This window comes from Natrix helvetica (assembly GCF_964273705.1).
Source record: "Natrix helvetica genome assembly, chromosome: 5".
Classification (NCBI taxonomy): domain Eukaryota; kingdom Metazoa; phylum Chordata; class Lepidosauria; order Squamata; family Natricidae; genus Natrix; species Natrix helvetica.
The window spans coordinates 5,029,361-5,172,046 of NC_138551.1; the positions used below are offsets into that span (position 1 = coordinate 5,029,361).

At 47.3% G+C, this 142,686-nt stretch overlaps 3 protein-coding genes across 9 annotated transcripts in view; 2 read left to right on the top strand and 1 right to left on the bottom strand.

Moving 5' to 3' along the window:
- Positions 1-2,543: 2,543 nt before the first annotated feature.
- CHRND (cholinergic receptor nicotinic delta subunit) lies at positions 2,544-28,149 on the top strand. Its single transcript, XM_081956083.1, has 12 exons — positions 2,544-2,622; positions 6,003-6,148; positions 7,294-7,338; positions 7,476-7,585; positions 9,092-9,247; positions 15,529-15,644; positions 17,661-17,861; positions 18,330-18,441; positions 19,417-19,531; positions 21,403-21,613; positions 22,916-23,034; positions 26,467-28,149. The coding sequence occupies exons 1-12, from the start codon at positions 2,571-2,573 to the stop codon at positions 26,647-26,649; spliced, it is 1,566 nt and encodes a 521-aa protein (XP_081812209.1). The 5' UTR covers positions 2,544-2,570; the 3' UTR covers positions 26,650-28,149.
- A 15,887-nt stretch (positions 28,150-44,036) lies between these two features.
- On the top strand, positions 44,037-95,347 carry CHRNG (cholinergic receptor nicotinic gamma subunit). Of its 2 annotated transcripts, XM_081956084.1 has the most exons (12): positions 44,037-44,129; positions 60,136-60,275; positions 63,001-63,045; positions 64,413-64,522; positions 67,722-67,877; positions 69,233-69,324; positions 84,030-84,233; positions 84,716-84,830; positions 86,004-86,118; positions 88,032-88,239; positions 89,641-89,774; positions 95,117-95,347. In XM_081956084.1, the coding sequence occupies exons 1-12, from the start codon at positions 44,081-44,083 to the stop codon at positions 95,282-95,284; spliced, it is 1,536 nt and encodes a 511-aa protein (XP_081812210.1). In that variant the 5' UTR covers positions 44,037-44,080; the 3' UTR covers positions 95,285-95,347. The 2 variants fall into 2 exon arrangements, with proteins under 2 accessions (XP_081812210.1, XP_081812211.1); XM_081956085.1 differs by lacking the exon at positions 84,030-84,233.
- Positions 95,348-113,218: 17,871 nt separating this feature from the next.
- The window catches only part of EIF4E2 (eukaryotic translation initiation factor 4E family member 2), a 57,024-nt gene continuing 27,556 nt past the window's right edge, over positions 113,219-142,686 (bottom strand). For 4 of the 6 annotated variants that reach the window (XM_081956138.1, XM_081956136.1, XM_081956137.1 and 1 more), the window contains 3 exons: positions 142,024-142,160; positions 125,669-125,748; positions 113,219-113,643 (listed from right to left, as the gene is read on the bottom strand). In XM_081956138.1, coding sequence (XP_081812264.1) covers positions 125,703-125,748; positions 142,024-142,160 — 183 coding nt within the window. In that variant the 3' untranslated portion in view covers positions 113,219-113,643; positions 125,669-125,702. The remainder of the gene's footprint in view (positions 113,644-125,668; positions 125,749-142,023; positions 142,161-142,686) is intronic. The other 2 variants (XM_081956139.1, XM_081956135.1) reach the window with 1 other exon arrangement.

A 142,686-nucleotide genomic window follows, 5' to 3' on the forward strand; every position in this document is an offset into this window, starting at 1 on the left:
TGTGCCATGGAGCGCACCCGAAAAGCCACAGGTAGCCAGTGCAGCTCGCGCAGGAGAGGTGTTATATGGGAGTACCTGGTACTACCCATGATTGCCCGCGCGGCCGCATTCTGGACCAGCTGCAGCCTTCGGGTGCATCTCAAGGGGAGCCCCATGTAGAGAGAGGTTCTCCAAACTACTCAAAATTTCCACTACCGGTTGACGAGAACCAGTCAGAACCCTCTGAATACCACCTCTGGTGTGGAGAAATGGAGAATCTGGGAACTGCGGAAAGGACTGTGCTGTAGACTGGAGATAGAGGATATCGTATCCCCCCCCCAGCCCCCGTCTGTTGAGAGAGGGCTGTTCAGTTTTGACATATAATTGGCCTCTTTGACCAGCTGTCTGCAAGGAGTATAAATCATGTCACTTTTTTTCAATGCAACTGTTACTTCGAACAAATGGATGTAAATCAAGGACTACTGTAAACCATTTTCTGGGTTTGCAGGATACGTTGCCCCCTAACCTGATCGAAACAGGCTGAAGTCCCACAGCGTGGCACAGAGACAGGTGTACATGCCAAAAATCAAGATGGGGGTGTCAGGGTTCCAAATAGCATCCAAAAGTAAATTAGAGTCCGAGGCAAAGTATTGCTCAAAGTTCCAGTTTATGAAGAGAGCCATGTTGGCAAATCTGGGAAAACCTGAATCTGAAAGCTTCCAAGTTTCCCCCACCTAGTTGAAAGTTCAAGATCTTGCCCCCACACCCACAATCCCATCCCATGGTCCAATCTCCCACTGCCATGCTGGCAGCTTCCACCCATCCAGTTCCGGTCAGGTGCAGAGGTGCAGAGACAAAGGATGACCTTGGCTTTCCAGAAAGAATGTTGTTATGGCTACATGGCATCTAACTCCATACAATCCGCCCTCCCATTTTCCCACCGTAGAAAATGCATAGTAGAATAATAGAAAGTGTGGCAGGCCAAAGATCCAAAAGAAAAGATGGCTGCAGGCCTGACGGGGCTTCAAGGGTGCCATCACAGACCGCCATCTTGAATTGTTTGAGGCTCAGTGGACCTTAAGTAAGCTCAGTATGTTGGATGGATGGAGTCACCTAGGTTTTCTTTGACCCAATAAGACTCGTGTGAACGCTGTTACCTAACCATAAGCAAAGTCATGTGGCTAGTCAGCCGCATTTTAATACTGACGTGGGCTATCCCTAGGAAGGCGTCAGCTTTGACAAAAATAATGGAATAGCATACAGGTAGTCCTCAACTTACAACCACATTTGAGCCCCAAATTTCTGTTGCTAAATGGGACATTTGCTAAGTGAGCTTTGTCCCGTTTTACGACAGACTATTATGAATAGACGAGAAGGTGGAACATCAGGCCACCAAATCTGGAGCCACGCAGGACCATAAAGGATACTCAAGAACTTCTTGTCAGGGTACCAAGTAATACACTTACAGCAAACAAAACTCTTGAGGCAGGTAGATTCCTCAAATAATAGTTTTATTGGATATATCATATTGGCACAGTTCTGGTGAAAACCGAGACTGAATATTCCCGCAGTATTCACCTAACTAAAAGATTTTTCTCCTTTTCCCCAACAGTCACATGGTCCAATAAATGTGCCACTTGGTTGCCTGGTAACTTCTCTCTATGACTACCTATGGGAATGTCCTTGGTTCCCAAGAGAAAGTATTTTGTTTTGGCTACAAAACCCCAGCTATCTCTATTCCCCCCGCCCAATCCTTCTTCTTTGATACTTCCAGTGTTGGAGCATTCACAACTTTTGGAGGCAAGTTGTTCCACTGATTAATTGTTCTCCACTGTCAGGAAATTTCTCCTTATTTCTAGGTTGCTTCTCTCCTTGGTTAGTTTCCATCCATTCCTTCTCGTCCTGCCTTCTGGTGCTTTGGAGAATAGGTCTACTCAAGCTGAGTGTCAGGCTTCCAAATAGCATCCAAAAGTAAATCAGAGTCCAGGGCAAAGTATTGCTCAAAGTTCCAATTTATTAAGAGAGCCATGTTGGCACATCTGGGGGAACCAATCTCCCACTGCCATACTGGCAGTTCCACCCATCCAGTTCCGGTCAGGTGCAGAGGTACAGAGACAAAGGATGACCTTGGTTTTCTAGAAGGAATTTTGTTATGACTACATATCATCTAACACCGTACAATCCCCCCTCCCATTTTCCCACCATAGAAATAGCAGAATAGAATAATAGAAAGTGTGGCAGACAAGATCCAAAAGAAAGATGGCTGCAGGCCTGACACTGAGGCTACGGAGTGAGAGCATCTGCTAAGATTTGACCCAACCTAGTTCAGCATGTTGTGTGAACGCACCCAACGTGGAGCAGGCAGGCCAGCTCTGCCAGTTGCCAAAAACCAAAATTCCTTCTTGATTTCAGAGAGGAAGTTAGGACCGGGATGCCAGGCTCTTGTTTCCTAAGCTGGCTCGTAATTCTCCCTTCCCCCAAGCTGCCAGCTGCTCTTGTCCATCTGCATTCCCAAATTAAGCTTGCTTCTAGCCCAGTCAGACACGCACAGAGGCAGCGGAGGGACGGGGAGCAGTCCGTCCGAAGCCAAGATGGTCAATCGGACACTTCAACTCGTTCTGTTTTGCGCGCTGGCCTTGCCAGGTAAGATGCCCTCCAAACCCACCTGAAGCCTAGGATGAGGGCACCGATACAGCCCTAATGAAAAACTGTGCAACGTTTTGCAAAAGAAGAAAGACAAAGCTTTAGTTTTGTTTAGTCTGCGTTTGGCACTTCTGAATTGCAGAAACAGCCTATTTAGGAAGCCACAATTCTGAAAGTTGGGAATTTTATTATCAGGGAGCGACATCAGCAAAAAGTCTTCCTTGTCTAAGATTTTTGACTTTGTGGGGTGCAATTTGGGATTTGAGATTCAGGAAGGGCTTTGCGTGGAGTTTTCTGTAGTTTTTCTTGACTGATTTGTGTGCAAAAATGTAGGGTAGGGTCCCCCCCCCAATTCTTGGTGTTTCCTTTTAGAAAAAACAGTCGCACTGCAGTAGATCGTGGTGGGTGGGCTCCATTTTTACATGTTGGACCTTCCCATCTTCTTCCATAATTTCTCCTCTGCTTGCGGTCCTCCAAGCACGACAACTGTTTTGTGCGCTTGTGTGTCTGTATGTCTGTGTGTCAGCTTGCCCTCAGAAGTTGTGGGGGCTGCGTCACTGGAAGTTTTCAAAAAGAGACTGGCCAGACATTTGTCTGAAAGGATACGCGGTCTCCTTCTTGAGCAGGAGGTTGGACTAGAAGACCTCCAAGGTCCCTCAGGAGTAAGGATGACATGACAGCAATCTTCCAATGTTTGAGGGGTTGCCACAAAGGAGAGGGAATCAACCTATTCCCTAAAACTCCCAAAGGCAGGACAAGAAACAACGGATGGAAACTAATCAAGGAGAGAAGCAACCTAGAAGTGAGGAGAAATTTCCTGACAGTGAGAACAATTAATCAGTGGAGCAGAAATTGCCTCCAGAAGTTGTGAATGCCCCAACACTGGAAGTCTTTAAGAAGATGTTAGATAGCCATTTGTCTGAAATGGTATAGAGTTTCCTGCCTAGGCAGGGGGTTGGACTAGAAGACCTCCAAGGTCCCTTCCAACTCTGCTATGGTATTGTATTGTATTGTATAAGGAGCAATGGGTGGAAACTAATCAAGGAGAGAAGCAACTTAGAACTGAGGAGAAATTTCCTGACAGAACAATTAATCAGTGGAACAAAAATTGCCTCCAGAAGTTGTGAATTCCCCAACACTGGAAGTCTTTAAGAAGATGTTGGATAGCCATTTGTCTGAAACGGTATATAACAGTGATGGCTAACCTTTTTGCCATCGCGTGCTAATAGCAAGTAGGAGCACAGGGAGGTCGTGCACGGGGCATGCTTACACCCACAATTCTATACAAATGACCCCCCCCTGCATACATGCGCACGCAAACCCTGCCCTCCCCCTGCTTTTTGAGCATAATGGAGCCATTTTTTTGCCCTCCCCAGGCTCCAGAGGCTTTTTAGGAGCCTGGAAGGGTGAAAATGGCCACTTTTGGCCTCCCCGGAGGGAGAAAAACAGCCCAGTGCACAAACTGGAAGTCCGTTCCCGAACTTCCGGTTTGCGCGTTGGGTTGTTTTTTTAAGGGAAGCCTCCTGAGGGCGAAAAACAGCCGAAAATGAGGGCTGAAGTCAGCTGGCCAGCGCGTGCATGCACGCTGGAGTCGATAGGGCAACGCTTTGTGTGCCCTAGCAAATGACTCCGGGTACCACAGGTGGCACGCGTGCCATAGGTTCTCCATCACGGGTATATAGGGTCTCCTGCTTGAGCAGGGGGTTGGACTAGAAGACCTCCAAGGTCCCTTGTGGTTTAGGTCAGGGGTCTCCAATCTTGGCAATTTTAAGCCTGGTGGAGTTCAACTCCCAGAATTCCCCGGCCAGCTTTGCCCGACTCCGAATAGGCCAGGGCCTGGTAGTGGGTCACGGCCCAGAGGTTGGTGACCCCTCCTTTAGACACAAGCAAAAGACAAGAAGACCTAGGAAGCGGTTTCTTTGCAAGCAAACCAGAGCTCATTTCCTGAAACCAGGAATGGCCGTGGAGGCATGGCAGGGCACATTGTTGGCAATCGGGAAGCGTCCGGTTGAAACGGATCAAGTGACAAGCAAGTGAGGAGGGAAGCTCAGCACTGAGATCCATCCGGGAAGAACGTCCCTTCAGATCTTACTGGAAAAAAAAAAGAATAGCAGAGTTGAAAGGGACCTTGGAGGTCATCCAGTCCAACCCCCTCCTCAAACAGGAAAACCTATATGCCATCTCTAACAAATGACCGTTCCGTCTCTTCTTTAAAGCTTCCAGTGATGGAGCATTCACAATTTCTGAAGGCAAATTGTTCCACTGGATGTTTGTCAGGAAGTTTCTCCTCAGTTCTAAGTTGCTTCTCTCCTTGGTTAGTTTCCACCCATTGCTTCTTCTCCTGCCCTTTTCATTAGACATACCCAATTCCTGCAACCGTTCTTCAAATAATTGTTTATAATTTTATAATTGATTATGCTGTTTATAGTTAATTAATTGGGATGCATGGCAACTGATTCATATATATGTAGAATAGAATAGCATAGAGTAGAATAGCATAGCATAGCATAGCATAGCATAGAACCGAAGCTGGAAGGGACCTTGGTAGTCTAATAGTCCAACCTCCTGCTATAACATTTCAGACAAATGGCTATCCAACATCTTCCTAAAGACTTCCAGTGTTGGGGCATTCACAACTTCTGGAGGCAACTTCTGTTCCACTGATTCATTGTTCTAAGTGTTAAGAAATTTCTCCTTAATTCCAGGTTGCTTCTCTCCTCGATTAGTTTCCATCTGTTGCTTCTTGTCCTGACTTCTCTGAGGAGGTGTAAAATATTAGTGTCAGAGTAAACATATAACACAGTGGCTAAAAACTGAGCTACTGACCAGAAATCCTGATTTTCATTTAAACCCAAACGGAATTTTTGGAGATGTCTAGATTATTTTCATGGCGACAGAATGGAAATGATTCGTTATTTCTTCTTGGTTCCCCCCCCCCAGTTTTAATGCCCACCTTACAGTCATACATAAATTACATATCTTAACCCAGCCTAGCCCCTCTCTCCTTTATAAAATTAGGCCAAGTTCACAGGGCTTTGAGATCAACTACAAATCCATCGGGCTTCTCAGCCATTGGGCAAATGCACCATTTCTCAACCTTGGCAAGTTTAAGATGCCTGGACTCCAACTCCCAGAATTCCTCAGCCAGCATGCCTGGACTCCAACTCCCAGAATTCCTCAGCCGGCATGCCTGGACTCCAACTCCCAGAATTCCTCAGCCAGGATAATTCTGGGAATTGAAATCCGCCTAGCGTAAAGTTGCCAAGGCAGAGAAACAATTGTTTTGTCATTTTGCGAAGGCCTGGCTAAGGTGTTTGGGTGGCATCTCTTCAACGCACCCGCCCAGCCCCTTCCACCGTCTTCTCTCCACATCCTTGCAGGTGCCCTGGGTGTAAACATGGAGGAGCAGCTGATCAAGGTTCTTTTCGACGACAGAAAGTACGACAGTTCACTGCGCCCGGTAAAGTCCAAGAATGACACCGTGGTCATCTACCTGGCCCTGACGCTTTCCAACCTGTTATCCCTGGTAAGGTTCTCCTCGGGCCTCCTGTTCTGACCCCCAAAAGCCCGAGGCAGAGCCCTGGTCCCGACAAAACCCCTTTCATTAAACGTATGTGAAGTCCCCTCCTTCACCTTCAGCAAAGACCTGGCAAACAGTCTTTCAAAGGCGTATTGATGACCACAGACCTTATCTATCTTGGAAAGCAGCCACGTAAATGTTTCCCAAATGAGGTGCTGTGCAAGGAAAGGCTGGGCACAGAGTCTCTGGGATTCACGGACAGATCTTCACACTCCCGAAACGAACGAGCTAATTAACGAATTGTTTCCTGCAAAAGCCCCCTCCTCTTTTATTTCCTCTGGGAGGGGCCATTCATCCTCCACCTGTGGCTTCCCTCCCAAGTCAACCCTGATTTCTGAGCTGTTCTTTTCTTCTGGCAACTCTGTGCATGCGCACACTGGGAACAGGCTCCAGCTGTTCCTCTGCCTCACTGCTGTCTAGCTCCGAAGGCAGCTGAGAACTGCCAGACGGCCTCGGCCCCGTCTCTGCCTCCGACGCAGAGCCCTCGTAAGAGCCTTCCCCAGACTCCAGAACTGGCCCGTCTTCCTCCCCAACCTCCTCACTGTCCGAATCTGCCACTAGCGGGCCACAACAGGCAGGCCAGGGAATTACAGTTAGTCCTCGGCTTACGACCACAATTGAGCCCCAAATTTCTGTTGCTAAGCAAGACGGTGGTGAAGTGAGTTTGTCAGTTATCAACCAGGGCTGTCTGTCAAAAGAGGGGTCAAAAAGATGAAACATATCCTTATGTTGGATATGTGTCACATCATGTATCACATCTCTCTCATACACACAAACACAAAACACACGGTCTGCCACATCCCTAGATTGCTTGGGGGCCCTTTATCATTTCAGGTTTCTGCCAGTCGATTCGAAATGAAGGTTTTCTTTCTGACACCATCATCTTCTTTTCATTTCCGATGCTAAACGAGGCGGTTGTTAAGTGATCCCAGATCAATTCACTTAACAACCGTGTTGTTACTCAATGAACCGTTGCAGGGATCCACTTAACAACCGGGGCAGTAAAAGGTCATAAAATGGGAGAAGCCTCCAGAGGCTTCTCTTCTCATCGGAGGCTGGGTCTAACCATCTTTCCTGGCTTGTTGTTACAGAAAGAAGCCGATGAAACTCTCACAACCAACGTCTGGCTTGAGCAAGTGAGTGGCCCCGCTTCTCCTGGATGACTTAAGGCAGCCAAGCCAGCCCTTTGGATGGCTGAGGGACCTGGCTGAATTGGTGAACCCTAACCCTTAACCCTGACCCCTAACCCTAACCCTAGCAGTTTGGTTAGCAGACCTGGAACGATCATCGGCTGCAATGGGACCCGGAGGAGTATGGAGGGATCAAAGTGCTTCGTCTCCGGCCGGAGAAGTTGTGGTTGCCGGACATTGTTCTGGAGAACAAGTGAGCATCTTGTTAGCATCTAGAATTGATAACTTCCAATGAGTTTTGCATTCAACAGCTCTCTCTCTCTCTCTCTTTCTCTCTCTTTCCCTTTCTTTCTCTTTCTCTCATCTATGATTTATCTATCTTCTGTCTCTCTTTCTAATATCATCTATCATCTTTTTATATCTATCTATCTATCTATCTATCTATCTATCTATCTATCATCTATCTATCTATCTATCTATCATCTATCTACAGTATCTATCTATCTATCTATCTATCTATCTATCTATCTATCTATCTATCATCTATCTATCATCTATCTATCATCTATCTATCTATCTATCTATCTATCTATCTATCTATCTATCTATCTATCTATCTATCCATCTATCTATCACCAATCTATTTATATCCATCTCTCTCTCTCTATCATCATCTATCATCTATTTATATCCAACTATTTATATCTGTCTGTCTATCCATCCATCTCTATCTCCCTCTATCCACCTCTCATCTCTCTTTCTTTCTCTCTCATCTATGATTTATCTCTCTCTCTCTTTCTAATATCATCTATCATCTATTTATATCTATCTATCATCTATCTATCTATCTATCTATCTATCTATCTATCTATCTATCTATCTATCTATCCATCTATCTATCACCAATCTATTTATATCCATCTATCTCTCTCTATCATCATCTATCATCTATTTATATCCAACTTTTTATATCTGTCTGTCTATCCATCCATCTCTATCTCCCTCTATCCACCTCTCATCTCTCTTTCTTTCTCTCTCATCTATGATTTATCTCTCTCTCTCTCTCTCTCTTTCTAATATCATCTATCATCTATTTATATCTATCTATCATCTATCTATCTATCTATCTATCTATCTATCTATCTATCTATCTATCTATCTATCTATCTATCCATCTATCTATCACCAATCTATTTATATCCATATCTCTCTCACACACATCATCTATCATTTATTTATATCCAACTATTTATATCTGTCTGTCTGTCTGTCTATCTATCCATCCATCCATCCATCCATCCATCCATCCATCCATCCATCCATCTCTCTCTCTATCCATCTCTCATCTCTCTTCCCATCTCTCTCATCTATTATTTATCTCTCTCTCTATTTCTAATATCATCTATCATCATCTCTTTATATCTATCTATCATCTATCTACCTATCATCTATCTATCTATCTATCTATCTATCTATCTATCTATCTATCTATCTATCTATCTATCTATCTGTCTGTCTATCATCTGTCATCTATCTATCTCTATTCCTAGCTATCTCTCAAACTCTATTTTCTGTAAACTTTATCTGGGCCAAATGGTATTAGGGGTCCAGAAAATGGGATTGGGATTATGGGACTCGATTCCCAAGATGTCACAAAGGACTGGTTTGAAAAAGCTGCATGAATTGGAATCGGGGAAGCCAAGATTTGGCTGGGAAAACCCATCACTCACACTGGCGTGTCTTTCTTTCTTTTTCTTAGCAACGATGGAAACTTTCAGATCACGTACAGTGCCAATATACTGTTGTATTATGGAGGAGACATCCTCTGGCTGCCTCCTTCCATCTTCCGCACTGCCTGCCCTATCAACGTCAATTACTTCCCCTTTGACTGGCAGAATTGTACCCTGAAGTTCTGGTAAGCTGGCTGGGGAATTCTGGGAGAATTCAAGTTGCCAAGGTTGAAAAACATGTAGAAAAAAAGTAGGAAATTGACCACCGAACAAGATCCAGGGGCCCATTGAGTCTGGCCTTTGTTTTCTTTGCATGTTGGTATACATTATTTTCTTCCTTCCTTCCTTCCTTCCTTCCTTCCTTCCTTCCTTCCTTCCTTCCTTCCTTCCTTCCTTCCTTCCTTCCTTCCTTCCTTCCTTCCTTCTCTTATTTGTTTGTCGCAGTCACCGAAATAATATTTAGATTAGAATTGGCATCTTGGGTTGCCTATTGCAGGGGTGTCCAAACTTTGGAACTTTAAGACTTGTGGACTTCAACTCCCAGAATTCCCCAGCCAGCGCTGGCTGGGGAATTCTGGGAGTTGAAGTCCACAAGTCTTAAAGTTCCAAAGTTTGGACACCCCTGGCCTATTGTAACTATTATTATTTCATTTAATTATTTTTTGTTTATTTATTTTAAAAATTTCTGTCAGATTATAGATATATGTATCTATTAAGATGTTTAAACAAACTGTCAGTGTTCTAGAAGGAATTAATTAAATCAGAGTCCAAGGCAAAGTATTGCTCAAAGTTCCAATTTATTGAGAGCCACGTTGGCACATCTGTGAAAACCCGAATCTGAAAGCTTCCCGGGTTTTCCCACCCAGTTGAAAGTTCACGATCTTGCCCCCACACCCACAAGTCCATCCCATGGTCCAATCTTCCACTGTTATGCTGGCAGTTCCACCCATCCAGTTCTGGTCAGGTGCAGAAGTGCAAAGACAAAGGATGACCTTGGCTTTCTAGAAAGAATTTTGTTATGGCTACATCGCATCTAACTCCGTACAATCCCTGCTCCCAATTCCCCACTAATGAAACAGCATAGTAAAATAATAGAGAATCTGGCAAGCCAAAGATCCAGAAAGGAATGCGACTGACACAAACATGTTTAAATCAGATCCAGAAAGCATACACAGATAACTGATTCAGCAGGATTCATTCACTTCTTTATATACATAATAAGACTGAATAAATGTATAATACCAATAGCAGATTCTTCCGACGTGGTAAAGATTGTAAGCAGGTTCAAACAAAGGCAGGCTATACAGAGAATGAGTATCTTTTAGTTTCAGTTCAGAACTAAGCCACACCCAGACTCCAAACTGTTTCAGCTCACGTTAGCTGACCATGTTACTAAGCTGTATTCATTGGCTGACCTTGTTACTAAGCTGTATTCATTGGCTGACCTTGTTACTAAGCTGTATTCATTGGCTGACCTTGTTACCATGTCTCTGCCGGTTCATGAATATTCTGACAGGATGTTGGTTCCAAGCTTCCCTTCCTCTTTCTGTGAAGCAGTGGTGGGTTCCAGATTCCGTTCCAACCGGTATGATTGGAACGGCCCTGGAGTTACTCACATGCACGTGTGCAGCGCGCATCAAATTACACTCCCGCAAGCCTCCGTGATGCTCCAGCTGCTCCGCAGAGCATTGCACAGGTGCCGTACGCACCATGTCCATGCGCGGAACCGGCAACAGCATAAAACACCGGTAAGTAATGCGGGCGGGCAGGTGGGCCCTCTGGAGCACCATACTGGAATGGTATCCAGTGCTCCGGGCAGGATCCGGTATGCTCGTATCGGGGTGTACCACCTGCAACCGACCACTGCTTTGAGGTCACCCTTTTTCAAATGACTTTTGAACGTCCATCCTATTAATTTGAGGTGATGCCCCCTGTGCTTGATTTTTGCCTAATATTGAAAATACACAGTCCTCGACTTAGAAAAATCAATTTAGTGACTATTCAAAGTTACAACAGAGCTGAAAAAAGTAACTTATGACCCTTTTTCACACATCCACCCATTGCAGTATCTCCGTGCTCACGGGATCAAAATCCAGATGCTGGGCAACTGATTGATATTTATGACGTTCGCAGCGTCCCCAGGCCATGTGATCCCCTTTTACGACCTTTTGACAAAGTCAATGGGGAAGCCAGATTCACTTAGAGACCGTGTTACTCACTTAACATCTGCAGCAATTCACTGAACAACTGTGGCAAGAAAAGTCATAAAATGAGGCAAAACTGGCTTGATGACTACCTCCCTGAACAGCAGAATTGTGTGGCTCAAATCTGGTCGTAAGTCAAGGACTACCTGTGGCACCCCCAGTGAAGGGCGGACTATTGATGACCACTAGATGGCAGCCAAGGCAATTATTACATGCCTCTTTGGTGCCACCTTGTGGTCATTTGAACCTTGCATTCCACTTCTAGTCGTTTCCTCTACATTAGCGAGGCGGGTGCAAAGTGCTATGTAGCCAGTTTGGGGCTCAATTGTGGTCATAAGTAGAGGACTACCTGTGCTGTCTTCTAAAACCTTAACACTGCTAAAACACACCTGTTCCTTACACCTTCCGCAGGTGTTAAAAGATTTTTAGGGTTTTCACATTTTCAGGCCTTCAGCCATATTTTCCTGTGGATCTCAGGCCTGCCACACTTTCTATTATTCTACTGTGCATTTTCTATGGTGGGAAAATGGGAGGGGGGGATTGTACGGAGTTAGATGATATGTAGCCATAACAAAATTCCTTCTAGAAAGCCAAGGTCATCCTTTATCTCTGTACCTCTGCACCGGTGGTGGGTTCCTACCGGTTTGCACTGGTACGCCCTTCCAGTAGCGGAAATAGGGGATCTGTTTCCGTACCGTTGGAGCCAGAGGCCACATACCAGTACAGTCCCTCACCTGGCCTGCTCCTGCTCGCTCCCCTCACCCACCTGGTCACCGCTCATTCACTCTCTTGCCCTGCCCGTCTGGTCGCCGCTCGTTCACTCGCCCATCTGCACCATGCTTGCCCCACCTGCCTACCCACTCACTGACTCGCTGGCTCACCGATCGCCCTGCCTCTGAGAGCGCTATATATACCACGGACGGCCCACTTACTGCTTTTCTTGGTTTGGCTCTTGCATCATCGCTCACTGACCTGATCCTCGCTGACTTGATCCTCGCTGACTTCTGGCTTGCCTGCCCTGCTGTGTTACTGCTGCCTCCTCAGGTAAGTAAGCCTATGGCTGCGACTTCACAGGGCGCGCAGGAGGGGAAGCTACCGAGAGTGCCATCTGGCTTTTCAGTCTACGGAAGGCCAGGGAGTCACTAAGGCCTTTCTTGCAGCCACTCCCCGGCCTCGCATAGACCGCAGAACTGGCTGGTGCTTGGTGGGCGACTTCACGGGGCGTGTGGAGAGGGGCGGGAAGCTACTGGGAGCGCCGTCCGGCTTCCCAGTCTACGCAAGGCTGGGGTGTGGCTGAGGCTTTCCTTGCAGCTACTCCCTGGCCTTGCGTAGATGGGGAAGCTGGAGGGCGCTCCTGGTAGCTGCCCCCTACATCCCGCCCGCCCCCGCTGCACGCCTCACAAAGTAGCCTGCCGAGAGCCAGCTGGCTCCGTGGTTCTACGTGAGGCCGGGGAGTGGCTGCAAGGAAGGCTTCAGTGACTCCTTGGCCTTGTGTAAACTGGAAAGCCAGAAGGTGTTGGTATTGCGATCAATTAAAGCATTTGAAATGCTTAGACGGGGAAAAGGCCCATATGAAAAAAAAGGTTGACGGAATGATAGCTTCAGAAGCCTTCAGAAACATAAAATTAGTTCAAAATCAACGGTTTGCTGCCCTTCCTCGTGAAAAACTTTTGGAAAGCATCCTCACCAATTTGAAGAAAAGGATGATGGATTGCGAACATCTAAAAACAGGTAGTCAATCGCCAGACGCAAACAAATTACAATTTCTCACATATTTGGAGCTGGATTGCTGGAACACTGAAGATGTAGTCGTTCCATGGGCAATGTTTAATTATGAAATTGATTTGAGCGACTACGGAGGATTGTTGGAAAATGTACTCAAAGATCCTAAGAACTACAGAATTCCTGACAGTATCAGAAAAAGCTAGAGATATTGTCAGGACAATTGCTGTTAGTTCAGCAGAGGCGGAAAGGGGGTTCTCAAAAATGAACCTCATATGTTCAGAACAAAGAACCGTTGTTCCAAAAGTAAGTAATCTGATGACAATAAGCAACTGGGACCCAATTCCTACAGTCAAAAAGTGGCTCAGAGCACACCATCACACGCCTGATGATCCATGAGTGAAAAGCAAGGAAAGTGCAACTGAGGAGTCCGGAAGCCTAAGAACAATCTGGAAACATTTTCAACCCCAAAACCAATAACACAAGTAAGTACTTGAATGTATCTCTTTATTGTGTTATTCTTATGTAAGATGTAAGTGCATGCAATTAAAGTCCTCCTTTCTGTGTCTCTTCTTGTGCAGGTCATTGGAGCAAGGTGGTGAGGTGGTGGTGTTAAAGACCAGCAGGACAATCATATTTCCTCTGTAAGTAGCTATTTTATTGTTTGGTGTGATTGTTTCATCCTAATGCAGTGCATGCAATTGAAGAGTTCCTTTCTGTGTCTCTTCTTTGTGCAGGCCATTCATTGGAACAAGGTGGTCAGTGATGTTGAAGACAGGCAAGGACAGTCACCTTCCTTCTGTAAGTAGCTGTTTTGTGTACCTTATTTAAGTAGTAAGTTCACAAAATAATAAATTTACTTTTTTCTATCTTCTTTTTGTAGGTGGGGCAAAAAATTCAGTGACATTGACTTGGCCACTCCCACCCGGTCACATGATCGCCAAGCCACTCCCACCCGGTCACATAACTGCCAAGCCACACCCACAAAATAGGCCACACCCACAGAATAGGTAGTACAAAATTTTGAAATCCACCACTGCTCTGCACCTGACCGGAACTGGATGTGTGAAACTGCCAGCGTGGCAGTGGGAGATTGGACCATGGGATGGATTGTGAGTGTGGGGCAAGATCTTGAACTTTCAACTAGGTGGGAAAAACCTGGAAGCTTTCAGATTCGGGTTTTCCCAGATGTGCCAACATGGCTCTCTTCATAAATTGGAACTTTGAGGAAACTTTTGCCTCGGACTCTGATTTAATTTTGGATGCTATTTGGGACCCTGACACACATCTCAGCAGGACACACTTTACATATATGAGGTTGTCCTTTTTCTATGAACCACAAAGAGGGTTGAGAAAATATCTACAGACCCCTCTCATCCTGGAGATAAATGGTTTCAACCTCTCCCCTCTGGACGCCGCTATGCAGGCCAAAACAACCAGACACAGGGCCAGTTTTTCCCCTCCTGCCGTCACACTGCTGGACACCTACTTCTCACAGCCCTGTCCTAGGAGTAAAGATGTTTACCCATGTTGTAGGGCTGTATTGATATTATCCTTCTCGTCTTTCTCTTAATCTTTCTCATCTACTCATGCTTTCTACTACCTTCTCTTATTTGTATGTTTATGATTGGTTGTAACTATGATCTATTCTATTCTGTTCTGCTCCACTCCATTCCGTTCTAATTTCTATTCTATTCTATTCTATTCTGATCTGTTCTGTTCTATTCTTATTCCTATTTCTGATTCTAATTCTCTTCTATTTCTATTTTTTCCTATTTCTATTCTGTTCTGTTCTTTTCTTTTCTATTCTTCCTCTATTCTATTCTATTTCTATTCTAATTTCTATATTCTATTCTATTCTGTGCTATGCTATGCTATGCTATTCTTATTCCCATTTCTAATTCTAATTCTCTTCTATTTCTATTTTTTTCTGTTTCTATTCTATTCTATTCTTTCTCTATTCTATTTCTGTTCTAATTTCTATATTCTATTCTATTCTTATTCCTATTTCTGATTCTAATTCTAATCTATTCTATTTCTATTTTTTCTATTTCTAGTTTATTCTTTCTCTATTCTATTTCTATTCTAAGTTCTATATTCTATACTATTCTATTCCTATTCCTATTTCTGATGCTAATTCTATTCTATACTATTTCTAATTTCTATGTTCTATTCTATCCTATCCTATTCTATTCTATGCTATGCTATTTTGAGCTATCCTATACTATGCTATGCTATGCAATTCTATTCTATTCTTATTCCTATTTTTGATTCTAATTCTATGCTATGCTATCCTATACTATGCTATGCTGTTCTATTCTTATTTCTATTGCTATTTCTGATTCTAATTCTATTCTATTTCTATTCTTTTCTATTTCTATTCTAATTTCTATATTCTTTTCTATTCCTATTCCTATTCCATTCCATCCCATTCTGCTTCTTAACAACCCATGGGGGTTTGGGGCATTTTCAGAAAGTGCTCTTAGCCATCTTACTTTGGCAGCCCAGGTGTTGCAAGTACTTCTGTCTGTCTTCACCAGCTCCCTGAAGTACAACGCCAATGAGATCGACCTGCAGCTCAGGAAAGATCTAGACGACAGCACCAAGCTAAGTTATCGGGTGGAATGGATCATCATCGAAACGGAAAGCTTCACAAGTAACGAATGTCGTTGCGGGCTGCTGTGGCTTTCCCAATCACACAAGCCACGGTCGGCTTAGGCATGGTTTGCAAGTGTAGCTGCGGTAGGCTGGATGGTACAAAGCTGTAATCCGAGGTTTTCAAGTCCCAGGAATAGGGTAGAAGAAGAAACGTCGTTCTGGGTTCAGTTCCAAGGGGGGGAAAAGACCCTGGAAACACGGAGGCTGCTTGGAAAGACGGTTTAATGGTGGACAGGATCCCATGGCTTGAGCTCCTGAACAGAAAAGGGGGATCCCAGGCTTCCAGATGTTGGGTGAAGAAGGAAAGAGACCGAGATGCTGAAAGATCCTGGTTTTATACCCTCTCTGGGCTTTGATCTTGAGCTTGCATTCTGATTGGTTGTCAGACGCGCATGGGGCTATGCAGGGGCAACTCTCTAGGCTAGGGGTGTCCAAACTTGGCAACTTTAAGACTTTGGACTTCAACTCCCAGAATTCCCCAGCCAGCTGCTGGCTGGGGAATTCTGGGAGTTGAAGTCCACAAGTCTTAAAGTTGCCAAGTTTGGACACCCCTGCTCTAGGCTGTGCTTTGAGTCCAAATTTAGCTGAGGATTGCTTCTTCCCAGGTGCCCTGTGGTGAGACAGGTAAAGGGCTAAGACTATCGTGCCTTAATTCCATCACCCTGGAGAGGAAGGGGGAGATCTTTGTTATGTAGAATAGACTGCCCCTGGCCTTTTAATGGCCCATCGACAAAGGTGGTGGTGGGGCTATTAAGAGTGCATCTGCTTCCTGCCTAAAAACACGTTTCTTCATTTCTGATCCAGGGAAAATATAATATTCTGCCTTTTTCAATATTTCCCAGGATATTTCATTTTTCTTGGAGAGGGGTTGGGTTTCAACTTCCTACAAGGGTTCCAGAGGTGGTATTCAGCCAGTTCTGATCGGTTCAGGCCGAACTGGTAGCAGGAATTTTGAGTAGTTCGGAGAACCGGCAGATACCACTGTCTAACTGTCCCTGCCCCCATCTATTCTCTGCCTCCCGAGTCTTCTTCTGTTGCCCTGCACAGGGGAACAGAGCTGGAAAGCAGGTTAGGGGGGTGGGGAGGGGATGGAGATTTTGCACTATCCTTCCCGCCCACCAGCCCCGCCCACCATGCCATGCCCACAGAACCAGTATATATAATTTTGAAAGTAAGGAAAAATAATGTGAAAAAAGCAAAGAAAAGAAGAATAGAGAAATAGAAGGGTGGACTAGAAGACCTCAAATGTCCCCGTCCCCCCAGATCTATTCTGAATTGGCAACTTCATTGGACTTCAATTTTGCCTGGGGATTATGGGAGTGGTTGGGTAAGGGCAGTGGGATAGTCTCTTTAAGATGCTTCATGGCTCACACTGTTTCTCCCCTCTTCCCTCTTCCTTCTCTCTCTCTCTCTCTTTTCTTTCTCTCCTCTCTATCTTTTCTCTCTTTCTCTCTCATCTTTCTCTTCTCTACCTCTTCCCTCTCTCCCCATTTCTCTCTCTTCTCTATTTCTCTCTCCTCTCTTCCCTCTCTCCTCTCTCTCTTTTCTCTGTCTCTTCTCTGTCTCTCCTCTTTTCTCTCTCTTCTCTCTCATTTTTCTCTCTCTCTCTCTTCTCTGTCTCTCCTATCTCTCTTGTCTCTCCTCTCTTTTTCTCTCATCTTTCTCTTTTCTATCTTCCCTCTCTCCCCCTTTCTCTCTCTTCTCTGTCTCTTCTCTTTTTCTCTCTTCTCTCTCCTCTCTTTCTTCTCTCTCTTCTCTCTCTCTCCTCTCTTCCCTCTCTCCCCCTTTTTCTCTCTTCTGTGTCTCCCCTCTCTTTTTCTCTCTTCTCTTTCTCTTTTCTCTCCTATATCTCTCTCATTTTTTCTGTTCTCCCTCTCACTTTTCTTTCTCTCTCTTCTCGCCCCTCTTTCTTTTACTTGTTTCATCTTTCTCTTCCCTCTCTCTCCCCTTTCTCTCTCTCTTCTCTCTCCCTACCTCTCTCTCCCCCCTCCTTCCCTTCTCTCTCCCCAATCAGACAACGGCGAATGGGACATTATTTACCGCCCGGCTCGCAAAAACATCAATTGGCTTGTCCCTCGAGACAGCAACAAACATCAGGACATCACCTTCTACCTCATCATTAAGCGCAAACCTCTCTTTTATATCATCAATATAGTCATTCCCTGCATCCTTATCGCCTTCATGATCATCCTCGTCTTCTACTTGCCGGCTGACAGTAAGCAGATCTTTTCAGCATCTTAGACTTCCTGCTGAGGTCCAGTTAGGCCGACCTATCTACAGGGAGTCCTCATTTAGTGGCCGTTCAAGGTTATAACGGCACTGAAAAAAGTGACTGTGTATGACCTTTTTTCGCCCTTTGGACCGTTGCACCCTGGTGAGGCGATGAAAATTTGGATGCTTGGCCACTGATTCACATTTATGGCAGCAATTGATTCGCATTTATGACATGTGAGCCCCTTTTGCTATCTTCTGACGAGCAAAGTCAGTGGGACAGCCAGCTTCGCTTAAAAACAGCGTTATTAACGGAATAACGGCGGTGCTTCACTTAACAGCAGCAATGGGGGTTGCAACCAAAGGAGAATGGGTGTGGATGGATTCCCCAAAGGCAATAAATCTAGGAAGCGAAGAGGTGTCAAAAATGGGTGTGGATGTTCTGAGGTTAAATTCTCACCTTGCTTTCCAGGTGGGGAGAAGATGACTTTGGCTATCTCCATTCTCTTGGCTCAGTCTGTATTTCTGCTGCTGATTTCTCAGCGCCTCCCGGCCACCTCCTTTGCCATACCCCTCATTGGCAAGTAAGTCTCCCCTATATATATACATACAGTGTGTGTACGTGTGTGTGTGTGTGTGTGTGTGTGTGTATGTATGTGTATATATATGTATGTATGTGTGTATATGTGTGTGTGTGTGTGTGTGCATGTGTGTTGTAGTTGTGCTGATAAATAAATAAAGGGAGACTAGTATAGATCTATTTCAAGCTATTTAGCTCTCATCTGCTAGCCATGCCCTTACTGGGATTTGAACCTGGGCTGTGTTACATATTAGGCAGATTTGTTAGCCACTAAGCCACAGGCTCTCCTCCTTATCAGCTGATATATATATTTATGTTACAACCCCTGGTATGCCCAAATATCTGATAAGCTGATAAGGAAGAGAGCCTGTGGCTTAGTGGCAATTACATTGGCCTAATATGCAATACAGCCCTGGTTCAATTCCCAGTAAGGGTATGGCTAGCTGATGAGACCTAAATAGGTTGAAATAGATCTATACTAGTCTCCCTTTATTTATTTATCAGCAGAAATACAACACAAATATATATATTTTTAAAAGGCAACATTAAAAATAAAAATATGGTTTTCTGCCTGGATCTATCTATCTATCTATCATCTATCTCTCTATCTATCTGCTGGTCTTATTGTATTCGGGTCTTTTCCCATGTAAGATTGAGATTGCCTTGACAATGTTTCAGCGAGGTCTCACTCGCCATCTTCAGGCTGGGTAGCTGACTCTGTAAACTGCTCAGAGAAGGCTGGATTCCTTCCTTCCTCCCTTCCTTCCTCCCTCCCTTCCTAGCAAACTCTGCCCACAGTCTGGCAGGCTCAAAGTTGACTCACCCTTCCGTCCTTCCGAAGTGGGTAAAATGAGGACCCAGATTGTTGGGGGCAAATATGCTGACTCTGTAAACCGCTTAGAGAGGGCTGTAAAAGCACTGTAAAGCGGTATATAAGTGCTATTGCTATTTTATAAATGGTTATGTATGACGCTGATAGGTACCTGCTCTTCGTCATGCTTCTGGTGACTGCAGTCATAGTGGTGTGCACCGTGGAGCTGAACATTCATTTTCGGAGCCCAAGTACTCACATCTTGTCTGAATGGACGAAAGAGGTAAGCCGGAAGGAACGATCCGAAATATGGGCAATCCACTGCTTGCAACAGTGCCTTGAGTCGCCATTTTGCGTCTCGGTGGCCATGTCATTTTTCTAAATAAAATAACAAATAAATCAATGGAATGGCCTTTCAAAGTTCTAACGGCACTGGGGGGGGGCATTCTTGATGGATTTTTCACACTTACAACCAGCAATTTGCTTAATGACTATGGCAAGGAAGGTTGTAAAGTGGGGCAATACTCACTTAACAACCGTCCTGTTTAGAAACAGAAATGTTGGAGATGATTGGGGTTGTTAATCAAGGACTAATTCCCCCAAGTCAATATTTTTATGCCTGGAAAATAAAAAGAGGCAAAACTGCTTTGTCTCCAGTAAATTCAGAAACTCTGTTCAGTTCATCCTGTTTGTAGCAGGATCTGAATTAACCCGATTTCTAGGTTCCCCCTAATTTTAGAAAACCCGGTTTATCAGCGTAGGCTCAGACAGGAAATAACAACCGGATGAACTAATCCTACTTGACTGGGAAGCTACATTAACAGAATTTTGCAAATCAAGGTTTTTCTCCTGTCTCCTTGACATCCCAAGAAACTATGGAGCAGTGGTGGGTTTCAAAAATTTTTTGGAACCTACTCTGTGGGTGTGGTCTCCTTTGTGGGAGTGGCTTGCCGGCCATGTGACCGGGTGGGAGTGGCCAAGACAATGTCACTGAAGCAGTAACTGCTGCAAAACGTGCCCAAACCAAGTACTGAGTACATATGCATGCTTATACTTTTCAGAGGTCCGATATTGTTCTATGTACAATCCTTGTTTTATGGATTGCATGTAATATTCTAATTTTCTGAGATGGTGGATTTGGGGTTTTCATGAGCTGTAAGCCAAAATCATCACAATTACGACAAATCACAGCTTGAACTATCTTGCTTTGCATGTAATGAGTCTTATCTCATATATTCGTTTCACCTTTTAAGTTGCATTACTGAAGTAAATGAACTTTTGCACGATATTCTAATTTTTCAAGTTTCACCTGTATGCTATGTTATTGTACTCTACTCTATTAAATTCCTTCTGTTCTGTGTGTTCTGTTTCATTCTGTTATTCTATTCTATTCTATTCTATTCTATTCTATTCTATTCTATTCTATTCTATTCTATTCTATTCTATCCTATTCTATTCCGGACTTTCTGGTTTTTCTTTAAAGATGTTTTGCTTCTCATCCAAGAAGCTTCTTCAGTTCTGACCGGATGGTGGGAAATGGATTGATGGGTGGGAAGGACTGATACTCCTTGCAGACAGCTGGTCATTTGCATCCTTTTAGAGAGTTGTTGAGGCTACTTGGAGGTTTGTCTGTGTCCTCAGGGTGACCTGAGTGGTGCAAATGGGTGGGGGGTCTTCTTGGAACGGCTGAAAGGACCGTGTTGTAGACATGATGTTGCCTCCTTCCCCCTGTGTTGAGAGAGGGGTGTTCAAGTTGGACATAGATGGCCTTTTAAACCCCTCTTTCAAATCTCCAAGTGGCCTCAACGACCCTCTGAAAGAATGCAAATGACAAGTGGTCTGCAAGGGGTTTAAATCCTTCTACACCCCCCCCCCCAAATCCAGAAGCTTCTTGGATGAGAAGTGAAACATCTTCAAAAGAATAGCAAGGAGGTCCAGTTGCCTCTTGAAAAATTTGGGACAAACACTTCCATTGTTTCTGTGTTGTGTAGTTCTAAAAGGGCTCATTCTGGCCTACGCAAATAGGTGGCTGCATCTCATCCAGTTAGGTTTATTTTGGACCTCGGATGGGACACCATCAGGAGACTTTCAAGCTGCTGCCCAGGCTGTTGAAGGTTGAAAATCCCTTTTCCCTTTCCCTCCTTCGATCCACAGTTCTTCCTTGACACCCTTCCTCGCCTCCTCCACATGTCCAAGCCAGCGGAGAGCGACCCTGGGCCACAGGACGGCTTCCTGATCCGGCGTTCCAGCTCGGTCGGTTACATCGCCAAAGCAGAGGAATATTTCACCATTAAATCCCGCAGCGAGCTCATGTTTGAGAAGCAGTCGGAGAGGCACGGCTTAACTAGACGGATTACCCCTGCACGTAAGCCCCAAAATTGCAGCAATGGGTTTGCTGCCCTGTTGCTGGGTGGGCGTGGCCAAGGTGGGCATGGCCTAGTCACCCTCCTGCACCACGGTGGAGGGGGAGTTTTTTTTACCCTCCCCAGGCTCTGGAGACCTTCCTTGGGCCTCTTGGAGGGCAAAAACTGACTTCCCTGGGCTCCGGAAGCCCTCTGGAGGTGGGAAACAGGCCCATTTCCGGACTTCCGGTAGGCCCGTTTCCTCTCCCCACTCCCTGAGCCTCCACTTACCTGGCATGATGAATGGGCCGCGTTCCTGGGAGGGTTGGGGTGGGAGGAATGGGGCAGAATGGGCAGGGCCAGTCAGGAGTGGGGTTTGGGAGTTCACCAAGCCGCGCAGAATCTTCGCTAGAGGATCGCCTGAACCCACGCGAAACCCCAGCAGCCTACCCCTGGTAATAGTTAAGCCATCGTGTCTCATGGCAGCATCGACACCACCTAAAAGTTCTCTGATGCAGTCTCATTAAATGCCGCTGGCTCATGACGGGTAGGAAGCCCACCCACCTGCCCGAGCGCCTTACCTGTCCTTTAATGCCTTCTGCGCTTCTGCGCACACGCATGGCACATACAGCGCCTGCGTGACGCTCCGCCGAGCAGCTAGAGCGTCGCGGAGACTTGCAGAAGCATCGCTGGCAGCTACGGTGCATGCGTGTGTCAAGCACATGTGTGAGCGCATTGTGCACATCCATATGGGCGACGCCGAGCCCGTTCCAACCATACTGGTTGGAACGGGATCCAGAACTCACCGCTGTTAGGCGGAGTGTCAATTCGCAAAGCATCCTTGGCCTGCTCTTGAGTTGCCATAGGCAAGGGGGAAGGGAAACCGACAGAGCAGCATGGCAGCCAAAAACAGAAGTACACCCCAGACTTATCTTTCTCAAGGCCATCTCCCAGGGTTATCCACAGTGGCCGGAGGGGAGTGATTGCTACAACCTGCGAAACTGCTCCGTTGGAAAATGTGATTGATGATGCACCCTAGGAGGAGGGGGGAAACAGGGTCATGATTGGGCCATAAATTACGTGGGGTCAGAGTGGGCTTCATTTGGGAACGTGCCGACATGGAGCTCCCAATAAATAACTGGATTTCTTTTGAAGCTTGGCTGGAGGCTCATGATTTAATTAGGGCATCAGTTGCAACCCTGACACAGGTTAGCCTGCAGTACCGCATTCTGGCCACTGCGCTACCCCCTGGCTCTCGTATTGCAGCTCTCTAGATCTCTTCGGTCCCTGGCTCAGAGCTTCCTTCTTTTCTCTTCGCCACCCAGGACCAAGCCCCCACGGGGCAGGCTATTTGCAGGACCAGCTGTACAATGAGATCAAGCCAGCCATTGCTGGAGCCAACTTCATCGTGAAGCACATGGAGGAGAAGAACAACTATAATGAGGTAAGAGTGAAAAAAACCCCACCTTATCAGGTCACCAACTTAATTTTACTTCTTCAGACTATCCTTCTGAATAGAATAGAATAGTAGAGTTGGAAGGGACTTTGGAGGTCTTCTAGTCCAACCTTCTGCTTAGGCAGGAAACCCTACACCACTTCAGACAAATGGATATCCCAGTGGTGAAGTCTACATATTTTTGGGGGGCCACTGGTTCTGTGGGCGTGGCTTGGCGGTAATCATGTGACTGGGTTGGCATAGCCAACTTTTAAAAACTTTTTAAAGCATTTTTTTCCTGCTGGTTTGGGCGAATAGGCAGGAAACAAATGCTTTAAAAAGTGGGGGGGGGGAGGTTCTGATGATCGAGTGGCTCATGGAAGCTTTTTTTTTTTTTACTACCGGTTCATAGAACCAACAACAATTGTCCCTACTGGTTCGGCCAAACCGGGCCAAACCAGGAGGATTTCACCCCTGGGTCATCCAACATCTTCTTAAAAACTTCCAGTGTTGGAGCATTCACAAGCCTTTCAACTGATTCATTGTTCTCACTTCCTTATTTCCAGGTTGAATCTCTCCTGGATCAGTTTCCATCCATTATTCTTTGTTTGGCTTTCGGGTGCCTTGAAGAATAGCTTGACCCCCCCCCCTCTCTGTGGCAGCCCCTCAAATATTGGAAGATGCTCTCCTGTTTCCCCTGGTCCTTCTCTTCCCTAGACCAGCCATGCCTCTCTCTTTTTAATTATTTTTCCTTCCTCCCGCCCTCCCTCTTTCTCTCCCCCACCTCTCTTTTTCTTTCTCTTTCTTGTGCTTTGTAAAATACCATGACCCCCTCCTCTCTGGGGCAGCCTCTCAAATATTGGAAGATGCTCTGCTATCTCCCCTGGTCCTTCTCTTCACTAGACCAGCCATGTCTCTCTCGTTTTAATTATTTTTCCTCCCTCCTCTTTCTTTCTTTCTTTCTTTCTTTCTTTCTTTCTTTCTTTCTTTCTTTCTTTCTTTTCTTTCTTTTCTTCCTTGTGTTTTGTAAAATAGCATGACCCCCTCCTCTCTGGGGCAGCCCCTCAAATATTGGAAGACTGCTCTCCTGTCTCCCTTAGTCCTTCTCTTCACTAGACCAACCATGTTTCTCTCTTTTTAATTATTTTTCCTTCCCTCTTTCTTTCTTTCTTTCTTTCCTTCCTTCCTTCCTTCCTTCCTTCCTTCCTTCCTTCCTTCCTTCCTTCCTTCCTTCCTTCCTTCCTTCCTTCCTTCCTTCCTTCTTTCTCTTTCTTGTGTTTTGTAAAATAGCTTTTCCTCCTCCTCTCTAGTGCAGCCCGTCAAATATTGGAAGACTGCTATCCTGTCTCCCCTGGTCCTTCTCTTCACTAGACTAGCCATGTCTCTCTCTTTTAATTATTTTTCCTTCCTTCCTTCCTTCCTTCCTCCCTCCCTCCCTCCCTCCCTCCCTCCCTCCTTTCCTTTCTTTTTCTTTCCTGTGCTTTATAAAATAGCATGACCCCCTCCTCTCTGGGCCAGCCCACCAAATATTGGAAGGCTGCTATCCTGTCTCCCCTAGTCCTTCTCTTCACTAGATTAGCCATCTATTTCCATTTTCTGCAGCAGAATGTGGTCAGCAGGTGGCCAGAAATGGGGAAAACCACAGAGAGGCATGTTGTGCTGTCGCAACTTACCTAACCTGGTTGCTGAATTAAGCCAGGTTCAAGCTTCGTCTGCTATCCAAATGCCAGAAGGCCAATGGTCTCCAAATTTGGCAACATTAAGACCTATGGCCTTCAACTCCCAGAATTCCTCAGTCAGCATGGCTGACTGGGGAATTCTGGGAGTTGGAGGCCACAAGTCTTAAAGGCTGACTGGGGAATTCTGGGAGTTGAAGGCCCCAAGTCTTAAAGGCTAATGGGGGAATTCTGGGAGTTGGAGGCCACAAGTCTTAAAGGCTGACTGGGGAATTCTGGGAGTTGAAGGCCACAAGTCTTAAAGGCTGACTGGGGAATTCTGGGAATTGAAGGCCACAAGTCTTAAAGGCTGATTGGGGAATTCTGGGAGTTGAAGGCCACAAGTCTTAAAAGCTAGTTGGGGAATTCTGGGAGTTGAAGGCCACAAGTCTTAAAGGCTGACTGGGGGATTCTAGGAGTTGAAGGCCACAAGTCTTAAAGGCTGACAGGGGAATTCTGGGAGTTGAAGGCCCCAAGTCTTAAAGGCTGACAGGGGAATTCTGGGAGTTGAAGGCCCCAAGTCTTAAAGGCTGACAGGGGAATTCTGGGAGTTGGAGGCCACAAGTCTTAAAGGCTGACTGGTGAATTCTGGGAGTTGAAGGCCCCAAGTCTTAAAGGCTAATGGGGGAATTCTGGGAGTTGGAGGCCACAAGTCTTAAAGGCTGACTGGGGAATTCTGGGAGTTGAAGGCCACAAGTCTTAAAGGCTGACTGGGGAATTCTGGGAATTGAAGGCCACAAGTCTTAAAGGCTGATTGGGGAATTCTGGGAGTTGAAGGCCACAAGTCTTAAAAGCTAGTTGGGGAATTCTGGGAGTTGAAGGCCACAAGTCTTAAAGGCTGACTGGGGGATTCTAGGAGTTGAAGGCCACAAGTCTTAAAGGCTGACAGGGGAATTCTGGGAGTTGAAGGCCCCAAGTCTTAAAGGCTGACAGGGGAATTCTGGGAGTTGAAGGCCCCAAGTCTTAAAGCCTGACAGGGGAATTCTGGGAGTTGAAGGCCCCAAGTTTTAAAGGCTGACAGGGGAATTCTGGGAGTTGAAGTCCACAGGTCTTAAAAGCTAATTGGGGAATTCTGGGAGTTGAAGGCCACAAGTCTTAAAGACTGACTGGGGAATTCTGGGAGTTGAAGGCCCCAAGTTTTAAAGGCTGACAGGGGAATTCTGGGAGTTGAAGTCCACAGGTCTTAAAAGCTAATTGGGGAATTCTGGGAGTTGAAGGCCACAAGTCTTAAAGGCTGACAGGGGAATTCTGGGAGTTGAAGGCCCCAAGTTTTAAAGGCTAACTGGGGAATTCTGGGAGTTGAAGTCCACAAGTCTTAAAAGCTAATTGGGGAATTCTGGGAGTTGAAGGCCACAAGTCTTAAAGGCTGACAGGGGAATTCTGGGAGTTGAAGGCCCCAAGTTTTAAAGGCTGACAGGGGAATTCTGGGAGTTGAAGGCCCCAAGTTTTAAAGGCTGACAGGGGAATTCTGGGAGTTGAAGGCCCCAAGTTTTAAAGGCTGACAGGGGAATTCTGGGAGTTGAAGGCCCCAAGTTTTAAAGGCTGACGGGAATTCTGGGAGTTGAAGGCCACAAGTTTTAAAGGCTGACAGGGGAATTCTGGGAGTTGAAGGCCACAAGTCTTATTAGACTTTTCCTACTGTGAACATACTATGGCTTTTGGAGGGGCTTGCAGGGTGTATGAAAGTCTTCGGCCCTTTTCCAATCCTGTTATTGTACCCTTGCAGGAAAAGGACAACTGGAATCGCGTGGCTCGGACTGTGGACCGCCTCTGCCTCTTCTTGGTGACCCCCATCCTGAGCCTTGGGACCTTATGGATCTTCTTGGTGGGAATCTTCAATCACCCTCCCGCCGTGCCCTTTGAGGGTGACCCTTATAACTACAACGAAACTAACCCACGATTTATGTAAAGCCGAGGTCTGCCCTGCACTAGCACTTCTGATCAGAACATCTGTCACAGCTGCCAGAGTCAGTGGATCGCGACGGGAGATCGTACTGGCCCTTGCTGTGGCTCCCCCACCCCAAATATCCGCTGGGTTGGGCTCCCTTAAGTTATTTTTGATTTTTGTTGTAATTTTATTCCTTAGATTTCCCAGCCTTAATAGGTTCTCACCTAGGCTTCCCCAGCAGCATAAAGCCGAGTCCTCGTCCCCCAAAAAACCCTTTTATTTAATTTACAGTGGATTCCTCCCCAGCAAAGTCTTTCCTCTCCCTCAGTCTTTCAAGATAGTTCACAATTACCGACCTTTATCAGGCTTGGAGAGCGGCCAGGCCCATATCTTTCAGAGGCTGCAATACTTGGCAAGGATGCAGGAATGGACTCATGGCCTCCTGCAAACTCCACTCCCCTGTCGCTCCTCTTTTATTCCCTCTGGGAGGGGCCATTCACCGTCCACCTCTGACTTTATTCCAAAATCGACCCTTGTTTCTTAGTTTTTCCCTTCGTCTGGCCTCTCTGCACATGCGCACCCTGGGAAGAGGCTCCAGCTGTTCTTCTGCCTCACTGATGTCCGACTCCGAAGGCAGCTGAGAACTGTCAGACGGCCCTGACCTCTTCTCTGTTTTCAATGCAGAGCCCTCATCTGAGCCTTCCCCAGACTCCAGGATTGGCCCATGTTCCTCCCCAACCTCCTCACTGTCCGAATCTGCTGCCGGCTCCCCTGGCTGCCTGCGGGCCACACCAAGATACTTTGAGATGTTTGGACTTCAACTCCCAGAATTCTCTGCCGCCTGGGGAATGCTGGGAGTTGAAGTCCAGACATTGTACAGTTGCCAAGAATGAGAAATAGAGTTTAACAAAGATTTTTTTTCCCAAGGGAGTTTGGGAATATCTGAGACGGCAAAGGGCTTTGTTTTGGTGGTTGTTTTTGAAGATTTTAAAAAGTTAGTTTATTCATCTTAGCAGGTTCTGTCAATTTAACCATCCATTCCTGCATAGGGCTAGGGCAGAATCTTTCCATCTTTGTGCATAAATCTTGTTGCAGTAATCATATATACCGAAATAAATTTCCATGATTTTTTTTTCTAACTCTGCACCCATCAGTCCTAAAAGGAAAAGTTTCAGTTGAATGCCATTAATTCTTCTCTTACGACAACAATTGTGCCCTAAATTTCTGTGGCTAAGCGAGACAGTTGTTAAGCGAGTCTTGCCCCATTTCATGAACTTTCTTTACCTCCATTGTTAAACGAATCACTGCATTTGTTTCTAAACTGGTTGTTAAATGGCTTCCCCCTTGACTTTGCTTGTCAGAAGGTCGCAAAAGGGGACCACCTGACCCTGGGACACTGCGACCGTCATAAATATGAGTCAATTGCCCAGCCTCTGAATTTTGTTCACGTGGCTATGGGGATGCTGCAAAGGTCATAAGTGTGAGGAATGGTCATGTCGCTTTTTTTTCAGTAATGTTGTAACTTCAAATGGTCAATAAATGATCTGTTGTAAGATGAGGACTACCTGTGTTATCTTCTGGGTCTTTGAATCATTTTTTTAGGTTTTTTACGTGTCCATTAAGCATGTCTCTCTGTGTTGTTCATATTCCCAACGAATATTTGAAGTGCCTTTATCCATTCAAGATCAGGGGTGTCAAACTTGATTTCATTGATGGACGTATCAGGCTTGTGACCTTGGGGGCCCCGGGGGGACATGGCCAGCTCAACGTCACTTGTGTCGGGGGCCCCTGTGGTGGCCAAGTGTTAAGGCTGGACTTCCCTCAGACCCTCCCTCACTTTCATAATCTCCCTCCTTCCCTTCCTTTCTTTCTCCTTCCTTCCTTCTTTCTTTCCTTCCTTCCTTTCTTTTCTTCTTTTTCCTACCTTCTTCATTCTCCTTTCTCCTTCCTTCCTTCCTTTTCTTCTTTATCCTTCCCTCTTCTCCTTTCTCCTCCCTTTCTTCCTCTTCTTTTTCCTTTCCTCTTCATTCTCCTTTCTCCTTCCTTCCCCTCTTTTCTCCTTCCTCCTTCCTTGCTCTCTTCCCTACTTTCCTTCTTTTTCTTTGCCTTTTCTTCTTTCCCTTCCTCCTTTCCTGTCCCTTCTTGCATGCTCAAATGCAAAAGGGGGGAAACAGTTCTCCTTTTGGTTTGTTTTCAGTTTGTTGTACTAGCCCTCGGCCAGCGAAAACGAGGGACGTGGTGATTCAGTGGGGAAGACGCTGAGCTGGTCGATCAGCAAGGTCAGCAGCTCGGCAGTTCAAATCCCGAACGCCGCGTAATGGACTGAGCTCCCCTTACTTGTCCCAGCTTCTGCCAACCTAGCAGTTCGAAAGCACGTAAAAAATGCAAGTAGAAAAATAGGAACCACCTTTGGTGGGAAGGGAACAGCGTTCCGTGCGCCTTCAGCGTTGAGTCATGCTGGCCACCATGAAAGAAGACCATGAAAAACTAATAACAAAACATGTCGGCAATGGCAGTGGAGACTGGGGAACCGGTTCAAGGGCATGGCCAGCCTGGGTCAGTGCTGGTTCTGCGACCCAGGCCAAATTACCACTACCGGTTCGCCCGAACCGGTGCAAACTGGTAGAAACCCACCTCTTCCTGAGTGGGACCTGGATGGGAAGAAAAGGTTGATTTTTTACGGCATGCTTCATTTAATCCTGGTCCAGACAGAAGAACTTCTTCATGGCTTCCAAATCTAAGAAACCAGTTTGACGGATATGGCACGATAATAATAATAAGACAAACCAGGGGTCTCCAAGCTTGGGAACTTTAAGATGATTGGGGATTGGTAGATAAAACATAGAAAGAACAGTTGCAGGAACTGGGGATGTCTAGTTGAATGAAAAGAAGGACTAGGGGAGGCATGATAGCAGTCTTCCAATATCTCAGGGGTTGCTACAAAGAAGAGGGAGTCAAGCTATTCTCCAAGGCACCTGAGGGCAGAACAAGAAGCAATGGGTGGAAACTAATCAAGGAGAGAAGCAACCTGGATTTCAGGATAAACTTCCTAACAATGAGGACAATTAACCAGTGGAATGGAAGTTGCCACCAGAAGTTGGGGCTGCACCATCACTGCAGGTTTTCAGGCCCAATCTCGGGCCTGCTGCTGAGAGCAAGGGGTTTGGAATAGAAGACCTCCAAGGTCCCTTCTAACTTTATTATTCTGTTAAAACTCCCAGCATTCCTCAGCCAGCAGGAATTCTTGGAATTGAAGTCTACAAGTCTTATATTTGCCGGGTCTGGAGACCCTAGTTATAAACTATTGGGAGCCCTGGGTTTATTTTTATTTTTTAAAAAACAAAGTTTTATTGGTTTTTAAAGAAATAAAAAGGAAAGGGGTAATGGAAAGGGTTACAAATTTTGGCAGTTACAATATGTGGAAGGTGTCCCCTCCCCCCGTACTCATGGTATTCATTTAAACAAAATTCAATACCCCATAGAGGCTCCTGCCGAAGGGGCGGCACCGCGGGGGATCCCCTGAGTCAGCGGCGGCCGGGGGGGGCCCCGGCATCGCCCTAGGCACCAGGAAGCATGATGGGGAGGCACTCCGGCGTCTTCGTGAGGAGGCAGCTGGAAGAACGAGCTATCTGAAGGACGTGGTTGCTGTGTGGTGAGGTGGAAACTTCCCCCCGTTCCCTTTGCTTGCCTATAAAGAAATTGCCAGCTGTTTTCAACGCGGTTTGGAGAAGCGTGGCTGGAGGGAGGGGGATTTCCCCCCCCCTCGGACAGGCGGCTATAAACTGTTTTGCTCTCAGCCCTAGAGGAGGAGGAAGGGAGAGAGCCATCTAATGATTCCACGCTCATAACGAAGGCGGATTCTGGACTGTAACTTTACAAAGGAGATGGTGATCTGAAAATTTTGGAAACTTTAAAAACTTTCTGTTATGTCTCTTAACTCCGAAGCTGGCAGGGCAAGATGGCACACTTCTGCTGTCTCTATAAACATTGAAAACTGACTCCACCTATAGAACTTCAGGCTTCCTGTCTTTGTCTCCGTGACACTCAGACAAATCTCTTGTAGAATTGGATTCCCTGGAACAAAGGATTTTACTACTCTATTGCCAGAAATTTTAATCAGAAAAATGCCCTTCTGCCTGGACCCTTAGTCTCATGAACTCTCTTGGCGGTTTTTCCTCTTTGATTGATCCTTCTCTGTATTGACTTTGAACTCCTTACTGCTCAACATAATGCCACCTAAAAGACCACCCCCGGGGAAGCCGGGCTTTGCTGTCTCCGCCCCGACATCTACAGTATCCAGTCCCAGTGGACAACAGACTTTAACCTCTTTGATGCAGCCCAAACCTACTGAGACAGACTTTCAACAGATGTTCCAACAAATTTTAAAGGGACAGGAGGACATAAAAAGTCAACTAAAGGAGATGAAAGAAGAGCTTAAAGAGAACCAAGTCCAGACGAGTAAAAACTCACAGAGACTGGATCTTTTGGAGGGGAGGACGGCTGAGATGAGGGGGGAGATGGAAGGGGTGCAGAAGGGGAACAAAGAACTTGAGATCCACCAGATGAAAACAGAATTTGAAAGAATGTCCTTTTTTCTTAGATTTCAACATGTGGTCGAGGCAGATGATGAAGGTCTAAGGGACATCATGGCAAACATTTTGGCTGAATACATTCAGAAAGAAAAGCAACAGATGGGGTGGGAACTGGACCTGGTTTATAGAGTAAACTCAGCATATGCTAGAACACACAATGTACCCAGGGAGGTACACATTAAATTTCTTAGAAAGACCACAAGAGATGAGATTCTGAGTGCACAAAGGGGGCAAGTTTTGAAATACCAAGATAGAGAAATAACCATTCTGAAACAGATCCCCAAGAAAGTGAGAGAGAAAAGAAAAAACTATTCGCAATTAGCGAAGAAACTTTACCAGAAGGGGGTGTGGTTTAGATGGTTGATGCCTGAAGGTATGTTAATATTCTGGGAGGACACAAGAGTTAGAATCAACACAACCATAGAGGCTCAGGCCTTTATGGAAAAAAACAAAGCACTCCTAGATAAACCTGATGATTCTACAACAGATTTACATGACACGGGAGGGGCCGGAGCTCTGCTGGCGGGGGGAGAAGGGGCAATACCAAGAAAACTTAGATCACAAAAATGAGTAAGAAAATCTGCTTGATATAAACTGTTTGAAATTATTATTTGAACTTATATGCTGACCAAATATCCCTGGGTTTATTTTTAATGCTAGGGACTGGGCATACCTCCTACCAGCTGTTGTGCTATCTGTTGTGTGGAAATAAGGCCAGGAGGTCAGGTGTCGAGGCAGAAGCACTCAAGGCCATCGGGAAGCAGCTCTCTCAGGACAGGTCCCATTACATAGAAAGCAGCTGAAGCTCCCTGGCTGAGAATGCAAAGCCTTAGGGTGAAGTTATGGGCGAGACAGCTGCTGCCAGAGAGTTTCCGGGAGTGGAGAAATGATGAAAATGCCACATTGACTGTTATTGTGAGTTTCCTAAATACACACCCACAGATAAGTCACAGAACATTTAATCAGCGGAATGAATAGCCCCCAGAGGTTGTGGGTGCTCGAACACTGGATGTTTTAAAGAAGAGATTGGACTGTATATTGGTGTAGGGTTTCATGTCTGAGCAGGGGGTTGGACTACAGGATCTCCAAGCTCCCTTCCAACTCTGTTATTATTCTGTCTTTGTTGTGAGTGGGTGGATGGGGAATAAGACTGAAAGAAACTCTCTAACAAAACAAACCCCGATGGTGAGAAAAGAAATAGAAATTCTGTTTTATATAAAGCACCACTGAAAGCAAATAAAAAATACAGTCACCATGTGCTTTACTGCTCAACTATTTATCTGAAACAGGAAACTCTACTTAGAACAAAAAAGCATAAGAGTATAGAGATCCAAACTTGAAAACACTGCCATCTATTGGTTAAATATTACGGTAGCTGTTGCATAAAAATACATTCCGACAATGAATTCCAACTAAGTAAGGTTTTACACTTAGGCAAAAAAACCAAAAACCAAAAACACTAGGTGGAATCTAGCACAATGTGTAATGCGAGGGAGAGCCCTAGTGGACAATCACTTAAATATGAGTGAGCCGTGGGCTGCAGTAGTCCCCAAAAATGCCAACAGAGTCCTAGGCTGCATTAATGGAGAAATAGAATCAAAATCACGTGGAGTATTAATACTACTTTATAAAGCCCAAAACATTCGAAATATTGCATCCAATTTTGGTCACCACGATGTAGAAAAGATGTGTAGATTGTAGAAAGAGTGTAGAGAAGAGCAACAAAGATAATTAGGGGACTGGAGGATAAAAGATGTGAAGAACGGTTGCAAGAACTGGGTATGTCTAGCTTAATGAAAAGAAGGACGAGGGGTGACATGACAATAGAATCCCAATATTTGAGGGGTTGCTACAAAGAAGGGGGGGGTTCAACCAATTCTCCGAATATACAAATTCTCGATTACAGCTCATCTGCCTGGAATCCACACTGTATTTCGGACACGAATACAATCGAGTGAGTCCAGAGGTATTTCACGAGAAGAGTCCTCCACTCCTCTGCTCACAACAGAATCCCTTATGCCACCAGGCTCGAAATTTTGGCTTGGACAACCTAGTACTGTGCCGATTAAGGTCTGACCTAAGCATAGTACACAAAATTGTCTGCTACAACGTCCTACCTGTCAACGACTACTTCAGCTTCAACCACAATGATACACGGGCAAACAATAGATGCAAACTCAAGGTAAACTGCTCCAAACTCGATTGCAGAAAATGCGACTTCAGCCACAGAGTGGTCAATGCCTGGAATGCTCTACCTGACTCCGTTGTTACATCCTCAAACCTCCACAGCTCCAACCTTAAACTGTTTACTGTGGACCTCACCCCATTTCTTAAGAGATCCGTAAAGGAGGCGTGCATAAACGGACCAGCGTGCCTACCGTCCCTGTCCTATTGCCCCCAATTTTTCGTACCCATGTCCTGTGTTCATGTCCATGTTTATACTTATACCTGCTATCTTGTACATGTTTGAGAAAACTAAGTAAATAAATAAACTTCTTTTCCAAAGCACCAGGAGGCAGGATAAGAAACAATGGATGGAAATTAATCACGGAGAGAAACAACCTGGAATTAAGGAGAAACTTACTGACAGTGAGAACAATTAATCAGTGGAACGGCTCGCCTTCAGAAGTTGTGGCTGCTTCATCACTGGAGATTTTTAGAAAGAAATTGGACAACTATTTATCTGAATTTGTATAACAGGAGGGAGCTGGATGAGAAGCCCTCCAAGGTCCCTTCCAACTCCGTTATTCTGTTAAATTATATAGAAGAGTAATTTTTAATCCCAGTGAAATTAATTCAGTTTAATGAGTGACATTGCTGTATTCCTTTCTTTTGGGTGTGTGTGTGTTATGGCCTTTAATTCTTTGCTTTATTGCTTTATAGTGTGTTGCAGCAAAATATTTACTGGATTCACTTTAGATGCTTAAACATGTCATCTAAATTTTCTAAAACCAAATAAGAATAAAAAAAGGCGAATCCAGCTGAATAAACCGTGTGAACGCAACACCGAGACCCAGCCAGGGTCTGGAGTTTGGGAACCAAAATCAAACCGAAATGGAGATTGCAAGATGTTTCGGGGAGCCGGCTGATGTAGCTTCAGCAAAATCCCAGCGTCCAGACAATGACTGAGCGGTGCCAAGTAATCCGAAACTAAAAATGCATTGCCAAATAATAGCGCTGAAAATATGCAGGGCTAATATTCCATCTCGGAGGTTGCAAGCTTGAGAAATAGGATTCTCATTCAACAGAGATATGTTGGAAGCAGGTGTTGGGTTTTATTTTTATTTTTTTGCAGAAATGAAATGTTAGAGAAGATGGTTTATATGAGGTACTCCTCAACATTCCTTTCCCCCCCAAAAAGTTTCTTATTTTTTTCATTTTCATAACATATAATCACATTTAGGCTATTACATAGCCAACATCATATTGTATTATTAAATGTTTACATCAATTCACCTTACCATCAACTCCCAAAAACAATTATTGGCTCTTCTGCTCTCCATACACCATATTTGTACCTTATCCATCACTTTCTTCTCCCTCTCTCCTCCCTCTCCCTCCCTCCTTTCTTCCCTCTGTCATCCTTCCCTTCTATACTTCCCCTTCCTCTCTCCTTCTCCTCTCTCCCCTTTCCACTCCTCATTTCTCTCCTCCTCGTCCCCCTCCCCTTGCCCTCTCTCCTATCCCTCTCTCCTATCCCTCTCTTCTTCCCTTACCTCTCTCCTCTACTTCCCACTCTTCATTTCCTTTACTTGGTGTATTTCAGCTTCTGAGCAAGCCCCATTTTATGTTGATGGTATTTATAATTCCTTTTCAATATACACATTTAATTTTAACATGAATTCTCCTCCTTTTAAAAAAACCAGAACAAAAAAGTATACATATATAGTCATTGTGCTTTTAATTCCCCTCCTCTACATTCTTTGAAGCTGTTTGCATCACTCAGAATAATAGAAGGGACCTTGGAGGTCATCTAGTCCAAACCCCCTGGTTGAGCAGGAAACCCTATACCTTTCAGACAAATGGGGCCCAATCTCTTCTTAAAAACTTCCAGTGTTGGGGCATTCACAATTTCTGGAGGCAATTTCTGTTCCACTGATTAATTGTTCTAACTGTCAGGAAATTTATCCTCAGTTCTAAGTTGCTTCTCTCCTTGATTAGTTTCCACCCATTGCTTCTTGTTCTGCCCTCAGGTGCCTTGGAGAATAGATTGAATCCCTATTAACTGTGGCCGCCCATTAGATATTGGAACAGATTTAACATATTATGAGGCATATCTCATCATTGGTGGTAGAACTCAATTCAGCTAGAAAACTTGGTTGCTAGTAAGTCGCCCTTAGTTCTTCTTTTCATTAGACTAGCCACTAGACATACCCAACTTCTGCAACCTTTCTTCATGTATTTTAGCCTCTAGTCCAGGGGTGAAATCCAGCAGGTTCTGACAGGTTCTGGAGAACTGGTAGTGGAAATTTTGAATAGTTCGGAGAACCAGTAGCAGAAATTTTGAGTAGTTTGTAGAACCAGCAAATGCCACCTCTGGCTGCCCCCAGAGCGGGGTGGGAATGGAGATTTTGCAGTATCCTTCCTCTGCCACACCCAGCAAGCCACGCCCACCAAGCCACATCACACCCACCAAGCCACGCCCACAGAACCGGTATTAAAACCATTTGAATTTCACTACTGCTCCAGTGCCCTATGTCAACTCTCCGTGTTGACATTCCACGCATGCTCTTGGCACAGTAGCTGGTTCGAGACGGGTGTATCTATTGGGTATTTATGACACAGACTGAGGGGAGGAAAGAAACGGGGCAAACTTCAGAAGCAGATAAAGAGAGCAAAGGAATGGCTGCGAGTAAATTTTGCCTAATGAATAATGCCTAATGAAGCTGTTAATAAATCACCGTTGCTTTTTTTAAAAAAAATTATTGGTTTTTAAACATTTATGGGAAAAGGTAAGGGGATACATAGAAAATTTTGGCAGCTCCCACACTAGTGATAGAAATCCATCCAAATCTCAGAGTTTTTAAAATCTTAAAAACAAAATATAAAAGATAAGCAGAAAACAGAGTATTACTCTATATTGTCAACCATGTGTTCGATCATTTTTCTTTTGTCACTTTCTAGAATATCAACAATTACTATTATTTCAAATACTTTTATTTTTGTGACCTGAGCCTTTTCGATATTGCTCCTTCCTCCCTGTCCCCCGAGGGAGCTACAGCCCCCCCCTTCCTTCTTGTCTTGTACCTTGCTATCCTTTTCACTACCTTCGCTGTGTTCGTCCTCTAGGAGGGGGAAATGCTTTTTAATGAAGGCTTCAGCCTCCTGCATTGTATTAATTCTAACCCTATTTCCCTTTTTGTATTATATTTGTATTATATTATATTGTATTGCATTATTGCCAGAGGGATCAACATTCTGGCAATAACCATCTAAACCAAATTCCTTTATTGTATAATTTCTTTGATAAGGAGGAATACTTCCTTCTTTCTCTATCTTATCTTTTTCGGAATCTGCTTAAGAATGGTAATTTCTTCATCTTTATATTTCAGTGGTCTCTCCCTTTGGGCCCCAAGCACCTCATCCCTTGTGGTCCTCCTGAAGAATAAATCACCGGTTTTTGTATTAAAACATTGGCTCGATCATTATGAATTATTGTTAGGAAACTTTACACCCTAATCATATTTGTTGCTCTTCTCTCCGCTCTTTCTAGAGTCTCAGCCAGGGTGGAATTTCAAATCTTTTCCTACCAGTTGTATGAGAAAGCATGTTGCGCAAAGACCGCCCTCGGTGTCAATGCTGGTGAGCTGAGCTGTGTTTTAGCTCAGCGGAGGTGCAGCAGGAGGAGGAGGAGCTTCCGGTGATGGCAGTCGCCTCCTGAAGCTCCAGAATACCACGGAGCTCAGCGATGGGCGAAAAGGTTATTTCCGACCCTCATTTCCATCTGAGGGTCGGAAGTCAGTTAGCATGACCACCCTGGCCCATTTTCGACCCATTTGGGTCCGCTAGGGTGAATCAGAAGACCGGAGGGAAGGATAAAGAGTGAACGATCTGTGGAATGGGGGAGAGAGACCGGCATCGGAAATGGCGGCGTGTGAGGAAATGGCAACGTTCGGAGCGTTTTGGAGCGTGTGGAGCGTTGTGGAGCGTTTTTGAGAGAATGCTTAGAAAGAGGAATTGCGAGGAGAGGCTGGAAGGAAAGAGGCTGAAGCTGGAAAGAGGCTGGTGAGCTGGACGTTTGTGACTGTGTTTTGGAGTGTTTTGGGACGTGAGGCTCGAAGGGAAGAGGCTGAACGTGAGGCTGGAGGCTGGAGCGTTTTGGAACGTGAGGCTGGAGGCTGGAGCATTTTGGAACGTGAGGCTGGAAGGGAAGAGGCTGTCCCGCTGGTGAGGAAAGAGGTTGTGAGCTGGAAATGGTGATGTTTGTGACAGCCTTTTGGAGCATTTTGGAACATTTTGCAGAGAGCGACAGGAAGGAAGAAGGTGAGAACGGCTGAAAGGAGGAATGTGAGGTTGGAAGGAAAGAGACTGGTGAATGGGTGAACTGAGAGGATTGGAAGGAGCGAGCTGGTGAGCTAAGAGGTTGGAAGGGAGAAGGAGAGACTGGAAGGAAAGCGAGGAAAATGGAGAGAGAGGAAAGAAGGAGTTGGAAGGACACTGGAAGGTGAGAGGCTGGTTTCAACAGCAGCCGCTGAAAGAGCTGTCATGGATGCCAGTAACATCACTAGGACATTGGGACTATTTGGATTATACCCTAGACCATCTCTCCTCCACCCAGATCACCATTTGGTCATCTAAGAACTCTTCCCCCCCCTTTCTTTTTTCTATGACTGACCATTTACCATCTATAACATTTTGACCCCATCGTGTTTTTTAAGATTCTAAGATTAAGATTATTTATTCGAGGTTTGACATGCTCCGCCTGCGGGAGACCCCCCTCTCGCAGGCATGGCCCTTGACGCTTACAAGGGCCCGCCTTGATGACGGGTTTATAGACCCCGAGAGGTGGAAGAAACGGAGGCTCAGGGGTTTTTTAGTTAAATGTTTTTTAAAATCTTTTAGGGGTTTAGGGGCTGGGGGGTGGGTGGGTCAGATCAGGAGCGATGACAGAGCCAGGTCACCAGGTGGGGTCACGAGCAGAAGGAGCGGAGAGGAGGAGGGGGGAGAGGATACCATTCCTATACAGGGCTCTTTGATTCCAACAGTCGTATGGAGGGGCAGATACGAGGACAGATTAACAACTCGCAGTCGGTTGGGAGACCGTGGGTGCTGGTCACACCCGGTCGCTTGTACCAACCCCCGCGTTCTAGGTGGTCAGGATCTGCAGGCCCAGGGCCTGAGGCTGTTGTTATGCAATGCGAGGTCCGTTGTCAATAAGGCCCCCCTCATTCATGATCTAATTTTGGAGGGGGAGCCGGACCTCGCGGGAATAACGGAAACCTGGTTGGGCCACGAGGGAGGTTTACCCCTCGTGGAAATGTGCCCACCAGGTTACCAAGCATTTCACCAGCCCCGGGCCCGGGGAAGGGGCAGTGGGGTAGCAGTGATTATCCGGGAGGACTTAGAGCCGAGGGAGTCCACTGTGCCACAGACGTCCGGATGTGAATCCCTTGTTGTGAAATGGGGCCCTGGGAGGCAGTTGGGCCTGCTGATAGTATACCTGGCTCTCCGCCATACATCAGCGACCCTGCCTGAGCTCCTCGAGCTGATCGCATCGGTGGCGGTTGAGACCCCCAAACTTCTAGTGATGGGGGATTTTAACCTGCCATCGGTGGGAGAAGCATCAGAGGGGGTTCGGGAGTTCATGGCTTCCATGATAGCCATGGACCTGACTCAAATGATTCAGGGCCCGACACATGAGGGAGGTCACACCTTGGACCTTGTTTTTGTCTCTGGCCAGTGGTTGAGTGATCTGGGAGGAGTGAATTTAACCATCACTCCTCTGTCATGGTCAGATCACTCACTCCTCCGACTTGACTTCCCTGGTGCTACCCCTCGCTGCGGGGAGGCGGAACCGGAAAACACTAGATGGTTCCGCCCCAGGCGCCTGATGGAACCAGATAGGTTCCAGACGGAGCTTGGGCCACCTCCTGCAGCCCTGACCCGCCCTCGGGTAGAGGACCTGGTGGCCGCGTGGAATAATGCGACTACCGGGGCCTTGAACCGGGTGGCGCCTTTGTGGCCTCTCCGGCGGCAACGATCCACCCTGGCTCCTTGGTTTACCGAAGAGCTAAGGGTGATGAAGCGCCGCAAGAGATTCCTAGAGAGTCGTTGGAGATCCTCCCGATCCGAATTTGACCAAGCACAGGTACGAGCCCATCTGAGGACATACCTAGTGGCATTGAGAACGGCCAAACGTCAATATTGTGCCGCTCTCATTGCATCCGCAGAGAACCGCCCTGCCGCCCTGTTTTGGGTGTCCCGCTCCCTTCTGTTTCAGAGGCCGCGGGAGGCCCCTTTACAGGGTAGGGCAGAGGAATTTGGGAAATATCTGCTGGATAAAGTCGCTCAAATCCGGAAGGATTGAGTCCCCTTCAGTGGCCCAGTCGAGACGCCAGTGGCGAGTCTTGAGAAACCTTTTTGGGAGGAGTTTGACTTGGTTGTCATCGAGGATTTGGACAGATTGCGTGGACGACTGCGACCTACCACATGTTTATTGGACCCGTGTCCCTCCTGGCTTGTACTGGCATCCTGGGAGGTTACACGCGACTGGCTCCTGGGCCTAGTGAATGCTTCGTTGGGTGAGGGGTCTCTTCCGGCCGCCTTGAAAGAGGCGGTGGTGAGACCCTTACTCAAGAAGCCTTCCCTGGACCCTACGGAGCTGGCCAATTATCGTCCTGTCTCCAACCTTCCCTTTTTGGCGAAGGTTGTAGAGAGTGTGGTGGCTTCTCAGTTCCTGCGACATCTGGAGGAGAATGATTATCTAGACCCGCGCCAGTCCGGCTTTCGCCCCGGGCACAGCACAGAGACGGCCTTGGTCGCGTTGGTGGATGATCTCTGGAGGGCCAGAGATAGGGGTTGTTCCTCTATCCTGGTCCTATTAGACCTCTTGGCGGCTTTTGATACCATCGACCATGGTATCCTGTTGCACCGACTGGAGGGGTTGGGGGTCCGGGGCACCGTTTTGCGGTGGTTCGGCTCCTACCTCTCTGGCCGGACGCAACGTGTGTTGGCAGGGGAGCAGAGGTCGACCCTAAGCCCCCTTACCTGTGGGGTGCCACAGGGGTCGGTCCTCTCGCCACTCCTGTTCAACACATACATGAAGCCGCTGGGTGAGATCATCCGTGGTTTCGGGGTGGGATATCATCTGTACGCTGACGATACTCAGCTGTACATTTCCACCCCGAACCACCCCAACGAGGCCGTCGAAGTGATGTCCCGGTGTGTGGAAGCCGTACGGGTCTGGATGGATGACAACCGACTCAGGCTCAACTCTTCCAAGACGGAGTGGCTGTGGGTTCCGGCCCCCCAGTTCAACCAGTTAATCCCATCTCTGGCCATTGGGGGCATTCAACTCGCCCCCGTGGAGCGGGCGCACAATTTGGGCGTCCTCCTGGATGCCAGGCTGTCCATGGATGACCATGTGACAGCCGTGGCCAGGGGGCGTTCCACCAGGTTCGCCTGGTGCGCCAATTGCGCCCCCTATTGGACCGGGACGCCCTACGCACAGTCACCCACGCGCTGGTGACGTCTCGCCTGGACTACTGTAATGCTCTCTACATGGGGCTTCCCTTGAAATGCACTCGGAGACTGCAGTTGGTCCAGAATGCGGCCGCGCGGGTGATTATGGGGAGTACGAAGTACTCCCATGTGACACCTCTCCTGCGCGAGCTGCACTGGCTTCCTGTGGTCTATCGGGTGCGTTTCAAGGTCTTGATTACGATCTTTAAAGCGGTCCATGGCTCAGGACCTAGTTACTTGCGGGATCGTATTCTGCCCCATACATCCCTGCGACCAATTCGCTCGCACAGAGAGGGACTCCTCCAGGTGCCGTCCACCAGACAGTGTCAAGGGGCGGCGCCTAGGAGTAGAGCCTTCTCTGTGGCGGGCCCAGCCCTGTGGAATGACCTCCCTCCGGATATTAGGACGACGTCCGACTTCCGTTCCTTCAGAGTTAAGCTCAAGACCCACCTATTCCAAGTAGCTGGCCTGGCTCAACCATGATCCAACTATATCGCTCCTAACGGGTTTTTTATTAATGTAATTCAATAGAATTTATTTATCGGGGTTTTTAAATATTGTGACTTTTTAATTGTTTTAATTGTTAATTGTTTAATTGTTTTTTAGCTATTAGCCTACCTCCTCCTTGTATACGTTTTATATACGTTCTTTTTATATGTATGTCTTGTTCAGATTTGTATTGTATTGTATTGTACTTTGTATTTTATTTGTTTTATTGTACGCTGCCCCGAGTCCTTCGGGAGAGGGTGCGGCTTAGAAATAAATTATTATTATTATTATTATTATTATTATTATTATTATTATTATTATTATTATTATTATTATTATTATTATTATTATTATTATTATTATTATTATTATTATTATTAGCAATCCGTTCAGCCAGGTGAATCAACTGAGCTTAAAAACAAAGGCATATAGGATAGGGAACGACATGGGTGGGAGGGCGGGGCCAACCAGAGGTGGTATTTGCCGGCTCTGCAAACTACTTAAAATTTCCGCTACCGGTTCGCCTGAAGCGGTTTGAACTGTCTGAATACCATCTCTGGTCTCCACATCTTTTTGATATCGTGGTGACCAAAACTGGATGCTGTATTCTAAGTGTGGCCTTACCACCTGTGGGAGTTAGACATGCTACTCCAGAGGCTAATGCTCTGAAGGGTACGCGACACGAAAGATGGTTTCAACTTAGCCGAGAAATTGGCGGATAAACCAGCTTTTTTTTCCTCTGCCCATTGTAAGGAAACCAATTCCTTGTTCCCATTTTACAGATTGGTACACTGAATAGAAGCGGTGATCACACCAACCAAGTCTTTCTCCTTTTGCAACCGCTAAAAATTGGGCAGATTGTTTCTCTCAAGAAGTGAAAAACTGGGATTTCTTTTTTTCATCTTGAACTATGACAGTCTTGGCATCTTGGCAAAGAGTCAGTTAGTCCTCGACGTACGACCACAATTGAGCCCCAAATTTCCATGGCTAAGCAAGAACAGTTGTTAAGTGAGTTTTGCCCCAATTTATCAGCTTTCTTGCCACAGCAGTTAGATCAGGGGTGTCCAAACTTGGAAACTTTAAGACTTGTGGACTTCAACTCCCAGAATTCCCCAGGGTGAGTTGAAGTCCACAAGTCTTAAAGTTCCCAAATTTGGACACCCCTGTGTTAGCTGAATGGGCAGTTGTTAAATTGGTCATACGGTTGTTAATTGAACCTGGCTTCCCCACTGACTGCGCTTGTCATAAGATCTCGGGTCAGGATTCCCTGACCTGCAACCGTCATATATACGAATCAGTTGCCACGTGTTCGAATTTTGATCATGTGACCATGGAGAGGCTACAATGCTTATAAGTGTGAAAAATGATCCTAAGTTACTTTTTTTCCAATGTTGTCGTAACTTCAAACTAAATGAATTTTGGTAAGTGGAGGACTGTGTATAAAACTGGTTGTGTCTTTTCCAGCAGATGAATTATAATCCGAAATTATGAAAGTTTGAGCTTGGTTTAAAATCCGTCCGTTGGAGAAGGTGCTATAGGAATTCTGATCTTTTTTGCCCCACTGGAGACTAACACAGCACCTTTTAACATTGCTAACTTGGTTCATTCATGGCTTAACTGTTGTGGCCCTCCAGGGGACAGTGGAGCTGATGACAGACTCAGACAGTGAGGAGGTTGGGGAGGAACCTGGGCCAGTCCTGGAGTCTGGGGAAGGCTCTGATGAGGGCTCTGCGTCGGAGGCAGAGAGGGGGCCAGAGCCGTATGCCAGTTATCAGCTGCCTTCAGAGTCAGACATCAGTGAGGCAGAAGAACAGCTGGAGCCTGTTCCCAGTGTGCACATGCGCAGGGAGTTGCCAGACGAAGGGAAGAGCTAAAGAACAGGGGTTGACTTGGGAGTAAAGGCACAGGTGGATGTTGGATGGCCCCTCCCATAGGGAATAAAAGAGGAGCGAAAGGGGAGTGGAGTTTGCAGGAGGCCATGAGTTCATTCAATACAATAATACAATACAACAACAGAGTTGGAAGGGACCTAGCTGGTCTTCTAGTCCAACCCCCTGCCTAGTCAGGAAACCTTATACCGTTTCAGACAAATGGATATCCAACATCATTCCTGCATTCTTGCCAAATATTTCAGCATCTGAAAAATATCGCCCTGGCCGCTCTCCAAGCCTGATAAAGGTCGGGAATTGGGAACTACCTTGAAAGACTGTGGGAGAGGAAAGACTTTGCTGGAGAGGAATTCACTGTCAATTCAATAAAAGGAGCTTATCTTGACGAGAACTCGGCTTCGTGCTGCTGGGGAAGCCGAGATCATAGCATTAACGAAGTTAGCCCTGGCATTCTCTCCACCTTTCCCTCTCCAGGGCAGACTCTCCCCACCCCAAATATCAAAGCAAGGGCTTAACTTTTTTGGGTATCCCGGAAGGTGATGAGAACAGGCAGTACTTAAAAAATGAACCCTTCCTCTTCAGCCTTGCATTGTTCCCAGCGTTGAGCTGTCAAAACAGCTGACAATGCCCAGCATAACAGCTGAGCCATAACTATCTTGGAAAGGGGGGGGGTGCCATGCGGGTGGGGGGGAGGGAGGGGCTGGGCTGTGGCTCAAAATAACATCCCAGATCTTCCAGCTTACATCAGTAGCCCCATTGCTGCCGAGGAACAAAGAACGAACAGTGCGCAGGCATATAACAATGAGGATCAGATGCTCAAGTTTAGCACTTCTATTCAGCTTCTTTGCCGGTAAGTTAGGATCCCTGCAGATAATTAGCGGCCGGTGGGGAGGTGAGGTGGGATCAGGGGTGAAATCTACTTACCTTCGCTACCGGTTCGCAAATGTGAGCGCAGGAAATTCTGCTTTCTAGCTAATATAAATTGTGTGTCACAGCTGATCGCCGGAAATACTGCTTCGCCCCAAACTGGTAGCATTTCACCTCTGAGTGGGACGGGAGCAGGGGTGGGTTCCTGCCACTTCTAACCTCTTCTATAGAAGAGGTTCCACAAATCTACAGTGCCATTTAGAACCAGTTCCAGCTCCCTCCCCCTGCCCGTCCGCACATCATCAAGATGAAGAGCGCGAGGAGGAATTCTGGGAGTTGAAGTCCACAAGTCTTAAAGCTGTCAGGTTTGAACACTCCTGGGTTTTTTTTCTAAAGGGTTAGGGGTGCAAGGGTCTTGTAACTTGACAGCTTTAAGACTTGCACACTTCAATGCCAGAGTTCCTGAGCCAACATGACTGGAGGAGGAATTCTGGGAGTTGAAGTCCACAAGTCTTAAAGCTGTCAAGTTTGAACACCCCTGGGGGCTTTTTTCTAAAGGGTTAGGGGTGCAAGGGTCTTGTAACTTGACAACTTTAAGACTTGTGTGCTTCAATGCCAGTTTCCGAGCCAACATGACTGGAGGGGGAATTCTGGGAGTTGAAGTCCACAAGTCTTAAAGCTGTCAAGTTTGAACACCCCTGGGGGCTTTTTTTCTAAAGGGTTAGGGGTGCAAGGATCTTGTAACTTGACAGCTTTAAGACTTGTACACTTCAATGCCAGAGTTCTGGAGCCAAAATTTTGGTTGCTAAGTAAGAGCGTTGTTAAGTGAGTTTTACCACATTTTACAAGTTGGCCACGCCAACCCAGTCACATGGCTGCCAAGCCACTCCCACCCAGTCACATGGCCAGCAAGCCACTGCCACAAAGCAGGCCACAAAGCAGGCCACACCTACAGAAGAGGTTCTAAACAATTTTGAAACCCACCACTGGATGGGAGATGTAAATTAACTTAACTTAACTAACAACTCAATTTAACCTAACCTAATCTAACTTAATCTAACAACTTAATTTAATTAGTTTAGTTTAGTTTCGATTCGATTAGATTCAATTTAACTCAATTCAATTTAATTTACTTATTGTAGAAGTTCGTTCTTGGCCCAGCCAGTGAAGGTGCCTTTGGAACAGGCAGCAAAATGAAAGTGTGCAAGATTTAGTACAGGTAGTCCTCAATTTACAACAGGTCATTTAGTGACCAGTGTTACACAGCCCAGACAAAATGGACTTAGGACCTTCGCAGCATCCCCGTGGTCATGGGTTCAAACTTCAGATGCTTGGCAACTGACTCATATTGATGTTGGTTGCATGTCCCGTAATCCCTTTCTGACAAGCAAAGTCAATGGGGAAGCCAGATTCACTTAACAACGGTGTTATAAACTTGACAAGTGCAGTGATGCGTAGTGTGGCAGGAGATGTTGCAAAATGGGGCAAAAGCTTTTTAACAAACGTGCAGCTAAGGGAGGACGTAAAGTGAGACTTGGAGGTAAGGTGAGATGGTTCGGGGTCAGACTAGATGACCTTTGGTCATTTTTATCTTTGCGCTTTGGAAGGTACAAAAAAACATCTTTGAGACAGAAACTTAAATGTCAAGCCGCAAAAATAGCACCTGCTGTTAAGTAGTTCAGTCAACCACAAGTCCTCTGCCAGAAACTTAGAATAGCTTCTTTGCAAGTCAATTGTGATACAGAGGGAAAAAAAGATGTTATCTGCTTTTCTAGCATAATAATAATAATAATAATAAGCAGCCTAAAATATGTGACCAATTAGTATATCTCTGTGTTTTCCTGTTTTTGAAGAAGTTATAAGAACACGCTTCTCCCTAAGAACCTCGCTCAGACGTCAAATGTGAGTTTACACCGTCTGAGCCATTTGGCCAAATAAAGCTTTTCTTGATCTCGCTGTCCGAGTCTCCTGATTTTCTGCAACACAGCAGCTGCCAAAAAAGCCAACACAGTTCTAGGCTGCATCAACAGAGGGATAGAATCAAGATCACGTGAAGGGTTAATACCACTTTATAAGGCCTTGGTAAGGCCACACTTGGAATACTGCATCCAGTTTTGGTCGCCATGATGTAGAAAAGATGTGGAGACTCTAGAAAGAGTGCAGAGAAGAGCAAGAAAGAGGATTAGGGGACTGGAGACTAAAACATAGGAAGAACGGTTGCAGGAACTGGGTATGTCTAGCTTAAGAGAAAGAAGGACTAGGGGAGACATGATAGCAGTGTTCCAATATCTCAGGGGTTGCCACAAAGAAGAGGGAGTCAAACTATTCTCCAAGGCACCCGAGGGCAGGACAAGAAGCAATGGATGGAAACTAATCAAGGAGAGGAGCAACTTAGAACTGAGGAGAAACTTCCTGACAGTTTGAACAATTAATCAGTGGAACAGAAGTTGCCTCCAGAAGTTGTGAATGCCCCAACACTGGAAGTCTTTAAGAAGATGTTGGATAGCCATTTGTCTGAAACGGTAAACGGTTTCCTGCCTAGGCAGGGGGTTGGACTAGAAGACCTCCAAGGTCCCTTCCAACTCCGCTATTGTATTGTATTGTAAATGTCTCGCTTTGCGAGAGAAATTGAAGGCTCGATTGTGGTCCTAACTTGGGGGGAGATGGGGTGTTATGGGTGTGTTTGTATTGTATTGTTCACACCATACCACTTGTATGGCAATTCAAACGTTTTTTTCTAGAGTTACAGAATGCACTAAACTTTGGCAGCTTGAATATGGGTGGACTTCAATTCCCAGAATTCCCAGCTTTGCTGGCTGGGGAATTCTGGGAATTGAAGTCCACATGTCTCCCAGCTGCCCAGGTTGAGAAAGACTAAACCAGGGGTGTCCGAACTTGGGAACTTTAAGACTTGTGGACTTCAACTCCCAGAATTCCCCAGCCAGCATGGCTGGCTGGGGAATTCTGGGAGTTGAAGTCCACAAGTCTTAAAGTTCCCAAGTTCGGACACCCCTGGACTAAACACTAAACTCTATCGAATTGCTTTCAAATTGCTGTGTTCATCCACCTCTCTGCCCAATGAATCCAATTTAAGGATCAACTTCAATGATTTCGGCAATGGCACAAGTGTGTGAAAAGGGTTGAGCTAACGCAACAGGGTGGGATGAAATACTGGCAGTTCTCAAGTTACGACCGGTTGCTTAGGGGCCACTCGGAATTTCAAGGGATTTATCTGGAGGGGTTCTTGTAAGCTAGATTTGAAGTTCTGACGGCGGTCGCTTCTTGGTGGATATGCGACCAAACTTCAAGCACTGGACAAAGGAGCTGTATTTACAGGAAGTCCTTGAGATATGACCACGATTGAGCTCAACATTTCTGTCCCTATGTGAGGTGTTTTTAAAGTGAGCTTTGTTCCCTTTTTACAACTTCTCTTGGCCCAGTTGTTAAGTGAATCAGTGCAGCGGTTAAGTCAGTCACACGGGTGTCAAGTGAATCTGGCTTCCCCATTGATTTTGCGTGTCAGAAGGTCGCAAAAGGGGATCACGCGACTCCAGGACACTGCGACCGTCGTAAGTACGAGTCAGCTGTCAAGCGTCCGAATTTGGATAATGGGACCATGGAGATGCCGCAACTGTCGTAAGTGTGAAAATAGGCCCTAAGGCACTTTTTTCAGGGCCATCGGATCGTTGAATGGTCACTAAACAAGTGGTTGTAAGTCGAGCACTATCTGTGCTTGCTGCTGTTTGCAGTGCCTCCTGGTCGTGTGACTGAATTTTATGATGGTTTTGCAGAAAACCCCAATTTTCTTCCAGTTTTCAGCAAAACTTTGCCCATAGAGCAGCGGTCACCAACTGGTGGTCCATGGACCACTGATGGCCCACGAGAAAATGTTGGCGGTCCGGAGAAAAATGATTTGCATTTTTTATATTGCACTAAATCAGGGGTCCTCAAACTACGGCCCCTGGGAGGGATACGTGCAATGAACGCTTGTGCTGCTGCAGAGAGTCTCCCCCTTGCTTGGGGGTCTTTTTGTGGGGGTCGGAGGGCGGCAGAAATTCTGACTTAGGGTCTGCTTCAGCCTCCTGGGGCTTTGAGCGAAAGCTGGAAGGAAGAGCCGCTGGTGACAAAGAGCCGGAGGGCCTTGTTCCAATGGGACTGCATCATGGCCTGGAACTGGCTGACCATCTCAGCCCAGTGAGCCTTCAGGCGCCAGTACCTGGCCTTGCACTCCCGCAGGTCTTCCCTCTGCTTGGAAAGCCTATGCTCCTAGTCCTCAGTTAGGTGCTTCCACTGAGCCTCCTTCTCGGTCAGATCCAATTTGAAGTGAGCTGCTTTGCCAACTCTTTCTCATGGTGGCTGCTCAGCTCCAGCAACTGCTTCCTGTTGGGAAGCCCGGATGGGCAGGCAGGGAGGGGCTGGGAGGGAGGGAGGAATAGAGGGTGGCGAGGCTCCCTTTGAGTGGCATTGAGTTGGCCATGCCCACCCAGTCACATGACCACCTAGACACATCCACTCAGCCGGTCATTAGGCAGATCATATTAGTGGTCGGCAGGATGTAAAATGATGAATTTAATGGTCCCTAAGGTCCGAAAGGTTGGGGACTCCTATTTTAGAGCAGTGTTTCTTCACCTGGGCCATTTTAAGAGGTGTGGATTTCAACTCCCAGAATTTCCTGTGTGATTTCTGGGAGTTGAAGTCCACACCTCTTAAAGTCAGCCCAGGTTAAGAAACACTGTTTTTACAGTATTAGCTGTCCCTTTCAGTAGTGTGCCACCTACCAATACAAACACGTTTCCTCTACCTTTTAATTATTAAACACTAATAAACACTTCCAGGAGTATTCAGGACTGAACTGTGTGCCAACTTCCTTCACGCCTTTGAGGAAGAACCACCAACAAGCACTCCAAAATGAAATCAATTAATTATCGTGTCATCTAGATTGCTCAGAATCATATCCCATGGTACTCTATCAAATGCTTTCCTGTAATGAAGATATAGTACGCCTACTGCATTCCCACATTCTTTTAAGTAATTTATAATTGATATTTAAAATTATGAATTTAGTGGTCCCTGAGGTCCGAAAGATTGGGGACCCCTGCCATAGACAGCCATTGGTCGGTTTAATGCCCATGACATTCGTCAACCACAAAAGAGATCTTAAAGTTCGGTGGATCATGTCACCCATCCACTGTACAATACAATAGCAGAGTTGGAAGGGACCTTGGAGGTCTTCTAGTCCAACCCCCTGCCTAGGCAGGAAACCCTACACCACTTCAGACAAATGGTTATCCAACCTCTTCTTAAAGACTTCCAGTGTTGGGGCATTCACAACTTCTGGAGGCAATTTCTGTTCCACTGATTAATTGTTCTAACTGTCAGGAAATTTCTCCTCAGTTCTAAGTTGCTTCTCTCCTTGATTAGTTTCCACCCATTGCTTCTTGTTCTACCCTCAGGTGCTTTGGAGAATAGTTTGACTCCCTCTTCTTTGGGGCAACCTCTGAGATATTGGAACAATGCTATCATGTCTCCCCTAGTCCTTCTTTCTCTTAAGATAAACATACCCAGTTCCTGCAACCGTTCTTCATATGTACACAAATCATAAGTTGCAATCATGATGAGCAGGCTCCATTACAGTTGTTAAGTCAAGGACAATATTGGCTTGGCTACCGAAGGAATTTATTTTCTTGTTTTGCGAAAGAGGCGAAAGATACTAAAGCTCAATCAATGAATCGGATTCACAGCAAAGCCACCAAGAATCTAAGTTTAAAGCTAACCAGTCTGTGCAAGTCCCAAAGGTTCTTTTTTTCCACAGGCAATTGGACTTTATTGTTTATTTTTTCTTGAAGACGTTTTGCTTCTCATCCAAGAAGCTTCTTCCGCTCTGACTGGATGGTGGGGAATGGAAGGATTTATACTCCTTGCAGACAGCTGGTTATTTGCATCCTTTTAAAGAGTTGCTGAGGCCACTGGAGGTTTATTTGTATCCTCAGGGTCACCTGAGTAGTTTTAATAGTTCCCGTAGTCTGCAATTTTTATTCAGGAAGCAACTGGACTTTCTTATTTTCTTCTTTGAAGATGTTTCGCTTCTCATTCACGAAGTTTATCAATCCTTCCATTCCCCACTATCTTGTCAGAGCTAAAGAGCTTTATGCTCAGGAAGCTGTCAATACCTCTGACCTCTGAACACAGCCATATTTGGCAAAAAATTAGATTTGAGTTCTCGGCACCTTGCAGATGTAATCTGAGAACCAAAGGTCGCTTTGGTTTAGCTCCCTGAAAACTGTACAAGAAAATTGAAAGACGTCACAGAGACTGTCAAATGAAGCATCCTTCTTTCTAAAGCATCTCGGTATCTTCTTTGTATCATGGCAACCAAAACTGGATGCAACTTCCCAAGCGTGGCCTTATCAAGGCCTTATAAAGTGGTATTAACACTTCACGTGATCTTGAATCTATCCCTCTGTTAATGCAGCCTAGAACTGAGTTGGCTTTTTTGGTGGCTGCTGCACATGGCCGACTCCTATTTAAATAGTTGTCCACTAGGACTCCAAGATCCAATACTGTACATTTTGGTGCACTGACACTGGAGGTTTTGGTGCTCCAAAACAGCATTTTTGATGCTCCGATTCTGGAGATTTTGATGCGCCCCCTGGAGGTTTTGGTGCTCCAAAACTGGAGGCTTTAAAGAAGAGATTGGAGAGCCATTTGTCTGAAATGGTTTAGGGTTTCCTGCCTGAGCAGGGGGTTGGACTAGAAGATCTCCAGGGTCCCTTTCAACTCTGTTATTCTGTTATTTTGTTAAGATTTCCCACTCCCAGCTACTACTATTGAGCCAGGCACCACCTGTGCATTTGCTTTTTCATCTGATATTTTAACCAAGATTTAACATTTCATTAGCAATTTATCGTCTTTGGATGCAATTCCTCCAGCTCTGGAGTTTCAAAATCATTCTTTAAAAAGTTTTTTTTTTAAAAAATATCTTATATATAATATATTAGCCTATTTTTGTAAGCCTGGCATTTCAATCACATCTCTTTATTTCGTTTCTCCTCATCTCCCTACGGAATTCATGCACGTCCCTGTCAGAGAGAACGAACCAACAGCTCTGCGGTTGTTGTTTTTAACTTTTGTCACCTGTTGGCATCCCATCAGCATCTTTGCTGAACAGATGGGATTCCTTTCTCTATTCTGAACATATCTAAAGAGCGAAAGAATACAAGAAAGCCTTGTCTTTTCCCTGGCAATATTGTTGGCTTGTTTTGAAGCCTTTTTGACGCCGTCTCTATCACAGCGTTGTCATTTCTTGTCCTTAGGAAGCTGTTTTACTACCAGTTCAGGGACTGTTGTGGCCTGCCAGCTGTCAGACTCAGATGATGATGAGGTTGAGGGAAAACTTGGGCCAGTCCTGGAGTTTGGGGAAGGCTCTGATGGATGCTCTGCGTCGGAAGCAGAGAGAGAGAGACAGGGACGTCCGGCATTTCCCAGCTGCCTTCGGAGTTGGAGATAAGTGGGAAGGAAGAACAGCTGGGGCCTATTCCAGATGTGTGTGTGGGCAGAGCTGTTAGGAGAGGAGAACAACTGAGGACAAGGAGCCGACTCGGGAAGAAAGGCACACGCGGATGCTGAATGGCCCCTCCCTGGCTGGGGAATAAATAGAAGGAAAGGGGAGTGGTGGTCGTAGGAGACAACAGTTTGTATTTCTGAAGATTTTGCTCATTGTGTTTCGTGCCACAAAGACTGCTTGCCAGAACTTAATTTGCAGCCTTTCGCAATTATCACAAGGAACTGATAAGATCTGTTACTGCAGTTAACCCTTTGAAGGACTCTTGCCTGGACTTTTTGGTGTGAGAATGCCATTAATTCACAGTAGCTAAATAAAGAGGTGTTTTTCAGGACAAGGAGTCTGTTTATTGGTTTTGCTAAGGCTGGGTCAGAACAGAGGCATCTAGAGAGAGGGAAGAAGTTGTGGGAAGAAATATCTATCTGGTTCCATTCCAAGCCGGGAGAAAGGCACTGGAGATAAAATGGAGGCTGGAAGCTGATTCGAAAGAGGGTTCATTTATTGATGAAGCAGAACCAATAGGCTCTGGGCAGCTGACTACAAGGAGTTGAGAGTGAAGGTTTTTTTTTACCTTCTCTTGGGCTTTGCACTTGAGCTTCCTGTTCCTGTACGAGAACATGTACTCTATTGGCTGTTGTAGGGGTTATGTAGAGGTCATTGCTGGCTCTGCAGGTTGTCTGAGCTAAGTTTGGTTGAAGTTTGAACTGCTGGGGGTGGGGCAATGAGATGACGCAATGAAGGAGCGTTGGGTAATTCCTATTGTGGCTGAGGGCTAATGCTAGCTTTGTTGGATCTTGGATCCAACGTATTTGCTTATGAATAGAGCTAGCTATCTTTTTACCTCTTAAGTGCTGACATCTGCTGAGGGCTATTTAGAAAAATGGGAGCATGTTTCTCCATTTATCATCCAGGGAAGTATAATATCCTGCCTTTTTAATTGTTGTTGCTGTTGTTAGCTGCCAAGTCATGTCCGAGCCATCACGACCCCATGGACAATGTTCCTCCAGGCCTTCCTGTCCTCTACCATCCTTTGGAGTCCATTCAAGCTCATGCCGACTGCTTTGGTGACTCCATTCAGCCACCTCATTCTCTGTCGTCACCTTCTTCTTTTGCCTTTCATCGTTCCCGGCTCTTCTCCAGGGAGTCCTTCCTTCTCCTGAGGTGGCCAAAGGACTTGAGTTTCCTCTTCAGGATCTGGCCTTCTAAAGAGCAGCCAGGGTGGATCTCCTCTAGGACTGACCGGTTGGATGGCCTTGCAGTCCAAGGGACTCAATGCAGAAGTCTTCTCCAGCACCAGAGTTCAAAGGCCTCCATTCTTTGGCGCTCAGCCTTCCTTATGGTCCAACCTTCACAGCCATCCATTGCAACTGGGAAAACCGTAGCCTTGGCTATGCACCCTTTCGTTGGCAGGGTGATGTCTCTGCTTTTTAGTCGGCTGCCTAGATTTACCATTGCTTTCCTCCCTAGGAGCAAGTGTCTCTTAATTTCTTGGCTGCAGTCCCCATCTGCGGTGTTCTTGGAACTCTTTTTAATATTTCTCAAAATATTTCCTTCTTCTAAGAGAGAGGTGGGTGTTCATATTCTCCAAGGTCAAAAAAAAGTTAAGATGGCAGTTACAGCAACACAATTAAAGCCTCCCCCCCCCTCCGTCTTTTAAAATATGTTGATTTTTTTAACCCTCCCCCTGTGTGCATCTCTGCATCTCTTCTGTGCATCGTTTCACATTCTCTATTGATGTTTTTGAGGTTTCTTGATAAATATCTCCCAGGATTTGTTTTCTTTTTTTTAATAACCTCTGGCAGCATTCACACAGCATATTTAATCTGATTATTGATCAACTCAGGTTTGAATACACTCTCTCAATTCCCCTGCGACGCTTAAACCCAGAGAAGCAAAAAAAAAAAAAAAAAAAACAACCACAAAAACAAAAACAAAAAAACCAAAGTTAAAACTAACCAAGTTTAACCTCTTTGGGGATGCAGTCGGTACAATTCGGTAGGGGTTAAACGATGCTGTGTGAACCAGCCAGCCTTTCAGGAGCAATTCTTGGATTTTGCAAGATTTATTGGATCTGCAATTTTTAATCTCGGCTTCGCCCCTCATTTCTCGTACGATTTTAACTCTTTGGGGAAGTTGGACAAAAGCGAAAGGAAGGGGATTCTTGTCGACCATTTTGGGTGATTCCTAAAGATACCCTTAAAGAGGAGCTAAAGACGAAGGTTTTCTAAGTAATTCTCGATTTACGACCACAACCGAGCCCAATATTTTTGTTACTAAGTGAGACACGTGTTAGGTGTGTTTTGACTCATTTTATAACCTTTCTTGCTACAGTTTCTGTAAACCACTCAGAGAGGGTTGTAAAGCACAGTGAAGCAGTATGTAAGTACTATTGCCCTTCCTTCCTTCTTTCTTTCTTTCTTTCTTTCCTTCCTTCCTTCCTTCCTTCCTTCCTTCCTTCCTTCCTTCCTTCCTCCCTCACTCCCTCCCTTCCTTCCTCCCTTCCATGGTGCACAGTGGTTAGAATGCAGTGTTGTCTGCTAACTCTGCCGACTGCCAGCAGTTCGATCCTGACCAGCTCAAGGTTGACTCAGCCTTCCCCCCTTCACAAGTTGGTAAAATGAGGACCCTGATTGTCGGGGGCAAAAGGCTGACTCTGTAAACCGCTTAGAGAGGGCTGAAAAGCCCAGTGAAGTGGGATATAAGTCTAAGTGCTATTGCTAATATCATGCACCTCCCTCCTATCTTAACACTTGGTCAGGCTAACTTGATTGTTCATTGTTTGAGGATAGGACTTCTTTCCGATGGTTTCCAGCTGAACTTTGAATCCTGACTGACATGAGCCAATGAACCGCTTGGAATCCAAAACGTGATCAGCCTAAATTTACACCCGATTTCCTTTTAGAGGCCGAAATCTGCAGATAGTCCTTGATTTACGACAACATTTGAACCCAAAATTTATGGGGCTAAATGAGACATTTGTTAAGTGAGCTTGGCCCCACTTTTCTTGCATGTCTGGTAAGTGTCAGGGGTCCAAATAGCATCCAAAAGTAAATCAGAGTCCGAGGCAAAGGATTGCTCAAAGTTCCAATTTATGAAGAGAGCCATGTTGGCACATCTGGGAAAACCCGAATCTGAAAGCTTCCTGGTTTTCCCCACCCAGTTGAAAGTTCAAGATCTTGCCCCTCCCCACACCCACAATCCCATCCCATGGTCCAATCTCCAATTGCCATGCTGGCAGCTTCCACCCATCCAATTCCGGTCAGGTGCAGAGGTGCAAAGACCAAGAATGACCTTAGCTTTATAGAAAGAATGTTGTTATGGCTACGTATCATCTAACTCCGTACAATCCCCTCTCCCATTTTCCCACCATAGAAAATGTATAGCAGAATATTAGAAAGTGTGGCAGGCCAACGATCCAAAAGAAAAGATGGCTGCAGGCCTGACACTAAGTGAATCATTGCAGTGATTAAGTTAGTCACCAAGCATCTGAATTTTGATCAGGTGAACACAGAGAATGCTGCAATGGTCATCAATTCGAAACACGGTACTAAGTCACATTTTTTTTCAGCACCATTGTAACTTTAAACGGGTCATTAAACGAGCGGTTGTAAGCCAAGGACCATCTGTAGAATTCTTTATTCCTTATAAATTTTTTAATAGAATTCTTTATTGGCCAAGTGTGGTCAGACACACAAAGAATTTGTCTGGTGCATAAGCTCTCAGTGTACATAAAGAAAAATAAAATACATTCATCAAGAATCAAAAGATACAACGCTTACTGATAGTCATAGGTTACTAATAAGCTATCAAATCATACTAGAAAACAAATAAAAGCAATATAAATTGTAAAGATACAAGCAACATGGTCATTGTCATAAGTGGAGAGAGAGAGATACTAGGAAGGAAGGGAAGAATAATAGTAATACAGTCTTAGTAAATTATTTGACAGTGTTGTGGGAATTAGTTGTTTAGCAGAGTGAGGCATGGGGGAAAACTGTTTCTAATAGAATATAATTCTTTATTGGCCAAGTGTGATTGGACACACAAGGAATTTGTCTTTGGTGCCCGTGCTCTCCGTGTACATAAGGAGAATAAAAATACATTAATCAAGAATCAAAAGATACAACGCTTACTGATAGTCATAGGTTACTAATAAGCTATCAAATCATACTAGAAAACAAATAAAAGCAATATAAATTGAAAGATACAAGCAACATGGTTATTGTCATAAGTGGAGAGAGAGAGATACTAGGAAGGAAGGGAAGAATAATAGTAATACAGTCTTAGTAAATTATTTGACAGTGTTGTGGGAATTAGTTGTTTAGCAGAGTGATGGCATGGGGGGAAAATTGTCCTTGTGTCTAGTTGTTCTGGTGTGCAGCGCCCTATAGCAATGGGGGGCATTCAACTTGCCCCCGTGGAGCGGGTGCGCAATTTGGGCATCCTCCTGGATGCCCGGCTGTCCATGGATGACCATGTGACAGCCGTGGCAAGGGGGGCGTTCCACCAGGTTCGCCTGGTGTGCCAATTGCGCCCCCTACTGGACCGGGACGCCTTACGCACAGTCACTCATGCGCTGGTGACGTCTCGCTTGGACTACTGTAACGCTCTCTACATGGGGCTTCCCTTGAAATGCACCCGGAGGCTACAGTTGGTCCAGAACGCAGCCGCGCGGGTAATTATGGGGAGTACTAGGTACTCCCATGTGACACCGTTCCTGCACGAGCTGCACTGGCTTCCTGTGGTCTATCGGGTGCGTTTCAAGGTTTTGATAACAATCTTTAAAGCGCTCCATGGCTCAGGACCTAGTTACTTGCGGGATCGTATTCTGCCCCATACATCCCTGCGACCAATCCGCTCGCACAGAGAGGGCCTCCTCCAGGTGCCGTCCACCAGACAGTGTCGAGGGGCGGCGCCTAGGAGTAGAGCCTTCTCTGTGGCGGGCCCAGCCCTGCGGAATGACCTCCCTCCGGATATTAGGAATACCTCTGACCTCCGCTCCTTTCGTGTAAAGCTCAAGACCCACCTTTTTCAAGTTGCCGGCCTGGCTCAACTTTGATCCAACTATATCGCTCCTGACGGGTTTTTTATTTGGGGTATTTTAATTGCATTCAATTTATTTAGGGGTTTTAAACATTGTGTTTTTACTTGTTTTTATCTATCAGTTCACCTCCTCCTTGTATATGTCGTGTATATGTCTTGGTATATGTTTTGTTATATGTATGTCGATATATTTATTTCCTATGTTTTTTGTATGCCGCCCCGAGTCCTTCGGGAGAGGGTGCGGCTAAGAAATAAATATTTATTATTATTATTATTATTATTATTATTATTATTATTATTATTATTATTATTATTATTATTATTATTATTATTATTATTATTATTATTATTAATGTTTTAAGGGTAGACGTTGAAACAATTTATGTCCAGGATGTGAGGGGTCTGTAGATATTTTCACAGCTTTTTCACTATATTGTGCTGGCTGGGGAATTCTGGGAGTTGAAGTCCACCATCATCTTAGAAGGTGCCAAAATTGAGAAACGCTGCCTTAACACGACCCCAGTCAGAGAGAGAGAATGCCAAAGCGTGGGTGATAAAACCCAGGATGGCATTCGCCCACATCAAAATTCGGACTCCCACGCACCCAGGTCAAGCAGTGGCAATTATCCTAATGCAGGTTAATCTGTCAAAGTTTCTCCCCAGGCTGAGCCCTTAGCATCTATTGGGTGGTTTGCTGTTCTCTAATAATTTGATAATGGAAAGGATTTTTTTTTGAAAAAAGTCATTAGCCAGGCAACGAACTGTGCACCAGATAAGGAGGGATTCCAGCCACTAACTGGAGCACTGTTTATTATTAATCAATTTGGACCGAAAACAAAACGGCCGCTTCCCTAATTAAATGCTCATTTTAGACCTGAAATGGCCCAGAAGTTAATCTGTTGTTGCGTTTATATTTTAATGCAGACCAAACACGATCAAACAAAATGCGACAGAGAGATAGCGGGTGATGCAGAGGAGGGTTTTTTTTTCCATTAAAAAAAACACACACCTTTTCGCATATTTAAGATAGCGTATGTGATAGGATGAGGGATACGGTGGCTAGGATGCTGAGCTTTTCGATCAGAAAAGTCAGCAGTTCGGCAGTTCGAATCCCTAGCGCCATGTAATGGAGTGAGCTCCTGTGACTTGTCCCAGCTTCTGCCAACCTAGCAGTTCGAAAGCACGTAAAAATGCAAGTAGAAAAATAGGAACCACTTTTGGTGGGAAGGGAACAGCGTTCCGTGCGCCTTCGGCATTGAGTCATGCCAGCCACATGACCACAGAGACGTCTTCGGACAGCGCTGGCTCTTTAGCTTTGAAATGGAGATGAGCATTGCCCCTGTCAGCCTCTGCTTTGCTGCTTGCTTCGGCTGCCATTGAAACAGGGAGGGGGGTGATATGGTATTTGGGAGGGGAAGTTCTCAGTGCAGGAGTGAATGAAGAAGGGAGTGTTTTTCTCACCATCCACTGCGCATGTGGCAGATAGTGGATTTGCCGCCAAGGCCAACTGTCCGGCATACCAACCTGATGATGGGTTTTGAAGCTGCAGCTCACATGACACCTGTGGAGTGTGCGGATTGGACTGGGGGATGGGGTTACTAGGGGGAGGGAGCTGAGTCACATATTGATATCTATGATTACGCGCGCTTTTGCCTCAGATCTTGCTTTGCCTAGCTGCTATCTACTCATAACCAGTAAAAGTACTCTTAATTCTGAAAAATGGAGTTGAGTGGTTTCTTTCTTGGTTACTGATGGAGGCTGCCCTGACATTAAGCAAGATCTCAGTTTCGCATTCAACCCGGAGTTAACACCTAGAGTTAGGAACAACTAGCACAAATGTGCGAGGGGAACCGTTACCTTTACCTATGTGATAGACAGATCTGGTAAAGACCTTGCAAAAATGCATTCACGTCAGATTACACAAAATTGGGAAGGGGCAGCAGATGTTGGCAGATGGCTTTTCTGAGAGGTTCAGAAGACCATTTTCCTAAAATGCATCAGGAGTAGTTTAATTGTGGGCTGTGTTCAGACATTATCTTAAACCCAGATTAGTCAAAGACCTGACTGGGACATTTGTTCAACTTGCTAAGCTTGGTTAACTAGCCTTATTATTAAGGTTGGTTTTTTTGGGGGGGGGAGGGGCTTCATATGTTCTGCCAACTTAGATTGGTTGGTTGGTTGGTTGATGGTCTGGTGAATTAGGGGTTAATCTAGTAACCAAGTTAAGTGTTGTTAGAAGAAATGTCCTTCTGGGTTCGGCTCCAAGTGGGGGAAAAGACACTGGAGACATGAAGGCTGCTTGGAAAGACGGTTTTAATGGTGGACAGGACCACATGGCTTGAGTCCTGAACAGAAAAGGTGATCACATGCTTCAATGTTGGTGGAGAAGAAGAGAAGGGAAGAGAAAAGAGTGAAGAGGGCTTGCAGGGCTTTTTATAATCTGTTCGGCCCCACCTATCTGTTTCCTGTTCCTGTGTAAGAAATGTATTCTGATTGGCTGTCAGACTCCCATGGTCCCATGCAAGGGCAACCCTCTAGGCTGAGTTTTGAATCCAGGTTTGGTTGAGTTCTCAGATGCCATGTGGTCAGTTGAGTAAAAGGCAATATTATCCTGCCTTAATCCCATCACTCTGGAGCTGAAGAGGAGAACTCTTTATTATGTAAAGTGGACTAGCTTGGCCTTCTTAATGGCCCATTGACAAAGTGGGGATGGGCCGGAAGCTGCAGGAATTTACTTTGTGTTTAAAATGTGTTTCTCCCTTTTTTCACATCCAGGGAAATATTCTGTCTTTTCAATATTTCCTAGGATATTTCATTTTTCTGGGAGAGGACTGGGTGATAACTTCCAACAGTGTCTATGAAGATTCTCAGTCATCCAGGTCACGGTTGTCCCAAAGGTGCTTTTTTTTTTCAGGAAGCAACTGGACTTTCTGTTTTTTGTTTGAAGACGTTTCGCTTCTCCTCCAAGAAGCTTCTTCAGCTCTGACTGGATGGTGGGGAATGGAAGGATTGACACTCCTTTGCAGACAGCTGGTCATTTGCGTCCTTTTAGAGAGTCGTTGAGGCCACTTGGAGGTTGATCTGTGTCCTCAGGGTCACCTGAGTGGTGCAAATGGGTGTAGAGCCTTCTTGGAACTGCTGAAAGGACCGTGTTGTAAATTGGAGATAGAGGATGTCAAACCAGCGGTCTTCTTTGTCCGAAATGTAGACTTTGCTGTCTTCAAAAGAGCAGACTTCGCCTTTTAAATGCAGCTGGACTGTTGACTCTGGTCCTGATGGGTTCTCCTATGTTGTGCCATGCATCTGTCAAGTGGTTGTTTTGTTTCCCCAATGTACAGATCTGCACATGTCTCACTGCATTGCATTGCACTTTCTTCCTTTCCAGTCGTCCTGAGCCGGAATCAGGAGGAACAGCTTTTCAACGATCTGATGGTCGATTATAACCGGAATTTTCGCCCCGCTTTAGACAAGGAGGACATTGTAGATGTTTCTCTCAAGATGACCCTCACCAACTTAATCTCTCTGGTAAGGAACGGGGTTGTCATTCTTGGGGAACTTTCAGGATGTGTTATGCTCCCGTCGGAGTCTGAATCCGAGGGAGGAAGTCCGTTGGCTGTGGAGGAAACTGGGGAAGGGCAAGGTCAGGCTGGGCAGAGCAGGGGAGAGGTAGAACAAGGGAGAGGGGGTTCAGATGAAGACCAAGGCCCACCCCCCTCTTCATCCCAGGGAGCGCAGGGAAGAAGGGAGAACAGAACAATGTGGGTTGTGTGGCTTAAGAGGGAGGAAAGGGCCCCAATTCCGTTCACAAGGCACACCTGGGGATGGAGTTTAAAGGAGAGGCAAGTGGGAGGGACGGTTGTCTGGAACAAACCCTTGAGTTTAACTGCTTATCTGAGTCCCTGGTATTCTCCTAACTGGTTTGATTTACTGCTGTGCTACTTCACTTCTGGAACTCCTTATCTTGCTTGCCCTGCCGGATTAATTACCTTATCTTGCCTTGTTGGATTTATAGTTGGAAGTTTTCTTCTTACGACGTTTGAACTGGAGCATTTTCAGCCACAGGCTGTTACAGGTTTGTGGAAGAGTTGAAAGGGATGTTGGGAGCACCGTTGGTGTTAATAAAGGGACTCATACCGGTGCTCTGGCTGTGTTGCCTTTGTTTGCATGCCCCGGGTCATCGCAGGATGGACCAAGAATTTTCCATTCTTTTCCTTCTCAAAGTCTCCAGAAAGAGCCACTTGATGACCTTTGGACTTCAACTTGAGCCATGCTGGCTCAGGAATTCTGGGAGGTGAAGTCCACAGGCCATAAAAGGATCATCGTTCCCACCCACCCACTGGTCTAAGAGCTGGAAAACAAAGACACAGGATGTTTTATGTGGCTGGAGAATTTATACCTCCTGCACATCATTTGGAGGTCTTCTTCATCATGTCTTTCCTTGACGTTCTACACACTAATTGTTTTATTCATTGATGTCCCATCTTTATTATTTTTATAAATAACTAGCCGATAACCCGGTATTGCCCGGGTATTTATTTATAGGGGGGAAATGTCTGGACTGAATGTCATTTCTCATGTTGTATTTTCCCCCTTACCAGCGAGAGCCCCCTTGTGGAGTACTGTGAAGTAATTTACCATGGCAACTCCACTGCGCTGTACAGTAGAAGTCATTTTATGGCAGTACAGTAGAAGCCATTTGAAGGCACAACAGGCTGTATCTTAACAGAACACACACATCAAGGGTTTTAGGGGTGTCTTACCCCCAAAAGATGGCAAACTTATCCAACAATATTTCTACTGCTACTTTCCCCACAACAACAATCCTGTGAGGTGGATTGGGTTGCAAGAGCGAGAGCGGCCGATCCAAGGTCACCCAGCTGACTTTCATGCCAAAGCAGGGACTAGAACTCACAGTCTTCTGGTGATTGGCCCAAAGTCACCCAGCCGCCATGCTGGCTGGGGAATTCTGGGAATTGAAGTCCACAAGTCTTAAAGTTCTCAAGTTTGGACACCCCTGCTCTAGTGTTTTGTAAAATTCCATTGGTAAACCATCCGGTCCCGGGGCCTTCCCATTATTTTGTCTTTTAAGAGTTTCAGTTAGCTCCATCATTGTTATTTTATCTTCTAGTATAGTTCTAATATCGTTTGGTATCTGGGGGAGATTGGCATCCTGTAAGTATTGCTTGACTCCTCCCTCTTCTATATTCTCTTGTTCATACAACTTGGCATAATAGTCTTGTATGATTTTCTTCTTTTCAGCATTTCCATAGTGCATTTGTCCTTGTTCATCTTTTAGTTGTTGTATTTTCTTTACCTCTCTCTCTCTCCTTTCTCAGTTTATATGCCAACCACCTGCCTGGCTTATTTGCATTTTCAAAGTAATTCTGTTTAGCGCTTCTAATTTTTTGTGCCAATTCCTCCTTTCCCAGTAAATCCATTTTGTGTTTAATTATATCCATTTTTATTTTAATATTTCTTTTGTGGAGATTTCTGTAGCTCTTTTTCCAGTGTCATATAGTCTTTTTCTAAATCTTTACATGTTTCTCTTTTCTTTAAGTTTCTCATTCTTGTATAGTCTATTATCAGACCTCTAGAAAAGGCCTTCATTGTGTCCCAAAGATTCTGCAGGGATGTACATTCTTTTTTATTTTCTTTAAAGAAGAACGCCAAGTCTTTTTTTCCATTTTCTGTACAAAATCTTTCTCTTTCAATATCGTATTGTTTAATGTCCATCTAGATCTTGTTCTTTGACCTCTCCATTTAATTATAATTGGGTTATGGTTCGCCCAAGTACTTATTTCAATTTCCACTTCTTGTACATTACCAAATAAATCCATCGAGGCCCAAATCATATCGATTCTAGAGAGTGATAAGTGTCTGTTTGAATAGAAAGTATATTGCTTTTTTTGTAGGATTTCTTTCTCTCCAGACATCTTTTAAGTTTATTTCATCCATCATCCTGAAGAAAGACTTTGGGAGTGTTTTTCTATTTGGTTTTATTGTTTTATGTCTTTTATAATCCATGTTCTGATTTGTAATGCCATTAAAATCTCCCATCATACAAATGTCAACATAATCTAAATCACAGATTTTCTTGTGGAGTTTTTTTTAAATAAAATTCATCTTGTTTTTCATTAGGTGCGTAACTAATGAGTCACTTTTTCTGAGAGCATCGTAACTTTGAGCCATCATTAAGCAAACGGTCATAAGTCAAGGATTACCTTTAATCCCATTTTTTGTGCTTTTCCAGAACGAGATTGATGAGGCTCTCACAACGAATGTGTGGGTAGAGATGGTAAGTAAAGACCCAGGACCATTATGTGTTTTTGTGGGAATATCTGTGACTCCTGTTAAACAGGCAGTTTAACTCAGTTGCTGTTGTGGCCCGGAGCTGGTGACAGACTTGGACAGTGAGGGGGCTGGGGAGGAAGATGGGCCAGTCCTGGAGTCTGGGGAAGGCTCGGACGAGGGCTCTGTGTCAGAGGCAGAGAGGGGGCCAGGGCCGTCTGACAGTTATCAGCTGCCTTCAGAGTCAGACATCAGTGAGGCAGAAGAACAGCTGGAGCCTGTTCCCAGTGTGCGCATGCGCAGAGTGGCCAGACGAAGGGAACAGCTAAAGAACAGGGGTCAACTTGAGAGTAAGGCCACAGGTGGACGATGAATGGCCCCTCCCAGAGGGAATAAAAGAGGAGCGAAAGGGGAGTGGAGTTTGCAGGAGACAATTAGTTCGCTTAATTGGTTTGTGAACAGCTTTTTCAGCTCTGATTGGATGGTGGGGAATGGAAGGATTGACACTCCTTGCAGACAGCTGGTCATTTGCATTATTTTAGAGAGTCGTTGAGGCCACTTGCAAGTTGACCTGTGTCCTTGGGGTCACCTGAGTGGTGCAAATGGGCGTGGAGCCTTCTTGGAACTGCTGAAAGGACTGTGTTGTAGACTGGAGATAGAGGATGTCATATCCCTCCTCTTCTGTTGAGAGAAGGCTGTTCAATTTCCATTCCCCACCATCCTATCAGAGCTGAAGAAGCTTCTTGCATGAGAAGCGAAATGTCTTCAAAGAAAGTCCAGTTGCCTCTTGAAAAAAGCATCTTTGGGACAATCATAATCTGGATGAGTGAGGATCTCCATAGACATCCCAGGATAATGTTGTAGGATCCAGGTGGAATCGGATACTGGGACCAAAGATTTATTCTTCCAAGCTTTTGGGTTCATGCTAGAACCCATCATCGGAGAACTTCTCTCTCTCCAGAATAGGGTTTCCTGCCTAAGCAGTGGGTTGGACTAGAAGACCTCCAAGGTCCCTTCCAACTGTTATTCTATTCTATTCCAATAGGTGCACTGGGCTTGTTCTACGCTTTGTATTTATGTTTCCTGGTTGTGTATAGCATTTAGTTGTTAATTAGGGCCTGTTGTTTAGTTGTTAATTTAGTTGTTAATTGTAGTTTCCTTATACCCCTGTGATCTCAACGCCTAAGGACCTGATAGACTGGTGGTAAATCAACACTCCTATTTGACTGACAAGGGGCCCGTTTCCCAGACTTCAATCATTTCTCTGGCTGTTTTGTCCCTGCTCAACCAACAATCATAATAGCTGTAGTAATAGTTCCTTTTCTTGTTGATATTTGCCAAGCCAAGATGAGTAATCAAGTTTGTTGTTGCCAGAAATGGACAGATCACCGTCTGCAGTGGGACCCAGAAGAGTATGGCAACATCAACTGTTTACGGATCCCTTCGAAGTTGATCTGGCTGCCAGATATAGTCCTGGAGAACAAGTCAGTAGTTTGCAAAAGTTGATTCTGCTTTCCATGTCCCTCGGATGGCAACCCTTTGTGTAATATATATCCTAATCTAGTTGGACCCTTCCATGGATCCATAGGGGATCAATCCCCCACTGGGTGAGTCATTCTGGGCATCCCGAGGGCATTTTTTTTAAAAAAGGGACCAAATCAGTGGTGGGATTCAAACCTTTTTACTACCAGTTCTGCAGGTGTGGCTTGGTGGGCGTGGCTTGGTGGGTGTGGCTTGGTGGGAGTGGCAGGGGAAGGATACTGCAAAATCCCCATTCCCTCCCGATCAGCTGGGAGTTGGGAGGCAGAGAATAGATGGGGGCGGAGCCAGTCAGTGGTGGTATTTATCGGTTCTCCGAACTACTCAAAATTTCTGCTACCGGTTCTCCAGAACTGCTCAGAACCTGTTGAATGCCCCCTCTGGACCAAGCAGTTTGAGGGACAGAGAGATGAAATAAGTCAGCAACAAGGATGATTAGGGGACTGGAGGCCAAAACATATGAAGAACGGTTGTAGGAACTGGGGATGTCTAGTTTAATAGAAAGAAGGACTAGGGGAGACATGATAGCAGTCTTCCAATATCTCAGGGGCTGCCACAAAGAAGAGGGAGTCAAACTATTCTCCAAGGCACCTGAGGGTAGAACAAGAAGCAATGGGTGGAAACTAATCAAGGAGAGAAGCAACCTAGAACTGAGGAGAAATTTCCTGACAGTTAGAACAATTAATCTGTGGAACAGAAATTGCCTCCAGGAGTTGTGAATGCCCCAACACTGGAAGTCTTTAAGAAGATGTTGGATAGCCATTTGTCTGGAACGGTATAGGGTTTCCTGCCTAGGCAGGGGGTTGGACTAGAAGACCTCCAAGGTCCCTTTCAACTTTTTTTTCTGTTGTTATTGTTTTTCCTGTTTTCTGTTCTGGTGCGATGGCCTAGAGGTGGAGCTCAATCTTAGACAGATATTTCTCTCTTTGAGCACAATGAGAACATATCTCCTGAACAAAGCTCTGCATTGGCAACAGGAAAGGCATCTGGCCAGTAAATACTCTGCTAGCTCCATTAAGTTGTTCGCTCCACCCCACTCCCAAGGGATTACAGGGTCCTTAAAAGAAGGTGACAGAGAGATGAAATGGAGAAACCTGGGTGTCCCTTCGGTGAGGCCAGCCGGACAGAAAATGGAAGCCCCCAAACCTTTCTGATCTCTAAAGGAGAAAAGAAAAGAGTCATCTGCAACACACACAATGAAAGGATTGCAACAATCGCGATGTAGGACAAACAGGCAGAAGACTTGCAGAAGGCATTCATGAACACCAACTAGCAGTCAGAAGGCATGGCAAACATCCTTTAATTTCACAACCCCGGACCAGGCCAAGTCCAAAAATGCCAGGGAATTTCTAGATGTCTGGCATTCTGACAGATCGGCCATCAACAGACACATAGACATTAACAACATCTACAGAAGAGGCAATCAACCAGCCCAAAAGAGAAAAAAGACTCCAGCATAGGGGTATCGAACTAGATTTCATTGAAAGCCGCATCAGGGTTGTGTTTGATCTCTCTTGTGGCCAGCTCGACATCATTCATGTTGGGGGGCACCTCTGGTGGCCAAGTGCTAAGTCACCCCCTCACTCTCATTATAATCTCCTTCCTTCCTTCCTTTTCTTCTTTTTCCTTCCCTCTTCTTTCTCCTTCCTTCCTTTTCTTCTTTTTCCTTCCCTCTTCATTCTCCTTTCTTCTTCCTTCCTTCCTTTTTCCTCCCCTCTTCTTTCTCCTTCCTTCCTTCTCTTCTTTTTCCTTCCCTCTTCATTCTCCTTTCTTCTTCCTTCCTTCCTTTTTCCTCCCCTCTTCTTTCTCCTTCCTTCCTTCTCTTCTTTTTCCTTCCCTCTTCATTCTCCTTTCTTCTTCCTTCCTTCCTTTTTCCTCCCCTCTTCTTTCTCCTTCCTTCCTTCTCTTCTTTTTCCTTCCCTCTTCCCTCTTCATTCTCCTTTCTTCTTCCTTCCTTCCTTTTTCCTCCCCTCTTCTTTCTCCTTCCTTCCTTCTCTTCTTTTTCCTTCCCTCTTCATTCTCCTTTCTTCTTCCTTCCTTTTTCCTCCCTTCTTCTTTCTCCTTCCTTCCTTCTTTTCTTTTTCCTTCCCTCTTCATTCTCCTTTCTTCTTCCTTCCCCTCTTTCCTGCTTCTTCCTTCCTTGCTCTCTTCCCATTTCCCCATCTTTTTCTTTGTCTTTCCTCTTTCCCTTTCTCCTTCCCTATCCTTTCTTGCATGCTCAAATGCAATTTTTAGTTTGTTTTGCTAGCCTTCTTCCAGAAAAAAAATGGCGCCTGGGAGGGCCATGAGCTCTGTTTTAGCTGGCAAACGCACCACAAGCTGGTCCTTTGCTATTTCTTGGGTGGCCCTACTAAGCACCCAATGGGCTACAACCTTGAGTTTGAGTTTCTCCACAGTAATCAGCATCCAGATCAGCATAGATTAACTCCAAGCTCAACTTCAGACCAACAATCAAGTAAAAGATACCCCAATTAAGAAGCTGCCCAAGAGCCATCAGCAAATAGCACTCCTTACTATCGGTAACACTGATGATGTTACCTAATTCGGTCACGAAACGTCTCCCAGAAAACAAGAAAAGCTCAGAGAGCACACCCCCCCCCCATTCAGGGGTGAAATAATACCAGTTCACCTGAACCAGTAGTAAAAATTGCTTTTAAAAAGTTTTTTAAAAAGTTCAGACGATCATGGGACACAGCTGATTGTCGGAATCTTTTAAAAAACTTTTTAAAAAGTATTTTTTTTTTACTACTGGTTCGGGGGAATAGGTAGTAAAAAAGATTTTAAAAGTAAAAAAAAAGGTTCTGATGGCACCTGTAAAGCGTGGCACAGCTTTACAACCTGTAAACTGATTGTCACAGCTGATTGGGTGCGAGATTGTGTGTGAGTCAGTTGTGTAGCTTTTGTGTTATTTTTGTGGGACTGTTTTTGAGCTCTCAGTGACTGTGAGGTTCCTGCTTGTTGCACCAAGATACTCCCACCCGGTCACATGACCACCAAGCCACGCCCACCCGGTCACATGACCACCAAGCCACGCCCACCCAGTCACATGACCACCAAGCCACACCCACCAAACCGGTAAGGAACATTTTTCGAATTTCACCACTGCTCTCATGTCTGATCTCTCTCCACCCTTCTTTCTTGCAGCATCGATGGGGTCTTTGATGTTGCCTTGTACGCCAACGCTTTGCTATCACCTAATGGGAGCATCACCTGGTTGCCCCCAGCTATTTATCGGAGCGTCTGCTCCATTTTCGTCACCTACTTCCCCTTCGATTGGCAAAATTGCTCCATGGTGTTCCAGTGAGTACTCCCTTTTGTGGTAGGGGGATAGGATGGGGAGGGAGGAAGGAGTAGGATGGGGAAGGGAAGACTCATCTGAGTTGCCTTCAAGGTCTTCTTGGTGGTGGCCTTGGGAGAAGGTCTACAGATTAAATAAAGCAGGGCCATTTGGTAGGACTTTCAAATCTGGTGTGACTTTCAGATCGTCCTTTTCAATCCGGCCATTGGCTGAGTGGGCCAGATCATAGAGAGGCGAGGAGGAGGAAGGGCTGGGGTAGGTGATGATGGGGTGGTGGAGAAGGAGGAGTTGGAGTTGGAGGAGGAGCTGGAGGATTTCGAAGAAGAGGAGGAGAGTTGGAGGAAGAGGAGGAGGAGTTGGGGGAAGAGTTGGAGGAGCTAGAGGAGAAGGAGCTGGAGGGGTTAGAGGAGGAGGAACTGGAGGAGTTAGAGGAGGAGTTGGAGGAAGAGAAGTTGGAGGAGTTAGAAGAGCTGGAGGAGGAGGAGTTGGATGAGAGGAGGAGAAGCTGGAGGAGGAGGAGAAGTTGAGGGAAGAGGGGAGGAGTTGGAGGCGGAGGAGCTGGAGGAGTTACAGGAGGAGTTAGAGGAGGAAGAGCTGGAGGGTTGGAGGAGTTAGAGGAGCTGGAGAAAGACTTGGAGGAAGAGGAAGAGGAGTTGGATGAGAGAGGAGGAGGAGCTGGAGGAGGAGGAGGAGTTGAGAGAAGAGGGGAGGAGTTGGAGGCGGAGGAGCTGGAGGAGTTACAAGAGGAGGAGTTAGAGGAGGAAGAGCTGGAGGGTTGGAGGAGTTAGAGGAGCTGGAGGAGGAGGAGGACTTGGAGGAAGAGGAGGAGGACTTGTATGAGTTAGAGGAGGAGGAGTTGGAGGAAGAGGGGAAGAGTTGGAGAAGGAGGAGCTGGAGGAGTTAGAGGAGGAGGAGCTGGAGAAGGAGGAGTTTGAGGAAGGGGTGGAGGAATTGGAGGAAGAGGAGGAGGAGTTAGAGGAGAAGGAACTGGAGGAAGAGGAGGAGTTTGAGGAGAAGGAGCTGGAGGAGTTAGAGGAGGAGGAGTTAGAGGAGGAGGAGCTGGAGAAGGAGGAGTTTGAGGAAGGGGTGGAGGAATTAGAAGGAGGAGGAGTTGATAGAGTTAGAGGAGGAGGAGCTGGCGGAGTTAGAGGAAGAGGAGTTGGAAGAAGAGGAGGAGTTGGAGCATGGGGGTGGAGTTGGAGGAGGTGGAGCTGGAGGAGGAGGAGCTGGAGGAAGAGAAGGAGGAGTTGGAGGAGTTAGAAGAGGAGGAGCTAGAGGAGGAGGAGGCGATTCCAACCTTCCTCCAGCATCACCAATGCCATGAATTGATCCTACTTGTGTGTCTTCTCCTTGCAAGATCTCAGACCTACAATGCCCTTGAAATCAACCTCCTGTTGACTGTCGAAGAGGGGAGAACAATTGAATGGGTCGTTACCGAAGATTTCACAGGTAAGCAGGTGGGAGGAAGGATTTCGCGATGCGACTCGGGTCTCGCTACATCTGGAATGTCATCCTAGCATTGGTACCATTGGGAAACCACCTGATGCCGCTTGTTGAAAGTCACTTTCCTCCTTGTTCCCTGCCTGCCTCGTGGTGTCATTCCAGGTTAGACTGCCCCTGAATATGGAGGTTCCAATAAGCTCTCACTGTTAGCCATTGATAAAACTGAGCTTAGTTCTTTTTAAGTGATGCTAAAGCAATTTTCCAGACGAAAGCTTCCAGAATGAGCATCAAATTCAAAGAGAGCTTGAATCTCTCTTTGGTCAGTTTCCATCTATTATTCCTTGTCTGGCCTTCAGGTGCCTTAGAAAATAGCCTGACCCCCTCCTCTCTGGGGCAGCCATAGGCTGACTTTGTAAACCACTTAGAGAGGGCTGTAAAGCACTGTGAAGCGGTATATAAGTCTAAGTGCTATTGCTATCAATATTGGAAGACTGCTCTCATGGCTCCCTTGGTCCTTCTCTTCACTAGACCAGCCATGTCTCTCTCTCTCTTTTTAATTATTTTTCCTTCCTCCCTCCCTCTCTCTCTCTCTCTCTCTCTCTCTCTCTCTGTCTCTTTCTTTCTTTATCTTTCTTGTGCTTTGTAAAATAGCTTGACTCCCTCCTCTCTGGGGCAGCCCCTCAAATATTGGAAGACTGCTCTCATGTCTCCCTTGGTCCTTCTCTTCACTAGACCAGCCATGCCCAGTTCCTGCAACCAGTTCTTCATATGTTTTAGAAAAGAAGGACTAGGGGAGACATGATCAGAGGTGAGATTCAGCAGGTTCTGACCAGTTCTGGAGAACCAATAGCGGAATTATTTTTAAAACATTTTTTTTATTTTTAAACAAACAAGTACAGACGAACATAAAACAAAACCGTCTTCCCGTTTCGTACAGTGTGTCGATTGGTTCCAAAACTTTTTTGCACATTCTCACCATAGTCTTCATTTACACTTTATATAGAATCTCGTATTATCAATCTGGTATATATGTATACAATTATTATCATTATTATACATTTATTTGACTACAATTATCATTACTTCATTTTATGTGAGATATTCTACATTTTAGGTAAATTTACAGTATATTATGACATTTCATTACATCATGCTAAATCCATCCAGTAATAATACAATCTTTATAAAATTCTTTGTCTAACCATTAATAAGATAAGTCCCATGTTTTATAAAATTATTTATCTTTGGTTACTAAACTTTTATGCATCTTCTCCATAGTCCTCACTTACAAATTATATAAAATCTCATATTATCAATTTAATATATATGTATACAGTATTATCATTATTAATCATTTATTTGACTATAACTATTATTACTTCATTTTATACAAAATATTCTAACTTTAAATAAATTCAAATTAATTTTTATTATAACACTTCATTACATCATCCTGTATCCATCCAATAGTAGTGCAATCTTTTATTTCTTGCCATTTGTGGTATTCGTATTCTGATTGCTTTTTTACTAAATCTTGTATGGATAGCGGAATTTTTGAGTAGTTTGGAGAACCGGTAAATACCACCTGTGGCTGGCCCCGCCCCCATCTATTCTTTGCCTCCCGGGTCCCAGCTGATCAGGAGGTGCTAAGTCCTCGACTTACGTCCTAGCAGCCGGCAACAGCCAAGCTGCGCCTGATTGGCTAAGACGCGGCTTGGCTAATCGCAGGCTGCCAGGGACACTCAAGATGGCGTCACTGGGAGCTCCACTCCCTTCAGGGAGGAGCTTCCACGGGCACCTCTTATTCTGCCTATGACTCCTCAGCAACTGAGGTGTTCTGGGCGGGTCCGGCACCAACCCGCCTACTTGAGCGACTACGCATGTGCAACCTATGCGCATACGTCCTCGCTAGGGGGGAAGGAGTGCTAAGTCCTCGACTTACGTTCTGGCAGCCGGCAACAGCCAAGCCACGCCTGATTGGCTAAGACGCGGCTTGGCTAATCGCGGGCTGCCAGGAACACTCCTATTGGCCGCCCTGCTTGACAGCTCCGTATAAATAGCTGTCAAGCAGAGAAGGTGCTGAATCTCACTCTTTAAATATTCTGCTGTCGCGGTTTGCAATAAACGCTGTTCAATTTACCTCAGCTGCCTCTCGCCTCATCCGTTCGTCGAGAATACTAAACTAGTGACAAAGGTGGGATTCTGACGGTCCACGCTGAACAGCCACCTAAGGACAAGGATCGAGAGATTCCTCCTTAGCCTGAAGAGAATGATTTTTTCCCCTCTCTCTTCTCTTCACCTCACGAACCGCACCATGTCTTCGATGCCTCCCTTTGCTCCGTTCGGAACTGCCAGCGAATCGTGGGCCAGGTTCCTGGAGCGGTTGGAATGTTTTTTGATTGCCAACAACAATCATAACTTGCTGTCCGACCTCAAGTGCAGCTTCTTTTTAAGCTGCTATGGGCCTGAGATGTTCAACTCAGCCAGGGCTCTTGCTGCACCCCTGCCTGTATATGAGCTGAACTGCGACACTTCGATCACAAAACTCAGGAACCACTATGCTCCTACACCATCACGGATCACCCGCCATTACACATTCTGGCAATGCGCTCAGAAGGAATCCGAGACTGTGAGCCAATTTCTTCAGTCTCTCCGGACGGCGGCAATCCAATGTGAATTCGTCGACCTCGACGACTCACTCATAGAAAAATTTGTCTGCGACGTTAAAGACCTCCGCCTGGCACTAGCAGAGATCACCTTGCAGCAGGTGGTGGAGGAGGCCAGAGCCGCGGAGCTGTCCAAGCAGTCCATGGCTGAAATGCACTGGAACCAGCGGCCTTCTCCAACCAACTTTGCCTGCCTCATAGACAAGTTCGTCCCCCTCGCCGAGCTGGAAGAAGACCAGGTGGACCAGTTGAGGGCACTACCCAGGCATCTGCCGCCTCAGCCGACCGGCCGTTCTGCCACCTCAGCCTGCCTGGGTTGCGGAGGCAACCATGCCTGCTCAGCGGTGGTTGATGAGGCCGCGGCGGCTCAGACCATCGTCACCCACCGTGGGGCTTTTCGTTGTCACCGCCTCCAATTCGGCGTTTCTGTTGCCCTGGGGATCTTCCAGAGCCTCATGGAGCAATTGCTCCATGGGCTCCCTGGCGTGGTTCCCTACTTCGATGATGTCCTGATCGCTGCAAACAGCCGCTCAGGTCTCATCGAAGTATTAAGGAAGGTCCTCGGGCGTTTCAGGGGCGCGGGATTAAAATTAAAGTGCAACAAATGCTCTTTTGCTGTGCCAAGGGTGGAGTTCCTGGGTTTCTTGATTGATGCCCAGGGCATCCACCCTACCCCCTCAAAAGTAGCTGCCATCAGGGATGCCCCTATGCCCGCCTCTAAGGCAGAGCTACAGGTGTTCATGGGCCTTTTAAACCTTTACGCGCCATTTCTGTCGCACAAGGCCTCATTTATCGAGCCGCTGCATCGGTTGCTCAACTGATCCGCAGCCTGGCGCTGGGGCAGCCGTGAAGCGCATGCGTTCGTGGCTGTCAAAGCCATGCTTACGTCATGGCTAGTTATCACTCCCCTGTCATGGTCAGATCACTCATCTCTCCGGCTGGACTTCCCTGGCGCTACCCCCCACCACGAGGAGGCGGAGCCAGACTGTCCAAGTTGGTACCGCCCCAAGAGCCTGATGGAACCGGATAGGTTCCAGACGGAGCTTGGGCCATTCCCTGTAGCCCTGACCCGCTCTCGGTCGGAGGACCTAGTGGCCGCCTGGAATAGGGCGGCCGCTGGGGCCTTGGACCGGGTTGCGCCTTTGCGGCCTCTCCTGCGGCGACGACCCACCCGGGCTCCTTGCTTTACCGAGGACCTGAGGGTGATGAAGCGCCAGAGGAGACGCCTAGAGAGCAGGTGGAGGTCCTCACGCTCCGAATCTGATCGAACACAGGTAAGAGCCTATTCTAGGACCTACCTTGTGGCATTAAGAGCGGCCAAATGTAGACATTGTGCCGCTCTTATTGCGTCCGCCGATAACCGCCCTGCCGCCCTGTTTCGGGTAACCCGCTCCCTCTTGTCACAGAGGACGCGGGAAGCCCCCTTGCAGGGCAGAGCAGAGGAGTTTGGGGAATATCTGCAGGACAAAGTCGCTCAGATCCGGAGCGGATGGGCCCCCCTCAGTGGTCCAGGAGAGCCATCAACAGTGAATCTTGTGAGACCATTCTGGGAGGAGTTTGATTCTGTTGCCCCCGAGGATTTGGACAGGTTGCGTGGACGTCTGCGACCCACCACATGTTTAATGGACCCGTGTCCTTCCTGGCTGGTACTGGCATCCTGGGAAGTGACACGAGGCTGGCTCCTGGGCCTGGTGAACGCCTCGTTGGGTGAGGGGTCCTTACCTGCCGACTTGAAAGAGGCGGTGGTGAGGCCCTTACTCAAGAGGCCTTCCCTCGACCCGTTGGAGCTAGCTAATTATCGTCCAGTCTCCAACCTTCCCTTTTTAGCGAAGGTTGTAGAGAATGTGGTGGCACAGCAGTTTCCGCGACACCTTGAGGAATCCGAATATCTAGACCCACGCCAGTCCGGTTTCCGACCCGGGCACAGCACGGAGACGGCCTTGGTCGCCTTGGTGGATGATCTCTGGAGGGCCAGAGATAGGGGCTGTTCCTCTATCCTGGTCCTATTAGATCTGTCAGCGGCTTTTGATACCATCGACCATGGTATCCTATTGCTCCGGCTGGAGGGGATGGGAGTTGGAGGCACTGTTTTGCGGTGGTTCGGCTCCTACCTCTCCGACCGGACGCAATGTGTGTTGGCAGGGGGGCAGAGGTCGACCCTGAGGCCACTCACTTGTGGGGTGCCACAGGGGTCAGTCCTCTCGCCCCTTCTGTTCAACGCATATGTGAAGCCCCTGGGGGAGATCATCCGCGGTTTTGGGGTTGAGTATCATCTGTACGCTGATGATACTCAGCTGTACATTTCCACCCCAAACCACCCCAACGAGGCTGTCGAAATGATGTCCCAGTGTTTGGAAGCCGTCGGGGTCTGGATGGGGGACAACAGACTCAAGCTCAACCCCTCCAAGACTGAGTGGCTGTGGCTACCGGCACCTCGGTTCAGCCAGTTGACACCATCACTGGCCATAGGGGGCAAGCAATTGCCCCCTGTGGAACGGGCGTGCAATTTGGGCGTCCTCCTAGATGCCCGGCTGTCGATGGATGACCATGTGGCAGCCGTGGCAAGGGGGGCGTTCCACCAGGTCCGCCTGGTGCACCAATTGTGCCCCTTACTGGACCGGGATGCCCTACGCACGGTCACTCATGCGCTGGTGACGTCTCGTCTGGACTACTGCAATGCCCTCTACATGGGGCTCCCCTTGGGACGCGCCCGAAGACTACAGCTAGTCCAGAATGCGGCCGCGCGGGCCATCATGGGGAGTACTAGGTACTCCCACATAACACCTCTCCTGCGCGAGCTGCATTGGCTGCCTGTGGTTTTTCGGGTGCGTTTCAAGGTGTTGATTACCATCTTTAAAGTGCTCCATGGCACAGGACCTAGCTACCTGCGGGATCGCATCCTACCGCACACATCCCTGCGACCAATTCGCTCTCACAGGGAGGGACTCCTCCTGGTGCCGTCCACCAAGCAATGCCAACGGGCGGCGCCTAGGAGTAGAGCCTTCTCTGTGATGGGCCTAACCCTCTGGAATGACCTCCCTCCCGACATTAGAACCACTACCGACCTCCGCTCCTTCCGTCAAAAACTAAAGACTCACCTGTTTCGACTAGCCGGCTTGGCCCATCCATAGTTTTATCTCACCTCCTGCCAGATATTTTAGTTGGGTTAGTTTTAACTTTCTAGGGTATTTTTAGGGGTTATTTTTAATATGGTTTTAATAGCTTTACTTTAAGATACAGTCTTTTAACCTCCTCATCTAATTTAAGGATTTGTGTATCTATATTTATTCCTATGTATTTGTGTTTTGATTTGACTGTACACCGCCCCGAGTCCCTTTTGGGAGAGGGGGCGGTCTAGAAATCTAAATAAAAGTAAAGTAAAGTAAAGTCAGCGGCTGTCCTTGTCCAATATAGTGACAGGCTGCCGCTGATGCTAGCATGTGACGCCTCCCCTGTTGGTCTGGGGGCAGTTCTGAGCCATGTCCTCCCAAATGGCTCAGAAGCCCCCATGGCTTTTTATTCCTGGACACTCTCCCCAGCTGAGAGGAACTACAGCCAGATCGACAAGGAGGCTCTGGCTGCTGTGTCCGGGATTAAAAAATTCCATGACTACCTCTACGGTCAGCATTTCACACTTTACACTGACCACAAGCCTCTCCTTGGACTTCTGAGAGGTGACCGACCGACCCCTCCCATCCTTTCTCCTAGGATGACCCGCTGGAAGGAGTTCCTGGCAGCGTATTCATATACGCTGCTGTACCATCCTGGCAAGCAGCTGGGGCATGCTGATGCCCTCAGCCACTGCCCTCTTCCTGCCGCTCACCCATCTCCGGTGCCATCCCTGTCCATTCTGTCCATCGCCTCCCTAGACCTTCCACTAACGGCCTCGGACGTGGCGGCCCACACCAAGGCCGACCCAGTCCTCTCCCAGGTCTTTTCGTCGGTCCTGAGGGGCTGGCCATTGGCCAAAGTCCCCAGGAGTTCCGACCATATAGAACCCGCCAGCTGGAACTGTCCATTCATGGCGGTTGTTTGCTCTGGGGAAATAGAGTCATCATCCCCCCCTCCGCTGCCAGGTGCTTGACCGTCTCCATGGGAACCACCTGGGCATAGGACGCATGAAGGCTTTGGCCCACAGCTATGTCTGGTGGCCCCACATGGATGATGAAATAGCAGCCTGGGTGGCAAGCTACCCCCCGTACCAATTGTCCCGCCCCGCCCTGCTGGTGGTGCCTTCCAGGGAGTGGGAGGTTCCTAGGGGGCCATGGTCAAGGATCCACGTGGACTATGCGGGTCCCTTTCATGGCCTTTCATGGTAGTGGATGCTTACTCTCGCTGGGTGGAACTCATTCTCATGTCTTCCACCAGAGCAGAGAGCACCATTCGGGCCTTACGCCGTCTTTTTGCAACGCACTGGTTGCAGGACATTGTCGTGTCCGACAACGGACCACAGTTCTCGTCCACTGCCTTCCAGGAGTTCCTGGCCATGCAGGGCATCCATCATGAGCTTACCGCCCCCTACCATCCTGCCTGCAATGTCCAGGCAGAACAAGCCATCCGCTTGGCCAAAGAGGCACTAGGCAGGATGGAGCGTGGCGACTGGCCGGCAAGGGTGGCCACTAACCTTCTAGGTCAGCACTCCACCCCTTGCCCTATCAACAACAAAAGCCCCGCTGAGCTGCTGATGGGCCGGTGCCTGCGAACCTCCCTGGATAGAACGCACCCGCTCTATTCAGGGGAACAGCCATGCAACCTGGGGGCCCCTCCTCGCAATTTCGGGGTGGGGGACTTGGTCTGGGCTAGGAGCTTCACAGGGGATCCGAAGTGGGTGCCTGCCACCATCACCTCAGTAACCGGTCCCTGCTCTTACAGGGTCACCCTCTCAGATGGCACCGAGTGGAGGTGCCATGTGGATCAGTTAAGGTGTCAACTTCCACCTGAGACCTGCACCCCAACCGGTCCACCGAGCCAGGCCGCCGTCACCCAGCTGCCGGCCACTGATCCACCAAGTCCTGTTTGCCCGACAACAAATATATTTCCATTTGAGGCCTTCATGCAACCAGGGCTCTCCTACCCTGCTGCCACCTTCCGGCAACCGTTCTAAGTTACTCCTCAATCCGTGGTCGCTCCCCCTGGGTTTCACCACCTTGTTAACTTAGGCCAATCAGGCCTCACTGGCCCTGCTGCCGCCTGCCGGCAGCCAGACTCTGTTCTATCTTCACTGGATGCGTCCCCTTGCCCTGGCCTACCTGGTTCGTTGGGCCCGCCTTCGGGGATAGGCCAAGATGGCGTCACCCGGAGCTCCACTCCCTCAGGGAGTAGCTTCCACGGGCACCTCTTACTCCGCCGCCGACTCCTCAGCAACTGAGGTGTTCTGGGCAGGTCCGGCACCAACCCGCCTACTTGACTGAGTACACATGTGCAACCTACATGCATGCGTCCTCGCTAGGGGGAAAGGAGTGCTAAGTCCTCGACTTACGTCCTGGCAGCCAGCAACAGCTAAGACACGCCTGATTGGCTAAGACACGGCATGGCTAAGCGTGGGCTGCCAGGGACACTCCGATTGGCCGTCCTGCTTGACAGCTCCGTATAAATAGCTGTCAAGCAGGGAAGGTGCTGAATCTCACTCCGTAAATAGTTCTGCTGTCGCGGTTCGCAATAAACGCTGTTCAATTTACCTCAGCTGCCTCTCGCCTCATCCGTTCTTCGAGAATACTAAAGGAGGGAATGGGGATTTTGCAGTATCCTTCTCCTGCCACACCCACCAAGCCACGCCCACAGAGCCGGTAAAATTTTTGAATCCCACCACTGGAGACGATAGCAGTCTCCCAATATCTCAGGGGTTGCCACAAAGAAGAGGGAGTCCAACTATTCTCCAAGGCACCTGAGGGCAGAACAAGAAGCAATGGGTGGAAACTAATCAAGGAGAGAAGCAACTTAGAACTGAGGAGAAATTTCCTGACAGTGAGAACAATTAATCAGTGGAATGACTTGCTTCCAGAAATTATAACTGCTCCAACACTGGTGGGTGGGCTCCATTTTTATATGTTTGATCTTCCTATCTTCTTCCATAATTTCTCCTCTGCTTGCGGTCTCCCAAGCACAACTGTTTTGTGTGCTTGTGTGTCTGTATGTCTGTGTGTCAGCTTGCCCTCAGAACTTGTGGGGGCTGCGTCACTGGAAGTTTTCAAGAAGAGAATGGCCAGACATTTGTCTGAAAGGATACACGGTCTCCTGCTTGAGCAGGAGGTTGGACTAGAAGACCTCCAAGGTCCCTCAGGAGTAAGCATGACATGACAGCAGTCTTCCAATATTTGAAGGGCTGCCACAAAGAAGAGGGGATCAACCTAGTCCCTAAAACTCCCAAAGGCAGGACAAGAAACAATGGATGGACACTAATCAAAGAGAGAAGCAACCTAGAACTGAGGAGAAATTTCCTGACAGTTAGAACAATTGGACAGTGGAACAATTTACCTCCAGAAGTTGTAGGTGCCCCCTCACTGGAGTTTTTTAAAGAAATTGGACAGCCATTAGTCTGGAATGGCAAAGGGCTGTAATGACGAAACTAGGCCATTTGTCGGGGCACGCGAGGCGTTGCCCTGTCAGCGCTGGCCAGCTTACTTCAGCCTCCTTTTGAGGCCATTTTTTGCCCTCCGGAGGCTTCAGGAGTTTCCCTGAAGCCTCCGGAGCACGAAAAACCAGCCCTCTGGGCAAACCGGAAGTTTAGGAACGTACTTCTGGTTTGCTCATAGGGCCTGTTTTAGCCCTCCTTCCGGGCTCCACGTAGAGTCGTTTTTTGCCCTCCAGAGCCTTCTGAGAAGCCTCCAGAAGGCCCCAGAAGGCTCCGGAAGGCTAAAACTGGCCCTACGAGCAAATCGGGAGAATGTTCCTGAACATCCGGTTTGCCCATAGGGCCGGTTTTCCGTGCTCCTGAGGCTTCAGAGAAGTTCCTGAAGCTTCTGGAGGGCCTCTGGAGGTGGGGGTGAGACTGTTTTCACCCTCCCCAGGCTCCTATAAAGCCTCTGAAGCTGGGGAGGGCGAAAAAAGCACACCAAAAATGGGGGTGGGGAGCACCGGTCGTGCGCATAGCATTGTGGGTGTGGCACGCCCACGTACGACCCCTCTGCACTTCCCCCACTTTTGGCACGCGAGCCACAAAAGGTTCACTGGTTTAGGGTCTCCTGCTTGAGCATGGGGGTGGACTAGAATACCTCCAAGGTCCTCTCCAACTCTGTTCTTCTCCACCAAACTGGCCTCTAGTTTTTCGCAGAGGATCCACAACGTCGAAGCGTTCTTCGTATTTCCATTAGCATCTCCTTATCTACTGTAGTCCTAAAATTAGTTGATCTTCTGGAGGTCGAGAGATTTGGAGCAATGCTCCTCATCACATCTCTCCTTTACTCAGCTTTTCTGATTGGTTGGTTTTCTTAGCCAGACGTTCCAGCTGGAAGAACCAGACTCTTAACAATTTGCATACCTCCGTCGGGGATGTCATATCTCTGCATTTTAATCGTTCGATGAGATTTTCTTTCAAAAGTCTTTCTCCTAACTAGTGGGCCCCTTTTTTTTTGTTTTGTTTCTTTTAGCACCGCTGGCCCAGTCTCTCTGGATTTTTGAGGCTAGGAAGATAAAACCTACTATCCCTGCGCCTGCTTTTTCTCTGCCTCTTTGCGCTTTGCGTTTCTTTATCTGCGGCATAATTGTAATTTTTTTTTCAATACGGAGGAGCAGATGGGCTATTGTATTGTCTCTCTTTTTCTTTGGTTGAAGTCATCCTCTCTTCCTTGTTATCCACAGTGTGTTTGAGGGGGCGGCTCTTTCAATTCCGTTTTTCTCCCAGCCTGGCGTGCGTCTCTCCTCTCTCTGAGAAATCAATACATTAAATAGCATTTCGATTTCATTATATAGAAATTAAATAAATCAAGTGACGGAGATAGCCCTTAACACGGTCTTTCCCCAATGTTGGACCATTTATTCTCTTCTAACTACTGTTTCCTGCCCTCTTAACAAATCCTTCTGCAAGTAAATGAAATAAGTCAATAAATGTTATCCACCATTGGCTGAGATTTACAGAGCCAAAAATGTCTATATCCGTCATGGCGAACCTAGGGCACAGGTGCCACTTGCCCTCTCTGCGGGCACCCAGCCGTCACCCCAGCCCAGCTCCATCGTGCATGCGCGGGCTCCAGAGGTGGGTTCCTGCCAGTTCTAACCTCTTCTATAGAAGAAGTTCCACAAATCTACAGTGCCGTTCAGAACCGGTTTCAGCTCCCTCCCCCCCACCCGTCCGCACCACGCTTGCCCAGCACGCCGCTCACTCATTGGCTGGCTCACCAATCGCCCCACCTGCCTCTAAGAGTCCTATCTAAACCTTAAACTCTTAAAGCTGTCAGGTTTGAACATCCCTGAGGGTTTTTTTCTAAAGGGTTAGGGGTGCAAGGGTCTTGTAATTTGACAGCTTTAAGACTTGCACACTTCAAATGCCAGAGTTCCTGAGCCAAAATGACTGGAGGAGGAATTCTGAGAGTTGAAGTCCACAAGTCTTAAAGCTGTCAACTTTGAACACCCCTGGGTTTGTTTTTTTCTAAAGGGCTAGGGGCGCAAGGGTCTTGTAACTTGACAGCTTTAAGACTTGCGTGCTTCAAATGGCAGAGTTTCTGAGCCAACATTTTGGTTGCTAAGCAAGAGCGTTGTTAAGTGAGTTTCACCACATTTTACAAGTTGGCCACGCCCACCCGGTCACATGGCCAGCAAGCCACTCCCACAAAGCAGGCCACACCTACAGAAGAGGTTCTAAATTTTTTTGAAACCCACCACTGGCGTGCGCCTCCCACCAGCCATCTGGTCTTTGGGTCTCTGCCGCGCATGCGTGGGGGGCGCTTGCATTGCACTTTGGGGCCTTGTACAGCATTCCCGTGCCCCATTTTGGCTTCCAGGTTGGAGCAGGAGGCTTTCCAAGCCCAAAATGGGGCATGGGTGTGTGTGTGTCACGCATACATTTATGGGGGAGGGGCAGATTTGGGGAGTGTCCCGTATGCATGCACGAGAGTTGGGGTGCATGGGGGGGGCGTACTATGGATGTGGGCACATGCCCCCCTATGCGCCTCACCCCAGTGCATGCATACGGGACACTCCCCACATGTGCCCCACCCCCGTACATGCCCATGCACCCCATTTTGGGCCTGGAAAGCCTCCTGCATCTACCTGGAAGGCAAAACAGGGCACAGGGCATGAGAGGGTACTAATATCATTCCATAAAGCCTTTGTAAGGCCAGACTTAGGATATTGCATCCAGTTTTGATCACCACACTATAAAAAAATATGTTGAGACTCTAGAAAAAGTGCAGATGAGCAACCAGGAGGATTTAGGGGACTCGAGGTTAAAACCTACGATGAACGGTTGCAGGAACTGGGCCTGGCTAGTCTAGTGAAGAGAAGGACCAGGGGAGACAGGAGAGCATCTTCCAATATGTGAGGGGCTGCCCCAGAGAGGAGGGGGTCATGCTATTTTACAAAGCACAAGAAAGAGAAAGAGAGAGAGGGAGGGAGGGAGGGAGGGAGGGAGGAAGGAAGGAAGGAAAAAATAATTAGAAAAGAGAGAGACATGGCTAGTCTTTGGAAGAGAAGGACCAGGGGAGACAGGAGAGCATCTTCCAATATTTGAGGGGCTGCCATAGAGAGGAAGGGGTCAAGCTATTTTCCTAAGCACCCGAAGGCCAGACAAGGAACAATGGATGGAAACTGATCAAGGAGAGATTCAACCTGGAAATAAGGAGGAATTCTCTGACAGGGAGAACAATCAACCTATGGAACAGAAGTTGCCTTTAGAAGTTGTGAGAGTTTCATCACTGGAGGCTTTCAAGAAGAGAGTGGACTGCCATCTGTCAGAAATGGTGTAGGGTCTCTTGATTGGGCAGAGGGTTGGACTAGATGACCTACAAGGTCCCTTCCAGCTCCGTGATTCTGTTCTTCCATTATCTAGCCCATGGGTCAGCAACCTTAAACACACAAAGAGCCACAAAGGTCCTAACCGGAAGCCCTCCCTCCCCCGTTAAATTCTGGAGCCAACCGGAAGTCCGCTTCCCCCACCATAGAGTCTCCTCCTAGCGCAGCATCCTTTTTCCTCTACCTGTCCTAACCAAAAACCCTATCAATTGTGGAGTTGACCAGCAACAGGGAGCCGCAGCAGAAGGATGAAAGAGCCACATGCGGCTCCAGAGCCATGGGTTGCTGCCCCCTGATCTAGCCCAAGCTCTGCCGAGTGCAAAAATCCTGCCCTGTTGGATTGGTGCAGGATCTTCAACCACACATCATACAACACATTTCTGCAGCCAGATTACAGCTGAGCAGGCTTTGGATGTCATGTGACTACAGCTGGCAGATGTTTACTTTCCCCCAGCTGGTTAAAGGGATTGACAAAATATCCTGTGCGTGTGTGAATTGGCTGCATCTTAATCAGTCTGCAGCCAGGGACTTGTCTTCCCTTGTCTTCTCCTACAGCTGACGGAGACGTTAATATGCTGCTTTCTTGGGGACCTCCCTCCCACCCCACCCACCCCAAATTCTGAACCCCTGCAGAGGCTGACAGGTCTCCAGCATGTTTTAATAGCAGATGGAAAATGTTAGATACTGGTATCTACTACAGGGGTTTCCACCAAGGTCCTCTTCCGGCGGGAACAGAGGTTTAATCCTATTGGTCGAAGGGTCTGACAGCTCCCTATAAAAGGGCTGCTGTCAGACTCAACCTTCGCTGGATTGTTCTCACTTGTTGTACTTTAATAAAGAGCTGTTGTTGCCTTTAGGCTTGTGTGTGCCTATCCATTCCCCGATCTAACAGAAAACACAAGCTGCGTCTTCTGGTTTTCATTCATTTTTATTCCAAGCCAGTCGTTGCGCCCCTGTTCAAAAGCTGTCACTCCGGCAGATGATTTGGGTTGGGAGACAATGCAGGAAAACCATCAGCAGCTTAATGATACGTTACGCCTGGCTGGGCATAACAGCCGAGCGAAGGAAAGAAAAGAGACGGGTTTGGGGTGTTTTTTTTGTCTAAGGGACACCCGGAGACCTCGTGGGACAATGAAGCAGAATATTGGTAGCTGAGGGTTGACACGAGGGGTTTGAGCTTGGTAGTTTTCTTGTCAAGGTTTCGTTACCCCAAACTAGGTAACATCATCAGTGATGCAAGGGAGTGGGGTTTGCAGAAAGGAGGAGGAGGAGGAGGAGCAGGAGGAGGAGAACTGTGGGGTCCTTGGTACTCTCTGAGCGAATAGATAGTGAGGATTGTTTTGGCCAGGAGACCTTCTTCCCCATGGGAACAGAGGCTGCTTCTGGTGAAAATGGAAAGTGGAGTTTGAAGACATCTGGAAATGTGGCTTGAGTGTGCATTGGAGAATGTGACTTTGGAGGGATGTTTCTAACTTACAATATTATGTGGTGCAATTCCGGTTTGTGCCAGATCTGGAACTACAACAGACTTTGCCAATTTGATGTCTACCTAAAAAAAAAGAAATTTGATGGACTTTGCACATTTCTTTTTTGAATGGGTTTCATCATTTGGAAACCTGACAGTTGGCTGCAGTGAGTTGGCCAAGGTGAGTTGACCATGGCAAGTTGGCTGCAGTGAGGTGGCCAAGGTGAGTTTGCCATGAGTTGGCTATGATGAGTTGGCCATGGTGAGCTGAACACAGTGAGTTGGACACAGTGAGTTGGACCCAGTGAGTTGGCCATGGTGAGTTGGCTGCAGTGAGTTGGACGCAGTGAGTTGGACGCAATGAGTTGGACGCAGTGAGTTGGATGCAGTGAGTTGGACGCAGTGAGTTGGACGCAGTGAGTTGGACGCAGTGAGTTGGACGCAGTGAGTTGGACGCAGTGAGTTGGACACAGTGAGTTGGCTGTGGTGAGTTAGACGTGGTGAATTGGCCGCAGTGAGTTGGCTGCGATGAGTTGGATGCAGTGAGTTGGATGCAGTGAGCTGGTCACGGAGAGTTGTCCTAGACCCTTGAGGAGTGAGCTGTGCTATGGCTGATCCGATTATCCTTCCGACAGAGAATGGAGAGTGGGCCATCAAACACCGGCCGGCCAAGAAAGTTGTGAATGCTGAACGCTCTACCCCGAGCGACGTCGGGTACCAGCAAATTGTCTTCTTCTTGATCATCCAGAGGAAGCCTCTGTTCTACGTGGTCAACATCATCATCCCCTGCGTTCTCATCTCCTTCGTAGCCCTGCTGGTCTACTTCCTGCCTGCCAAAGGTCAGCGTCCTGGGGGCCTCGTGGCCATAGTTCTTGGACTCATCCAACGGAAGGGATCTGGGAGAGCCTCCAGTCCAGCCCCAGGAATCCTAGTGCAGCCCGGGAGGAAAAGTTAAAAAATAGTATTGGGACAGAGGCAGAGATTCAGAGCATGAATCCGGTTCCATGGGGCCCTCTTCTAAAATTGCCGGGGTTCAGTTGCAGAGTGGGGTCAGGGAGCCAGAATATTATGAGAGTATCATCCTTCCCGTTCCCTTCCCTTCTTTTTTTCCTTTTATCTTTTTCCCTTTTTCCTTTCCTTTTCCCCTTTTCTTTTTCCTTTTCCCTTTTTCCCTTTCCTTTCTCCCTTCCCCCTTTCCTCTTCCACTTTCCCCCTTCCCCCTTCTGCCTTCCCCCTTCCCCCTTCCTTTCCCTTCTCTCTTTCCTCTTTCCCACTTTCCTTCCCTGCTACAAGAAGAACAAACGGTCTCTTCTTTCTGCAGCTGGTGGGCAGAAGTGCACGGTCTCCATCAACGTCCTCTTGGCCCAGATCGTCTTCCTTTTCCTGGTTGCAAAAAAGGTGCCCGAAACGTCTCAGGCGGTGCCTCTCATTGGAAAGTGAGTTTTTCCCAAAATTGACAAAATTTGGATACTGGAGAAGGCATGAATGAGAAAGAGAGAGAGAAAGAGAGGAAGGGAGGGAGGAATAGATAGAGATAGCGATGGAGACAGAGATGGATGGATGGATAGATAGATAGATAGATAGATAGATAGATAGATAGATAGATAGATAGATAGATGGATGGATGGTGGATGGATAGGTAGAGATATAGAGATGGATGGACGGATAGATATATAGATAAATATAGAGATGGATGGATGGATGGATGGATGGATAGATAGATAGATAGATAGATAGATAGATAGATAGATAGATATGGAGAGAGAGAAATACGGAGAGTGATGGAGAGACAGAAATGGAGAGAGAGATGCAGAGAGGGATGGATGGATAGATAGATAGATAGATAGATAGATAGATAGATAGATAGAGACAGAGACAGAGATAGATGGAAAGAGAGGGGGAGAGAAAGAGATGGATAGGTAGGTAGGTAGGTAGGTAGGTAGGTAGGTAGATAGATAGATAGATAGATAGATAGATAGATAGATAGATAGATAGATAGATAGATATAGAGATGGATGGATGGATGGATAGATAGAGATGGAGAGAGAGAAATATGGAGAGCGATGGAAAGAGAGAGATGGATAGATAGACAGAGAGAGAGAGAGAGATGGAGAGGGGGAGAGAAAGAGATAGATAGATAGATAGATAGATAGATAGATAGATAGATAGATAGATAGATAGATAGATATAGAGATGGATGGATGGATGGATGGATGGATGGATGGATGGATGGATAGATAGAGATGGAGAGAGAGAAATACTGAGAGCGATGGAAAGAGAGAGATGGAGAGAGAGGTGCAGAGAGATGGATAGACAGACAGACAGATAGATAATATAGTTGGAGAGACAGAGATGGAGAGAGAGATGCAGAGAGAGATGGATAGATAGACAGAGAGAGAGAGACAGAGACAGAGATAGATGGAGAGAGGGGGGGAGAGAAAGAGATGCATAGATAGATAGATAGATAGATAGATAGATAGATAGATAGATAGATAGGTAGGTAGGTAGGTAGGTAGGTAGGTAGGTAGGTAGGTAGATAGATATGGACGGACGGACAGACAGACAGACAATCAATGAGAGAAACAGCAGCATCCTATTTCCATTGAAAGGTACTTAACCTTCCTTCTGGTGGTGACCATTGCAATCGTGGTGAATGCTGTGATTGTCCTCAACGTTTCTCTGCGCACGCCCAATACCCATGTGATGTCCGAGCGAATCCGACAGGTGAGTCCAAAGGAGGCTTCTGCTTCCCACCTGCAAGGGAGGAGCGCTGGGCCTTCTCCAGGTTCCCGGGCTTTTGTTTTATTTTTCGGTTCCTTTGAGTCAAGATTAGCTGCAGGTGATCGTCATTTATGACTTTCTCAGCTGGTTTTGACCAGCAAATCAGCAGGATATAAACCCAGATTTGCTTAATGGCCACATGCGATTCACTTAACAACTGCAGTAGCTTGCTTAACAACCGTGGCAAAAAAAATATATGGGTGTGACTCACTAAATAAACGACCTTACTTAGCAATGGGAGCTCTGGCTCCAGTTGTGGTGCAACTAACTGAGTAAACTTGCTTGCTTAGCAGCAGAAAGTCCTATTTCAACTACGGTGGTAAGTCAAGGATTAGCAGTAATGGGAAAGGGATATCAGTACAGGTAGTCCTCAACTTACGACCACCCTTGAGCCCCAGGTCTCTGTTGCTAAGTGAGTCATTTGTTAAGTGAATTTTGACTCATTTTACGACCTCTCTTGCCACAGTAAAGGGAATCACTGCGGCTGATAAGTTAGTCAGCAGGTCGTTAAGGGAATCCTGCTTCCACGGTGCTTGTCAGAAGGTTGCAAAAAAGGATCGCGTGACCCTGGGTCCTGGTAACCGTCACACATATGAGTCGGTTGCCAAGCGTCTGAATTTTGATCACGTGGCCACGGGAAGGGGGGGGGCTTCAAAAATTTTAGCAACGGGTTCTCTACCTGGTTGCGGGTGGGCGTGGCCATGGTGGGGGTGGCCTAGTTGGCCTCCTGCACCACAGTACAGGGGACATTTTTGCCCTCCTTGGGCTCTGGAAGGTTTCCTCGAGCCTCCGGGAGGGCAAAAACGGCCATCCTCCGGGCTCTGGGAACTCCCTGGAAGCCTGAAAGGGCCCATTCCCGGGTTCCAGGAGGCCCATTTTTTTCCCTTACCCGAGCCTCCGTGCTGGCCCTGCACTTACGCAGCATCCAAAACCGGCTGTGTGGAGACTCCTGGGAGAGGGGAGGGGTGGGCGTGGACAGCCAGGAGTGTATTATTAGTATTTAGTATTTATTAGACTTGTTAGCCGTTCCCTCTCCACAAAGGGACCCGGGGCGGCGTACAACAATAAATCACATGTTACACGATAAGACATTACATTACACGGAGGAGGTATAAAGTCACAACAATTGTTACAATACAAAAACAACAATAATAATAAGGTTAAAAATTAAAATACCCCAAGTTAAAAATTTTAAAGTGTAGAAAGTTTAAAATTGCCAGGAGGATTGGAGATAAAACTATAGTTGAGCCAGGCCAGCTAGTTGGAAAAGGTGGGTCTTGAGTTTTGAACGGAAGGAGCAGAGGTCGGTGGTAATCCTAATATCCGGGGGGAGGTCATTCCAGAGGGCTGGGCCCATCACAGAGAAGGCCCTGCTCCTGGGCGCCGCCCTCTGGCACTGCTTAGTGGACGGCACCCGGAGGAGTCCCTCCTCGTGAGAGCGAATTGGTCGTAGGGATGTATGGGGCAGGATGCGATCCCGCAAGTAACTAGGTCAGAGTGGGATTTGGTGGTTTGCTGAACTGTGCAGAAACTTTGCTAGAGGATTGCCCAAACCCAGGCAAACCTGGAGCAGCCCACTCCTGGCTACGGAAAGGCTGAAACGGTTGGGTGAAAAACCAATGTCATTGTATTTAAGTACAATGACGATAAAGATTATGCTTATAAAAAACGATCCTCTGTCACTTTTTTCAGGGCCGTTGTAACTTTAAATGGCCACTAAACGAACTGTTGTAAGCGGAGGACTACCCGCGTTTGGTCTCTTCCCTGCCCCCCCCTCCCCCCGAATCAATGGAAAGTTTTCCTGCCGTTCGTTTCCGCTCCCGCTTCCCAAAGTGTTTCAGCGCCTGGCTCTGTAGGTCTTCCTGCACCTGGTGCCCCATTACCTGGGCATGCACATGAGACGCATCTCCCTCCCCGATGAGAATCGGCTCGCGCGGCGACGGAGCTCCCTGAATCTGATGGCCAAAGCCGAGGAATACATGCTGTGGAAAGCCCGCAGCGAACTCCTGTTTCAGAGGCAGAAGGAACGAGACGGGTTGATGAAGAGCCTCCTGGCCAAGATCGGTGAGCTTCTGGCAGGCCGGAGGGAAGCCTGGCTGGGTTAACAGGCAATGGTTTGGGAAGATCAGAATAGATCAGAATAGAGGTCTTCTAGTCCAACCCCCTACCTAGGCAGGAAACCCTATCCCATTTCAGACAAATGGTTGTCCAATCTCATCTTTAAAACTTCCAGTGTTGGACCCCCCACAACTTCTGGAGACAAGCTGGTCCATCCATCCATCCATCCATCCATCCATCCATCCATCCATCCATCCATCCATCCAACAATCCAGCCAGCCAGCCAACCAGCCAGCCATCTATCCATCCATCCAACCATCCATCCATCCATCCATCCATCCATCCATCCATCCATCCATCCATCCATCCAACAATCCAGCCAGCCAGCCAACCAGCCAGCCATCTATCCATCCATCCAACCAACCATCCATCCATCCATCCATCCATCCATCCATCCATCCATCCATCCAACCATCCATCCATCCAACCATCCATCCAACCATCCATCCATCCATCCATCCATCCAACCATCCAACCATCCAACCATCCATCCATTCATCCAATCATCCATCTATCCATCTATCTATCTATCCATCCATCCATCCAACCATCCATCCATCCATCTATCCATGCATCCAACCCTCCAACCATCCATCCATCCAACCATCCAACCCTCCAACCAACCATCCATCCAACCATCCAACCCTCCAACCCTCCAACCATCCAACCAACCAACCAACCAACCAACCATCCATCCAACCATCCATCCATCCATCCATCCATCCATCCATCCAACCATCCATCCATTCATTCAACCATCCATCTATCCATCTAACCATCCAACCATCCAACCATCCATCCAACCATCCAACCATCCATCCAACCATCCATCCAACCATCCAACCATCCATCCATCCAGCCAGCCAGCCATCTACCAATCTCCACCCACCCATCCTTCTGTCTGTCATGTGTCTTATTTATCTATCCAAGACTCATAGAATAACAGAGTTGGAAGGAACCTGTGAGGTCTTATAGTCCAACCCCCTGCTCAAGCAGGAAACCTTATCCCATTTCAGACAAATGGTTGTCCTATCTTTTCTTAAAAACTTCCAGGGTTGGAGCCTCTGCAACCTCTGGAGACAAGTAGTTTCACTGGTTAATTGTCCTCACTGTCAGGAAATTCCTTCTTAGTTCTAGGTTGCTTCTCTCCTTGGTTAGTTTCCATCCATTGCCTCCATTAGCGATGGAGATTCCAGCCGCCATTGTGGTCGTAAGTCGAACATTGTGTCAACGTAAGTACTGCACTGACGGAAGAGCATTAGACATTCAGGCAGAAATTGCCGATTCTTCGGAGCGACTTCTTGTTCTTGTTCTTTGATGTTTCTCTACTTTGATTTCCATTTCAAGGAGAAGGCTTGGAGAACGGAGGACCCCAGGAATTCTGCAGAAGCCTACGCCATGCCGCTCCAGAAATCCAGTCCTGTGTGAATGCCTGCAACCACATCACCAAGACTTTGCGAGAGAAGAACAATTTTGATAGCGTAAGTGCCACGTTCTACTTCCTAAGTTGCATTAACAGAGCAACTGGGATATTGAAGGGACTGGAGGCTAAAACATATGATGAACAGTTGCAGGAACTGGGCATGGCTAGTCTAGTTTGAGTTTGAGTTTTATTAAATTTATATACCGCCCCCCTCTCCCCGCAGGGACTCGGGGCAGTGTACAGACAGTACATATAAAACAACAAAGCAGGAACAACAAAACATTAGACAACCAACATAAACATACGGTCTGTATAATGCCCGAACTCATTTCTAGTTAAAAACAGTCTAAAACCAAATTAAAACCCCAAAATTTACAATATTAAAAAGCCATCCAGGAAGGTCAGTAATAGATTGTACTTATGATTACGATTAGGCTAGGCCGGCTAGCCGGAACAGGTGGGTCTTGAGTTTCTTACGGAAGGAGCGGAGATCAACAGTAGTTCTAATATCAGGGGGGAGTTCGTTCCAGAGGGTTGGGCCCATCACAGAGAAGGCCCTACTCCTGGGCACCGCCCGCCCGCATTGTCTAGCGGAGGGTACCCGGAGGAGACCCTCCCTGTGTGAGCGGATTGGTCGTAGGGATGTATGGGGTAGAATGCGATCTCGCAAATAACTAGGTCCCGAGCCATGAAGCGCTTTGAAGATGACAATCAACACCTTGAAACGCACTCGAAAAGCCACAGGCAGCCAGTGCAGCTCGCGCAGAAGTGGTGTTACATGGGAGTACCTGGTACTCCCCATAATTGTCCGCGTCTAGTGAAGAGAAGGAGCAGGGGAGACAGGATAGCAGTCTTCCAGTATTTGAGGTGCTGCCATAGAGGGGGGGTGGGGGTGTCAAGCTATTTCAAAGCACCCGAAGGCCAGACAAGGAATCATGGATGGAAACTGACCAAGGAGAGATTCAAGCTGGAAATAAGGAGGAATTTCCTGACAGTGAGAACCATCAACCCATGGAAGAGAAGTTGCCTTCGGAAGTTGTGGGAGCTTCATCACTTGAGACTTTCAAGAAGAGACTGGACAGGCATTTCTCAGAAATGGCGTAGGGCAGGGGTGAAATCTTTCCAGTTCGGCCGAACTGGTAGGGACGATTGTCCTTGGTTCTGTGAACCGGTAGTTCTGTGAAGCTTTTTTTTTAATATAAAAGATTTTTTTTAATTTTCAAAAGAAACACAACACATCCTTCTTTACATACTGTAGAAAGTGTATCAGTTGGTTACAAAAAGGCTTCCGTGCATCTCTTCCACAGTCAACAAACATAATTCATATTAACTCAAGTATTTTAACTCAGATATTTATACATGTTACCATCATCATACCTCCATTTTCATTTGACTATAATTGTTTAAACATCCTTCATCATAAAATATACCAAGATTTAATACATAACCACATACTGGCATTTCATTTACTATTTCTAAAATCCTCCAATAATACTGAATCCTTATGTCCTATTCTAGCTAAACATCCATAATATTTAATAACAAAGTTTTCTAATCCTTCTTTCCAAATCACTGTTTACAATTTACATCCAATTTCCTTATGTTGCTCTCTTTTTTCACTTTTTAAAGCATTTTTTTTCCTGCCAGTTTGGGCAAATAGACAGGGGGAAAAAGCTTTAAAAAGTGAAAAAAAGTTGGTCACACTCACCCAGTTACATGACCCCCCACCACCAAGCCACGTCCATAAAACCGGTGGGGGGGAATTAGATTTCACCAGTGGTGTAGGGTCTACACCAGGCAGGAGGGTTGAACTAGGACCTACAAGATCCCTTCCAACTCTGTTAATCTGTTAAATGGTTGTGGATTCATTTCCAGGATCCTCCAAATTTAGAAGTTTTGTGCATTTTTATGTTTATGGAGATTAATTCTCACATCTGGAGCTTCGCTACCTGCTCTTCTATGTTTTGTTGAGAGGCAGGTTTAAAAAGTCTTTGGGGGAAAAAAAGAAATCTCGCCATTCGGCTACATTCCTTTGGAAAGGAAACAGACATTTATCAGCATTTCTCTTTAGACCCAAATCGGAGAAAACAATCAGACCCACATTCATCTATTCTCTCTGGCAAGCCGAAATTGATTATCAGACTTCAGCTCGGTGTATTTTCAACCTCTCTCTCTGTTTCCCTCAGCAGTTTTTTTCGCCCCCATTTGGACTTCATAAATAAGTTAGATTTAAAGTGCTGGAAAACAAATTGTTCAGCCGGGGAAACTTATTTTGTTTTTTGTGTTTTTTGCATGAAAGGTGTCCAAATTGCCGGCCGTTTCACCTCCTCTGAAATTTTTTTTTTTTTTTTTCCTGTTAAAAGAAAGGTGTCCCCCTCGCCCTCTCTTTCTTCCTTACAAAGGTTTCCAGATGAGTGGAAACTTTGGTTAGCTGCCTCCTTCTCCAGCAATGATATGGCGGAGGGCGTGTGCACGTGTCAAAATCGACAAGATGAGGAGGGGTGCGTTGTCCTGCTCAAAGCCCCACCTCTCTTGCACACGTGAGTGTACAAAAGCTTGTCTTCTTTGCAGCGGAGTCAAAGCGATGAGAGTTTTGCACTTGGGTCTGTCCTATCCCAGGAGGCAGCTAACCAAAGTTAGGCTCTTAGCGAGCTTTGCATTCAATGAGTGAATGCGTGGGCTGAAGGCGGAAGTGATCCTCTTCAAGGTACAAGATTCACTCCCATGAATCCTCGGTTTATGAACGGAATGGACAGACTCCATTCCGTTCATAACTCCAGGACTACTTGTATTCTGTTCTGTTCTGTCCATTTTCTCTACTCTACTCTGCTCTACTCTTAATATACAACCAACCATAAAGAACCACCTTAGCACCTCAGAACCTCCCCAGTTGACCAGTAGGAGAGCTAAGAACCACAATGTCCTGCCTCCTGAGGTAGGACAGGGTGAGTTGCTCCCAGTTGGACTTGGATGGGGTGAACCAGTAGTAGTGGCAGCAGGAGGCTAAGGCTCTTAGCTCTCCTACTGGTCAACTGGGGAGGTTCTGAGGGGCTAAGGTGGTTCTTTACGATTGGTTGTATATTAAGAGTAGAGCAGAGTAGAGTAGAGAAAATGGACAGAACAGAACAGAATACCAAGTAGTTAAAATGTTCAATTTTTTTTTAAACATAAAAGACAACATAAGAAATTCTCATCCATTACATACAGCATGTCGTTTGGTTACAAGCGTTTGTGCATCCATATTTTCAATTACGTATACAGTCACACATTTTCCATCTAATATGACCAGGTATCTCACTTTCATTGTACATCATATATTCAATTACGGTTAATATTTCTTTCCTTTCAGGAAACCTAATTCCTTTGCATCCTTGGTTGTCTATTTAATAACAATATATACCTTTATGAAATCACTTATCAGATATTCTGACGGTCCCTGAAGCCTTCGGAGCGCTCAAAACGACCCTCCGAGCAAACCGGAAGTGACTTCTGGTTTTCTCGGAGGGTCGTTTTGAGCGCTCCAAAGGCGTCAGGGAAGCCTCCTGACGGTCCCTGAAGCCTCCAGAGGGCGTCTGGGGGGGGCTGTTTTCGCCCTCCCGGGGCTCCTGCAAAGCCTCTGGAGCCTGGGGAGGGCGAAAAAAGCATGTAAAAATGGGGGGGGGGGAGTGCGTGTACTGCGCGCATGCACACTGGAGGGTCGCGAATTGTATTATGGGTGCGGCACGCCCACACACGACCCCCCTGCGCTCCCCCCACTTATGGCACGCGAGCCAAGAAAGGTTCACCATCGCTGACTTATCTCATTCTGATTATTTTTACGGTGTAAAAGAATCTTCCAACTGCTTATGTTTATACATCACTACTTTCAATTATGCATAATCCCGCCAATCATCCATCAAGTATGCTTAAGTTCATTGTTGTCCTTGTACATCATACATTCAAGCAAAAATGTGATTCCTTCATTTTTAAACAGAGTATTCTAAAGACTCACTTCATACATACACCAATCTTTCATGGCTTCCTTATTATTATTCTTTCTATTTTTTTTTACTACCGGCGATGCTTCTGCATATGCACTGAAGCATCCGGGTGGGTGGGCGGAGCCTCCTACTGCCACTACTACTAGTTTACTACTAGTTCTGGTGGGGAAGGCTATGGGACGGGGGGTTAGTGATGGAACAGGCCACCTGCCTAAGACCACCCGAGGCCTCCCCAACCCACTGAAATCCTCATGCTCCCTGCAATTGCTTCCCCCGTCCAACCTGTCGCGCTGGGTCACTCACTGTGTGAAGATTTAGCAAGCAGTCTCCTCTCCAGCCTCTCAGCTGTGTCCGCCCCTGCGCAGCTCCGTTCGGGACTCCGCAGGCCTCACTCAGCACCTTGCAGGCCAAAATGAAGGTTCTTGGGGGGGGAGTCTCAGGGAGGGTCTCCCAGATGCCCTCGGACCACTCTTTTAAGAATCGCAAAATGTTGTGAGTTTTAAGAAACGAGTAGATTAAAAAGGCCAGGTTTAAAAATCCTACACCTTAGGAGAAAATGTGAGTAAAAAATATAGGAAGTGTATGTATCCATCTTGGGGTGTTTTCGGAAAGGATGCCCAGAATGCGGCAAAGGAGGGCAGGATGAGGGTGAGCTGGAAGGAAAGAATTAACAGAAATCCATCTGAATTTAAGACGGAGACAGTTGAGATATTAATGCGGCTTCCTCCCTCCCATGCAAAGCCACCTAGAGTCATTTTGAAATGAGATGGAGGGCAGATAAATTTAATAAATTAATAGATTCTCCTGCTTGAGCAAGGAGCTGGACTAGGAAATGGGAAGCGCCATGGGAGCTTCAACCATGATGGAAATCCTACTCTAGGTTTTACTTCTGTCATACGTACATGGCTTCCATCTTGACTTTTTTTGACTCTTCTGCAGGGAGGCAGAATTTAAGTTGAATCTACTTCCTGGGAAAGCTTTTTTAAAAAATGAATGGCATACAACTATGTTTTTACATCAGGGGTGGTATTTACTTATTTGCCCTACTGGTTCACAAACGTGAGTGCCCCCCCCTCTCTCTCTGCTCACATGGGCCACCTCCGCGCATGCGCTAAGCCTTCTGTGCATGCGCTTTTCGCTAAAAAAGGCCCTGAATGGGAGGCTATAGAGCCAAGGCAGGTGGGCATGGCCAGCCACGATTTCTGCAACCAGTTCGGGCATACCGGTCCGAATCGGTAGAATACCACCTCAGCTCTACATTATACACTCATGGTAATAAGGATATCTCCAGGGCCCTCCATTCTTCTCCACCCCAACATTTGGAGAGCTTCCGCCTTGTGGTTCCCCTGACTTTTCCTTCCTTCCAGGAAAATTAACTTTCGAGTTCCCTTGACTTCTTTCTTTCCTTCTTCTTTTCCAGGAAAACGAAGAATGGATCCTGGTGGGGAGAGTCATTGACCGCGTCTGCTTCCTCATCATGGCCTCCATTTTTATCTTCGGCACCGTTGGCGTCTTCCTGATAGCTCACTTCAACCAAGCTCCAGCCAAACCTTTTGAGGGAGATCCGAGGACATTCCTGCCCGAGTAATGGGCCAGGAACTGGACCCGCAGATCTCAGCTGGGTCCTCTCCTTGGAGGAATTTCATACAGAGAACAACTTAACTTTATTCCATTTCTAGACCGCCCCCCTCTCAAAAGAGACTCGGGGCGGTGTACAGTCATAACAAGGCCGCAGTGCAAGGCCTTTGGGGGTCTAACCTAGGAACTCTGGACTTACCCCATCTTGCAGAAATCCTCGACTTACAACCATTCATTTAGTGACTGTTTGAAGTTACGACGGCACTGAAAAAAGTGACTTATGACCATTTTTCACACTTACAACCCTTGCAGCATCCCTGGGGTCACATGATCAACATTGAGCCACGGTGGCGCAGTGGTTAGAGTGCAGTACTGCAGGCTACTTCTGTTGCCTGCCAGCTGCCTGCAGTTTGGCAGTTCGAATCCCACCAGGCTCAAGGTTGACTCAGCCTTCCGTCCTTCCAAGGTGGGTCAAATGGGGACCCAGATTGTTGAGGGCAAGAGGCTGACCCTGTAAACCACTTAGAGAGGGATGTAAAGCATTGTAAAGCGGTGTATAAGTCTAAGTGCTATTGCTATTCAGATGCTTGGCCACTGACTCATATTTATGACAGTTGGGGAGAATCATGTGATCAGCTTCTGCAACCTTCTGGCCAGCAAAGTCGACGGGGAAGCCAGAATTCACTTAACAACCATGTTGCTAACTTAACAAGTGCAGTGAATTCATTTAACCACACCGGCAAGAAAAGTCATAATAGGGGCCCAAATTCACACAAACGCTTTGTCCCATTTATTTATTTTTGGACCTTTCTTGCCACAGTTGTTAAGAATGGTTCACATCCGCAAAATAACAACGCTATTAGTTTAGTTTACTTTATTGTCCTTGCACCTGGTACAATGAAATTAAATGCCATCTTCAGTGCACGTTACAATTATAAAAATAAAAACGCAAACGTGCATCCTTTACATTCTATATCGTGGAAATTAAAAACCCGATATTGCACTATAGCGTAGAATCGGTGGGTCCTGGATCACCGTTGCAACCAGTACGGTGCAACGGGGCCAGGCGTCCAGCACATGCGCGCATGTGTACTTACTGCCAGCAATGCTCCACAACGCCTCTGCGATGCTCCAGCTGCTCGGCGGAGCGTCTCGCAGGCCCCCCTATGCTCTGTGTGCGTGCACAGAAGCTCCGAACATCTGAAATACAGGTAAGGAGGATGGGCAGGCAGGAGGGCCCTCTGGAGCACTGTACCGGAACAGTATCTAATGCTCCCAGCAGGCACCGGTACACCCGTACCAGGATGTACCGGTCGTAACCCACCACTGCGTAGAATTCAATATAGTTGCTGCCCTGGGATAGAAGCTGTTTTTCAGTCTGTTTCTCCTTGTTTTTATTGTCCTGTACTGTCTGCCAGATGGTAATAGTTCAAAAAAACCCCAAAAGGATGCCCAGGATGAGATGGATCTTTAAGGATGTTTTGAACTTCCTTAAGGCAGCTCTTCCAAAGAGGGGAGAGGGCAACCCGTGACCCTCTGGGCAATGACGTTGACCCTCTGGAGCGCTCTTCTATCTGCCGGGAAATCACGGGACTGCAGGACACTGCAACCGTCATAAATATGAGGCACTTGCTAAGCGTCTGAATTTTGAGCAGGTGACCGTGATCCGGGTGATGCGACAGTCATAAGTGTGAAAAAAATGGTCTTACGTCCCTCTTTTCGGTGTCGTTGTAAGTTCGAATGGTCACAAAACGAACCGTTGTAAGTTGAGGACTGCCTGTGTCGGTACTTGGAAGGCAGCCGCAGCAGTCCGGAAAGAAAAGGGGTGGGTCCCCTTCGTTGAATCCTGCTACAGGTAGTCCTCGACTTATGTCCGTCATAAACGTGAGTCAGTTGCCAAGCGTCCAAATTTTGATCAGGTGACCTTGGGGATGCTGTGAGGATCATCGGTGCGAAAAAATGGTCATAAGTCACTTTTTCAGGGCCGCCATAACTTCAAGCGGTCACTAAATGAATTGTTGTAAAGCGAGGACTACTTGTATTATGGAACAGCTGATATCCGGCAAGGGATCCTTTTCCTATCATCACATAACATCTGCCTGTCCCTTAGGAAAGACTCCATAGGTGGATAAAAAGGCCAAATCCAACATCTGGGTGACGGTGTGACCTATCGCAATAAAAATTTTTACAAATGTTTTGAAAAGAGGGTTTTCGTTAAAATGCATGTCAGGTGATTTATTGCAGTACGATAGTAGAGTTGGAAGGGACCTTGGAGGTCTTCTAGTCCAACCCCCTGCCTAGGCAGGAAACCCTATACTGTTTCAGACAAATGGCTATCCAACATCTTCTTAAAGACTTCCAGTGTTGGGGCATTCACAACTTCTGGAGGCAATTTCTGTTCCACTGATTAATTGTTCTCACTGTCAGGAAATTTCTCCTCAGTTCTAAGTTGCTTCTCTCCTTGATTAGTTTCCACCCATTACTTCTTGTTCTACCCTCAGGTGCCTTGGAGAATAGTTTGACTCCCTCTTCTTTGTGGCAGCCCCTGAGATATTGGAACACTGCTATCATGTCTCCCCTGGTCCTTCTTTTCATTTAACTAGACCTACTCAATTCCTGCAACCGTTCTTCATATGTTTTAGTCTCCAGTCCCCTAATCCTCTTTCTTGCTCTTCTCTGCCCTCTTTCTAGAGTCTCCACATCTTTTCTACATCGTGGTGACCAAAACTAGATGCCGTATTCCAAGTGTGGCCTTACCAAGGCCTTATAAAGTGGTATTAACCCTTCACGTCATCTTGATTCTCTCCCTCTGTTGATGCAGTCTAGAACTGTGTTGGCTTTTTTTTTGGCAATGTAAGGTGATTTATTGCAAGTGTCTTTTATCCCAAAAGGAGGCGTGATTGAATTCCTTCCGATGAGATACTACAAATTATATTATTTCAAAAAGGGGGAAATCAAATGAGGAGCTAAGAAAAAGGAGTGTTGAGGGAGTGAAAGAATTTGAAGGAGAGAGCTTTTTAGTGTGGGATATCTCTCCCCTCAGGTCCATGTTAACCCTTCTGGGGTGCTACTTTGCTTGGAGGGGGGGGGGTGCAATTAAATTTCCCAAGGGGCTACATGAGAAACCCAAAATGTTGTGGAGGGCTGAACTAACCAAAGCTGTGAAGGTGTGTAGGCACACACACACACACACACACGTAAATTGGGGGGGGGGAGGAGCAGTTGTCTTCAAAATAAAAGCAATGCAGATGTATTTCATGGACGGCGCAGACTTATTTACATTTAATTTCAATCAGAACAGAGTTGGAAAGGGACCTTGGAGGTCTTCTAGTCCAGCCCCCTGCTCAAGCAGGAGACCCTATACCCGCGATGGCGAACACTTCTGTCCTCCCGTGCCAAAAAAGCCTCCGGAGGTTTTCCTTGAGCCTGGGGTGGGTGAAAACGGGCTCCCCCGGCCCTCCGAAGAGGCTGAAAATCAGTGGGCTGGTGCGCGCATGCCCGCTGGAGCTGACATAGGGCAATGACTCACGTGCCCGCAGAGATGGCTCCGTGTGCCACCTGTGGCACATGTGCCATGGGTTGCCATCATGGCCCTACATGATTTCAGCCAAGTGACTGCCCAGTCTCTTCTTAAAACCTCCGCTGTTGGAGCACCCAGAACTTCTGGAGGCCAGTTGTTCCACTGATTGGAATAGAATGAATGAGCTGGAAGGGAGCTTGGAGGTCTTCTAGTCCAGCCCCCTGGTCAAGCAGGAGAACCTATACTATTTCAGACAAGTGGCTGTCCAGTCTCTTCTTAAAAAGGAAGGAAAGAAGGGAGGAAGGAAGGAAAGGAGGGAGCGAGATTGGGAAAGGAAGGAAGGAGTTATGAAGGAAGGGAGGGAGATAGAAGAGTGGGAGGGAGGGGAGGGAAGAAGGTAGGAAGGGAGGGAGGAACAGAGAAGGAAGGGAAGGAGGGAGATGGGGAAGGAAGGAAGAAGGAAGGAAAGAAGGGAGGGATGGAGATGGGGGAAGAAAGGAGTTAGGAAGGAAGGGAGGGAGGAAGGGAGGAAGGGAGGGAGGAAGATGGGGGAACGAAGGAGTTAGGAAGGAAGGGAGGGAGGAAGGAAGGAAGGAAGGAGGAAGGAAGGAAGGAAGGAAGGAAGGGAAGGAGATGGGGGAACGAAGGAGTAGGAAGGAAGGAAGGAAGGGAGGGAGGAAGATGGGGGAACGAAGGAGTTAGGAAGGAAGGGAGGGAGGAAGGGAGGAAGGAAGGAGGAAGGAAGGAAGGAAGGAAGGAAGGAAGGGAAGGAGATGGGGGAAAGAAGGAAGGAAGGAAAGAAGGGAGGGATGGAGATGGGGGAAGGAAGGAGTTAGGAAGGGAGGGACGGAGGGAGGAAAGAAGGGAGGAAGGGAGGGAGGGAGATGGGGGAAGGAAGGAAGGAGTTAGGAAGGAAGGAAGGCCTTCCAGAATTCCTCTCCCTGGAGTTTGGGGCTTCAGCTTTGCTGGCTGGGGAATTCTGGGAGTTGAAGTCCGCCAGGCTTAAAGTTGCCAAGCTTGGAGACCCCCTACCTTAGTACATTTCCCATTCACCTCCTAGGGGCCACATAGGGACAGCCAAAGGGCCTGATGTGGGGACTCTGTGTGTGTGTGTGTGTGTGTGTCAAATGCCCAGGTGTGATGTAGCGGGTGCAAAACCTCACATTAGGAACGGTTCATGTGTTCTAGGCTGGGGTTTTGGAAAAACAGAGCTGAGACCTTCTCAAATATGTTAGTGATTCTGCTTCGAAGGATGACATTCTGAGAAATCCCCAGGGCAGAAACCGAATGTCGTGAATCCTCCGGAATATTTTTTTTTAACCCCAACTTGAATTTATTTATTTATTTGCACATCTTCACTGCGACGCAGTAACATTCCGTTCCTTGCCGATATTTCTATAATTTCCGACTCGATTCCATTTTAATAGTTTGCTCTACGCTGGAATAATAGCTTTTAAAGCTTTGCTATTCATTAGCAGCCTGTTATTGTTTGCCTGGCTTGATTTCTTTTTTTCCCCTTCCCCACCTCCCTTTTAATTGTTTACTTCTCAGAAACTTTCCATGTTAGAAAGTAACTTTCCAATCTGCAGAAACTTAATTTGATTATTGGCTGCGTGAGGAAATTTAAAAGTCAATAAAGAATAAAGATTGGTACAGGCGAAAACTCCTGAAGTGTTTCGAAACGCAAGATGGATAAAATCATGGCTGCGTTCTTATGAACCCTTCTAACATGGATACACCGGATTGGGCCCTAAAGTAATTAGATACGACTTGCAAATCATCGCGCGCTGATTCGATTTTATGACCTGTTTTTGCAGCAGTCATTAAGCAAATGCGGTCGTCAAAAGCAAACACCAAGGTCATTAAACAAAGCCATTGTTCTCTACAGTCTGTTTTTTAACATTTTTGCTGGGAAACGGAATGAAACCGAATTCCAGGCTTCTGTAGAGATTACAGATTACGGTAGATTATGGGAAAGATTTAGGTAGCTACCCAGTCCTGTATGGGTAGTCCTCGATTTACGACCACAATTGCGCCCCAAAGTTATGTCGCTCAATGGATTGATTTTTTTCCTTGCCGCATTTAAGTGAATCACTGCAGTTGTTAAATGAGTAACGCCGTCGGTAAGTGAATCTCGCATACCCCATTGACTTTGCTTGGCAGAAGTTCTCAAAAGGGGATCGCTTGACCTCGGGACGCTGCAACCGTAATAAATATGAGGCACTTGCTAAGCGTCTGAATTTTGAGCAGGTGACCATGATCAGGAGGATGTGACGGTCATAAGTGTGAAAAAAAATGTTCGTAAGTCCCTTTTTCCGGTGCCGTTGTAAGTTCGAATGGTCACAAAGCAAACCGTTGTAAGTTGAGGACTACCTGTGTCAGTACTCAGAAGGCAACCAAGAAAGAAAAGGGCTGGGTTTGCTTTCCCTTCGTTAAATCCTGCTACACGTAGTCCTCGATTTACGACCGCAATTGAGAAGTAATTTCTATTGCTAAGCAAGGCGTTTTTGTTTTTTGTTTTGAATCGCAGCTGATTTGATAACATTTTTGCCGCGGTGGTTAAGCAAAATCACTGCAGTTACTCAATGAATCATGCAGCCGTTAAACAAATCCAGTTTCCCCCATTGATTTGGGTGGTAAACACCTTGCTCAAAATGTGACCGCGTGACCGTTGGGATGCTGCAAGGGTTGTAAGCATGAGGACCAGTTGTAAGTCACTTTCGTGAGGACCGCTGCAACTTCAATAAGCGGTCACTAAATGAAACGGTTGTAAACCAAGGACTGCCAGCAATGGCCTTGTTTTCAACCGTTTAAAAGCCTCCGATGATTTAAGCGGACTTTCCCAAACTTAATTCTCTTCCCCCTCCCCTTTCGAGCTGCTTCCCAAACAGGAAGGATGTGCGTTTTGAAGGGAGAAAGAGAAAGAAAGATATTCCCAAAAGAATTGGTGATACTTGGCAACAGTCCGTTTAACAGGTCTGCTGCAAAAGCTCCCTCTGCTGGCTGCTTTGGGAATCTTGCTAAGGCTCAAGTACAATAATACAATAATACAATACAATAGCAGAGTTGGAAGGGACCTTGGAGGTCTTCTAGTCCAACCCCCTGCCTAGGCAGGAAACCCTATACCGTTCCAGACAAATGGCTATCCAACATCTTCTTAAAGACTTCCAGTGTTGGGGCATTCACAACTTCTGGAAGCAATTTCTGTTCCACTGGTTTATTGTTCTTGCTATCAGACAATTTCTCCTCCGTTCTAAGTTGCTTCTCTCCTTGATTAGTTTCCACCCATTGCTTCTTGTTCTACCCTCAGGTGCCTTGGAGAATAGTTTGACTCCCTCTTCTTTGTGGCAACCCCTGAGATATTGGATCCCTGCTATCCTATCACCCCTAGTCCTTCTTTTCATTCAACTAGACATCCCCAATTCCTGCAACCGTTCTTCATATGTTTTAGTCTCCAGTCCCCTAATCCTCTTTGTTGCTCTTCTCTGCACTCTTTCTAGAGTCTCCACATCTTTTCTACATCGTGGCGGCCAAAACTGGATGCCGTATTCCAAGGGTGGCCTTCCCAAGGCCTTATAAAGTGGTATTAACACTTCACATGATCTTGATTCCATCCCTCTGTTTGTGCAGCCTAGAACTGTGTTGGCTTTTTTGGCAGCTGCTGCACACGGCTGGCTCATATTTAAATGGTTGTCCACTAGGACTCCAAGATCCCTTTCACAGTTACTACTGTTGAGCAAGGTACCACCTATACTGTACCTGTGCATTCCGTTTTTCTTGCCTTAAGTCAAAAAGCATGTAACATTTATCACCCCGAGTTTTGGAGTGAAGTCAATCTTGCCAACTCTTGGCAACAAAAGACTCTGCAGTTTCCTTGGCAAGGGGTTCAGAAGGAGCTTGCCATTGCCATCTTCCCCGGGGCTTCGAGAGAGAGGCTGGCCCAAAGTCACCGGGATGATTGGTAGCTGACTGCCTCCTGGTTTCTAGCCTGATGCTTTAAACCACTACCCCAGCGTTTCCCAACCGTGGGAATTTTAAGATGCGTGGACTTCAACTCCCACGTATTAGTCTAAAGTCCGGTCAAGCCCAGATTGGCCCCTGCACCTTCAGCTAGGCCTAACCCTTGGCCATGCAAAGGATTACCTGCAAAGCTTCTCGCTGAACCATCAGAATTTGAGGAAAGGAGGACAGACGTATGTACTAGACTGCCCCTCCTCCTTCTAGGACTGATGGTGTTATCTAGTTGGGTCATGAAATATCTGCAGGAAAACAACCAAACTCAGAGAGCTCCAAGGACCCCAGTGTTTGTCCTTTCCTTCCTCTTCCTCCCCCCCCCCCCCGCTGTGGCCCGCCAGCGGAGTTGGCAGCAGATTCGGACAGTGAGGAGGTTGGGGAGGAACATGGGCCAGTCCTGGAGTCTGGGGAAGGCTCTGATGAGGGCTCTGTGTCCGAGGCAGAGAGGAGACCAGGGCCGTATGCCAGTTATCAGCTGCCTTCGGAGTCAGAGATCAGTGGGGCAGACGAACAGCTGGAGCCTGTTCCCAGTGTGCGCATGCACAGAGTTGCCAGACAAAGGGAACAGCTAAGGAACAAGAGTCTACTTGGGAGTAAGACCACAGTGGACGATGAATGGCCCCTCCCAGAGGAAACAAAAGAGGAGCGACAGGGGAGTTTGCAGGAGAGACAATTAGTTTGCTTCATTGTTTCATGACTCTCTGAGACTCCTGGTGAAGTTTTGCAGAGATCGGCCTGGCCGCTCTCCAAGCCAGAGAAGGTCTGTGACCTTAAATCCTCCCTCGAAAGACTTTGCTAGATGTGAATGAGCAGAATTCACAGTCAATGAATAAAAGGTGTTTTTGTCAGGGCAAGGAATTTGCTTCATGCTCTGGGGAAGCCTCGGTCAGAACACAGACCCCTCTCCCCCCTTCTCATTCCTCCTCCTCCCTTTTAGCCCTGATGAGGTTACCTAGTTGGGTCATGAAACGTCAGCAAAAAAACAACCCAGCTCAGACAGCACCAAGGAGTCCAGCCTCCTTCAATGCCAGATTTGATGTTAGAAACAAAATCATTTTCTCTCTTTCTTTCTTTCTTTTTCTTTTTTTAAAAAAAGGGGAAATTAAAATGCAGTAGACCTAAAGCCTACAAGGGGCTCAGACAAGCGGCGGAGAGCAAGGAGCGAATGGAGACAAGCCCTCCTCTTTCTTACCAAGCTCAGCAGGGGGGGGGGTGTTTCTCGTGTTGAGCATGGGATGAGCTGGTACGCCGAGTTGGCGCGAGGGAGCAAATGAAGCAGCAGCAAACTTGTTCTGCGCACAGCTGGGCTCGGGAGCGAGACTAAAGCCTTAAGTGCCATCATTTGCAAAACAATTAATGCAACAGTGGCGGATAGGAGAGCACAGCTGGCAGCATCAGGCCGCTTTTACATGGGCATTTTGTCGGCTTACAGCACCGGAGCGTTATTATAAGCAGAACGCAAATCTCACCATAACCGATATTGGAGACAGCAGGGGTCGTGTGTTTAGCTGAATAATAAATGTCGAAATGCTGCAGTGGCACAGAGCATGGGGGGAGGGGGGGGGGAACCAGCACCACCACCGACTGCAGCGGGATGGGGCAAGGGGTGCCGTTAAGGGTGCAGGAGGAATACGGAATAGCAGACTTGGAAGGGGCCATGGAGGTCTTCTAGTCCAACCCCCTGCACAAGCAGGAGATTCTATACCTGCGATGGGGAAGCTACGGCACGCGTGCCAGAGGTGGCATGCCCTCTCTGTGGGCACACGAGCCGTCGCCCCAGTTCAGTTGTGCCACGCATGCGTGTACAAAAGCTGGTCTCTGCGCCTGAATGGGGGGCGGGGCATGTGCAGGAATGCACACCCATGCGCAGGGAGCGGGGCATACATGGGGATGCATGTGCATGCATGGGGGTGCGCGTGCATGCATGGGGAGCAGGGGGCATGCACAGGGGGTACGCACGCATTGCATTTTGGGAGTTTGGGACCACACACATACATGCTTTGGGCTCTCGGTCCAGAAAAGGTTAGCTATCACTGTCCAATGGCTGTCCAATTTCTTCTTAAAAGTGATAGAGGAATATCTACAACCTCTGGAGCCACTGGTTAGATGTCCCCACTGTCAGGAAATTCCTCCTTAGTTCTAGGTTGCTTCTCTCCTTGAATAGTTTCCACCCATTGCTTCTTGTTCTACCCTCGGGTGCCTTGGAGAATAGCTTGACTCCCTCTTCTTTGTGGCAACCCCTGAGATATTGGAAGACTGCTATCATGTCTCCCCTAGTCCTTCTTTTCATTAAACAATCTTTCTTTTCAGTAAGAACATAGGTTTACTTTACTGTCATAAGTTGAGCCCCTCATCTTTGTAGAAGCCCCTCAGGTATGGGGGGGGACTGCTATCATGTGCCCCCCCCAGTCCTTCTTCTCATTAAACTACACATACGCAGTTCCTGCAACTCTTCTTCGTATCCCAAAAGTTCTTTTTTTCCCCAAGAGGCAACGGAACGTTCTGGTTTTTTGAAGTCGTTTCGCTTCTCATCCAAGGAACTTCTTCAGTTCTGACTGGAATGTAGGGGAATCTTTTTTGTACGTTTCATCCTCCAGCCCCGAATGCTTTGCTGCTCTTCTCTGCACTCTTTCTAGAGGCTCGACATTAACTTGATATTTTATTATATTGTAATAACCAAAAACTTACTCAGGTACTCTAAAGTGATTATTAACCCTTAGCGGGATCATCTTCACAGAAGTGGTTGTTTTCAATTTATTTTACTACCGGTTTGCTCGTGTGCTTGTGATGCTTCTGTGCATCCGGCCAGTTGGGTGGAGCCTCCAGCCAGGTGGGTGGAGCCTCCAGCCAGCTGGGCGGAGCCTCCAGCCAGGTGGGCGGAGCCTCCAGCCAGGTGGGCGGAGTCTCCAGCCAGGTGGGCAGAGCCTCCAGCCAGGTGGGCGGAGCCTCCTGTCACTGCCACTACCAGTTCACCCGATCTGGGCTGAACTGGCAGAAACCCATGTCTGCTTCACGGGATCTATTCCTCTGTTGATAAACCCCCTAGGCCTGCACTGCCTTTTTGGGTGGTTGAGGTGCCAGGGGGTGTGTGTGTCCTCCATTCTCTCTCCCAGACAGTGGTGGGTTTCAATTTTTTTTAGCACCTCTTCTGTGGGTGTGGCCTGCTTTGTGCAAGTGGCTTGCTGGCCTTGTGATTGGGTGGGAGTGGTATGGCAGTCATGTGACTGGGTGGGCATGGCCAACTTGTAAAATGTGATGATGCTCACTTAACAACGCTCTTGCTTAGCAACCAAAATGTTGGCTCAGGAACTCTGGCATTGAAGCATGCAAGTCTTAAAGCTGCGAGGTTACAAGACCCTCGCACCCCTAACCCTTTAGAACAAAAACCCCAGGGGTGTTCAAACTTGACAGCTTTAAGACTTGTGGACTTCAACTCCCAGAATTCCTCCTCCAGTCATGTTGACTCAGGAACTCTGGCATTGATGTGTGCAAGTCTTAAAGCTGCCAAGTTACAAGACCCTTGCACCCCTAACCCTTTAGGGGAAAAAAAACCCCAGGGGTGTTCAAAGTTGACAGCTTTAAGACTTGTGGACTTCAACTCCCAGAATTCCTCCTCCAGTCATGTTGACTCAGGAACTCTGGCATTGATGTGTGCAAGTCTTAAAGCTGTCAAGTTACAAGACCCTTGCACCCCTAACCCTTTAGGGGAAAAAAAACCCCAGGGGTGTTCAAAGTTGACAGCTTTAAGACTTGTGGACTTCAACTCCCAGAATTCCTCCTCCAGTCATGTTGGCTCAGGAACTCTGGCATTGAAGAGTGCAAGTCATAAAGCTGTCAAGTTATAAGACCCTTGCACCCTTAACCCTTTAGGAAAAAAAAACCCCAGGGGTGTTCAAACTTGACAGCTTTAAGACTTGTGGACTTCAACTCCCAGAATTCCTCCTCCAGTCATGTTGGCTCAGGAACTCTGGCATTGGAGTGTGCAAGTCTTAAGGCTGTCAAGTTACAAGACCCTTGCACCCCTAACCCTTTAAGGGAAAAAAACCCCAGGGGTGTTCAAACTTGACAGCTTTAAGATTTGTGGACTTCGACTCCCAGAATTCCTCCTCTCGCTCTTCATCTTGATGATGTGCGGACGGGCGGGGGAGGGAGCTGGAACCGGTTCTAAACGGCACGGTAGATTTGTGGAACCTCTTCTATAGAAGAGGTTAGAACTGGCAGGAACCCACCTTTGCTCCCAGATCTAGTTTAGGCTTAACAGGGGCTCACAAGGGATCCTGGCACATACGGCTCACCTTACAAAACAAGTTTCCTCATACCATACCCTCCGGGTGCATCCAATGACAGGCAGTCCCGGGAGTCATGTAATCAGAGGTGGCATTCAGCCGGATCGGCAAACCAGTTCAGGCAAACCGGTAGTGGTGACCTGCGGGTGGGCCTGCCCACCTGCCCTGGCTCTATGCTCTCCTATTTAGCCACGTTTTCGAAGCCGTGTGCATGCACGCAAATTGCACATGCAAGGAAAGCGCATGTGCAGAAGACATGTGCAGAAGGCGTGCACACTCATAAAGTGAGCGTGCTGCAAACCTTTGGGGGAATTATTCAAAACCCACCATTGTACTCGGTCCCCTTTTTGGGATCTTCTGACAAGCCAAGTCAATGGAGGGGGGGGGGAGTCAGATTCCCTTAACAACTGTGTTGCCAACTTAACAACTGCGGCAAGGAAGTTTGCAAAATGGAGCAAGACTCACTTAACCACTGAGAGGCTTTTCAATGGAGGTTTGGGGCTCAGTTGTGGTCATAAGTCAGGACTGCTTGTATACCCAAACGATGCTTGCTTAGTGTTGGCCTCGTATGGGTTCAGTGGCCTGATGCGGATTATATCCGGTTGTGTAGCGTCCCAATCGACGGATGCTAAAGCAATCCAGGGTGTCCTGACCGAGCCTAGGCAGAACCAAGAAACAGAACCCCTTGTCCTGAAAAAAACAACCCCTCTTTATTTAACTATTGTGAATTCATGGCATTCAAACACAGAAAAGTCCCGGCAACAATCCTTCCAAGGGTTCATTGCAATAACAGACCTTATCAGTCCTTGGATAATTGGCTTCCAGCCACAAAGCTGTAAATTAAATTCTGCCAAGCTGTCTCTCAAACCACCATGAGCAAATCTTTGGACAGAAATCCAAATGGTTACTTCTTACAACCACCACTCTCCTTTCCTTTGATTTATTATCAAATCTATGACGAATGGTTACAGGAACTGGGTAGGCCTAATTTAATGAAAAGAAGGACCAGGGGAGACATGATAGCATTGTTCCAGTATCTCACAGGTTGCCACAAAGAAGAGGGAGTCAAACTATTCTCCAAGGCACCTGAGGGCAGAACAAGAAGCAATGGGTGGAAACTAATCAAGGAGAGAAGCAACTTAGAACTGAGGAGAAATTTCCTGGCAGTTAGAACAATTAATCAGTGGAACAGAAATTGCCTCCAGAAGTTGTGAATGCCCCAACACTGGAAGTCTTTAAGAAGATGTTGGATAACCATTTGTCTGAAATGGTATAGGGTTTCCTGCCTAGGCAGGGGGTTGGACTAGAAGACCTCCAAGGTCCCTTCCAACTCTGCTATTGTATTGTATTGTATTCCCCAGCGAGGAAAGGGCATTCAGCATCCACATGTGCCTTTCTTCCCAAGTTGACTCCTTAGCCTCAATTGTTCTCCTCTCCTGACAGCTCTGCGCACGTGCACATCTGGAACAGGCTCTAGCTGTTCTTCCTCCCCACTTATCTCCGACTCCGAAGGCAGCTGGGAAATGTCAGATGGCTCTGGCTCTCTCTCTGCTTCTGATGCAGAGCTCTCCCCAGACTCCAGGGCTGGCCCATGTTCCCCCCCAACCTCCTCATCGTCAAAGTCTGCTGCCACAAGACACGGGGCTGATCCAGGGGAGATACTTTACTCCAAAACTGACTGATGTTTGCACATCGCAAGGAACGAACTCAGGAAGCCGTATCAAAGTGGCCAGGATACAAAAATGATGAAAAACCCTCCGTTTTCATCTCCCTCATTACTTTATTCAGCTACTCCTGGTTCGTGATAAGATTTCACCACAAAGAGGAGAACCACCATTGAAGCAGAGATAAAAGTCTCGGGGTGGGTAAGACGACGGTCCTTTGATCCCAAGAGCAGGAGGGCTGAAGAGCTCTGCGTCTCCCTTAATGAAAGCCGTTTCTGAGATTTTCCTGCAACTTTTATTTCAGAGATGGGAGCGTGACTCAAGTTTGCTTTTAATTTGATTGCTTGTGTTGGAGAGAGCAGGATGGAGGGAGAGAGATTCAGTGGGGGGCATTTTTCTTTTTTCTTTCACTAACTTCCTCTTTCCTTCTCTCTCTCTCTCATTCTTTCTCTCTTATCCAGTAATCATATAATCTTAAATACCATTCCTCCATCTTCTAAATAGGCCTTCCTTTCCTTTTTTCTTTTCTTTCTTTCCTTCTCTTTCTTTCTCTCTTACCCGGTAATCATACAACCTTACAGTACCATTCCTGCATCTTCTAAATGGGCTTTTCTTCCTTCCTTCCTTCCTTTTTCCTTTCCTTTCTTTTACTCTCTCTCTTCCTTCCTTTCCTTCTCTTTGTCTCTCTTACCCAGCAATCATATAACCTTACAATACTTTCCCTACGTCTTCTTAAATTGGTCTTCCTTACTTTTTTCTGTTTCCTTCCTCCCCTTTCCCTTTCCTTCCTTCTCCTCTCTTGGGGCTTACATTGGCACCTCCCCCCCCCAGGTCTCTTGCAACCCCCTTCTTTCCCACTCTTTCCCAGCTCCTTGTCTGCCCCTTCCATCCTTGTCATGGTTAACAAACCATCAAGCTTCACTCTCCTTCCTTCCCTCAGTCACTGAGTGAGCCTGAGTCACAGAAAAAGGCACCGGAGATGCGCCAGGCGTTTCTTAGGGAGCAGGGGAATAACGGCAAAGACATCACACACACACACACACACACACACAATTACGTAATGATCCTGCGATTCTGCGGGCAGACACATCCCACCAAATAGATAAGCAATAAAAAAAGAGGAAAGGAAAATCAATGGCGTTTTGCTTTGCTCTTGAGTGCCTTTAGGACGCTTATCCCATTTAAATTACAAGAAGGAAATTTGGTCAAGACTTGCTGGCTTGAGCTCAGCCTACAGGCAGGGAGTTCTTCCTGCTCTGAGAATGGATCCTCTTAGTAAGGGACCCCAGAGCCCCGTTTCTCAACTTTGGCAACTAAGATGATCAAAGGCCTGAAGACTAAAACATAGGAAGAACGACTGCAGGTTTTGGATCTGGCTAGTCTAAAGAAGAGAAGAACTAGGGGTGACATGATAGCAGTATCCCAGTATCTGAGGGGCTGCCCCAAAGAAGAGGGGGTCAAATAGTTGTCCAAGACCAGAAACAAGGGATGGAAACTAATCAGAGAGAGAGAAGCAACCTGGAACTGAGGAGGAACTTCCTAAAAGCGAGAACAATTAATCAGTGGAAGAGCTTAGCTCCAGAAGTCCTGGGTGTTTCATCAGTGAAGGCTTTTTAAGAAGAGACTGGGCAGCCACTTGTCTGAAATGGTAGAGGGTCTCCTGCTTGAGCAGGGGGCTGGACTAGAAGACCTCCAAGGTCCCTTCCAGCTCATTCATTCATACTAAAATATATGGACTTCAACTGCCAGGATTCCCCAGCCTCTGGACTTGGGCCTGTTGGCATCAGCAAGCTACTATGTACTTAGTTGTTTCCATCAGATGTTGTGGAGTCATTGCACATCATCATTTGGGTAGAGGCCATTTGAGGCCCATGGAGTCATGAGGATGTCCTGATCATGGACTCTTGCCAACAAGAAGGCTTTTGAAATGCACTGGCCTCCCTCGTTCTTCTTCTCCTTCTGTTCTTCTTTTCTCGCCTGGACTACTGCAATGCTCTCTACATGGGGCTGCCCTTGAAGAGCACCCGGAGGCTTCAGCTGGTCCAGAATGTGGCCGCACGGGTTGTCATGGGGGTACCTAGGTGCTCCCATGTTACACCCCTTTTAGGCGGCCTGCACTGGTTGCCGGTTGTTTTCCGGGTGCGATTCAAGGTATTAATGATGACCTTTAAAGCGCTCCATGGCTTAGGCCCAGGGTACCTGCGAGACCACCTACTGCCACCAGTAGCCTCCCACCGTCCAGTACGATCCCACGGGGTTGGCCTCTTCAGGGTGCCGTCGGCCAGACAGTGTCGGCTGGTGACCCCCAGGGGGAGAGCCTTCTCTGTGGGAGCGCCTTCCCTCTGGAATGAGCTGCCCCCGGAGCTTCGCATAATCCCCGACCTCCGGTCCTTCTGACGCGCCCTAAAAAGTTGGCTTTTCCAGCAAGCCGGCCTGGCCTGTTAATTTTAACTCATTTTTAAAATGTTATTGTTATATTAATTGGGTTTGTTTTTTGGATACTTATCTAATTTCCTTTTAACTTTTGTGATATGTATTTTTTAAATGTTGTACGCCACCCTGAGTCCTTTGGGAGAAGGGCGGCATATAAATCCAATCCAATCCAATCTTTTCTATTCTTTTCCTTTTCTTCTTCTTCTTCTCTTTTCTTCTCTTCTTCTCCCCCTCCTCCTTTCCTCTTCTTCCTCTATTCTCTTCTTCTTCTCTTCTTCTTCTTCTCTTCCTCCTCTTCTTTTTCATGGCTCTTGACAGGGGACAGGATGTAGCCCAAGCTGAGTGAAAGCAGATTAAGGCGGTATTTGATTTCCAACTCTTATCTCTGGTCTGCAGGAAGTGCTTCCCCAAAGAGGAATTTAAAGCTTGGAACCGACTTATCTCCCAGCCAGTCAGCTGATAGGGAATTATGGGCCTTGTGGTCCAACACACCTGTTGGTTGTACTTTAAATTTGGGCAATGTTGCTGTCAAATCCCCTTTGTTGGTCAATGGATTGGAGGAACATCTGGATTCTTACTGTTAGAAGTCGTCCTCGATTTATGACTGAAAACGAGCCTGCAATTACAGTTTAAGTCACGCCAGTCATTAAGTGGGGGACCATGCCACTGTGCCTGATTTTCCTGACTGTTGTTGCACGGCCATTAAGCGAACACCATGGTTGCTAACTGAATTCCGCAGTCATCAAGCGAACATGGCAATCGTTAAACGAACCCACTTCAGCCAACGGGTGTTTGTTGCTGGAAAGTGGAAGCAAATGTTGGGTTCCCCACCCCCCCAAAAAAAAATGTCATAAATTGGGGCCGTGGGACTCAGCATGCTGGAAATGATTGAAAATGAGGACAGGTTGTCCAGCTCCCAAAATACGATTATGTGATTGCAAGGGAAGCCATTGGAAGTTCAAAACTGGGATATAAGTCTCTTTCAGAGGGGTCCATTGGAGCATCGAACTGAGACCAATTAACCCTGGCCCTTAGACTTATAGACCGCTTCACAGCCTTCCCTAAGCGGTTTACAGAGCCAGCCTCTTGCCCCCAACAATCTGGGTCCTCGTTTTACCCACCTCGGAAGGACGGAAGGCTGAGTCGACCTTAAACTGGATTGAACTCTTGGCAGTGGGCAGAGTTTGCTTGCAATAGTGCATTCTAACTACTGCACGAGGAAGAAGGGAAGGAGGCAGAAAGGAAGGAGTGAGTGAGGAAGGAGGGTAGGAGGAAGGAAGGATGTAAAGAAGAAGGGAGGCAGGCAGAAAGAGCACTAGCCCTTAGATTTATATACTGCTTCACAGCCCTTCTCTAAGCGGTTTAAAGCATCAGCCTCTTGCCCCCCCAAAATCTGGGTCCATCAGAAGGATGGAAGGCTGAGTCAACCTTGAGCTGATCAGGCTTGAACTCCAGACTGCAGGCAGAGTTTGCTTGCAATAGTGCCTTCTAACCCCTGCGCAAGGAAGGATGGAAGGAAGGAAGAGAAGGAGAGAAGGGAGGGAGGGAAGGAGGCAGAAGGGAAGGAGGGAGGGAGGAAGGGAGGAAGGAGGGGAGGAGGAAGGAAGGATGTAAACAAGAAGGGAGACAGGCAGGCAGGCAGAGCAATAGCACTTCAAATTATATCCCTCTTCACAGAGCTTTTACAGCCCTCTCTAAGCGGTTTACTGAGTTAGCATAATTGCCCCCAACAATCTGGCTCCTCATTTTACCCACCTCGGAAGGACGGAAGGCTGAGTCGACCTTGAGCTGCTCAAGATCAAACTCCTGGCTGTGGACAGAATTTGCCTGAAATGCTGCCCTCTAACCACTGAGCCACCAGGGCCCTGGACAATTAATTCCAAAGTAATGCCACCTGGCCCCTCGCTTGCATTCACCCGTTTGATCTGCTGCAAATCCAAGAAGGGACTTACCACGCGGGCTCGGCCGGCTTTCTAAACCAGATCCCCACATCCCCCATTTCACAAACGAGACGCAAGGAGGAGGAGGAGGATCAACTAGGAGCCGAATGGTTTATTGGCAGAGGAAGGGGTGCCAATTCTCCGACGGCCTCTGCCGCAGCCGAGACCCTCATAATACTGGAAACCCTCCAGGCAGACGTGGGCCCTGAACAAGAGGAGCTACCCGGAGGGAAGCCGGGTGGGGAAGGGTCCCCGAGGAACTGCCGAGGACAGTTTTCCCTGCTCGGCACTGGCAGGTCCCTGGTCTTCCGGAAGGTCAGTCTTTGACGTGGGTGAAAAAGCCGTCTTGAAGGGTCAAAGGTCCAGGCCGTCCCGCAAACTTTAACTGCAGGGCGTCGAGGGAGGCGCTTTCCCCCACGTCTCCAGGCCGCACCGAGGAAGAGCCGGTTGGGGTCACGTCCTCACTTCCTTGTCACAATGTGATCTTGGTGTTTCGGAAGCTGGAGTTATCCCTGCAAAACAAAGGAGTAAAACAGACCGTGAGGCTTCCCGCCAAGATGTAATAACCGCACCGAGTTTGTGAGCGACAGGAAACTCCCACGTTTCCCCTGGAAATGAGACCTCCCCGGCAATGGTGAAATCTCAAATTTTTTTTGCCATTGGTTCTGTGGGCGTGGCTTGGTGGTGGGAGGGTCATGGGACTGGGTGGGCGTGGCCAAGTGTTTTTCACTTTTCAAGGTATTTTTTTCCTGCCGGTTCGGGCGAATAGGCAGGTAAAAAGAAAAGCCCAATTGGGCTTTTGAGCGCAGGTGCTAAAATAAGCCCTCCCTGAAAATATTGCCACACAGCAGCAGCTATGAGGTGACCACGCTTGCCGCCTCCTGCACCTCAAAAAGAATAAGACCTCCCCGAAAATAAGGCCAAGCGCTTATTTCAGGGGTCAAAAGAAAATAAGCCCCTGTCTTATTCTCGGGGAAAACACGGTCATGAGCTAAGCTTGGGAGTGGGGCGATTCTCTCCCTTGCAGAAGCAGCAAAATAATTCTTGGAACCCATTAGGCCTCTCCGGTGGCTGCCTGTCGAGGGTGCGCTACAGACTGCCAAGCAACTCTCTTTCTGCTCAGACCCTGAGGGCGCATGAATGCAGCTAACAGCCCATTAAGGGCAGGAAAAGCGCCCGGCCAGCCGGCTTGTTAAGATTTGATGGCCTTTTGCATCATAAAGAAGGTCCCGGCGCAAATGAGATGATGGCGTGTCGAAAGGGCTTCTGGTTAACCCTCGCCATGGGAGGCGGGAAGGAGGGGGCCAAACGTTCCCCCATTTTGGATGCCCTCCAAACCTCACAGAGCACCTTTCTTGTGGCTCTGCGGGCTGGAGGAATGGGGGGGGGAGGGGGAGGGGAGCAGATGGTGGTCTTAAAGACAGGGGTCCCCAATCTGTGGGCCGTGGCCCCACTCGTAGGCCGTTGAGGGGTTTGCAACAGGGCCACAGAAACGGCTGGCAAGACCGTGCAACCGCAGGCACCCCCCGTCCTCATCTGTGTGAGAAGCGGGCGAGCGCCTGCGCTCCATTCGAGAGAGCAGGGTGCGCAAGGTTTGAGTAAATGGAGCTGCTCCTGAGAGTAGCTCACACGGAACCATCCCCTCCCCACACTTTCCCCCTGGTCCACAAACTCAGAACTGTGGGGGAACTCCGGGGTAAGATATCTGGGAAGCATCTACCACGTCAAAACGGTCAGCCTGCAAACTCTCCTTTCACGGGACTGAATTACTCTCCCCTTCCCCCCATGAAGCAGACCACTCTGGTTTCATCCTTCTCCCTTTCATGCACGTCCACCGTGGCCCATTCCTACTTTGTGACTTCTATCTAGAGCCGTGATGGCAAACCTGTGGCACACGGAGCCATTTGTCAAGGCACGTGTCTTCGGCCTCCTTTTGAGACCATTTTTCACCCTCCGGAGGCTTCCTCCGGAGTGTGAAAAACCAGCCCTACAGTTTGGGAATGGACTTCGTTTGCTTGTAGGGCCGTTTTTTTGCGCTCTGGAGGCTTCAAGGAAGCTCCAGAAGCCTCTGGAAGGCCTCCGTTGGGGCGGGGGAGGCTCTTTTCGCCCTCCCCAGGCTCCTATAAAGCCTCACGAGGACGAAAAAAGCACGCCAAAAATGGGGGGGGGGAGCGCTGGTCATGCACGCTGGGGTCGTGCGCATAGCATTATGGGTGTGGCACGCCTGGGTACGACCCCCCTGCGCACCTCCTGCTTTTGGCACGCGAGCCATGAAAGGTTCGCCATCTAGAGCATCTCTCTTTGAAAAGAGCAGAGCAGACTTAACTCATGGCTCCCTACGGGAGGAAGGGGCAATGCGTGTAATAGGCCAAGTCGTCAGATGGACACGGAGCCCTTTGCCAGGCAGGCTCAGCAGCCCGCAGGGAGCCGAAACGATGCCAATCGTTTCCCCCACACCCAGAGAGCACCCCCAAAGGATCCATTTTCGTTGGCCTGGCTGCAGGTTGGCACAGTGCTCAGCCTGGGTGAAACTACAAGCTGCTTTCAGGGTCTAGGACAGGGATATCAAACTCGACTTCACTGAGGGCCACATCAGGGTTGGGTTTGACCTCAGGGGGGATGGGTAGGGGCATGGCCAGCTTGACGTCAGTCATCAAGGCTCCTTATTTAGCCTCTTGCAGCTCTCTGCTAGTGAAAACGGAGCTCTGGGGCGCTGTGCACAGCCCCCCCCCGAACTCTGTTTTCCCTGGTAAGAATCACCGCAGGCCAGTCTTTCACTGTTTTCAGGGAGGACACGTGGGCCAGATCTAAGCACCCCGCACCCGGATCCGGCCCCCGGGGCGACTGCAGCTGCAGCGACGCTGGAAGGATGCTGGAAGGAGAGAGGCTGGCACCAACAGCAGCAGCCGCTGAAAGAGCTGACATGGATGCCAGGAACATCATTAGGACATTGGGTGAGACCCACCAACATCTGGATTTTGGGTGGGGGTCATGAGAGAGCAGGATTGGAATGGAGGTTGGGGGCGGCTGGGGGCGGCCTGGAACACCGGGGGCCACCCGAAGCCCTATATCAGGGCCATGGGTAGGCCACAGGGATGTCTAGGCCAAGACCATCTGCCCCCAAGAACATCGTCCCCCTCCCAATTGGGAACCCCATTCCTTAAGAACTCTAGATTACTTTCTACAAACTCTCTCTATGAACTCCCACCCATCTAGGATCATCTAGGCTGCTACCACCCTTTGGACCATCTCTCTACCACCCAGACCACCACTTGGACGTTCGATTACTCTTCTCTTTTTTTGACTGACCACTCACCATCCACAGCACCTTGACCCCATCGTGTTTTTAAGATCTTTTAAGATTATTTATTCGAGGCTAGATTTGCTCCGCCTGCAGGAGTCCCCCCTCTCGCAGGCATGGCCCTTGTCGCTTGTAAGGGCCCGCCTTGATGACGGGTTTATAGACCCCGAGAGGTGGAAGAAACGGAAGCTTAGGGGGTTTTTAAATAAATGTTTTTTATCCTTTTTAGGGGGTTCCAGGGAGGGTTTTAGGGTGGGGGGGAAATCTGGCCAGGAGGGGGGCCAGTGCCAGGCAAACAGGTGAGTCTAGGAGGGAAGTGAGTGTGGTGGAGGGGGGGAGGGGAAAGAACATTCCAATAGAGGGTTGTCTTATTACATCGGTCGCGGGGAGGAGGGGATGCGAGGACAGGAGAAGACCACAACGTCGGTTGGGAGACCGTGGTTGTTGGTTACACCCGGTCGTTTGTACCAACCCCCGCAATCTAGGTGGTCAGGAACTACAGAGCCAGGGCCTGCGGCTGATGCTCTGCAATGCAAGGTCCGTGACCAACAAGGCCCCCCTCATTAATGAGCTGATCTCAGAGGGGGAGCTGGACCTTGCAGGGATAACGGAGACCTGGTTGGGCCACGAGGGTGGTTTACCCCTCGTGGAAATGTGCCCACCGGGTTTCCGTGCATTCCATCAGCCTCGGGCCCTGGGTAAGGGTGGTGGGGTGGCGGTAGTTATACGGGAATGTCTAGAGCCGAGGGAGTTCACTGTACCTCAGATACCCGGATGTGAGTCCCTTGGTGTGAAATGGGGCCCAGGGAGGCAGTGGGGCTTGCTGATTGTATACTTGGCTCCTCGCTATGCGTCAGCAGCCCTGCCCGAGCTACTCGAGCTGATCTCAGAGACGGCAGTTGAGACCCCCAAGCTTGTGGTTATGGGGGATTTCAACTTGCCGTCGACGGGGGAAGCATCCGAGGTAGCTCGGGAGTTCATGGCTTCCATGACAGCCATGGACCTGACCCAATTAATTCAGGACCCCACACACGAAGGTGGCCACATTCTGGACCTTGTTTTTGTATCTGAACAGTGGACGAGTGATCTGGGAAGAGGGGATGTAACCATTACCCCCCTGTCATGGTCAGATCACTCATGTCTCCGGCTGGACTTCCCTGGCGCTACCCCCCACCGCGAGGAGGCGGAACCAAACTGTCCAAGTTGGTACCGCCCCAGGCGCCTGATGGAACCGGATAGGTTCCAGACGGAGCTTGGGCCATTCCCTGTAGCCCTGACCCGCTCTCGCTCCGAGAACCTAGTGGCCGCCTGGAATAGGGCGGCCACTGGGGCCCTGGACCGAGTTGCGCCTTTGCGGCCTCTCCTGCGGCAACAACCCACCCGGGCTCCTTGGTTTACTGAGGACCTGAGGGTGATGAAGCGCCATAGGAGACGCCTAGAGGGCAGGTGGAGGTCCTCACGCTCCGAATCTGACCGAACACAGGTAAGAGCCTATTCACGGACTTACCTTGTGGCATTAAGAGTGGCCAAACGCAGACATTGCGCCACTCTTATTGCGTCCGCCGATAACCGCCCTGCCGCCCTGTTTCGGGTGACCCGCTCTCTCTTATCACAGAGGACGCGGGAAGCCCCTTTACAGGGCAGAGCAGAGGAGTTTGGGGAATATCTGCAGGACAAAATCGCTCAGATACGGAGCGGATGGGCCCCCTTCAGTGGACCAGAGGAGCCGCCAACAGTGAGTCTTGTGAGACCATTCTGGGAGGAGTTTGATTCTGTTGCCCCCGAGGATTTGGATAGGTTGCATGGACGGCTGCGACCGACCACATGTTTAATGGACCCGTGTCCCTCCTGGTTGGTACTGGCATCCTGGGAAGTGACACGAGGCTGGCTACTGGGCTTGGTGAACGCCTCGTTGGGTGAGGGGTCCTTGCCTGCCGCCTTGAAAGAGGCGGTGGTGAGGCCCTTACTCAAGAGGCCTTCCCTTGACCCGATGGAGCTAGCTAATTATCGTCCAGTCTCCAACCTTCCCTTTTTGGCGAAGGTTGTAGAGAATGTGGTGGCACAGCAGTTTCCACGACAACTTGAGGGATCCGAATATCTAGACCCACGCCAGTCCGGCTTCCGGCCCGGACACAGCACGGAGACGGCCTTGGTCGCGTTGGTCGATGATCTCTGGAGGGCCAGAGATAGGGGTTGTTCCTCTATCCTGGTCCTATTAGATCTCTCGGCGGCTTTTGATACCATCGACCATGGTATCCTATTGCGCCGGCTGGGGGGGATGGGAGTTGGAGGCACCGTTCTGCGGTGGTTCGGCTCCTACCTCTCTGACCGGACGCAATGTGTGTTGGCAGGGGGGCAGAGGTCGACCCTGAGGTCACTCACTTGTGGGGTGCCTCAAGGGTCGGTCCTCTCGCCCCTCCTGTTCAATGCATATGTGAAGCCGCTGGGGGAGATCATCCGTGGTTTTGGGGTGGAGTATCATCTGTACGCTGATGATACGCAGCTGTACATTTCCACCCCAGACCACCCCAACGAGGCTGTCGAGGTGATGACCCGGTGTTTGGAAGCCATCGGGGTCTGGATGGGGGACAACAGACTCAAGCTCAACCCCTCCAAGACCGAGTGGCTGTGGCTACCGGCACCCCGGTTCAGTCAGTTGATTCCATCACTGACCATAGGGGGCGAGCAATTGCCCCCTGTGGAGCGGGCGCGCAATTTGGGCGTCCTCCTAGATGCCCGGCTGTCAATGGATGATCATGTGGCAGCCGTGGCAAGGGGGGCGTTCCACCAGGTTCGCCTGGTGCGCCAATTGCGCCCCCTACTGGACCGGGATGCCCTACGCACGGTCACTCATGCACTGGTGACGTCTCGGCTGGACTACTGCAATGCCCTCTACATGGGGCTTCCCTTGGGACGCGCTCGAAGACTGCAGCTAGTCCAGAACGCAGCCGCACGGGCTATTATTTGGAGTACTAGGTACTCCCATGTAACACCGCTCCTGCGCGAGCTGCACTGGCTGCCTGTGGTCTTTCGAGTGCGTTTCAAGGTGTTAATTACCATCTTTAAAGCGCTCCATGGCTCAGGACCTAGGTACTTGCAGGATCGCATCCTACCACACACTTCCCTGCGACCGATTCGCTCTCACAGGGAAGGACTCCTCCGGGTGCCGTCCACTAAGCAATGCCAACGGGCGGCACCTAGGAGTAGAGCCTTCTCTGTGATGGGCCCAACCCTCTGGAATGACCTCCCCCCCGATATCAGAACCACCACCGACTTCCGCTCCTTTCGACAAAAACTGAAGACTCACCTGTTCCGTTTAGCTGGCCTGGCCCATTTATAGTTTTATTCTACCTCCTGGCAGATATTTTAATTGGGTATTTTTAGGGTATTTAAATATTGCTTTTAACTACTTTACTGCAGATATGTACAGTTTCTTATTGCCTCCTCTTTGTGTTTGTATTTTCTATTTATTGATGTGTTTTTATTTGACTGTACACCACCCCGAGTCCCTTTGGGGAGAGGAGGCGGTATAAAAATCTAAAAAAAAAGTAAAAAAAAAAAAGTAAAGGTTTAGACTCCCCTGGTCTACGACACCTTGCCATGTCCAACTCGCTGCGGGATAACACGCCATCAGACAAGAGTTATTACTAATATCGAAGAAAAGTTGGAATACAATCATTCAGAGCCGAAGTGGCATGGGGGTAAGGATGCAGTCTTGCAGTCTGCCTCTGCTGACTGCCAGCAGTTCGATCCTGATCGGCTCAAGGTTGACTCAACTTTCCATTCTTCTGAGGTCAGTAAAATGAGGACCCAGATTGCTGGGGGAGCAATATGCTGAGTCTGTAGACCAGTGGTCCCCCAAACATTGTGGCTTCGCAGCCCAGTTTGGGGCGGGAGGGGGGGGGGCGGGAGAGGGGAACTGGGTTGCATGAGCATTGGGCCGGGACATATGTGTGTGTGTAACTTGATTTGCCCAAGCTGGCACACACATGCATGTGCAACAAGTGCAAATTGAGCTGCATGCACACATGGGAACACTGGCCTGCCACTTACATGGCCCAGTTGCAAATAGGCAGTGGCCCGGTAGTGGCCCGTGGCCCAGAGCTTAGGGACCCCTGCTGTAGACTGCTAAGAGAGGGCTCTAAAGCTCTCTGAATCGGCATGCAAGTGCAAGTGTTAATTGCTATTAAAACAAGGAGACCAAAGGAAGGACAAAATGAAATGGGAATGACCAAAATTAAAATTATTTTTAAAATGATTTCAAATGATTGAAATTGAATTGTCGAATTGTTCTGTAGCGAGTAATTGGGAAGTGAGTTGTCTCATTCAGCTGCCTTCAAAGGCAACAGCTAGATAAGAGGGAACACCTGGAGGGAAATAATATCTATCTATATCTATCTATCTACCGTATTTTTTGGAAAATAAGATGCACCTTCCCCCCCAAAAAAGTGGTGAAAATTTGGCTGCGTCTTATACACTGAATGTAGCCCCACCCACCCACCGGCCCCCACCCTTTGGCCTCTGCCTCCCAGCAATTTGCCTCCTTGCAGCAAACGGGAAAATGGGGCTTGCAGAGGCAGCAATAGGCTATGGCAATCCCTGCAGCCTGAAACAGCTGATCATTGGGAGGCCCTTGCTGAACTGAAAGTGAAACAGGCTGTTTGCTGCAAGGAGACAAATTGTTGGGAGACAGAGGCAGATTTTTTTTCTTCTAATCAGGCTAAACTGAAACAGGCTGTTTGCTGCAAGGAGGTAAGTCAATAACTATAAATGCCTATAGGATGTTCAATTACCCTTATTTTTTAAAGACTGCTTTATTATTGTTCTAGACAACTTAACAAAATGAAGAAGCTTTTTAAAAGAAATGCTTGATCCGAAGAGGCCCAGTGCTATTGTATCTTCTTTTAAATAGCAGAGAATAACGTATACTTCCAGAAAGCATCTGCACAAGTATAGTCTGAAATGTAACACTACAAACAGTGTATATCTTCTGTACTTTTTGCTGTTTAATGCAAGGAGGCAAATTGCTGGGAGGCAGAGGCAGATATGCCCCCCCCTCCTTGTTTTCCTCCCCAAAAGCTAGGTGCATCTTATACTTTGGAGCATCTTATACTGTGAAAAATATGGTATATCTATATCTATTATCTATTTCTATATCAATATTTCAAAAAAGGTAAAGGCTGGCGCCCACCTCAAGCCCAGCCTTGTACTGTGATTGCTAAAGAAAAAAAAAGGAGCAAACACTTGTGCAACCAAACATTTCAATCCTCTGTAGTCTATCAAGGTGGTTTGAGTACCTGTGTAATTGTTGCACAATGCCAACAAAGCTTGCTACTGATGGAAGGTAATAAAACCAACACCTGGTCAGGCGCTCTTCCTGGACTTTTATTGTGGGGTTTTTTTTTGTGTGTTGTTGTTGTTCCAGGCAGTCCCCTCCCCCACCCCTCCCGACTTCCTGCTCAAAAGTTTGGCATTTTGTAAGCCGAGTTGCTTGCTCCGGCAATCTAAGGTTCCGAGATTAACTAGTTAATGGAAAGCAGATGAACCCACAGGGGGTGGCACATGGAAATCAAGAGAGCGGTCACAACAGCGGACAGTGGTCGCAGCAGTGCAACGTTCATGTGTGATGTGCATAAAACCCAGAGGGAAGGGCTTAAATTGGGCTGCCCTAGCCAAAAGTCTAAATGTAGGCCACTGGTGTCCACCTTTGGCAACTTGAAGACTTGTAAACTTCAACTCCCAGAATTGGCTGGCTGGGGAATTCCGGGAGTTGAAGTCCACTGTTCTGGCCTAGGCTTCCTTAAAAAGCATGAAGCAAAGTCTTGGTCCCGACAAAACCTCTTTCATTTACACGACTGTGAATTCCTTTCATTCAGAGTCAGCAAGGCTTTGGCAAACAAGTCTTTCAGAGGAATGTTTATCCACACGCACCTTATCTCGCTTGGAGAACTGCCAGATTAGCTAGTTTCCATACGAGGGGCAAGGCAAAACTTAGCACAGAGTCTCTTATAGTCACAAACAGAACTTTCCACTCTTGAAACAACCGAAGGCATGAATTGTTTCCTGCAAAAGCCCCCTGCCCGTTCGCGCTTCTTTTGTTTCCTCTGGGAGGGGCCAACCACCTCCAAGGTGTGGCTTTGTGACCCTGCTTTCTGAGTTGTTCTTGTCTTCTGGCAGCTCTGCGCATGGGCACACTGCTGTCTAGTTCTCCCTCTCTGCCTCCGACGCAGCACCCTCGTCTGAGGTTTCCTCAGCCCCCAGGACTGGCCCATGTTTCTCCTCTTCACTGTCACAACATCCCCAAGTCTTCAAGTTGCCAAGGTTGAACCCTGTTGTAGGCACTCCTGATACAGGAGTGTATCTAAGGGAGTCTTCCGTTCTTTGATCCTTCTTCCTCCCATTAGGGCCGGGCGGACACTTAGAAATGAAACACGTTTAGCGACCACAGAGAAGGAAAGGCCCAGGAGGAAGATCTTCGCAGTGGAGCCAACCATCAAGGCAGATCAAAGCAAGGTTGGGAATTTGCTCCTCAGGATCAGGGATGAGCCCGGCCCCCACCTCGCCCTGTGACACCACAAGTAACACGTTGACAACAGCAACAGCAGCAAAACGAAATGAACAAAACATGAAATTAAAAAAAAACAAAACACAAAACCGAAGGGAGCCCTGAAACAGCCACCAGGATTGTCCTGGCTAATTTGGTTTTGGGATGGTCCCCTGGTCCTTCTCCTTCCCAAAACCTGAGGGGCGGGGATCACGATCAGGTGACCCTCAGTGGGTGCTGACGATGCTCTCTGCCCCCCTCAGTCTTCGGGGCATAGACATTTAATAGCAATAACAGACTCATACACTTCATAGTGCTTTACATCCCTCTGTAAGGGGTTTATGGAATCAGCATATTGTCCCCCCCAACAATGTGGGTCCTCATTTTACTGACTTTGGAAGGCTGAGTCGACCTTGAGCTACCGTGTTTCCCCGAAAATACAACCTGTCCTGAAATTAAAGCCTTGCTACATTTTTCACGTGGGCAAAAATATAAGCCCACCCCCGAAAACAAACCCCCTGGACAACCCCCCCCCCCGGCCAGGCAAAGCACTGTTCACTGACATAGCGGTATCCTGAAGGCGCCAAGCCACAGGAGCCGGGTGGGGGGAGAAAGGCGTTCACATTGCTCGGTGCCTTCGGGATACCGCTAGGTTGGGGAGTGGCGTTCTGCCTGGCCAGAGGGGGAAGTTGCCGAGCGGCTGCTCCCTTGCCTCAACATGTCCGGGTCCAGCTCTCCCTGCAGCAGCCGCTGCCGCGCGCCCGAGCATAACGTCTTCTCCGTAAGAGACTCTGTAAGAGTCTTCCGGACAGTCTTCCAGCAGCCAGCCAACAACCACAGAGCGCACTCCTAGAGCGGCTGCTGCTGGAAGACTCGGCAGCCGAGTTTGGGAGTTTGGAACTGGAGAAGACGTTATGCTTGGAGCCCGGCAGCGGCAGCGGATGCAGGAAGAGCTGGGCCCGGACATGTTGAGGCTAGGAGGCATGCCTGCTGGGGGTGGAACAGGCGCCCGCGCAACCCTTCTCCAGCCTGGCAGAGCTCCATGCACTGACCTAGGGGGTATCCCTTATGTGCCAAGCCGCGGGAGCTGGGGAGCGGGCAGAGCGCCACGTGGTTTGGCGCCTTAGGGATACCCCCTTGGTCAGTGAATGGTGCTCTGCCTGGCTGGAGAGGGGGTTTGCCGTGCAGTTGCTCGTGATCTTGGTCACCTCATGGCTGCTTCGCCCTTGAGGATGTGCCCGGCTCTTCGGGAGCCAGTTTGCAAGGGAGCAGCAACCCCAAAACAATAAGCCCTCCCCTATGATAAGCCCAAGGCCATATTTTGTAAGTAAAAAGAAAATAAGACCCTGTCATATTTTCGGGGAAACATGGTAGTCAGGATCAAGCTCCTGGCAGTGGGCAGTGTCAGCCTGCAATCCTGCCTTCTAATCACTGCGCCACCATTCTCTTCTTCCCTCCCTCTTTCAGCCGCACTGACGCAGCAGATAGAAGGCAGCAGTTTGATTTTGACCGGCTCAAGATGGACTCAGCCTTCCCAGGTTCGTCAAATGAGGATCCAGAGTGTTGGAGAGAATCCGCCAATTTGTAAACCGCTTAGAAAGAGCCACGGGTGGTATTCACTTACTTTCCCTACCAGTTCGCAAATGTGAGTGCGCGCATCCACGCATTCGCTCGGCCTTCCGCGCATGCGCTTTGATGGCACGCATGGCTTGCATGCCTGCGCGTGGCTTGAAAATGTGCCGAAATAGGACAGCATAGAGCCGGGTTAACCCCTCCTTAAACCACCCACGATTCCCACTGCTATCGAAGCGGCTGAATACCATCTGTAGGACTGTAAAACACTATAAAGCAGTATACAAGTTCAAGTGCTATTGCTATTCTTTCGCTGAACCTCAGTTCTCCAACAGACACACTTTTGTGGCAGCAAGTCAATCGGCCAAATTGGATGGAAGACTCTGGGACCACGTGGCCACACCTGCCAGAAGACCGTCTCGGTTTGTGTGTTGCGTTTTGAAAAGGGGAAATTTGGAGCGGGCAGGTTGTGCCCGGACTGCCGGTTTGCCACCTCCGTTGGCAGGTGAGGTGGTAAGCTGGCTGGACTGGGGCCCTTCCACCCTCCCCAATCGATGGTCCCACATCCACACAACACAAGCAAGCGAGGGGGATGTACCTCTCAGCCTTGGAAGGGCTTCGGCAACAAGCCAGGCGCTCTCTCACAGGGGTCAGGTAAGGTGTTATTAGGGGGCCTGGATGCCCCATGAATTTATCCTGCCCCCCCAAAAAAAATCTCATCTTCCATGAGACCCTCCCATAAAGGATCATCCCCTGCAGGTTTCCAAGCAAAGGAATAAAATATCTTTAGTTTGGTTAAGGATGGGATTTAACATGGCTGGTTCAGAGCTGCTCGGGGGCAAAAGAATTTGGCTTGGTCACATTTAAAAGACACCTCTCTGACCCTGTAAGGGTGAAAAGTGGCATACTTTTTATTTCAAAAGAAAAAGCCATGGATTAAGGGAAAAGAACTAGCCAGCCTGGAGTATCTCAAGGCTGCAGGGTTTAGAAATGGATCTGCAGCTCCCTCGGAGTGAGTGCGAATGGTGCCGGGGGGGGGGGGAGGGAGGGAGAAAGAGGGCAGAACCTCTGGCTGAGAGGTACATCCCATAATGGTTTAAGAAGAAAGATGATGCCCTACCCTGGGCCTGTGAGAGGGAGGGAGGATGCTCATTTCAGCGGCCGCTGATGTTCACCAGGCCATGAAAGTCTTCCCAGGCCCTGGCAAGCCAGAGGGTGGGGGGGTTAGGATGGGGGGTGGGGGGGTGGGGAAGAAAACCAATGGGGAGGGAGGGGGAAGGAGGAAGAAGTGGGGTGAGGGGGGGGGGAAGGCAGGGAAACATACACACAAAAGAAAAGAAAAACACAAGCACTTCAAAACCAAAGGTTTAACTCTGGATAAGAGACAAGAGAATCACGGGTGCTTTTCAAAGTAGGGGGTCTTTTCAAAGTAGGGGGTCTCCAAGCTTGGCAACTTTAAGCCTGGCGGACTTCAACTCCCAGAATTCCCCAGCCAGCAAAGCTGAAGCCCCAAACTCCAGGGAGAGGAATTCTGGAAGGCCTTCCTTCCTTCCTTCCCCCATCTCCCTCCCTCCCTCCCTCCCTTCTTTCCTCCCTCCCTCCCTTCCTAACTCCTTCCTTCCCCCATCTCCATCCGTCCCTTCTCCGTCCTTGCCTTCCTTCCTTCCTATCTCCCTCCCTCCCTTCTGTCCTTCTCTGTCCATCCCTTTCTCCCTTCCTAACTCCTTCCCTCCCTTCCAACTCCCTCCCTCCTTCCTCCCTTCCATCTCCCACCCTCCCTACCTAACTCCTTCCTTCCTTCCATCTCCTTCCCTTCTCTGTCCCTCCCTCCCTTCCATCTCCCTCCCTCCCTCCCTCCCTAACTCCTTCCTCCCTTCCATCTCCCTCCCTCCCTTCCTTCCTAACTCCTTCCTTCCTTCCATCTCCTTCCCTTCTCTGTCCCTCCCTTCCTTCCTAACTCCTTCCTCTCTTGAAGATTTGTGGATAAGCTGGCTGGGGAATTCTGGGAGATGAAGTCCACCAGGCTTAAATTTGCCAAGATTGGAGACCCCTGTTTTAAAGCAATTTTTGGGGGGGAGGCAAAGTTCTCCAGGTTGGCTTGTTTGGGAAGGCTGAGATGCAGCCCCACCAGGCCTGGGACTGAAAGGCAGCTGGGACGCTCCCCCCCCCACTTGCCCACCCCACGGAAGCAGAGGGGATCTGGCTCACATCCACCCTCTTAGTCCCTCATCCCCCTTCTCCTCTGCCCCCCCCCCATCCCTGTAAAGCCCCCCCTCCAGGAACCGGACTGCAAAGTGCCAACCTTTTCACCTGGTAGTGGAGGGCCCCATGTCCCTCCACCCTCATCCCACCAAGAAGCCGGATCACCAGTTGTTTTGGTGCTGCTGATGCAATGGCATCGCCCCCCCTCCTCCCCCACGGGGGCACACAGCCTGGACTCTGCTTGCCTTCGAGAACAGACTGAAGGCCGGCCGTTCCGACAAGACTCTTTGGGATACAGGGGGTCCTCCAACTTACGACCACACATTGAGCCCAACGTTTCTGCGGCTAAGACAGCGAGTTGTCAAGTTGAGTTTGGCCCCCGTTTAACGGCCTCCCTTGCCGCGGTTGTTCAAACGAATCACGGCAGTTGTTAAAGTGAATCGGGCTCCCCCCACCCCACCCCCCTTGACTTTGCGTGTCAGAAGAGATCGCGCGACCGTGGGACACTGCGGCCGTCATAAATACGAGCCGGTGGCCGAGCACCTGGGTTTTGATCACATGGCCATGGGGATGCTGCAATGGTTGTAAAGTGAGAAAAAGTTTCATAAGGCAATCCCCCCCCCCCCCCCCCCCGGTTTCAAAGTGTTTCTATCAGGAGAGCTTTGCTCCCTATACGCCATCCATCTGGTCAACCCCAGGATTCATTTTTCTCCCCATGAACATGTCTACATCCAAAGTGGTGCTGTTTCTCTGGCTCATAGAATAGATGTAGGTATACGGAGACTTATTTATTTATTATGTTTGTCATGTTCATGTAGTGTACATTGGAGGTGGTGACCCTTTGAGAGCTGTGTGACATTTCATTGTAATGTATGCCAATTAATGTACTTTCAAAGTGACAATAAAGCTGCCTGTCCAATTTTCCAATATTCTATTCTATTCCATTCTATTCCACTTCATATTCCAATATTTATATTATTCTATTCTATTTTATTCTATTCTCCAATATCTCTTCTATTCCATTCTATTCCATTCCATATTCCAATATTTATTCTATTCTATTCTATTCTATTCTCCAATATCTCTTCTATTCCATTCTATTCCATTCCATATTCCAATATTTATTCTATTCTATTCTATTCTATTCTCCAATATCTCTTCTATTCCATATTCCAATATTTATTCTATTCTATTCTCCAATATCTCTTCTATTCCATTCCATATTCCAATATTTATTCTATTCTATTCTCCAATATCTCTTCTATTCCATATTCCAATGTTTATTCTATTCTATGCTATTCCATTCCATATTCCAATATTTATTCTATTCCACTCTATTCCATTTCATATTCCAATATTTATTCTATTCTATTCTCCAATATCTCTTCTATTCCATTCTATTCCATTCCATATTCCAATATTTATTCTATTCTATTCTATTCTATTCTCCAATATCTCTTCTATTCCATATTCCAATATTTATTCTATTCTATTCTATTCTATGCTATGCTATTCCATTCCATATTCCAATATTTATTCTATTCTATTCCATTCTATTCCATATTCCAATATTTATTCTATTCTATTCTATTCTCCAATATCTCTTCTATTCCATTCTATTCCATTCCATATTCCAATATTTATTCTATTCTATTCTATTCTATTCTCCAATATCTCTTGTATTCCATATTCCAATATTAATCTATTCTATTCTATTCTATTCTATGCTATTCCATTCCATATTCCAATATTTATTCTATTCTATTCTATTCTCCAATATCTCTTCTATTCCATATTCCAATATTTATTCTATTCTATTCTATTCTATGCTATGCTATTCCATTCCATATTCCAATATTTATTCTATTCTATTCTATTCCATTCTATTCCATTCCATATTCCAATATTTATCCTATTCTATTCTATTCTATTCTATGCTATGCTATGCTATTCCATTCCATATTCCAATATTTATTCTATTCTATTCTATTCCATTCTATTCCATTCCATATTCCAATATTTATTCTATTCTATTCTATTCTATTCTCCAATATCTCTTCTATTCCATTCTATTCCATTCCATATTCCAATATTTATTCTATTCTATTCTATTCTCCAATATCTCTTCTATTCCATATTCCAATATTTATTCTATTCTATTCTATTCTATTCTATTCTATGCTATTCCATTCCATATTCCAATATTTATTCTATTCTATTCTATTCCATTCTATTCCATTCCATATTCCAATATTTATTCTATTCTATTCTCCAATATCTCTTCTATTCCATTCTATTCCATTCCATATTCCAATATTTATTCTATTCTATTCTATTCTCCAATATCTCTTCTATTCCATTCTATTCCGTTCCATATTCCAATATTTATTCTATTCTATTCTATTCTCCAATATCTCTTCTATTCCATATTCCAATATTTATTCTATTCTATTCTATGCTATGCTATTCCATTCCATATTCCAATATTTATTCTATTCTATTCTATTCCATTATATTCCATTCCATATTCCAATATTTATTCTATTCTATTCTATTCTCCAATATCTCTTCTATTCCATTCTATTCCATTCCATATTCCAATATTTATTCTATTCTATTCTATTCTATTCTCCAATATCTCTTCTATTCCATATTCCAATATTAATCTATTCTATTCTATTCTATTCTATTCCATTCCATTCCATATTCCAATATTTATTCTATTCTATTCTCCAATATCTCTTCTATTCCATTCTATTCCATTCCATATTCCAATATTTATTCTATTCTATTCTATTCTATTCTCCAATATCTCTTCTATTCCATATTCCAATATTAATCTATTCTATTCTATTCTATTCTATTCTATTCCATTCCATTCCATATTCCAATATTTATTCTATTCTATTCTCCAATATCTCTTCTATTCCATTCTATTCCATTCCATATTCCAATATTTATTCTATTCTATTCTATTCTATTCTCCAATATCTCTTCTATTCCATTCTATTCCGTTCCATATTCCAATATTTATTCTATTCTATTCCCCAATATCTCTTCTATTCCATATTCCAATATTTATTCTATTCTATTGTATTCTATTCTATGCTATGCTATTCCATTCCATATTCCAATATTTATTCTATTCTATTCTATTCCATTCCATATTCCAATATTTATTCTATTCTATTCTATTCTCCATATCTCTTCTATTCCATTCCATTCTATTCCATTCCATATTCTAATATTTATTCTATTCTATTCTATTCTCCAATATCTCTTCTATTCCATATTCCAATATCTATTCTATTCTATTCTATTCTATGCTATGCTATGCTATTCCATTCCATATTCCAATATTTATTCTATTCTATTCTATTCCATTCCATATTCCAATATTTATTCTATTCTATTCTATTCTATTCTCCAATATCTCTTCTATTCCATTCCATATTCCAATATTTATTCTATTCTAGTCTCCAATATCTCTTCTATTCCATATTCCAATATTAATCTATTCTATTCTGTGCTATGCTATGCTATTCCATTCCATATTCCAATATTAATCTATTCTATTCTATTCTATTCCATTCCATATTCCAATATTTATTCTATTCTATTCTATTCTGTTCTCCAATATGTCTTCTATTCCATATTCCAATATTTATTCTATTCTATTCTATTCTATTCCATATTCCAATATTTATTCTATTCTATTTTATTCTTCATTCTAATATTTATTCTATTCTATTCTATTCTTCATTTCAATATTTATTCTCTTCTCTTCTCTTCTTCATTCCAATATTTATTCTGTTCTATGCTATGCTATTCTATTCCATTCCATTCTATTTTCTAATATTTATTCTATTCTATGCTATGCTATGCTATGACATTCTCTATTCCAATATTTATTCTATTCTATTCTACCGGCAGTGACCCAGGCCTGCCACGCTCCCAAACCGGTTCTCCAGGTGGCGCCATAGCCGCCACCATCTTATTTCTGCATGCGCCAGAATCATTTAAATTGCACAGCGCATGGGGCACACACACACAAGCGAAATGGCGCAAACTGGTGCGCACACAAGCAATACCCCCACCCCCCAATGGACTAGACCTGAGCACACTTTGCTTCACAGTGCTTGGAAAAGGGTGTCCATCGCAACAAACCACCACGGTTCCTTTAGTGACCATTGAAAGTTACAACGGTGCCGAAAAAAGGGACTTATGACAGTTTTTCACCCTTACGACTGTTGCCGCATCCCTGTGATCACGTGATCAAAATCCAGAGGCTCGGCCATTGGTTCACATTTACGACCGTTGCTGTGTCCCAGGGTCAGGCGATCCCCTTTTGCGGGAAGCCAGATTCAGTTAGTTTCAGCTAACAACCAGATTACTCACTGATCAACTGCAGGGATTCACTGCAGGCAAGAAAGGTTGTAAAACAAGGCAAAAACTCACTCAAGAAATGTCATCATCAATTTGGGGCTCAATTGTGGTTGTAAGTTGAGGACTACCTGTACCATCCCTGACAAGTCGCTGAACAATCTTTTCTTAAACGCCTCCAGTGATGGAGCATTTACAACTTCTGGAGGCAATTTCTGTTCCACTGATTAATTGTTCTAACTGTCAGGAAATTTCTCCTCAGTTCTAAGTTGCTTCTCTCCTTGATTAGTTTCCACCCATTGCTTCTTGTTCTACCCTCATGTGCCTTGGAGAATAGCTTGACTCCCAAATCTTCTTTGTGGCAACCCCTGAGATATTGGAACACTGCTATCATGTCTCCCCTAGTCCTTCTGTCTCTTAAGCTAAACATACCCAGTTCCTGCAACCGTTCTTCCTATGTTTTAGTCTCCAGTCCCCTAATTATCTTTGTTGCTCTTCTCTAAAACCCTTCTAGAGTCTCAGAATAACAGAGGTGGAAGGGATCTTGGAGGTCTTCTAGTCCAGGGGTGTCCAAACTTGGCAACTTTAAGACTTGTGGACTTCAATTCCCAGAATTCCCCAGCCAGCTGGCTGGGGAATTCTGGGAGTTGAAGTCCACAAGTCTTAAAGCTGCCAAGTTTGGACACCCCTGTTCTAGTCCAACCCCCTGCCTAGGCAGGAAACCCTGTACCGTTTCAGACAAATGGCTATCCAACATCTTCTTAAAGACTTCCAGTGTTGGGGCATTCACAACTTCTGGAGGCAACTTCTATTCCACTGATTCATTGTTCTAACTGTCAGGAAATGTCTTCTTAGTTCTAGATTGCTTCTCTCATTAGTTTGCATCTATTGCTTCTTGTCCTGCCTTCTGATGCTTTGGAAAATAGGCTGACCCCTCCTCCCCGCTCTTCTTTGTGCCAGCTTTGCAACTTTCCAAAGGTGAGGAAAAGGAAAATGGTCGCCCATCATCCCTTCCACCAATATGGTCAATTCCGACTGAATATAAACTGCCCTCTGATGGCCTTAGGTTTCCTAGGCTGGTGCAACGTGCAGACAGTTAACCAGAGAGAGACACACACAAAAATCCATGTTTTCTGACACCTCCAAGGCTTGGCACGACCTAGGCCAATGCATCATTCTGCAAGCTGCACACGAATCCGTTAATAGAGCTATTTTTTGATTCGGAAGGGGAGAGAGAGAGAGAGGGGAAAAAAAGCCAATTGCTACCAGTCACGGCTTGCTTTAAATCTGCTTTGCTAATGACACCCACAATAAACATAAAAATCCGCTCCGGCTATGTGCTGGCAAAGTGCTTTCCGATAAATCTCGGGGAATGGGTCTAATGGGGCGGCTGCCGGGGCTATTTTTCTTGCTGATGGGGGGAAAGGAATTGGGGGGGGGGAATGAGATCCAGCTTGCCTGCTTAGCAAAGATAGACAAATGGGAGTGGGAGGCATGGGAGAGGGTCTCCGCTGATCACTCATGGTCATCAGAGGCAGGTGAGGCTGAATTTCTTAAATCTCCTGCGTCGGTCTCTACTGGTTGCGGAATGAATAGAATAGAATAATAAAGTTGGGAGGAACTTTGGAGGTCTTCTAGTCCAACCCCCTGCTTGTTTTGACCGAGGCTGCCCAAGAGCCTGAAGCAGACTCCTTATCACAACAAAAAGCACTTTTATTAATTGACTGTGAATTCTGCTCCTTCACATCCAGCAAAGTCTTTCAAGGGAGGATTTACGGTCAACAGACCTTATCTGGCTTGGAGAACTGCCAGGCTGATATCTGCAGAACTTGGCAAGGAGTCACGAACCTATGAAGTGAACTAATGGTCTCCTGCAAACTCCACTTCTCTTTCGCTCCTCTTTTGTTTCCTCTTGGAGGGGACATTCATCGTCCACTGTGGCCTTACTCCCAGGTCGACCCTGGTTCTTTAGCTCTTCCCTTTGTCTGGCCGCTGTGCGCATGCGCACACTAGGAACAGGCTCCAGCTGTTTGTCTGCCTCACTGATGTCTGACTCTGAAGGCAGCTGATAACTGTCAGACGGCCCTGGCCCCCTCTCTGCCTCCGACACAGAGCCCTCATCAGAACCTTCCCCAGACTCCAGGACTGGCCCATCTTCCTCCCCAACCTCCTCACTCTCCAAATCTGCTGCCAGCTGTTGGCTGCTGGTGGGTCACAACACTGCTCAGGCAGGAAACCGCATATCATTTTAGACAAACGGTTGTCCAGTCTCTTCTTAAAAACTTCCAGTGTTGGAACATTTGCAACTTCTGAAGGAAACTTCTGTTCCATTGGTTGATTGTTCTGTCAAGAAAATTTCTCCTTATTTCTAGGTTGAATCCTTGTTCAGTTTCCATTCATTATTCCGTCTGGCCGTCTGATTTGGAAAACAGGTACCCCCCGCCCCCTCTCTGTGGCAGCTCCTAAGATATTAGAACACCGCTATCATGTTTCCCCTGGTCCTTCTCTTCTCTAGACGAGCCATGCCCAGTTCCTGCAACCGTTCTTCATATGTTTTAGCCTCCAGTCCCCTAATCCTCTTTGTGGCTCTTCTCCGCACTCTTTCTAGAGTCTCCACATCTTTTCTACATTGTGGCGACCAAAATTGTATTCACAGTGGATTTCTAAGCAGAAGAAGAGAGATGGAAGGGACCTTGGAGGTCTTCTAGCAGGAGACTCTATATCATTCCAGACAAACAGCTGTCCAGTCTCTTCTTAAAAACTTCTAGTGTTGGGGCATTCACAACTTCTGGAGGCAAGGAGTTCCATTGATTAATTGTTCCAACTGTCAGGAAATTCCTCCTTAGTTCTAAGTTGTTTCTCTCCTTGATTAGTTTCCACCCATTGCTTCTTGTCCTGCTCTCTGGTGCTTTGGAGAATAGTTTGACTCCCTCTTCTTTGTGGCAGCTCCAGATATTGGAACACTGCTGTCATGTCTCCCCTGGTCCTTCTTTTCACTAGATTAGACTTACCCAAGTCCTGCATTCATGTGCATTCTGCATTCATCTCCAATAGATGAAAATATTCAACTTAACAAATTTCAGAGGAAAATGCCTTGGTGCTAGCAATTGGGTCTTCTTACTTTTGTTCTCATGCTTCGTAAACATGTGATACTTGATATTTAGAATAGAATAGAATAGCAGAGTTGGAAGGGACCTTGGAGGTCATCTAGTCCAACCCCCTGCTCAAGCAAGAGACCCTATACTATTGCAGATAAGTGGCTGTCCAATTTCTTCTTGAAAACCTCCAGTGTTGGGGCATTCACAACTTCTGGAGGCAATTTCTGTTCCACTGATTAATTGTTCTAACTGTCAGGAAATTTCTCTTCAGTTCTAAGTTGCTTCTCTCCTTGATTAGTTTCCACCCATTGATTCTTGTCCTGCCCTCAGGTGCCTTGGAGAATAGCTTGACTCCCAAATCTTCTTTGTGGCAGCTCCAGAGATATTGGAAGATGCTATCATGTCTCCCCTGGTCCTTCTTTCTATTAAACTAGACGTACCCAGTTCCCGCAACCGTTCTTCATATGTTTTAGCCTCCAGTCCCCTGGAGTGGAATGGCACAACTATCCATGGCCAACTAAATCCAACAATTTAATTAAATGGAATGGACACACAATGACACGTGAATGTCAAAAGTGAAAATAGTTTTTAAATTAGTTTAAAGAATTTAAAAAAAAAACTATTTGAATTGTCATCCACGTTTCCTTGTGTCCTTCCTTCTGCATCTTTTCGTTCACGATTTGATTCCAACATTTCCCCGATATTAGTGTAACCCTTGTCCCCTGGCGAGTTCTGACAGACCCCTGGCTGGCCTTGCTTGCAAGCTAAGCTCTCCCTCCCAACAGCATCAGAGCTCCCTTTGCTGTACGGGGGAATCCTCGACGTATGACCACAATTGAGCCCCGCATTTCTGCAGCTAACCAAGAGAGTTGTTAAGTGAGCTTTGCTCCTTTTTTGCGAGCTTCCTTGCCCCAGGTGCGAAGTGAATTCCTGCAGTTGTTAAGTCAGTGGCACAAATCCCTTGGACAATTTGCCAGGGGGAGGGGGAGATGGGGAAAAGAAGAGGGGTGGGGGGAGGAGGGCCAATGCAAAACTAACCCTCCACTACAGACATAATGTCTGGGTTGTAAAGCTGTCGATGACTTGGCACGCACTGGCAGCCTCCCCATGCAAAGCGCGTATCCATCTGCCCTGCCCGGGCCGTTGGTTTTTAAGATTGCAATATCCGCTTTAGTTTGGATTTTGCAAAAATGGCATTGGCAGTCAAAGGTGGACTACAAACCCCATAAGCGCATGGGAAGCCTGGCCTGCCACAGGGGAAGTCCCATGGATTCCTTGTCTCCGAGCCAGCCTCTCAATGCAGAGCAGAAACGGTTGGAAAGCCACTTGGAGTGGGGTGGACGTAGAGGAGAGGAATCCCTGAGACAAGGAGCAGCTACGGGCACAGCTAGTCCTCGACTTAAAGCAGTTTGTTTAGTGACCGTTATGACGGCACCGAAAAAAGTAACTGATGAGCATTATTCACACTTGCGACCACTGTGGCATCCCCGGGGTCGCGTGATCAAAATTCGCGACTGATTCATATTTATGACGGTTGCGGGGTCGTGTGATTCCCCTCTTGCGACCTTCCGACAAGCAAAGCCAACGGAGAAGTTCGGGTTCACTTAACGACCGTGTGACTAAGTTAATCAACTGGGGTGATTCACTTCATAGGGAGTCCTCGAGCGCGGGTTCATTTAGTGACCGTTCAAAGTGACGACGGCACTGGAAAAAGTGTACCATGACCATTTTTCACAGTTATGTCCGTTGTCGCATCCCCATGGTCACGTAATTTGCATTCAGATGCTTGACAGCTTGACTCACATTTATGACGGTGGCAACATCCCGGGATCCTGTGATCCCCTTTTGCGACCTTCTGACAAGCAAAGTCAACGGGGGAAGCCAGATTCCCTTAACAACCGTGTGACTAACTTTAACTACTGTGGCGATTCTCTTAACGACTGTGGCAAGAAAGGTCGTAAAATGGGGCAAAGTTCACGTCACAAAATTTCTCGCTTTGCAAGAGAAATGCTGGCCTCATCACTGTGGTCGTTGGTCGAGGACTCCTCCGTATTCAAAGCATCACTCAGGACGTGACGGAAGGATTGAGAAGCAGGCAGATGGAGAGAGCCCATTCAAATGATCTACGGAGCATTTTCTACCCATCCAGCCAATTTTTCCTCCCGAATTAACCGTGGAAATTGGGGTTTTTCTTAGGAAGTTCCGGAGCAATTTCTGCAGAGCAAAAAATGAAGCAAGAAGCAATTGACTTCCGTTCTTGTTCCGGAGCTTTTTTTTTTTTTCCTTCGGTGTTTCCTTATTTGGGGGCCAAATTGGTTCCATGCGGAAAGCAGCTACAATTACACAGCTGGAAAAAGAGACTGACAGTTATAATCAGCCTTGGGGGGTGGGGGGTAAGGAATATCTCGGGCACAGCCAGCTGCACCGCCAAATTCGCTTTCCAAGCGGTGAGCCTCTCTGTCTCCTGGTTTTCCGCCCCGGTTACTTATTTGATGGCGTTTGGAACACGTCGCCTGGGGTGTGCTAGAAAGCAACGCGCATCCTATGCAGGCAGGACGGCTTCAGCCACCTGCAGGCGTTCAAGGACCGCATGGCTGGGGAAGGCCTGAACAGGCGAGCGCCAGCAGAATGGGTGCCCGAGCGCCCAAATGTTCCGAGCTGCCCGTAACTGAGCTGGCAGATCCGTTCGCCAATCTCCTTACTGGTTAAGTAGGCAGTTCCCCTGTTTTTTGAGCCCCCTCTCAAATCTCAAACCAGAACCCTGCAGCTACGCCTAGGTTATTTATGAAGTATTATGGGGGGGGGGGGAATGGGATTTGCTCCATTTTCAATCTGTTTTCCTGGCGCAAGGGGATGCTGCAAAGAGCCTGCGGCTGCATTGAAAGCAGGAAATATTGTGTGTGCGTGTGTGCGTGCATTTCATCCTTGATCTAAAAAAGCCCAGGGAAGGGAAGAAACAAAAGGAACATTCAGTTCGGCCTCTGACAAGTCTCCCTTCCAACGGTCTCCCTTTGGTTGGTTGCCCCAAGTTTGCAATAGCACGTCCCTCCTCTAAAATAATAAATACCTTTGTACAACACGTGTGCCCCTCTCTGTGAATAAACTAGGCTGCAAAATTCTGGGATTGGACGCTGGATTGCAGCAGAGAGAATCATAAAAAGTATAAAACCATAAAACCCCCAAATGTTGATTTGGGGGGGGGGAAACACCCCACTGCAACAGCTCTAAGTGTGTGGTGACCTCCAGGGGTGTCACCATCATTAGCTGGCTTAAACACCATGTCTAGTGGAGCGGATGGAGAGAACCGAGAGGGACCGACCCCTTCCTCCACTTCACCGGTGCCTCATCTCTGCTGGTGAGTTATTGTGAGGGAGGGAGGAAGGGAGGAAGGAAAGAAGGAAAGAGGAAGGGAGATGGGGGAAAGAAAGAAGGGAGGGAGGAAGGAAGGGGGGAGGGAGGAAGGAAGGAAAGAGGGAGGGAGGGAAGGCGTTAGGAAGGAAGGCTGGGAGAAGGATGGAAGGACTTAGGAAGTGGGGGACGGAGAAGGAAGGGAAGGAGGGAGATGGGGGAAAGAAGGAAGGAGTTAGGAAGGAGGGAGATGGAAGAGAGGGAGGGAGGTGGGAGAAAGGAAGAAGGGTGGAAGGGAGGGAGGAAGGAAAGAGGAAGGGAGATGGGGGAAAGAAAGAAGGGAGGGAGGGAGAAGGAAGAAGGGAGGGAGGGAAGGCATTAGGAAGGAAGGGAAGGAGTTAGGAAGGAAGAGAGATGGGAGAAGGGTGGAAGGACTTAGGAAGGGGGGTAGGAGTTAGGAAGGGAGGGAGGCAGATTGGGTAAGGAAGGAAGGACTTAGGAACCGGGAACTGAGGAGGGAGGGAGATGGAGGAAAGAAGGAAGGAGTTAGGGAGGGAGGGAGATAGAAGGAATGGAGGGAGGGAAGGAGTTAAGAAGGAAGGGCGGGATGGGGAAGGAAGGAAGGACGGGATGAGGAAGGAAGGGAGGGTGGAAGATAGGGGAAGGAAGGCAGTCGTTAGGAAAGAAGGGAGATGAAGGAAGGAAGGAAGGAAGGAAGGAAGGAAGGAAGGAAGGAAGGGAAGAGTTTGGGGGTTCAGCTAGAGTGCCAAACCTCCAGGTGGAGATCCAATCCAGTGTCCGAGACTTCTCCAGTGTTTTCCTCTCCCGTCGAAGGGAAGAGAAAAGGTGGATCAGGTGAGGAAATCTATCTATGTGGTTGCCAAGTGTCCAAAATGACTTGGTGATTAGTCACTCAATCAATATAATTACAGGTAGCCCTCGACTTACGACCCCAGAGTCCGGTCGGAACTGAAGAAGCTTCTTGGATGAGAAGCGAAATGTCTTCAAGAAAAAAACAAAGTCCAGTTGTCTTTTGGGGGGAAAAAAGAAGCATTTTGGGGAGAACCATGACTGAGAATCTCCACAGACATTTTGAGTGAATTTTGACCCGTTTTACAACTTTTCTGGCCACCGTTGTTATACAAATTGCTGCCACGGTTAGGTTAGTACAGGTAGTCCTCGACTTACAGCAGTTCATTTAGTGACCATTCAAAGTTACAACGGCAGTGGAAAAAAGGACCATTTTTCACCCTTTTCGACCGTCGCAGCCTTCCCCGTGGTCACATGATCAAAATTCAGAGGCTGGGCAACCGGTTCATATTTATGACGGTCGCAGTGTCCCATAAATCCCCTTTTGCGACCTTCTGACAAGCAAAATCAACGGGGAAGCTAGCTTCCCTTCGCCACCCTGTGACTAACTTAACGGTCGGTTCACTGAACGACGATGGCAAAAAAAGTCGTAAACTGGGGCAAAACTGCCTTGACAAATGTTCCACTTAGCAGCGTAGATTTTGGACTCCACTGTGTGGTCGTAAGCCGAGGACTACCAAGAATCTGGTTACGGTAAGTCGAGGGCTTTTGATCTGACCCTTCCGGAAAATTCTTTTTGGTCGCGTGTGGGGAAATATCCTGTCAGGGAGGAGATTCTACCCCATTTTACTCTCCTTGGGGCTGAATGCTATTTTCTGTCCTGTTTGTCTCTTTCACTTCGATTAGTTTTTTTTAAAAATGTCAGTCCTAATGATCCGACGGGCCTCTTTGCTTACAAAACACTGACGTGTTTTTCCCATTCTTCGCTCCACGCTCTGAAATAAGTGGCAATCTTTTATCATTTTGCGTGAAAATAAACGTCACCGTGAAACCGTCTGCTCTGGTAAAGCAGAACAGCCGTCTCTAAAATACCCCCGTCTCCTCCATATATTACTATCCTCTGTTCTGCTTAAAGAGCCCTCGTCCACTGAAGGAGCGGGGGAAATTTAATATACGGCATTTATAACGCTCAGAAATCATTTGTACCGCGCAAGTCAATTTACATAGTGCCTTCTTGAGAGCATTTATAAATCTAAAGGGCTTATAAATCCTCGCTAGTTTGTGTCTTTCATTTCCCCAGGAATGCAGTGGGGGTCACAACACCTTTTTTTTTCTTTTTTCTTCCCTCTGGCCGTTTTGTCTCACAAATGCAAACAATGTTAAAGTTGCCACCCTGGTAACTACGGGGCATTTGAGTTTGGGAAGGAGGTTTGGGGCCAGGCTGCTGCTCCTTGCTCCGTTTTACGTTGGGATGCAGTATCGAGAAAATGGAGATTGGCATCAAAAAGAATACACTGAAATATTGAATGATTAAGGATAGATTGTAACTCAATGAAATATGTGTATTACGACCCTGTTTCCCTGAAAATAAGACCTCCCCGGATAATAAGCCCAATTGGGCTTTTGTTTGCATGCGCTAAAATAAGCCATCCCCCCAAAATAAGCCCTCCCTGAAAATATTGCAACACAGCAGCGGCCATGGGGTGACCGCGCTCACCGCCTCCTGCACCTCAAAAAGAATAAGACCTCCCCGAAAATAAGGCCAAGCACTTATTTTGGGGGGTCAAAAGAAAATAAGGCCCTGTCTTACTTTCGGGGAAATACAGGACTAAAAATCTACAAGATTGTTAATTGTGTTAAATGTGAAGAGTATTGTTTTACTTGTATTAAAATGTAACCGCACTGTTCACACAGTGTTTGTAGAAAAATAAGAAATAAAAACTTTTTTTTAAAAAAAAAGAGTGCAAATACAGTCCTCAATTTATAATCACAAACGAGCCCAAAGTTTCCGTTGCTAAGTGAGAAATTTGCTAAGTGAGCTTTGCCCCATTGTATGCCTTTTCTTGCCGCCGCTGTTAAGTGAATCACTGGAGGTTGTTAAAAAGAGACCGGACAGTCACTTGTCTGATATGGTATAGCAGGGGTGTCCAAACTTGGCAACTTTAAGACTTGTGGACTTCAACTCCCAGAATTCCCCAGCTGGAGTTGAAGTCCACAAGTCTTAAAGTTGCCAAGTTTGGACACCCCTGTGGTATAGGATCTCCCCTGCTTGAGCAGGGGGCTGGACTGGAAGACCTCCAAGGTCCCTTCCATTTGACCCCATGATTTGAGTTTCAACTGTGCTGACTCGCTTTACCAGTCTTAAAAACAGTCATAAAGTTGAATCCAGTGATATGGCGCCTCAATTTATGACGCCACCAGCTTGCATCTGAAATCCCAGGCTCCGTTGTGGTTTTAAGTCGAGGACTTCCTGCAGGTGGCCTTCGACCCCTGGGTGGCTGGGGAATTATGGGAGCTGAAGTCCACTTAACTTAAAGTGGGAGGCGCTGGCTTAGAGATAATGCCTAATGCAGATAGTCCTCGATCTACAACAGTTCATTTAGTGACTGAAGTTACGACACTGTAAAAAGTGACTTACGACCATTTTTCACACTTACGATGGCTGCAGCATCCCCAGGGTCACATGGTCCAAAGCCAGACCCTTAGCAAGCCGCTCCTATTTATGACGGTCACAGTGCCCAGGAGTTGCGACCTTCTGACAAGCCAAGTCGACAGGGAAGCCAGCTTCCCTTAACAACCGTGTTTCTCACTTAACCGCAATGATTCACTTAACGACTGTGGCAAGGAAGGTCGTAAAATGGGGCAATTTAACAACCATCTCGCTTAGCAACACAAATGTCGGCCTCCATTGTGGTCGTAAGTCCGGGACTACCGGCTTTACACGTTCCTGATGGCATCAAGGCCGTACCCGATTCCTGCTCTATCGGTCGGACAGAAGTGAAGGAGAATTCAAAGAAAGTTGTCGTAGGACAAGGGGGCTCAACTTCGATTGCATTGAGGGCCGCATCAGGGTTGTGTTTGATATCACGGTGTGTGTGTGTGTCGGGATGGGTGTGGCCAGATCAATGTCACTCGTATCGGCGGCGCCTACAGTGGTGCGAGCGCTCTGCCGGCAAAAACGGTCTCCCGAGCTCCGTTTTCAGCTGCGACAGCCTCCTGCAACCGCCTGCCGACGGAAACGGCGCTCCATTTTTGCTGGCAGATGCACCGCGGGCCAGTCGTTAGCGGTTCCCAAGCTGGCCCCGTTGCGCCAGATCTAAGCACCCCGCAGGCCGGATCTGGCCCCCGCGGGCCTTGAGTTTGACACCCCTCTCGTAGGATCTCTGGGGCAGAGAAGATTCCTGAGGGGAGCAGTAACAGTTCTTGGGGAGGGTGGGGTGGGGGTTGCTCTCCAGAATAGAGAGCTTGCAAATTGCTCAGCTAAAGGGGTTCACGGTCCTGATTCCTCCCCCCTCCCCCCAGCAGAACATGCACGCATTATGTCTTTGTATCCAAGCAGCATTTGGCCCGTACGGACACAGAACAAGCGCATCGCAGCAACCGCTCGCCCTCCCCTCACCGCCGCAGCACGTACTTGATGCTGTCCGTGTGCGTTTTGTACTCCATGATGGTGTTGGGGGGAAGGTTGAGTACGCGTCGTAAGGTGTCCCTGATCCGGGCCGTGGTGGCTTGGTCGCTGGCCGTCTTGTTCCATATGGAGATGATGTCCTCCTGCAGGGGGAAACAGTCAGGAGACGATTAAGGCGGTCGCCCTTGGGACAAAGCGTGCCCTGGATGACTGAGGATCTCCACCAGTGGTGGGTTCTGGATCCCATTTCAACCGTCGGAACGGGCCTGGCGGCGTCCACACCAACGCACCAGCGTGCGCGCACATGCATCTTAGCGCCTCCGCGACTCTCCAGCTGCTCCGCAGAGTGTCTCGCAGGCACTGTATGCGCCGTGCAAGGAAACACGGAAGCCTTAAAAGACCGGTAGGAGCTCAGGTGGGCCCTCTGGAGGACTATACCGGAATGGTATCTGGTGCTCCGGGCAGCCTGCGGTACGCCTGTACCAGGGGGTACTGCCTGCAACCCACCACTGATCTCTACAGACGTTTAGCTAATACAATTTGGGATGAACGGCCTTTGAATGGTGTGGGAGTAGGAACGGATTTTCACAGGAAAGAAAGTGCAGACTCCAGGAACCAGAAGCCCCATTCAGGTGACCCCGAGGGCATGGATAAACCTCCAGGTGGCCT

Bases quoted from the DNA above. Each gene is read 5' to 3' on its own strand.
- CHRND (XM_081956083.1), top strand. From the start codon at position 2,571: ATGGTCAATCGGACACTTCAACTCGTTCTGTTTTGCGCGCTGGCCTTG. The intron at 9,248-15,528 runs GTAAGCTGGCTG...TGTCTTCACCAG, and splicing joins AATTGTACCCTGAAGTTCTG to CTCCCTGAAGTACAACGCCA. The intron at 18,442-19,416 runs GTAAGTCTCCCC...TGACGCTGATAG, and splicing joins GCCATACCCCTCATTGGCAA to GTACCTGCTCTTCGTCATGC.
- CHRNG (XM_081956084.1), top strand. From the start codon at position 44,081: ATGAGGATCAGATGCTCAAGTTTAGCACTTCTATTCAGCTTCTTTGCC. The intron at 88,240-89,640 runs GTGAGCTTCTGG...TTCCATTTCAAG, and splicing joins GAGCCTCCTGGCCAAGATCG to GAGAAGGCTTGGAGAACGGA. The intron at 89,775-95,116 runs GTAAGTGCCACG...CTTCTTTTCCAG, and splicing joins AGAAGAACAATTTTGATAGC to GAAAACGAAGAATGGATCCT.